We start from the raw sequence: 144179 nt of genomic DNA, 5'->3' as shown, positions 1-144179 counted from the left end.
GCTGGCAGGCAGACTGCACTGCAAATAAATTTCACTTATATATAAGCTGAAATCGGGTTGTAATCGTTTCATTTAATGGGAAGCACGTGTGAAAACTGCAATTTCTCAGAGCAATTTGTGCGATAGGTGAAAAGGGCGAAGGCCTGCTGAAGGCGAACTAAAATTAAATTCCACAACGAGCAGGAGCGAAGCAACAGCAGCTCATTAGTGCCCTGGCAGCGATGCGACAGTCAAGTCAGACATTTAATGCGGCATGGGATGCCGGGCCGGCACAACTTAAAGTGTCAGTTGCTCGGATTCCCAGCGGAGGGCTGATTGGCTATTTATAGATTGACTGCAGCATGATTTGAGTTTCCCACTAGCCACTTTGCCAAGGATTTGCCCAGCAGGCGGCAGATTTGCCAATGATTCAGCTGCAGTCAGGCATCAAGTAAATCATAAACCACTGGGGGAGTCAAGACCTCACGGCTTTTCAGCTCCTCCTAGGAGCACATAATTTATGCGTCTCTTTAAAATGTCACTTTTCGGTGCGGGACCGTTTTTCAATTAAGGCAGCTAGATGCAAATTTATGCAAATCTTTGGCCAAAAACTAAGCAACATTCAAGCAGTCTGCGACCAGACTCACAGCTCACTGGCCACTACAGCTGCCTCGGGCAGTGCGATTTTGCGACATTGTTCTGCATAATTTGCACCTAGGGCCGCCAAACTACCGTTGCTGCTATATTGCCACCGTTAAATTAATAAGACGAAAAATTTCCCATTTTGATATTTATGAGTCCACGCGAAACGAGGCGAAGCCTCGCGACGCTCTCACTAAATTTATCATACTTTAATCCAAACACGGACTCTAGTTACCAGCCGCTTTTCCGGAAGCTTGTAAAGTTGTTGGCTTAATGGATATTGGCTGATAAGACACTTTGAGGGAGGTAAAAGACTGTTCTAGTACAAGCAGATTAAGTTATCAGAATGCCTGACTTGAAATTAAATAATAAACTATTTAACATGTTTACTTTGTTTGCTACTGCTAAGACTACAAGTGACTCAAGTGATGCATTTGGCCACGATCCTCTTTGGCGACTTACACAAGTCCTCATAGATTATCAATCGCTGCGCGCAATGCTGTGATCACAATTGGTTCTTTCCCACAATAAAGAAGAAAGAGTCCAAAATACGTCTGGTCGTAGAACTCCGTAAATGTTGTTAGTCGGCAATAGATATAGATGTGTTGTCTTCAGCTTCAGCTGTACGCTGTCTACAAGTAGTTATACTTGTTCACAAAAGAAGCAGGGCATCTTAAAGACTTTAGGTTAAAGACTTTAGATTTACCTACGACGAGTGTATTTAACGATACATAAACACAACTATTTAAGGCTTAAGGCTGGAGACTTCTACTATATACTCCACATACTACTACAATCACTGCAATCACACATATAGTATATACACATCCGGTATAAGGCGCTATTGATGCTAGAGACGTGACTCAGTATAAAGTTTATAGTGGCTAGACGATTGAGTTACGATTGATCTGCTCTATTAATTTACAAAAGATACCGAATAAACGGGCACAGGGCAGTTGCACAGTTCTTTCACAGTGTGGACTTCGGAATTTGATAGCCTTGCCTGACTTACATAAATGAATCCTGTCTGTTCACTCAGCAGCTGCCAATTAATGCAATCGGGTTGACAATCCGAGCACTTACAGCCACTCACGCCCACGCAGTCCGCCTTTAATCAACTCGAGAGACTGACTGCCCACCAAATTTGACTGTTCTCTTTTCAAAAGCCCTCAGTTTTTTTTTGTTGTTGTCGCAGGGTGTTTCGGCAGGAGTGTGCAAATTGTCGCATTGAAAGCAAATGGACGATAGTAAAATATCATCGTTCATATCGGCGCTTGGCAAAAAAGTGCAGAATATGAACGAAAGGCAGATTCAATGAACACAGAGGAGTCTGGCAGAAAGATTGTATTGTTGATGATATGTTGTTGCTGCTTTACCTTGTGCTTTTGCTGTGCTGACGATGCTGATGATGTTGTCCTGGCCTAGGACTTGAACTTGAGCCCCTAGCTGCCCGTTCAGCTCTTCACATAATGCCTGATGTGCAGGGCTTCTCGCCTGAGTTATGTTTAATTGAATGAGATTTCATTACGTTGCACCGTTTTCCTCTTATTGCTTCCCAGTTGCAGTTGGCAATGTTGCTGTTGGAATCTGTACCAGCGGAAATTGAGGCCATATTGTGATTCATTGATTTTGGTCTTTCGCCATATACGCCTTGTACTGGGTAGAGCCAGCTAGCCCAGCGTCCAACGGTGGCTTGTTGATTTTGGAATTTCAATGGGTTTTTGTGTGTTGACGATTCGATCAGCTTATTAAGTGCACACACGCGCGCGAGCACACACACGCCCACAATCAGAGAGACATACACACGCGCACCATTCACACTCACACTCACACAGTAGCATTTAGTTAGCCATTGAACTGCTCTGGCGTTCGCTGTGAGGTGCGAAACAAATTTGCGCTGAAATTAGTTTTCTTTCTCTGCTGAAATTGACGTTGCAACCCCAAATGAGGGTGCATGTTGCATGTGGAGCGTGAAGCTCCGTTCGACCCAATGGCCAATTCAGCAGTTTCGCAAACATTTTTTGCGCCCGGCAACATTTTAATGAGCCGCACATGACCAACCGAACATCGACTGGGTGTTGGCCTCGTTAAGCATTTCATTCGCTTCTCAGCCTGGCCACTGAAGCTGCAACGCGCAACAAGGCGTGTGACATGATGCCCTATGTGATTAGAGTGGCATGCGTTTGGGGATTTGTTGGCTGGCAATAAAGCTGAAGCTGGACAGCTCTACCAGGGATAGTTAGCTTTTCAAGAGCCGAAATCAAAGCATCGCATTATATATAATGTGTGTCATATAACGTGTTTGATTCTCCAATTTTAATTGCAGAACTTTATATGTATATAGCAGATTATATTCATATATTTAATATACTGATAAGTCCTATCAAAAGTACGGCGAGGCAACCCACATCAATTGCCCCGCTTGTAGTGGGAATCAGTTTCAGTTAGAGTGTCTGTCGGAACTCAGAAAAATACATATGAAACCTGTCATTAACGAAGACATTCCTAATGCTGGCATCACTTCACGAATGCTGCAATCCACACAGAGAGTGAGGAAAAAGAAGAAGAATACATAGAAGCTCATACACCCATGACGCACACTCTTCCAAATATATTCATCCATGCTTACACCATTCAGTGGAAGCAAAGGAAACGGAAGCAACTGAGCACACTTAAGTGAAGCGCGTAATCTGAGCCACATAGCAAATGCCTCAGAGAGGAAGAGAGATGGGCCAAGGAGTGAAGCAGAAGCATGGAAAATGTTAAGAAAATAGGATCAACGGCAACTTTGCACGTTTGACGAAACCAAATACAGGCGACCAAGACGCAAGAACAGGACTTGCATGCAGAAACCATATCGGGGCTGGGGACATCTGGCGCTGACCAAAGAGCTTTTGTCCCATAGACAGTACCGAGACTTCCGAGGAGGGTTGTAAAGAACGCATGTGACAACGTTAAACTGGAAATCATTGCACGGTCACGTGTCAATCTTTATTGTCCCAGCATCAACCCGTACCGAACCCACATAATAGGGGGTGGAGGCAAGTTCGGGTTGCTTTCAAAGTGAAACTGTCCAAGCGCATTACTTTTGCATTGAGAGCGAAAAGCTTTCGGTCTCATCCCCAAGCTGTTTTCCTTTTACTTTAACTCAAAACTTACTTTCCTGCATATAATGAGGACAGTTGAATAAACTAATATAACGCAGATGTCTAGTTGCGCATAGAGGAGTGTCTCTGCAGTGCTCGACTTAAGTGCTGGCATTTTGCTGAATGGGTCATCAGAGGGTTACCTTAGCTACTCTTAGTTGAGCGCTAACAGCTTTGCAGTAGGCTTATCCAGGAAATAGTTATGCGTGGGCTCTTTTAATCCTGCACGAACACTTTGAGAGTTGGAAAAGTTTAATTCTGGTTACAGGACAGAAAACAGTGCTCACTGAAAACTATTCAAATCTATTACAGCCACTGAAACTATCAAAAAGGTCAGCTGTCCAAAGATAATCCCAATGTCAAATGATATTCTTCGCAGACAAGGCCAGGCCCGAAACGAGGTCATAAACGGACCATGCGATGGTCTTAATGCTTCCAAGCTCACATTATGGCCTCGAGCGCCTGCAGAGACTGCAAAAAAGGTAACACTTAATTTCAATTGGTGCAATTAAGGGCGACCCTCACGAGGAGGGAGCTCTACTCTCCTTTTAATATGTGTTTAAAAATTTAGTCACTTTAAAAATCAGAGGGACTGAGGACAAAAATATCCCAACTCACATGTCTAATTAACCAGTAATGGGAAAGAGATTGGGGCAAAGGGCTAACAGCGTCCTCCTCTGCCATATTTCACATGTGAAGTTGCTCGCTGCGCAGCTTGTTGGCGGACCTTTTTTCTGACTCACTGGCCACAAAGCTCTGCTGCGGTAGATCAGGGCCACTGCCAGGGCCAGGGCCAGGGCCAGGGCCAGGGCCAAAGGCCAGACGCCGCACCTTGTTAGAGCGAATAGACGTTCCAAGACTGGCTGCCCGACTGACGGCCAGCCCGTTTGCTCGGCTGGCTGGCATGCCACCCGGCGAATCAGTCAACCCTTAAAATGGTACGCAATGTCAGCGATGAATTATCTGCAACCTGCTAAACAACCAACCCAAGCGGGTGGTAGCCAGAGCAGCCCTTCTGGCTACGAGCTGTGGGCGATGCTGCTCGACGAGCTTTTGTCAAATGTCGGCCGATGTCAAAGCAACGCGCGTCGTGGCCATAAATCACGGATGGGCCAGAGAATGTCCAAACGACAAAGCGGGGCTAGGGGTCAGACCATGCACAGCGAAGCTATAAGTTTTGTCCATTTTAAAGTTATCGTTGCGCCGGCTGCACAGCTTTAAGGCAAAGGGGTATTTAAATACAGAAACCCCTTGGAGGCGACATCCACGACACCAAAGTTGTAATCTTAATCTGGATATGAAGCTAAGTCACAATTGCTTTGGCTAAGTTTCTATACAAGTAGTCTGTCTTCTTCGGCATGGAGGTGAATAGGATTACTGTGGCTGCGATTCAATTGTTTCCAGTTGCTGTACAATTATTGTCACAGCTTTCGTGGTGCCCCAAACTCAACTCAAGTGTAAAATTAAAACTCAAGCAATGAAAAATCATCAACGTCAAGCTCATACACACTTCATTCATGTCGTCTCCCATAGCCCCAGGTCGTTATAGAAAAAAGAAGTAATAAAAACAGTAGCAATCATTTTTAAGGGGATGATGACAATGCATCTGAGCTTTAAAAAATATGAGCCGCAGAAATGCCCAACGATCAAAGGCAGCCGAACTGCGGGCACATCGCGCTGGCTGGAGGAGGTGGCACTTTCTCAGACGCTTTGATGAATGAGGGAAGATGTGGCAGCGGCTGGGGAGGTGACAATGACAATGCCAATGGCGACATTGAAGCCGGAAAATAGCTGTGGGTCCATGGCAATTTATACGCCTGAATTTCCAACGCCCTCAAGGAGTGAAGAAAGAAGAATCCGAGTCTAATTGAGACGATTAACTGGAGACACACATGCACACGCACCAATCCACCCATCGGAGAATTTCGAAACTTCAAGCTTTGACATGAATTTATAACATTTGAACAATTGCATTTCACTCCAAGTGTTGGCCATTTGACTATGTAATCTTCTTCCGAGGGGCTTCCTGTCATTGACATATTGCGCGTCATCATAGCAGCCACTTCCTTCAGCCAAGTATCTGTCAGGTTGCCGTCGTCGATAATGTATGATATAATATATTGACGCTTCTTAAATCTTAAATACAATTATAGACTTAGAGGTACCTGAAAACAAATGTTAAAGAGCAAACTTGATTAGTCCATCCACTTTATCGAAATGTCCCAGCATGAGAATCGCGACTTTTGAAGCAAATGACATAAAAATAATTTTCAAAAAAAAAAAAAAGCTGCAAAGAAACGCAAAGTTTTTGCTATTGCCATTTCCTTTGCCGTTGCCGTTGCTGTGGTTGGGGCTGTTGCTATTGCTGTTGCTGTTGCCGTTGCATCGTTGTCGTCGACAACGTTATTACAAAATCCATTAAATTCTATTTCCTGCCATCAAACTGCCCAAAGTTAAATAAAGCGCGGCAAGCGCTCGCCGACCGTATAAACCCAGAACGCGAACCAGGACTGAAACCGAAAAGTACATAATAATAATAAACGACGGCAGCCAAACAAACAAGCGGCAAACTTTTTTTGAGGCGCTAGCCAAACTCAAACTCAAACTCGAATTCCAGCCAACATCCAAAAACTGCCGCTGACAAATGGATAGGGACGGCGAAGGGTTTCTGGGAGCAAAATATCGGGACGGTCTTGGCATAATTTGGGAACGTTGGGGCACTCGAAAGTGCAGACGTTGACTGCAGTTAAAGGCAACGTAAAAGCTGTGTACCAAAATAAACTAGTCAGAGCTTTCTCATGGGCCGTCGTGACTATGAGAATACCCTGAACCCAGACTTTTATTTCAGATGTTCCTTATACACACATTCATATTCGTAACCAAAGCTATTTGGTATTGATTCAGGTGATTCAACTACTTCTGGTAGTTTCCCTTATAGAGCGGCGTAACCAGACAGTTGGCAGACTGTCTCAATCATGTGTTCACATATTTATTATTATTTAGTAATTATAAATTCATTGACTATTCCCAGTTGTTTAGAGGGCAATAGGGGACTTGGAAAGCATTAAAAATAGGTAACTTACTCAACACTACTGTAAATGCCTAAATCATTAATACTATAAAAAATATGCATATATTTTGATAGCTTCGCATTACATACACGAAGTTTTATATTCCGTTTCATCATCTATTTGGACCTTTCCTTAATCTCTTAAGAGCTAAAGTAAAATATTTGTTAGATTGGTTTACCAAGAGTAGAAGTCGTTAAGGGGAAGCTATGAGTCATAAAATCCTATAAAATATTTAAAATACCAGCTTAGGCTTCTTTCCAAGCAGAGTGTTCTTCAATTGCTTGCAAGCGAGTACAAAAATAATTATAATGTATGGCCAAGCCTTTGCTTTACTCCCCTCAATAGCAACGGCGTGGCTATAACGCCCGCATGGCTTCCATTTCGCATTAAAAGGGTATAAGCGGAGCCAATAAAGTTGCCAATGGTAGCTGTAGTATACTTATCTCGATCATCTGACTGAAGTTGGCGTATTCAGTTAGCTCGTGGTAGGGCTCTTATTATGCGTTTTTATAAAATGCAGTGTTGGCGACGTCATTGCTTGTTAATCCCAATGTAAATCCTGAAAGCTGAAACATTGCTCTCTGCTGCATCCGCTCATTGCTGCTATTATGTCTGACCAAGCATCAATAAATGTTGTACTATGCCAAACAGCAAGCCAACAGAAATATTAGCTACAGTAATCCCTGCGCCAACAACAACTTTCGACATTTATGCACAGTCAGCAGAACAACAACAAAAGCTACGCGGAATGAAAAAAAAACATAGTTTAGACGTTATGAATACAGCTTAGCTTGGCCAAAATGAGTTGACGTTGAATTCATTCTTGTTTCTGTAACTCCTCGAGCTGCTACCGTGTTTTAACGAGTTTCCTCATTCTTACTTCAAAAACTGTATCAAAGATACAGGGCTTATAAGAAATGATAAAATATATTTCACAGATAGAAATACTTTTTCTTGACTAAAATTTGGCAATGTGATGCTCCCAAAATATGTCGCAGACCGGTTTGTAATTATTTATTATTATTTTTTTATTATTAATTTTTTATTATTATTTTTTTTTATTATTATTTTTGTATTATTACTTTTTTATTATTATTTTTTTATTATTATTTTTTTATTATTTTTTTATTATTATTTTTTTTTACTTATTTATTTATAAATAATCTTTTTTGAAAGTTTGAAATGTTCTAAAGTTGTTTTATAGGGGTAGAAGGACGTAGATATATGCATTGTATATTTTTTATCTTGATCATTTTTTAACTAATAGCATTTCAGACATACCAATAACAATATTTCCGATTAGCCACGCTGGGGAAAATCCTAACACTTTATCAGTCGAGGGTCCAACAAATTTCAATATTGACGGACAGACAGACGAACAGCCAGAAACAGAACAGGACAGAAAGTCAAATTAAGTTTGGTAGGAGCTGGGCAAAAAAAAGAGGAACAACTAAATGACAATTAATTCTTCCTAAATACGAAGACAGTTTCAACAGCAACTCACCGGGTAAAGGTTACTTGAGCGAACAGGCCGACACCTGTTCATTCCTTATAAGTTTAGCAATCTTCTATGAATGTGGGTGTGTCTGTGCGTGGGTGTTTGTTGAAGTTGCTGTCTCGCTGCGTAATTTGTCGCCCAAGTAATTAGTGAGATTTAAATTGCTTCTCTCTGCTGTCGCTCTTGGGCGCCCGTTCCGCAACGGTACTCATCCACCATACTTAACGGTAAGGCAACACTTGGACTTGTATTAAATGCATTAAGTGCTGGTAACTTCTCACTTCTACATAGGCGTGCCAATTACTTCTCATAGCCAGGTATAATGTTCCCATTTGGTCTCTGTTCTCATTTCTTATAAGCCCTGTACAGGTGAGACAGATTTCCCACCTCCTATGGGAGGAGCAGCAGCATTGTCAGTTGCAAGATAAAGCGTTAAATGTCATCAAATTGGATTGTAATTAATTACACCAGGCCTGAACGGCATTACTCTTGTAAAGAGAGAGTAGGCTGAGAGTAAGCTTATTAGAAATGACATGTGCAGTGCCAATAATAAAATGATAAAAAAATTATAATTAGTTCAACTCTTCATTCTGATCAAGACATTCTCAACTATATAGAAGTATCGTGAACTATCTGAAATCGAATTCAGTAAAGAACAGTATTCTACACATTCTGTTTTTCAACCATTGAGAGCATACTGACCTTGTCAGATCCCAATTATGATTATATTCCGGCATGTATAAATTAGAATCCTTCCAGTCCTGTAGTGGCTGAAGATTAGGTTGAGAGGCGACTGTGCCTCTTATTGCTGGCCTCGGGCTCAGACAATGAAACAAGTTATTTAACGGCCAAGTGCCGGAGTGAATATTCATTTAAGCGACTTACTGGAAGAACTCAATGGGGGTAATCAACATGCTTTTAATTGTTTTTGAGTAATCAAAACTGTTAACTTTATTGTTTTTTCTCACTGTATTCACTACTTATATGACACGAATTTTTAGCGTGTCCTTTTAGCACAAATTAAAACACGTGACTAAATTCCACATTTTACAAATCCTAACCTCACCGGCTTATGCAGAGTTGCAATTGTTAGGGCTGTTCCTTAACTTATCTAGTGTTGATTAATATCTTATATTAAGTGTTATGTGTTAACTTATATGTTAGACTGTTAGACTGTTAGAAAACCCTTTACTTTGAAAGAGCTTTGGAATTCCTTTATTGAATCAATGTCTACACTAGCAGCTTCATAAACTTCTCTTCGCGGGGTTCAGCGTATCTCCTAGTCGGCCTGATCCGACTGGAGCACTCTTACTTGCTTTCAGCTTGGGTTGTGTATTGATAATTTAGACAGTAACTACTATATAATAGAAGTATAAAAAGTTATGTAGAATTGTTAAAACTTTATAATAAATCAACTACTCCTTGAATATTGAACGCAAAGCATATTATTGAAAAAATGAACACGGATGACAGTGGACCCTGCAGATTAAATTTCAGGACGGATGCCCTTTGGGAACGTACTTATTTGAAGGTAACGTTTAACATTAAATACAGCGTGAATGACTTGTTTAGATACTTACTCCTGAAACCATTGAGTATTCGAAATACATTGTATATTCTTGAAATGCAATTATCTGCTATACAAAAAGATATACATGTTCATGATCCAGGTGATTTCTGTTTGTCCGCCACGCATGCAGAAAGGCTCGTGCTGGGAAACTGAAGAACTAAGAAATACATCTAATTTTTTACTTCATATATATATTTATAATGTAAGCTAGCTGCTAGTTTCTCCCAAGGAGAATCGCAGTTGCAGCGCAGAATGGTTTCAGGATTCTTCCTATTCGGATACTGCCGACTAGATGATCGTTCCTAATTGATATTAACTATTTTTGCAAATACACAAATTAGAGAAGGTGCGTGGAGTTGAATATAGAAAAGGAGTATGATTTGTATGCGAGACGTCTATGCATCAATCATCTCGCCGTATTTTTTCTCGTACACTCGGCCGTGAACCTGATTAAATGTATCCTGCTGTTGGTGACGTGTGAGGTTTGCATAAATTTAATCAATTATACTACTATTATTCAATGATCCCTCTGTATGCAGCACCTCGAATTTATTTATATTGATGTTTTAATTTATTTGTTATCGGCAATATTCACGGTCCTAGCATTGAGCATTAACTTTTATGAAACCTTCGTATCAAATAACAAATGGATTGCTTACGTCACTTCGGCAGTTGGTGCGGCAGTCATAGTTATTGCGGGTGCGTATCGAGCTATCGATCTATCGAGCTATCCAGAGCCTGCTCATCAATCCTCATTGTCATTTATCCACAGATGTAATTATTTTTACGTACCACGACTTTAAAGACGATTGGATTGTTCTGCCGTTCTACGACACATATGTTTTATATGTTATATATGTGTATTTTCCTATACCTTCCCTCAAAGCTCCATTTATATTGGCGTCTTTCGCGGCGTTTATCTACCTTATAATTATTTATTTTCACATTACCGATAATGAGTTCTTCAATTTGCAAAAACCCCGATATATGATGGTGGAACTACTTTACTTTATTTGCTGCCATTTAATAGGCCTGTTCTATCGCCTGCTCAATGAAATTACTGTGCGTTCATCGTTTCTTGACCGGCATCAGTTTGTGATGGAGGAGATTTGGCTGCGACAGGCACATAATCAGGAGATGCAATTGCTTTACGGCATTTTGCCACCTGACATGGCACGGCCATTGCAGAAAGAAATACGAACTCGCATCACACAGTTTGAAAAGACGCCTGAACAATTTCAAACCATGTTCTTAAAAGGCGGCGTTATGGCCGTTGAATTGCATCCCGATGTCACCATCCTATATGCTGATGTTGTCAATTACACGCACCTGACGACAACACTCACTGTGCACTCTCTGGTGGCCTTGCTCCATGATCTGTATGGCAGGTTCGATTTTGCTGCCAATGACCTCAATGTGCAACGTATCAAATTCTTGGGGGACTGCTACTACTGTGTGGCCGGCTTAACGATGCCAGAGCCCGAGCATGCCAAATATTGCATAGAGCTTGCCCACATTATGATTGCTCACATTCGGGAAGTTCGGTAAGTTTAAAGAATGCTTTCAGCTAAATGTGTGAATGAATACTCAATATGATTAGATCAAATCGAAATTTGGATATCGATATGCGAATTGGGGTGCATTCTGGTTCGCTGATGGCCGGCGTTATGGGCGCTGCGAAGCTTCAGTACGACGTTTGGGGCAAGTATGATAGACAAAATCATTATTTCTTATAGTTTTGTTTGGTTTTTTAGGAACAGATGTGATAATTGCAGGCATATTGGAATCTACTGGACGGCCAGGCCACATTCACATAAGCGAAAGGACTCGCACCATGTTATGCGATAAGACTTATGAGCTGCTTCCGGGCCCAGAGATGGCTCGTGAACATCCATTTCTTCAAAGCAAAAATATTAAAACGTTTCTTATTGCGGCAATTGATATAAAAGTAGACTTGAGTAATACTATTCCAATGCAAGGTCCTCCAACGCCCAGCGTTTTGCACAAGACAGCACAAGAAGAGCTCCGCATTGAGTTTGAGAAGCTGCCGGTTGGTTCGTTTGAGTAAGTCTATTCTCAAGTAATCAGCTCGCTGAGCTTCAGAAAGTGATTTCCCACAGCATAAAGAAGAATGGGAAACACAGTACAAAGCGTGCTACTAGTCGCCCAGAAATAGGGTTGATATTTTTGCACTTTCGAGATTGCCAAGTCGAGTTAGACTATATAACGCAGACCGACTTCATGCTCAGATATAGCGTGCTTCTGGCTTGGTTCGTTGGGCTATTTTTATTGTACCTTCAAGTCGTTAATATTAACAATAAGACTGCCGTTAATATGCACATGCTGGACATAGATATCACTGTTATGCTGGTGCTGACGACGCCGGTGCTCATCTTGTGGTACAAAAAATTATGTTACTGGCGTTATGGGTATGTTCGGCACATATTTTCAAGAGTCAGCTGCCTCATATTTCGAACAGCCGAGTTCATCCAGAGCAGCCTCCTCATTCGATTGTGCATTTACGTGAACATGATTGTGTGTTACTTTTGGATTATATTTCAGGTCCTGGTAAGTACAATGCAAAGAGACTTAGAACTCTACACTCTGCTGCTTATCAAAATGATCTTAAAACGGATTTTCATACCCCTTTCTGAAGGGAATTGTGTAAGCAATAATATTTGCATGGACTAAAGTTACAACAAATTATAAATCAGTTCCCAATTGGATATTCTAGAGCTAAATTAAATTTCATACTCTCAGAATTGAGTTTCTATTGCGCTCATATGTAGATTCACAGAAATACATTGCTTTCCATATTTTTGAGGTGGATCACTGAGACTGTTAACTTTATCGATTTAATTTAGTAATTTAGTTGTCTTCAATTGGGATCGAGTATTATGCTTTCGCTGTTAATGGGGTACAAAATATATTTTTGTAATTTGAATCGCAAAAATCCATTGAATTTTCAGAATAATTATATAAATTTTAAATTTTGTACTATTTAGCACAGCTGTGATTATGACGAATTCCAACTTCAACTTATCGAAAGCAAACTATACCATTATGAGATGGATAGATACGACTGTTTTTATCCCTGGGATCTGACAAACATGGTTTCCCTTATGATTGGCTTGAGCATACTATTCACACGAATTCCGTGGATAGTGAAGGTGATACTCAGCGTCATGGAAGGGACTACGTATATGTGCGTAATGATAATTCAATTCGGTTATGTAATCAATCGGAGCAGTACAACCAATCCCTACTTTCCTCCGGTGTACGCGCACGGCTTCAAGATTCTGACTACTTTAGGCTGTCTCTACTTCATGGAACGACAGGCGGAGTTCAATAACAAGGTCAACTTTAAGTAGGTAACCTAATGCCGCGACAGCCAACGTACTAACTATATTTGTACTTGTTTCCAGCTGGAAATTGGAACTGCTCAAAAAACAGAATGATGCGGTCAATACCAATAAATCGATAACTATTCTTCTGCAAAATATTTTACCTATTCATGTTGGTAGGATTCTGTGACAGTTACTCCTTACCTTATTCACAAATAATTCATTTCCATAGTTAATATTTATTTGTCGTCACTGGCAAAGCACCAGCTTTATGCTGAAAACTACCAAATGGTAGCGGTGATGTTCGCTACCCTGCACGACTTCAAAATGGACGTGGGCAACTTGCGCATTCTGAACGAGATCATAACGGAGTTCGATAAAATCGTAAGTGATATAAGTGAACTGTAACTGTGACTGTCTAATTAAATGATTGCCCTTCCTTTTTTAGTTGTACCTTTATAGGGAAGACTACTTAGTGGAAAAGATCAAAATTGTTGGCTGTACGTATATGGCAGCCTGTGGCTTGGACCCGCGCTTCATGGGGCGCATTAACGGTCGAAGAAGAACTAATGCATCCATTATCAGGGAGGGTAAGCTTTTTTAGTTCTTTGCAAACAATTTATTTTCAATGTCGTCGCGATTCTTTGTATTTTCAAGTGGCGCGTGCTCAAAATTTCCTGGCGTCCTCCATAATTGGCGATATTGAGCCAATACCCAATGAAGAAGTGGTCTTCATTTTAACTACTTTTGCATTGGATCTGATGCGAACGCTTTATACGTGGGGTAATGTCTATAGAAATATAACAGATCGAAGCCAGTTCGCCGGGAATATGAGCATCGGAATATCCTGTGGTGAGGTAATGGCCGGAGTTGTTGGCGCCTCACAGGTTCACTACGATATTTGGGGCACCCCAGTGAATATGGCCTCACGTATGGACTCAACCGGGGTTTCTGGAAATATACATGTCTGCCAAGAGACTGCCTATATATTGCGCAAATTCGGAATAGAGTGTGATTATCGTGGCAAGACGTTCGTGAAGGGGCTCGGCATTCTACCAACCTATTTTGTGGGAATTGACGAGAACCACGAGTTTAAGGAGGTTCGGGATCGTTATTCATCAGTGAATTTTATGTAGACGCCATCATTTAAAGGAAATAAGGATTAACATTTACAAATTTTCGAATTAACAACTTTAAGTATTATTAGTTTTGATTTGGCATTCAATTTTTCAATTTGAAACCTGATACTGAATTGAAATTAAAATTAATTCGCAAAATCGTTGCCTCAGAATTTGGCATGACGAGCACTGCTTTACACTTTCGGTTAATGAGAAAGCAGAGGAAGAATTAAGCATAAGCAACGCCCTGGGGAAGAGCGAGAAGAATAAGCATTCTTTCCAGCCAGCTTGCTAGTAATCAATCCTGCACCCAGCACAACTGTTTGCTCAGCTAATATGTATAGCGCTCTGTAAATATAATTATGACCAAGCATTTTGTTGGTTACCCATAGGGCACTCGCCCTTGCAAAGTACTTGCAAAATGTTCAAACTGAGTCGCGTGTCGTTAGGTAAATATCACATCCAATGAACATATTTTGATAATAGAGTTCCCCTTGATAGAAATGAAAAGGCTTGTTGCACACATCTTGAGAGTTAGAAGCCATCAAGGCAACCAGAAATGAATTGAGAACGTCTCTGATTGCCTCAGGCTGTAGTCGGCATTTAGAATAATATAATTGATGCCCCAATGGACACCTTGAGTACACCTGATCTCCAGTCCATTGTGTAGCTCTCATAACATTGTTGTGTTCATTTATTTAAGAGGACTCTGCTGTGAATATTCTATTTTCAAGTTGCAAGTCTACTGCCAAACAGTCCAATTTTATTTATCTTACAAAAGCATTTAAAATAGAATATTCATATCTGAAATAAACATGCTAAAGCCATCATTGCCAGTCAAGAAGACAGAGATATTATTCAACCAATATAAATATATATACTGTTTTTTTCGTTCAGAGGCCACATCAAATGGCTTTCAATATTAATTCACAATTACGAAATTTTTAATTGTGAACTGGCCTTTGGTCATTCCACCAAGTGTCCGACTCAACTCAAACGACAATAACGAGAACGATAACGAGAGCAGGACGATGATCTACCAAATGAATCGATATCCGCACTGAAAGGCATACAACCCGCATACATAGTTAATAAGCTGACAGTGATGAGGATTGGCATCAACGGCAGCTACGACGTGCTAAATGGGAAAAAGAAAGTTGTAATCAGAGCCAAAAACTGCAAGATGTAAGCACTCTGAAAGAGAGCCGAAAGCGCTCCGTCTGCCCGCCGCTGTCCATCGTTTCATCTTTCAGTGGGGCAGTGGCAGTGGCAGTGGCAGGCCCCAGCACTGCAGCCGTTCAGTAAGCTAAAAGTTAAACGCAGCTAAGGCGTTCGTCCAGGGCACCATGACATGGAGTGAGCGCAGAATTGTGCAAATGATTTGGGGCCATGGTGCGTGTCCAATGAGATGTTTCTGCTGTGCAACTGTCATTCTAGGCGAGTTGGCGAAATTTTTGGCAGCACTGGTTATTCGTACCAGCTTTTTTTTCGCTCATAAAGTTTGCTTACGTGACACGTTTAGTTTATTTCATAAGTTAGGCGGCGCGTTTTGTATTCCAGGAATTCGCTTCTGCTGTCGAGCAGCAGACTGACGTTGTACATATTAAATACTCTGTTTTGGTCGACTTCGAATACCCTGCCATTGGTTGTGAAATATATATGTAGATGTAGTTGAGATCTGTAGCAGCTTATTAAAAAAGTCAATCCATTTGTGTGCACGTTACTTATAGTGATCTAAGTTTCATTTATGTTGAACCAAAATAAATTAACTCACAATTATATTTCAATTTATATTTTTTGATTGAACGTTTACTATTTGAGAAGCCTCTAGCACATAAAACTGTATAAAATTGTTGGAAGTGCAACCTCCTAAGAGACATATATTCATTCTACTCATAAGCCTTTATAAGATTCTGACTAGCCCTATCTCCAACTGCTAGCGCAGCTTTATGACCTTGATATGTTTGTGTGACTCATCTATGCTCTTAATCGATCCCTAGCTATTCGCCGACGGCACACAGCTGGGTCCTCGGAGCGAAAGCTGTTCGCACATAGGTAAAAAAGAGAAGCAGAAGTGAAACGGGTTTGGACGTACGTACGTGTGTAACCTAGATTTGTTATGACATAAAATTATTACGAAAAATGGTTATTACCCCGTTTACGTTTGAGTGAACGCATTTGTACGTGTTAACAATTTGTACGCTTAGATAATGTTGCAGCTGCAGCAGCGGGGAAAAGCATCCTCAGCATTAATGCCTCAAGCAACCCAAAGAAAAACAAGTAGTATGGGTGCCGTAACTTGTAGTGCACGACTACCAGATACCCTACAGTCAGAGTCAAGATTCTGACTGCCAGGCGAGTGCTTTAACTTTCCAAATTAATCACATTAATAGAAGTGATTTATGATATAAGTTAGATGTCAATTATTAAACTAAATTAATTCGAGTGTAAATATTTGTCGTCTTTAGTTTGAAGTGTCCACTTTAAGTATTGATATTAAGCATATTAAACGAGGTAACGAAATCAAGGATTAAAAGACTAATGATGTGGCTGAAATATATATGTTAAATGTAAATATAATTATATGTTATATATAAAGAATATCCCCTGTTAAGTCAATTGCTAGGTATTCTTGTTATATAAAAAGGAAGGAAAAAATAAGTCATCATCCTGACGTGCCTTTAGCTTTGCTCTACTTTGCTTTGTTTTGCTTCGTTCTCAATGCTTTTTTTGCCTTTACGATTTTATAAAATTCGCTTTGGCATTACAAGGGTTAGCCGCACACACGCACACCCACACACCTACACACCCCACACCCTACACCCACACACTCACACATTTATAGCGAGTGTGACAGTTGGTCTGTGCGTGTCACAAGCTTGTCATTTCGATTGCCACGCCCTTGCAGCGCGCCTCCACATTGTCGTTGACATGTCGGAATTTTAAAATTCTTTTGTCGCATTTCGTTGGCATGCAAATAGACAAAGTTTAAGGCCAATCGCCCTTTCAGGTTTCTTCCTTTTGCTCCCGATGCTAATGCCAACAGCTGTTGTCAGCGCTTATCTCCCAGAGATCCCCGACTCAGTCTCAATCTCTAGCCCCGCCCCTGTCGGTTTCCAATCGCTCGCCAATTTGATTGTCACGCTGATTGTCACAATCAGTGGTATTTGCGTTTGACCAAAGTAAGCTTCATTGCTTAAAGTTTGTTCATTCTCTGTTTTGAGTTAGCTTGGGGTTTGCTCAAATTTGGCTCTCAGATTAAACAAATTTGGTTATAGTTATGCAAACTGAAAGGCTACGCTGAAGAGAGACTTCCCAAATGAATCAACTCTAATATTTTTATATAGGCTGACTATTATTTAGTGCATTCTTTTAGCCAGTATAACTAGGTAATTAAGTCTCCGAATTGGAAAACCGCCTTACTGTTTATGAAATATTATTCTTTCCGCAAAAGATCATATCAAACAGATCTTCTGGATTCTGAGTTATATTCAAAGTTTGCTTGTGTGAAATCAAATAAAAAATATTATGGATTCTGTTATTCCTAATTAAGACTTTGCTATTGTATGTCTCAAAAAATACTATATATTGTGAGATATAGATATATGGACGAAAACAGAGGAATTGCGTACAATTTAAGCTGTTTTAAATATAATTCTTTGTTTACAATGATCTCGAATTAATTATATGACGTAAAAGAAAAAGTATTTACAATTTACATATTTCAATATTTATATTTATATTCAAAAATTGATTTATCATATGAAAAAAGTTATTATTTTATCAGCTGTAATAGAAATAATAAATCAAATTAGTTTGTATATAAAAAAATTAAAAACAGAAAAGAAAATTGTTATTTCTTTCTGTTGTCAATATATTTTTAGAGTGTTTTTCATAGATGTGTTATTCAAATCTAACGAAATTATTATTGTTGCAAATATGCATTCAATTAATCACGAACTTTTTTCTTCGGTGTTTGTATTGTAGTCAAGTCTCCGGTCCCACATATCTCCGCTTCACTTCACTTCAGTTTTGAAAATGTTGTTCAGGTTTTTTATGGCGTTGGCTTTAAAATTTTGTGTGTCCGCACGCAATGCAATCTGTTGCAAGAACTGGATTCTTTATAATTTCCAGATGGCATAGTTTGTTATCAAATTAGAGTTTTGTTCTTTTTATGTCAATGTGGATTTAATTGTTTTTACGCATATTATGGCTAAGGAACCATTGTAAGTAACTTAATTTTTTACTCTTACTTCACTCATGCTTCATTAAAGATAAATACGGATAAGTCAGTCAGTAATTGCTGACACTTTATTTGATATTATTTGATATAAATAAAATTAAAATTTGATTGTCAAAATTAAAGCTGCTTAATTATTCATCAATTAAATATAAATATCTTGCCAAAAGAAAGTAAAATTATTTTTGATTTGGATTCTAATAAATTCGTAGTACCTCAAACCTAACTAAACGACAACAAACATGTTAAAATATTAATATGCTTCTATTTGAAAATGCTTGGAACTATTCATGTATATTGGATCATACGCTCTGTAAAACACACTTGTTAAATTCAACCAGAACAACAGTTGGCTTTCAATTAAACTCAGCAATACGAGTAAGTTTCACACATATCCTGAAGTCTCAATTATAAACAAGGATGCAAAGCAAATGTATAACAGCCGTCTGCCTTTAGTATGTAGCCTCCTTTTGATAGCATTGATTAAACAGGAGCTTACATACAGTTCGGTTGCTGTGGACCATAAATATATGAGAAAATTGCCAAATTTAAATATTTTATGAGCTTTAAATATGATTCCATTCTTTTCCAAATGAATGTTGAGCTTGACAGGTGAGCTTTGCGAAGTATATTTAATATTTACTTTAATATTTGACTTTCTTAAAGAACAGATCTTGAATTTACGCATTATTTTCAGTTAACTTAATTAACCCAGAGTTAAGTATAATTTAGACACAATAAAAAGATATTAAGATCAGATAAATGTTGCCAAGAACTAAATGATTGTAGAAATTGAGGACAAAATATATCGATTGCCTAAAACTCACATTATCTGAGAATCAACCCAGTTGAAAGGAAGATAAGAAAGCAACTCTAAAATGTGTGTATCACTGCTTATTTATATATATTAGATGTATGTATGTGTGGCCTTATGTGTGTGTGACTGCGAAAGCAGCAAATGCGCTTTCAGTTGATTAAATTAAATCGCTTAAGCTGCCAGAGCAGCAGCTATGAAAAATGCATTCTGCCCCTGTGGAGCCGTGTGGCCATGGGGCGTGGCTGGAGCCAATATACTCAGTGCAATGGCGACAAAGACGCAGACGAGAACCGCAAAGTATTTACCTATTTTCTGTTGCTTATTCGCTGCTTCTTTTTGGCAGCATTCGAGAATGAGAATTGGGATGCAGGTGGAGATCCCAATTGTCACACAAACACACACACACATACATATATATATATATATATATTTATATGTATATATATATATATACATAAAGCATCAATTTTCTCGCTCTTCCGTTTCCTACGGCTTGCATCCACTTTTTGCTCGGCTCTTGGTTTTGGGTTTTGCTGCTGTCTAGATTCGAGTATGTTTCCAGCATTCCCCAACCCTTTTTTAAACAATAACTTATCGTGGAGCGTCCTCTTTTCTCCATTTCAGTGGGTCTTTACTGGGTGGCCTTCAAGTTTGTCCTCAGATTTCGCTTCACTTGCAACGTGGGATTAGAGATTTTTGTCAATGAAGGTAATTTGCGGAAGATTTTGTCTAGAATTTCAATTAGATTGACGTTTTACTTCAGCGATTGTTCGCTGCCCGCAGTTATATGTGAGCAGGGAAGAGGAGCGCTGAATTTTAAAATTTTTCTTCGGCTTCATGTTTGCTACTTAAGATTCTCTTGGATAAGTTATACTCTGCAAAAACGAGCTAGTAAATCGAAAATTGGATTTTCCTTGCGCAAACTACTAATAAATTTCATCCTACCTGTAAGTAGGTGGATCTTACAATAATTGAAACCTCATGACTGCAATTTGAACTGATATTTTATGTACATTGACCAAGTTATCTGTGTGACCCACACATCAAAGCTTGCCAACGTCACATAAGACTTAATCATAGTTTTAAGTTGACCAGGCTGCCAGCCCCTGCTGGCCCTATGCCAACGCACTGTTAACTGACTAACGGAAGTCGTCGCAACTGAGCCACTTAATACAAGATGCAAATGACTTTATTAACTTTAGCCATAACGCAATCAACAACATGCAAATGCCTGTAGATAAAGCCCAGACCCAATACCAAGTGCAGGCCCAGGTCTGGCTTTGGCTCTGTCTCTGTCTCTGGCATGCCCAAGAGCCGGATTCTTGTCGCCCACATGGCCAGCACGTGAGGCTGTCGACGACTGCGAAGGCAGGCCAAGCAGAAAGTGAGTCGGTAAAGCGAGCGAACTCATAATGCAATGGTTCCGTAAGCCGCGGGGATTATCAGTTGGCAAAATTAATGCTAATTACTTGAAAAACATATGAGCGACGTTTGCTGTGGCTGTTGGCTCTGCGGGTTTCCAGCATCCAGTTGCTGCTATGCCAATGGGCCGCTAGTGTCCTGCAAACGTTTTGCGGCACATCCGCCAGACCATCGCTGGACCAAAGAAATATGCGTTAAATGCAAAACAAATGCCTTGCTGAACAGTGGGCTTAAGCACAGTCTCCTAGTGCACCACTAAGTGGAGTACAAATAAATGACGAGTGTTAGGCAAAGCTGGGCTCTTTTCACTAAGAAAAATAAATGTAGATTTCCAACATATTCTTTCAATATATTTATCGATTAGCTTAGCTTATTTGTTGATTGATATTTGTAAAAAACTATTTATTTAACTAATATACTTAGTCAACACCATTATTAAATTTATTAAAATTCCTCCAATAGTTTTGCTTTTAAAGTTTTAAATAATTTTTTTGCATTATTTATATAAATTATTTTCTAATTTAAACATTAAGAAAATATACTTATTCTATGATAATTACAAGTTTTTCAACATTTCTATCAGCGCGTGTTAGTCATGGTGTTTTCGAGCTCATAATGAATAATCATAAAAATTGCATAAATTATGTGCCACGCCGTCTTGCTTAACGCCTCCGGCGAAAAACGGCAGACACAAGCAGCGGGTCCAGTGCCCAAGTCGAGCAAAGATAGGGCGAGGGGTGGAAGAGGGTGGGGCACGGCTAAGTGCGGGCGCTGAGCAAATGAAATGCAGAAATGTAAATCTAAAATAATTTACGCGTCTTTGTTGACTGCATTGCCGTAGCTGCGTTGTTGCGAGTTTGCCATGGCCATAAAAACCTGCCGTTGCCGTTGCCGTTGCCTCAGTAGCAACCACGTGCCACCCTGCCCCAGCCACAGTCGCTGCTGCTCGACTGCTTGGCACATTGCTCTTTGGTCTTTTTTATGGCGTCCATAACTGTTGCTACTGTTGCAACAAAATGGCGTCATCGCATAGCTGTTGCAGGCAGTCTGGCAATGGGGACTAGGACTCGCTGGGGCTTGGCACTTTGGTTAGTTGTCTGCCTGCTTAGCCAGAGGGGGGCGGGTTGCCCGGCGTTTGCTGCGCATTTACATTTATGACTTGGAATAATCCATTATCAGGCATTTTGCACGTTACCTAGGCGAATAATGCACACAGACAGTCCCGCACCTCTGCCCCATACATATACGAGCCTCAGCATAGCTAAGCCCTTGGCTCTAGTTTAAAAGTGGCCGGACTCGCCAGATTAATTTGCCGCAGCTATCCTGGCCAAGGATTAAAATATCTAAGGATGCAGCAGACTTTTCAGGCGAAGATTTGTGAGCGTACTGATCACACAACAAAGCGATAGTCACAGCAATTACACATATCATCCACTCTCTCAACACCTTTCAACATCTTTGTTCATCTCCAGTTTTCGCTGTTGAGTGTATCTACTGCATATCTGCAAGCTGTGCTGCTCTTGTGCGTGTTCTTATTTATCCAATACATATAATTTAACATATTTACTCATCGGAAAACTCATCAGATAAGGTTGAGCTATCATTCAAATCTAAGAACCGTAGATGGATCATCTCTATAACTGGAGCGTGTCAAATAAGAACATCTTTAAATTGCATTAAGTTATATCTGAATTTGCAGACATATAAATCTTATGCTATAATTAGTTTCTATTAAGGGGAATATAACAAAACTCTACGGGAAATTATCTTTGTATAAGATGAGCATTATTATAAATGTAGTCAAGTATGGCATAAGTTTCTTAACATATTCTGAAATTCAGCAACAGCTTATCTCCTTAGCTGACATCTAATCTAACAACCACATCACGCTGTATAACAGCCGGCTAGTCTCCTGGTCAAGGCAGTAGACAGCGGGACTGCGAGGGGCCTAGCCGATATTTCTGCCAAACAGAAGAAACTCTTTTCCAATCCAAGTCTCAACAGTCATTCGAGTCGAGTTATTACAACTCAAATATAATATACATATCTTACATGTTATCATAATCTTTCTTATTTATTAAATAACACTAAGAAAAATATAAATAAATATAATTTGTAAGGAAATGTTAATGAGAAACTGTGCCTGGGTAATATGTATCTGATACGGTATACGGTACAACTCTTCAAATTATAATTAAACTCAATATAAACTTTAGAAATATTTAAAATGCGAAACAGTCTTTAACAGCAAAAGACAAATTTGAAGGAAATGGGCCAGCAAATACTGTGTCAATTAAAAGTTTAATTAATTTGCTACACACAGCGACTCACACAGACACACACACACACACACAGAAGCGCAAACAGAACCAAAGCAAACCACATACAAACACATTCAGCGATATGCAGACAGTTAGGCAATCAAACAAACAAAATAAGAGGAAAGGAAAAAAGTGAAATAGAATAAATATCACTAACGTATACCCTTTTTTATTGCACCTATGTTAATTATCAGGAATATAAATTGATGCATTTTCGAATGTTCCACAAAGAGAAATTGATTACATTAAATGCTTTATGGAGTAACAGGAGCACAGACTGATTGTTCTCTAAAAAGCATGTCTATATATCCCCAACATTACCCAATACTTGAAAGGCCAGGAACGTAGAAAAATCTTCTGCAAGTCATATTCATAATAAATTGTCTTTAATTTGCTTCTGAGTTCTCTATAGAACACATTAGGTCTTAAAACACATGACACATCAATTACCAAGTAAATCAAAAGAAAAAATCTCTTGGATATCAAGTAACATAACGAACTCATTCCCCCATGGATATTTCGCATGCGCTGTCCAACTTGATAACGCAGTCGTTAAGCCCGCTGCTGTGCGTATTCAGAACAGTGAATAATCCCACGCCAAAGTGAGACAAATCCTATGAGAGATGTACGTAATTATTTTAATTGTTTAATGTGATGCGGTCAGGTCAGGTGTGTGTGTGTGAGTGAGTGTCTAAAAAATCAGTGCATGGTACGTTATGAGATACCCATGGAGAGACAGACAGACGGACAGGGCACGCCAACTGGACTGACGATAAAACAAATTGCATTCAACTAGCGCTTGTTTGGTTTTGTTTTTAATGATTAATGAGCCAGGTGCCGCACCACACCTAGAAGGTGGGGCTCATTTCGTCTATGTAAGTTGATACTTAGGGTCCTTGCCTTAGCCATGGGAGCCACAGCACAACTATTGGGGCAACCAGCATAAATAGTTGAACAACTTTCAGGCAAAAAATGTGTTGTCATTAGCTAAATGTTACCTGCGTTTTCAGGGGAGTAACGTTCGCATAAATGATTCCGTTCTAAACTTAAACAGCTGTTCGGGCTTTCGATCTCCAAATACATATACCCAATCACTGGGTCATTTATTCCTTATAGAGATAATTGTATTTTGATTTCCGATATTTGTACATATAGTAAATGCATCTTATTGTATATTTACTAAGATTATATATAATAGATAAAGATATATTTTCTTTTTAGTATCATGTACAATGAAATGCTTCAGGTTAATTCTCAAAGATTATCACGTAAGACGCTTCGCTTATTATTGAAGTATCTTAGCAATGGAATTAAAAAATGGCAATTGACCTTCGAAAGTCGAAAGTATTAGAGAACTTCCTCTCCTTAAATGTATGTCACACGCAGAAGACGACATTCGACTCCACAAAGTATACATTGTTGCTCGAGATCCAGAGTAGAGTCTATTTAGCCTTGTCTGTCTGTATATCTTGGAATTTATGAGGTAGAGACTTAACATTTTACAAGCGCGAATAATATATTTGTATATTTGTAATATTTCAGCTTTTCCTTGTCAGGGAGTCGGATACTGCCAGGTTGTCGATAGGCCCACTGAGGTCTTGATTACTTATGAGAAAAAATTAATACATGAAACATACAAATAATAAATATTATTTTCTTAGTTGTTATCCTCGCTAATTATAGTTTATCACTTTAAAATTCATATTAAAAAATATAAAAACTAATTTAAATTAAATACTCAACCTAGAAATTTTAATGATATTTGAAACAATTTCTTGCCATAAGGCAAGCCGGGACACATGACCTTGGCACGCTTTATGATTACTGAAAAATAAAAGAGAGCTGCTCTTAATTGCGCTGTTAAGGATCATATTTGCACTCATTTGGCAGCGAAATTAATTATCAAAAACTCGCGGCATTTTGTGCAAAAACAAATATATAGAGTTGCCTGGTTAAATGCTAAATATTTTCAGCATTCCACGCCAAAGAGCACACACGAACAGCTTCACACACAGGCAGAGGAGGCACATGCGTTGCCATGTCCTTGACTAACTTTTTATGGCGGGTGCCGGGCTAGAGAAATTAGTCACAGGAGTGAGGGGCGGCAGCGGTAGTTGCTTCCTGACTCGGTACGGGTTGTTGGCTTGTCAATCATGCAAAAACTGCAACCGCCGCATAACCACTGGTTTATAATAGCTTGCCGGGCAGGGCCAGAGCCAGGGCCAGGACCAGGACCATCGCCAGACCCCTAACTGGAACAGGAGCAGAAGAAGGAGCGTGACAAGTGGCATGGGTAGTTACTCTGCATTGGTTGTTGCCTGGTTTCGGCAAAAGCTTTTCAAACTTTTTAATTATGCAGCAAACAGAAAACTTTGTGGTAATTTCGTTGCAACAGTTGGTCCAGCCGATAGGATGGAGCACCGATGGCAACGTCAACGTCACGAGCAGCAGCAGCATGCAACAACAGCAGCAGCAACAGAAGCCTGTTCAAGTTGACTAATTGAGTTAAGCGTGGGGCAACAGGAATCGCGCTAGGTGTTCTCTTTTTACCTTTCACAAATAATAATTTGCCAACAACTTCAGAGTGCATCAATCATAATTAGAGACCGCCATTTTTTCCATGTTCTCGTGGACGCCCATTTGCATATTGCGTTGGGAGATCGTGCCAATATGAAAATTAGGTTGACCAATTGCCAACCGATTCGAAAGTGAGCACAAATTAAATGGCAAGAATTATAAGAAAGAGGATTTGCTCTATGCAATATTATATTCAATATTGCAATATTATATTCTATTATATTAGTTTTGTTACCTAAATGAAAATGGAGGATATATGATAAAATATAATGGTTGAGTGTTGTCCGAAGATCCTCAGTCTAAGGAAATTAAGAAATTAATAAGTTCCTGGTATATTTAACTCCGCATGATAAGTGTAGATTTAAGAGTTTAAAAAAATATAAAATTTATAATTATATGCTATTTCTCAGTGTGACCTAAGATAATTAACTTATTACATCTGAAAAGAGTGAAAGAATTAAGTTGCATTCAACAGAGTATTGAGTTAAGTAATTCTTATATCTGGCAGCTCGGGAGACTATCATCTGACTTAAAAGCGCTTATACGCACTATATATAAGCTGACATGAGCAAAAGAGTTCTGCCTCTCCAGTCATACGTGGCAGAAGGATTCCAGTCCAATTTCTACTGAACATTAAGTTCATTTGTCTGCCAATATGAAGTACTCCTAATTAATGTCGTCTGTACAAGACGGTATAAAGTTTTTGTTATGGCTGATTCCAGTAAGAAAATATATATTTGATCACAACAAATAGCTGCAGCCGCCTGAGTTCAAATTTGAAAATTAGATTATAATTTGGAACTTAAGAGATAAGCTCAATTCAAATGTTCTCCAACTATGTGAATGGTGTTCATAATTATGGCAAAACTAATTTATTGTTATTAGAATGGAGTATTTCTTGTACTTGTTTTATCCAGTGTATAGGGCTTTTGAGAGTCTTCGTGTTGCCAGAGAATCTTGATGTGCAGCAAAACTTATTGTGTTTCACGGAGGAACCGGCTGAAGTAACCAAGGCGCGATTCCTTTGTGCTCTGTAGTTGTTGTTGTTCAGTTGCCATCGCCGTTCATCACTTAATTGAGTTTTTAAGCATTTCGCAAGTGCCGCACATTAGCGCAGCGAAGCGAACATCCCGCACATCCACAATCCGACGACAAGCCCTGGAGCACCAAAAATTTCCCGACTGCCAGCTGCTGAGTTGCGTCATGGAGGGTCAAACAGATGCGGATGCAAATGCAGAATCAGCGGCTGATGAAGAGACCGAGCGTCTTTACGACATGCTTATTGGCATTGGCAGTGTTGCATAACGACAGAGCAGTCTGCGACAGATAGCCAGCAGCGTTTTGCAATCAACCGGAGTTCCGCTTTCCCCTTTTGCTCCGTGCGTTTGCCCTGTTGCTCAAATGAGCGAGAAATCGCTTCATTTAGCAGACAGCCTCCTCTTTGCGCTCGCCTTGGTAGGCGATGAGTGCGATACGCAACCACCTTACATAATTGTCTCATATCTCATATGGATATCCAATATTATCTGGGCTGTGTTGCCTTGGGTTGAACTTAAGTACAATTTGGTCATTCGGCTGGCCGAGCTATCCCTTCCCATTCATGCATATTGATAATCTGAAACGCTTGAATGCTCATTTAGTCAACTTGAAAGGAAGCCCAAGTATCCAAGCACCTCGACCCAGCTCGGACTTTTTAATCATGCGTGAGCGGTCAGTTCTAGGCTTGTCTCCGTTTTCATTTTCCTGTTTGATGTAGGGACGTGGCTTCGCTTTATCCGCTTGGCCCATTCATTCACTGTTCGGCTGTTCATTTTGGGGCTCTTATAAGGTTCGGTCCAGGCGCAGACACTTTTCCAATCAACTTGAGTGTGTGTCCTTTGCCAAGCTGCTGCTGGCCATTTTACTGCTGACTTCGTGCCGATTTTATATTTTTCATTTGAAAAATAGATATTTTTTAATGCCTTTTATTAAATCGGCTTAGATTTATTGTACACATGTATATCATATTTACGTGTGTGTGTGTGTCTGTGTGGGTCGTGGGTCTATACGCATTTGTTGACGACTTTGTGTGCATGTGTGTATGTGTGTGTGGTAGCTAAGCCCTTTTCTTTGGGACTTTGCTGCGATGGTAAAATACGTTTATGGATCTTAAGGCAAATTTTGTACATTTAATAAGATTTATTATTTTGTGGGCCGCATCAGTTAACTGGCAACGTTGTAGTTGAGGTCTTAGACAGCATTTCATTTTGGCAAAAGGACGGCCCTGTGCTGCGAGTTAATCTAATGAACAGGATAAGCTTATGGCATGTGAAAGGATCGTGCGCTGATTGTACGTATATTAATTGCAGCCATGATAATCGAATAGACTTCAGCTGCTGTCCTATCTAGAAAATATTCAGGCTGCCAACACACCTGCTCCTGCTGGCACTTAGTAGCAATTGGGAAGCCGCAGAAACATGTAAAAACCATTTGAGCTCTAGTATACGAAGATGCTTGCCAAAAACTGTGAGCCAGAATGCTCAACGGGGGCGATTACATGGAAAAGTTTTGCAGTTTAGTGATGAGTACATGTAAAATCTTTTTGTCTAAACATATTTATGCAATAAAACTTTTAAAGTACAATGAATCTAGAACATTCATGAAGAGTGCACATATCGAACGTGTGTAGAGGCAGAAAGACGAATGGCCAACCTTTAAAGCCAACAGCAAGAAGCTGAATGTAATGGAAGACCTATCACATGAATCATCTAGCCACCAACCAACCAGCCAGCCAACCAACCAATCAAGCAACCAATCAACAAACCAACTTAGCAACCATCCTGCGTGCTTATGAGAAATTGCATTAAAAGGTCGTAACCGAAGTTGAGTCAGGCATGCGAAAATTTTGTATTTGGGTTGTGCAAATAATTGTCCATGATTGGATATTCGCAGTCGGTCGAAGCACTATGGAATCCTTTGACCCAATATCTCCTCTCAGTTCTCGGCCAGCTGCGAGCAATTAAACGCATTGTATGGCTTTTCAACTTGATTAGATTGCAATTTTGCATTGCACATGCACGAAAATTGCATGGAAAATGTTTGCTTTTCTCCATTCGACGAGTCGGCAATGCACATTGACATTGCAGCAGCAGCAGCAATTGCAGATAAAACGAAACGAAACGAATGTGGGTGATGCTTGGCTCTGGCAAATCTACGAGATACATGTGTTCATATAGTTAAGTTTTGTGCTGATAATAGAAAGCCAAGCCAAAACACAGCAGGAAGTGTTGTAATTCGCACTTCACCACACACTTTCACACGAACACACACACATGGCTACACACGCACAACCACATACCGTTTAACATGTCGTATGCATGATTGCGGAATATTAAACGCCGGCCATGTTTTCGAGCAGCTGTTGGGGCTCAGCGGGTCGGGGGCGGGGGCGGGTGCACGGTCTGGTCTGTCTGTTGCGTTGTCTATGCGCAAAATTTGTTTGGTTGCTTTGGTTTTAATTATGGTTATCACTGTTGGCTCATAACTGAAAAATATGCAAAGCCCACACTCTTTTTTTAGCCTCATTGAGCACATCCCTTGCCTCAGCTCGTTTCGGGACAAGCCATGTAATTGGGCAAACTGTTCATCTACAATTAAAAGCACTTTCCAGCTGTTCGATCCATGACCAGAGCTAAACAAAATTTGTAGTTTCGTATTCGATGTCATTTTTTGACCGTCTGTCCTGTTCTCATAGAGTATGGTGCGGGCAACAGAAAGCTTAAAGACAACTTAAGAATGGATTACTTCAAATTATCAAAGAATAACTTTTGACTATACATAAAGCTAATAATATTTTAATGTGATGTTGCATGCTGATTGCTGATTGTTGGTTTTATCTCTGAAGCTTATCATTTTGTGTTAACAACATCCTCGCCTCATCAAATAATGCGCTATATTTATAGTCTTATACAAACATAAACTATATAATATTAACCCGAACATCATTTACTAGAATTCCCTTGGGGCAGCAGACGAAGTCGACCTATTTGAAAGTAATTACAAAAATTTCCTGCCGAAAGGTTAAAATACAAATAGTTTTCGAGTTAAGAAAAGGCTTTGGCAAACAAAGCGAAACTCTCGAAGGAGACTTTTTACAATTTGGTCAAGAAGTTGTGTGCACAAGTTGTTTGTGTGTGGCTCCGCACAACCACACAAACCACACGCAACCACACATAAACTAATGAAAAGCTGACTTGAAAGGAAAACTAAATTAAATATTTGTGCAACAAATATAAATTCAAGGCGAATTTACAAAGCCGAACAGCACTTACATCAAATTATTGATATGAACACACGCCGTTGGAAGGTTGTATAAAACAATGAAAGTAAATAAACGATTCAATCAAATGATTGACTTTGTGTTTGAAAATTCCAAAATGCTTATTGAAAAATTCTTTACTGATTTGAAACACATTTTGTGGCTGTCAGTGGCCGGGGATGAGAACTTGGATTCGCAATTATTTGACTTTTGAGCTGAACTCTTTGCCCGAGTTGCTTGGAGCGTGCGAGGCAAAGTTTGTCATCAACGCAGACGCCGTCGCTCATTAAGCGTTAATTAGGCATTTGGAGCAATTGACCTTTGCTTAACTTTTGCTAAGCATCGCCTGGGGCACGAAGCCAACACCTTTTGATGTCGCTAGGCTGACTTTAGGCCTGGGAGTTGAGTGAATCAAACTAATTGGGCGCAATTTAATTAACATTTGATGAATTTTGGCCATTTGTGAGTTTTGCCAAAAACAGCTTTAAGGGACTTGGTCAAATCTCAAAACCTGCATTTTTTAGATAATATAAAAGAGAAGGAGGAGAGAAAAAATACTGAAATACGCCGCCACAATAATAAACTTTATTTTAAGCGAAACGAAAAAAGCATAAGAAAAAGTTGTAAAATTTGATAAGCTTGTCGCTAGGCAGGTGGAGCCCCCTTTTATGCCTACGCCACGAGGGAGAGTCAAACAACGTAAGGTGAGTCGCTAGGAAAGTTATGCCTAATGTTTATTGGGCAAACTTTTGCATTTTTACAACTTCTTGAAAGTTCTGCCACGGCATGGCTGGTCATTTTAAAGTTGAAATTATCGAGATAGCCCAAGTTTTGTTTGTCTAAGAGGCTGCAATCCCACAATTGTCAGCACATTACGCCTGCAAGCAGGCTCTGCGTATTCACAATTCATAATAAAACTTTTGCGCCTTGTTGCCATTGGCAATAGTCGTTAAATGCCAGCTAATAACTCGCTTGTTTTAATAAAAATGTCTGGAATTATGTAAATATACCTTAAGTTTATCATACCCAAGTCCTGCGTGTCACTTGCATATTCCACTCTGTATCTCAATCTGTCACTTACCTGAAAAGACAAAGAATGACATATTTATAAGATTAAACAAGAAAGCTTTGGTCTGGGGTGTCCGACAAGACACAACCCTGAACCCCACGCAGTTACACTTGTATATGCATACCTATATGTTTATATGTAACATATGTAAATGAGAAAATGCTGTTACTTCTCAAAGTTTTGGACTTAGAAACTTACATAAATCGAACCTTCAGAATCAATTAGCAAATTTGTCAAGCAAAAATATAAAAGAAGAAATCTCTGTCTTGTATCTAAAGCATATTTGCAAAATATATTTCAAAAATAAGAGTTGAAGTCACAGCTTTTAAGCAACGCGCATTCATCGCTGCTAGTTGCAAGTCGACACTAAAGGAGCAACTGACAAGTCAGACCCAATTTAATCTCAGCTTTCTTTGCACATTATTTAATGTATGCGTGCACCTGCATTGAGACAACGCGTCTGCTTAGCGCAGATTTTATTAATTATTTTTCAATTAAGTAAGAATTTAAACTTTTTTCACAAGGAATATATTTGCAACTGCACTGTGCCTAGAGCACGCTCAGATCAAGTTTGATTCAATTAATCGATAACAATTCCCGTTTAAATATTATCGATTATTCAGTTATTCATTTCTCAACATTTTTCTTTTGCACTTATGTATTTCTTGTACAATTTTAATTTTTGTTATACAGAAAACTTCAAGTCTCTTACTATTTATGCTTTTTGGGTCGACGGACGAATGAACGGACCGACAGATCAACGAAAATGGATAGAATAAATACTTTATGGGATCTGACATGTGTCTCCTTCATACATACATATATATGACATACAATTTCAGTGCATGCAAAGCTTAAAGATATAATCAGTAGACAATGATCCCAGCTTATATATTATATAATAATCATACGCTAACCTTAAATTTGTCTACAAAGACCTTTTTTTTCATATGATTAATGCATAGTTCGTATTATAGATGGAATCTTGGCATTAACCTCTAGTTACTAATGAAACAGATTAACCCAATTTCAAATTAACTCAATTTTCATGCTCAGTCTTCCGTTTGACAATAAGTTCTCATATATAGTGGATTTTGAACTTCCAGAGACACCAGAGGCCACCGATGAGTACAACGGGTTCCCTGACACCATGGATCTTCTCAATTACTAAATCAATAGGTTGGCGCTTTTACCAGTTGCGACGAAGGTATCCTAACCTATCCATTGTAGCTAATTATCAGCCTGCCTACTTGGACAGTATCGGACGCTTTTGAATTGACTCTGATTTGGGCATTGTGGATAAAGGACATCAGCTTCTTGACCTATGCCATTGTCATGCCTTTCACTCGATGATCAACGTCGACTCGATAGTGATGCGTCATGGCTGTCTGTGCCCCACCGTGGCAAGCCAGGAGATGTAGCATACAAAAGCTGTTCTATTCGATGGCAGCTGCGACGAGCCCTCGCCCTGAATTATTGTTTATGCATCTAACTGGGTCGCATAGCCAAGACTTACACACATTTATACAATCACATATATACCACGAGATTATGCTGTAATCTTGGGCGTACGAACACGATTCACGGCAAAATACATTGCAACTACAACTCGAAATTCGAGGTCGTTCGGTTCAACTAATAAATATGCCAAAATACTCACAAACTCACTGAGGTCCACAGACATTTACAAATGAATCGCAGCTGAGGGCTGCTAGTCCCGAAATAAATCCATTAAATATTTGCGGTTAAACGCACCAAAAACAAACCGCAAAAGTAAATTATACCCAAAGTAGACACCGGGCATGGCCAAGAATTTCTCTGTGCTTGTTTCGGTCCCATTTTTTCTTCGTACGCAAAAATATTAGATTAGAAATTAGGACAAGCATGCACAGCCAAGACCCGGTCAGTCAGGCAGTAGAGCATATCGCCATTTAGTTGATTGGAGATGGGTGTTAGGGCCCTTCGGCTAACAGGGCGACGGTGTCGGAAGGCTTCTAACCATCGTCCAGACAGAATTCTAAATGGTCCATGGTGAAACATAAATCATTGAAGCTGACATTTCGCCATTTTTACTGGACTATGTATGTAGCCGACCCTTTGCCTATTTGCTTAAAGCCTAGCCAGAATTCACGCAGAATATCTTAATATTATAGAACATGATTGAAGTGAAACCTTTAGAGAAAGGTGTCGAGTGAGCTGAAATGTTCAGGACAAACATGCGCAATGCCAACACTTTAAGTCGAACGAATTTCTCTTTATTTTGGCCGATATCTGACACTGCTCCAAGGCCAAATTATATAAATCATTCTGAAAATTAAATGTGGACGTCACTAACACAGACCACACGGAGACCCACAGACCAACTCAATTTGAGTCGGGTCAGTGACTAACGCGTCTATCGATTAGAACGAGAGGAAATAGTCGAAGCTACTATTTTATAAGTTACGTTAATATGCAAAAATTAAGCTTGCACCAAATCTGAGCTCTAACATATCTGACTAACAAATAGTCTGTAGATTTCACAGTTTTGTATTAATCAGATTCAATTGATCCTTATCAAGTTGGCAGCGCGTTTTGATTGTTTAGCCAGTTTGAATCATACTAGTCAAGTTGGCAGCTACCAAGCTTGATTGCTACAAATTGTCAAGTTTTACTATTAATAAATACGGACTCATATACAGAGGAGAAATGATGTTGCTGAAGGCACTACGAAGCTCGGGTGCATCACGTTCTGTTCTTCTTGTGCGGTTTGCAAGCTCGGTGAGAAGCGCAGGCAAGTTCGACTACGATTTAGTGGTTCTGGGCGGTGGCTCTGCCGGACTGGCCTGCGCCAAAGAGGCCGTAGAATTTGGCGCACGTGTTCTGTGTTTTGATTTTGTTAAGCCGACGCCAGCGGGCACTAAGTGGGGCGTAGGTGGCACCTGTGTGAATGTGGGCTGTATACCCAAGAAACTGATGCACCAGGCCTCGCTGCTGGGGGAAGCCGTGCACGAGGCCGTTGCATATGGCTGGAATGTCAACGATCGCGACATCAAGCCCGATTGGAAGAAGCTAATTAAGGTTGTGCAGAATCACATCAAGTCCGTCAATTGGGTGACCCGCGTGGACTTGCGCGACAAGAACGTGGAGTATGTGAACTCCATAGGCAGCTTTGTAGATCCCCATACAATAGAATATAAAGAAAAGCACGGAGAGAAGAAGCAGCTGACTGCTAAGTACGTGGTGGTAGCAGTAGGTGGACGTCCGCGATATCCTCCAATAAAGGGTGCCATCGAGCACGGCATCACCAGCGACGATATATTTAGCTACGAGAAGGAGCCAGGCCGTACTTTAGTCGTGGGTGCTGGCTATGTGGGCCTCGAATGCGCCTGCTTCTTAAAGGGTCTCGGCTATGATCCCACAGTCATGGTGCGCTCAATCGTACTGCGTGGCTTCGATCGTCAAATGTCCGAGTTTCTGGCAGCTATGATGACGGAGCGTGGCATCACCTTTTTAAACACTACCATCCCCAAGGAGGTAGAGCGCAACACGGATGGCAAACTCCTTGTTAAGTATCATAACACGACTACCAACACGGATGGTAGCGATGTCTTCGACACGGTCCTGTGGGCAATTGGACGGAAAGGTCTAATCGAAGATCTCAATCTTGGCGCAGCTGGTGTACAGACCCACAACGACAAAATCATAGCCGATCACACGGAGGCCACTAGTGTGCCTCATATCTTTGCTGTGGGCGACATCATCTATGGCCGACCAGAGCTGACTCCAGTGGCTATTCTCTCCGGCCGCCTGCTGGCACGACGTCTCTTCGCTGGCTCGACACAGCTAATGGACTACACCGATGTGGCAACCACTGTGTTTACCCCGCTGGAGTATTCTTGTGTTGGCATGTCCGAGGAGATGGCTATTGAGAGGCTCGGTGCTGAGAATATCGAGGTGTTCCATGGGTATTACAAGCCCACCGAGTTTTTCATACCACAGAAGAGCGTTCGTCATTGCTACCTCAAGGCTGTGGCTGAGGTGTCCGGCGACCAGAAGATTCTCGGCTTACACTACATAGGGCCCGTGGCTGGCGAGGTTATTCAAGGCTTTGCCGCTGCTTTGAAGTCGGGACTCACTGTTAAGACGTTGCTAAACACTGTTGGCATACATCCCACAACTGCAGAAGAGTTTACTCGACTCTCGATCACAAAACGTTCTGGTGTGGATCCAACGCCGGCTTCGTGTTGTAGTTAAGTGGTCTATTTTAGTTTTTGAAATACATAACTCTAACTAGGAATTGTGTCCCATTGGCCTTAAGCTGCAACATTTCTATGCGAAACAGACTCTGGCACGAGAAGAAAACTCACACGTCCCGTTGATTTGACGTTTCAATATAAATGACGATGAGATTCCGTTGTGCGACTATTTTTGGCATATGACGTCGTAATTTATGAAGTTCACGCTGAAAAAAACTCAGAAGTGCCCTAAGAAGGGCCAGCTGTACAAGGTTTTTTTGCCTCCTTCGGTTTCCGCTCGTTGCACGAGTATCTCTGACCCACAATCCTTGGCGTGCAATCTAGCTGCTGGCGCCGCAAAGTATGCCATGTTTTTCTAGGCCTGCCATTCACATACCACAACAACAACAACAACAACAACAGCAACGAGAACAGCAACTGTTGGGGGAGTTTCGCAGAGCAAAAAAAGTTTGATTAATGTTTACTTCCGATTTGCATAAATCTTACTTTAGCATTTTGGGCAATTTTAGTTGCACGTTTTTGTTGCTGGATGCTCGCTCGCTCGCCTTGTGTCGCTTTGTTATAAATTATTTTTTTATTGGTCCGGTTTTTGGACTTGTTCAGGCCAATGCCGCATGCCTTATGCCGTATGCTCCGTGAGTAGATTCTGTTGGGGCAAGTCGGTTCCCAAATGGAGGGATAGGCCAAACGAAGTGCAGTAGCAGCAGGTAGGAAAAGGTGAGCTGGCTGCAGTTCAAGGCAGCTCGTGGATGCAGCAACAGCTCAAGTGATTCACAATTTCTTCCAATTCCACGGCTTCGTCCATAACTCTTCGATTAGCTTTGCCAACTCATTTAATAAATGGTCTAGGTGACAGTACGAAAATATAACAAATTTACCCAAGAAATCGAAAAACTGCTCTTAGTTTCCATTGCAACACCTTACAATCATAAATTGTAAACATCCCTAGTCCCCCAGTCGAGCCACTCTGTTTGCCGCCCACAGTTCGTGCTTCGCAAGTTTTGCCCCCCAAAAACTTTGGCAGTAAGTTAAAGCACCCGCGGGTAATTCGATAAAGCGTAAAATTTTGCACTTAAACTATTTTCTTTCTGGCATTTGCCAATTGCATTCGTTATTGCTGCCGTAGCACCTCCCGTTGTTTTCCGTGTTGCTGTTCCCGTTGGCGCTGGGCGCCAACTGCTGTCAGTTGACCTGTGTAAGGGGTTTTGAATTACAATACAATGCAGCTGGAAAATTCGTGGCTGGCATTTGAAAGTTGAACTGATTGCGTGTTTCCAAGTGCAGGAGTATATTGAGTCATTTCTCGTTTTGTTCCTAAATAAAATACCCAAAGAATGCTCAAAACAAAAGTTGAAAAGGAGTCTTTCAAAAGTGAAGAGCAATGAATTATAATTGCAATAAATACTACTGCTGTACAAATTAAATTTCATATGTACTGAATTCATCTTAGGCTTAGAAAAAAAATTAAGAAACTAGAATTTAATCAATTAATAGTAAAAAATTTGTATCGTCATGTTTTTATTGACTTAACTCAAACTAATGATAATGAAGTCTGTATATGCTGTATATTGCTCAATCCCTATATTCACATAAGGATCGTCGCTCTATTAAGAGGATTCTTTATAAGTCTTTAGGATAGCCTAATACTTATAATAATATTGCCCAGTTACAGCTGCAGCCAGAGTTGAGTAAGGAAAAGGCGGGCAGACACCATAAGGTAAATATATTCTTGATAATAACAAAAAGCTGAGTCTATCTTAAAATGTCCGTCGGTAGGCAAAGCTTAAGTTTTAAATGTTTTTCTCTGTATACCAAACGCAGAATAAGTTTTAGTTTGACTCAATAGCTATTTTCCGATTATAGAGGATATATAATATAATAGATAATTTCATTTCGTTTACCAAACACAGAAAGCGTAGCTTGAAGACCACAAAAGATAGTGATTTCAAATGTACTCTGTAGGTCCCTTTGAACTCACAAAAATTTTTGATATCTTGTAATATTGATACCTGACCCCTTACTTCGAAATTACTTTTAATTGAATTATATATAATTATATAATAATTAATTTAATTATATATTAATTATGTATAGAACAAAATATGTATAAGAGAATAAGATAATAGTTATAAGAGGTCTATAGCGGGTTATAGGGTATATCTAAGTCAATTACTCCCGATTGAAATACTGCTACTGGTCTTTTAAAGTTTGCTATAAACCTACTATAAGCCTACTGACGAATGCAATCGATTCAAGTTGAGTTAGTGGTAATGGAAAAGCTATCGATGATTGGAAATAAACTTGAGCTGCAAATGATAAAGGCAGAGCCACATTCAAGACAAAGTTTTTCTGATCATAACTATATTTTATACAGATACTTTATAGGGTCGGTTGTTGCTACTTATTCTGTCGAGTTAATTTCTTCATTTTCAAGAGAATGTGAGCTAAAATAATAATTGTTATTAATATTTTTTAGCAATTATTAAGCTTAAAGTGGAAGTTCTTGTTGTTTGCTTTAAGCAGGTGTAGAAGCAAAGACGAAAGTTCGCATCAACGCTGAGTGCTGCGTGGAAACAAGACTAGAAACAAATTTACGAAACTTAATTTACATTATCGACAGCTAAGCATTAGTTAATGCCAAATATAGTTAAGTCAGCAATTAAATTGTCTGCTCAAATTTAAATTATTATTCTAGTCTTCTTGGCTCGTGCTCAGACTGAGAAAGAGTTGGCCTTGAAAGACAAAGGCAAGAAATGTTTCCATCCTCTGGAACAGCTGTAAAAGCAATTAAATAATGACAATTAGCAATAGACAGCAATAAAATTGTTTATCGTTGTTTGCACATTCGTCGAGAAATTGAAGACAAAACATGATATTGCGTAAATACCTCAAATAATCAACACATTATCAACTTTTGCTTAATTACACATGCTCTGCAGATTCAGATGCTGCGGATACGGCAGATGCTGCAGTTGTGGAGATACAGATTCAGATGTAGCTAAAGAACTGCTTACAGAGTTGAGGCAAATTCAATATGATAACGAACACCTTTGCTGATTCCAACAGTTGGATGAGGAAGTCCACAGACAAATACAATACCTACGCAGTGAAGGGCTATCCAGAGGCTGGAGTCATTTACCAAATGGCAATTGATATATTTAATAACTTAACTAAATAGAAAGCTTTTATTGCCGTCCTTGCTTCAGTTGCGGGGTATTTGCTTATTTGTGTGTAAATTCGGAATTTAACTATTGAATCATTGAATGCCTATTGTCTAGACAGTCATCGCATGCAGGCAAAAGCAAAAGACTCGAAAGATTTTATATCGAAGCATTGGGCCAAGTCCTGGGCAAACAAATCAAGCACTGATTGCAAATTTAATGGGATTTAATTGCAAATTGCTAAACAAGTTCTAAGCCTGCAAATAGTGTGTGCAGACTGTCAGGTGTGCTTGTGCTTGAGCAGAGTGAGTGTGAGTTTACTTGTAGCTGCCACGCCCACTGTCCACCACTCACAATTTTGTTTGGGCGCCTGCCGTGCAACCACAAGCTGCTGCGGCTGCTTGCCTAAAGTGGAATTGTTTGTAATGCGGCATCAACCTCCGAGCGGGAGCCCACCCGAGAGTGGGCACTGAGGAGTGGGGAGCGGAGAGTCGCTGTCACTAGTAGGAATTCATTTAAAATTTTGATTTCCATTAGCTCAGGTTGCTTATTGACTTGCAAAGCAAGAAGTATGACCACGCAACTTATGTATATAGTCTAGACATGTGCATTTGATACAGGTTATATAAAAAATTGATTCATTATTGAGTAATCCCTCTAAATTCAGCTTAAAATATATATATCCTGATAACAACCTGCTGCTGCTTAATCTTTAGAAACAACATTTAATAGACAGCTAATGCAATATTTATTTATTTTTACTTTTACATGTTGGAATGTTATTTGTTCAAATAACAAACAACAAAAGAATTAGAAGATTTTTTCATAAGAGTCCTTAAGTTAAAAACATAAATAAAATGTCTAAGAAGTTAAAAATTTGTTAGTGAATAGTTAAAAAAAGGCTCAAGTTAAGGTTTGCTCCTACAGCTTTACTAATGGATGTTCTTTAAAAACATATCGCAAAATATGACGAAAAAACTTTTGAAAATGACATTTGCCATGTCGAATAGAAACAGAATGTGAAAAATGTATATATAATATAGGTATATAAACCTATAATTTAAGCATCTGTTTTCGTATATATTTTTTTCTATTGTAATTTTTTATAATAATTTTTCTATTATAATATTCTATTTGTGGGCTGTTAGCTACGAAGCTTGAAAAGATTCATTAGAAAAACATTTTTTGTTAGAAAATATATAAAATTGTAGTGCTTCCTGTACCGCCTGTAAAAGCTTAAGTCCTTGTATTAATATAGAAGTATAGAACGTGCCATGAAACAAGTTAAGTTTTAGAAAAGAAGTATAGAACGTGCCATGAAACAAGTTAAATTTTATAAAAGGTAAAAAATAAAGTCGCTATTATTTTTTAATTGCACACAAAGTTTATGTTCAGGCGTCGAGGATCTAATCTCTATTCAATTAATTATATTTTTGGTGTTCATTTGTTAATATTTATAAATATTACTGTATATGTATTCCATATTAATGGATATGTATTCAAACATAACATTGTTTTAATAGGAAAAATAAGTTTTCGTGAGTGGGTTTTGAGTTGATTTATGTGTGTCTTTCATAGACTTGCAAAGATTGTTTTTTAATCAACATTAACGCATTAAAGCATTTCTCGTCAGCAGTTGGCAGCAGCTTCCAGAAGGATTCGTTTATAGGAGTCGTCAAGCTGTGCTGACTACAGTAGATGCTGCAGCCATTCCCCGGCAACTGCCAACTGAACCTCTGGGAGTGTTTAAATATGTGCTCCGTAATTTAATTTCATAAAAGCAATTGTATTCCTGCCATGTGGCGACTAAGTTCGCCGGGGTTGGGGCTGGAGCTGGGGCATGCCAAAGCCGAGAGCCGCCACAAACTTCGTTGCCATTTACTGGAATGACAAAATGACGTTGCTTCCAACTCTGAGCTGCAACTGCCAGTGAGAGTGAGTGCCGCATTTATTTTATTTTTTGTTAGTTTTTGCTTCTTTTTTAATGCCAACACCGAGAGTCAGCGCAGACGAAGAGTATTTTCATTGTCTTGCTTGCCAACAGCTGCGTCGACGGCGACGGCGACGTCGACGTCGACGTCGCATATTTGACATTGGACTTGTGTGCTCTGATAGCGCGCCAGCAAAAATATCACAATGGTTGGCAACACCGGACAGACGAACACACACACATGCACACTCGCACACATTACATATAATTCTGCATGTTTACTTTGTGTGTGCGTTGATATTTTTGTTGTGGCTCAGACAACGCGACGTATGCGCAACGTGTGGCAAATACAATGAGCGAGGCTGCCTCGCACACACTCTAGTCATCATTTATGCACAAACGTTGCCAACTCCTGCTTACGATTGCACCAAAGTCGCCGACTGCATTTTTTACTCGCCAGCCACGTTAAGTTTTTGTGCTGCAGGCAGCGCCGCTGGGAAGACGCGGCTGCAGCTTTACCAGTTAGCGGGCGCAGCCTAACCACGTTGAGGAATTCACCCCGCCACACAGCCGTAGCCATATGCAATAACAAAAAGAACAAAGCAAAGAAAGAAGCCGCGGTTTAAGCATTTTCAAATTTAATTTAACTGTTGAAAACGGCAACTGAAACTCCAATAATATAGCCGAAGGGCGTCAACGCCAGAAAAATGGCATCGCCTTTGTCTGAAGCTTGAGCTGCGAGAAGCTGCCTTCAAAGTTATCAAAAGTGAATTCTAAAGGTGCAGGTTTCAATTCAAAATTCATTGAATGGAAGAATAGGGGAATGACAGGTATTTCGAGCTTTCCAACTCGATTCATGAACTTGAAATGTTAAATCGTTCTTCATTTTATCAACTTATGACTGTCTGTCTCAACATTCAATTGATTCAGAAACAAATAATGTACTTCACCTCGATGAAGCCATAGTTGTCATACAAAGTTAAACCACAAAATCTTACCAGGTAATATAATCAGAGCCAACAGCCTTTGGTTTCAAGCCATAACATATAGACAGACTTTCTATTCTACAGCTTTAAAGCTAGGGAATCAAAATAAAGGTGTCTAAATTATTTCGAATAAGCTTTATATTCCACGAGAACAATGGCTAAATAGTAGATCATTAAATTGCTGAAGGTTAAAACACAAACGAAAACTTTCAAGTCCAGAGTAATCCACAGCGTTTGAGCTAAAATCGATTGGATTAGCAGATGGATCAGCTGCTCTACAGAAATACCGTCCATAAAGGCGTGATTTTCCAATACATATAATTTTTGTTGCTCTGTGAACAATTATTATATATTTGATAGCGCCTAACTGCAACATTCTAACTGGTTTTTTATTCTCCAGAGGTAGAGAGTAGCCCGAGTCCGTTCAGGGCGAATAGAGCTTTCGACTCTTGATAATAATCAACTGAATTAGTAAGTTGATAACTGGAAAACTCAAACACCAAAATTAGATATACATATGGGCGTGGCTTATGCATTGCAGTGAGCTCGGAAAGCTTTCGTGAAGAGTTTATTAGGAGTCTACCTGTAAAATGGAGAGCCCCTGGCTCTTCTTTTGACTGCGACAGCCTGCAGGACACTGCATTAGCCCAGCCCGCATTATTACGGTCAGCGACTGATCATTATCCGGTGGAAACGCGGCTGTTGTTCCCTTTTTTAGCTTTTCCTCACTCTAGGTATTGTGCAGGTTTTGCTGTTGTTGTTTTTGTACAGTCGATGTTTTCCATGCGGAAAATTGTCATTGTTGGTTTCGTTATTAATTAATTTGCTGCGGCTGCCTATCTTCCACTGCAAATGTGTGGGTGCATGAGTGCACTTTCTCTGTGTGTGTGTGCGTTGTCGTGTGGGTCTCTGCTTTGTATCTGCTGCTTTTTGGCCTGAGCGCCAGTCTGGGTAATAAAATATTTGCGCATGACTGAAATTGAATAGTTTGCTGCAGTTCTGCACAATTGCAATTGCCATGGAATCATTTACTTAATTATGCATCGACAATGAGCAGGCTAAAGCGCTGGGCTGAGAGTCGTAGCGATGCGGCAAAAATCTTGGCTTTAATTCAGGTGTAAAAGGCCTTTGTTAGAAGACCCCTTGACAACCTCTATGCACATCTGAAAGGTGAGCTCGCCCTCCATCTCACAGAGGCAGCAGAGTCTTAAAGCAAGCTAAGACCCCTGACTTAACTCTTTATTGAGATGCTGTTCTCGCTTTAAGTGCGGCAGCTTTGTCAGCGAAATTTCTATTTGAATTGCTATTCCCATAAACCATAACAACCAAGAGATAAGATTTCACTTGTTAGGCAAGTATATGCAAAGAACTAGCAGAGCTGAGCAGAGTCATGTAAGACATTAGCAAATTGGAAGCATTTCTGTCAGCTGGTATTCGTCAAGGTGAGCCCTGCTGTCGGCCTTGATTATCAAAGTCAACCTATTATGTCGCATGCAGCAGGCATACAAAATGATAGCTGCTGTCATGCCATCAAATAGGCTCTAGGCTAGGACCAGTGCATACACACAATGCAAGTACATGGGTATTATATGAGCCTCACTCGACTCGGTGCTGCAGTCAGACCCACAAAAATATCAAAGCAGTCTAAAAGTTTAGCACGACCCCCGGAATTCGAATATCTAAATGTGTCTATGTGTGTGTGTGTGGGTGTGTGTGCGGTGTGGGTGAGTGTGTGTATTTGTGCATTGGTTGTTTCTCTAACGAGTCTTTTGTTATGTGAGATCCGAGAACGAGAACGAGAACGAGAACGAGACCCAGAACGAAGCCCAGACAGATGGTAAACATGTCACATTGACAGTGTGCAGAGTGAAAGCGACGTTGGCCAAATGACAAAATCACTGACAGCCACGCCCGCTGCTTGATTTGCAAGGCCCACAGCTCCACTGCCCCCTCATTCAGCTTGTCGTGCTTTCCTTTTTTAAACCTCTTTTTTCTGCGCCTCGTTTGGTCGTTTGGTCGTTTGTCGTTTGGATGTCGGGTGTGAATTATTAAAAGGCATAGCAGCAGGAGCAGTCAACGTCTAAATTAGCCGAAGCCCTGCACGGAAGGACAGCCCGCCTGGCTGGCAGTCAGGGCCGAGCGACAGCCTGTGCATTGTTTCACTTTCAACGAACGCAATCATCATTATCATCATTTTTATCATGATTATCATTAGCATAAGCATTGTCATTGGCCCCACAACTTTCTCCTCTCTGCAGCTCCAGCTGCTCATGCTGCACTCCGCGCTTCGGCACGTGTTCGGCTTGCCCGGGTCCACGTCCTTTCGCTTGTCACTCATTCGCATAAACAGTTAATTATGCATAATATGCATTTTACTGTCATGTTGCGCAATTTTTATCTACGCTCATCCCGCCCTCCCAGCCACTTTTATTACGTTCTTTTTTGCCACACCCATGCCCTTTGATACTTCTGTCACCCATCGCATTTATGCTCTTTAATGCGCTCATTTGCTTGTGTCGGTGCACAAGTCTGTGCTCGCCTGTCACTCGGTAATTCGATGTCCGACCCAGAGGGAGATGATATTGTGATTTCATTGGAATGTCGCAACATCATTTTTATTATATATTTACCCTATGTATGCCCACAAGAAATCTTTGAAAGGAAAATGCATTTCACAGCTACTTTTCACTCGTCTATCTTCATCTGCTTCTTTACTTGCATTGTGTCTTCGACTACTACTTAAAAAGGCTTGTTAAAACATTGATTGATATATGTTAGGTATAATTACTACTTTTAATAGAGTCTATAACTGTTTAGAATATATCTCTTATATCATCAATAAAGAGTTTCATAAATTGAAGCAAGTCAAGTCATGTCAGCTCACAGCTTCAAGCAGTACATTCAGTTTGTACTTCAACTTATTTTGTCTTAGTCAACATTAATTGCTGGATTTTAATTTGGATTAAAACAATTTCTTTGTGATTAACAATCTTGGATCAAAGTTTGTCTTAGCACGGATTAAATATTAAATTCGATATTTTTTATTGCCTAAAACGCTGCGTATACTTAATATTATTTACCATGATTGCAAGTTACATTTAATACGCCAATCGTCGCAATCTTTGCAAAACTATGTAGCAAAAAGAAACACAAAACATTTAAAATTCAATTGACTCAACTATTTGCATACAGTCACACAGACAGGGAGCTGGGACAATGAGTCAACAGGGCATGGGAAAAGCAGAGGGAGAACGAGAAGGGAATTTCGAGCTGGTGTTAGCATAAAATTCAGTTTGTCATTTCCTGATAGCTGACTTTGGGTGTGACCTGCTTTTAAACTACGCAAAGTGTTGCTGACAATTATTACATCCGCATAACATTCACACAGAGAGCACACACAAGCGCACACACACAGCTGCAGACTCATGTACATATTATGTATAAGTAAAGCGAGCGAAAATGAAGTCAAAGTATAGAAAAATAACATACATTTTGGTCATATATGTGAAATCGAGGAGGATTTTGGGCTTATATGAGAGAGACGAACAGATAGAGACAGTGATAAAGGGATGGAGGGAGGGATCGAGGGACAGAGAGCGGGAAGACAGAGGCGGGAAATGGAACAAGCAAATTAAAAAAGAAAAGGAAACTCATAAGAAATGCGACGATTGAATTTAAATGCCCTGCCACTTGAGCTTAGGAGGAGAGTTCGCCTTCGACTTCCAGCCTGGACCCAAAGTCAAAGTCAATGGCTAAAATGTCAGTTGCGAGGGTGACGACGAGCAAAGCCCATTTCCTTTTTGGAACTGCTTTCGACAACGCCTGCCAATGTGCATTTGAGTAAGTCATGAGAGCCAGTTGCTAAGATTTGCCTGCTCTACGCTCCATATCCCCCTGCTAAGGACCCATCGCATGCTAATGGGCGCTGGGCATTTGCGAAAGCCGTTCTGGTCAGTTAGCCGGGCAGAGAGCAGGGGAGGACGCCGTCTGGCATTATAAAAATAGGTTGTTAATATGCATGACCATATGCCAAGTGGGCCGACCAGAACGAAACGAATGCCAAGTTCGTCTCTCCATGCTAAGCAGCTTGGCAACTTGGACGTCGCTTTGTCTTTTATTGCCCCATACAAGACTGGCAATACGCCTTGAGACAGTTTGTTAGTTTTGCAGCCCGGCAGCGGTTGGCAGCGGAGCAGGATGAATGTGAACTTGATTGCGAGCAAGTTGGATGGCTGTAACTTTGGGTTAGTGTTGCAAAGAGAACTTACAGCCAACTGACTTGTCGCCGACTACAAAAGAGAGCAATTGAAGCGTCCTATGCATACCACTAGGTGGCTAAGAAAATATGAGTATTTAGCTTTGGCAACAAAACTGAATCGTAACTTTCCCTTCTTAATATTATTTTTCATATACAAGAAAGAGACCAGAGGGAATCCATATTTCTTATGATTATCTGATTATGCTGAAATAACTTCATATTCATTTTCATCGCAGGGAAATCTATATTATATATTTGCTGTGCAGATCGTTCGTAAGCAGACTTTTCTTCAATCAAAGTTTTGATTTGGCCCAATCACAAAGCAGAGCCCAATTAAAACTATGTCAAAGCAAATATATTTCTGCATATTAAGCATTCGCCTGGGCCAAGCACTTCCACTTTCTGGCAGCCAATCATGCATTCACAGATTTAATTCCTTTGGCCAAAGTCCCTGCCTCCCGTGCCCCTATTTTGCAATTCATTAAGTGTCAAAAAGTTTTGCTTTTGGTCATTTCTTTGGCGCCAACAATTTGCATACATCGAAAAGTCGAGGGAGGCAGGGGCCTTTCACTCGTTTTGGCAGCTTTGAAAACTCCACAAATAAGCATTGAATAGCCAAAGTCAGACTGCCGATGCTTGAATGGATCGCATAGAAAGTTCCACCTTGCAGCCAACGAAATGCAGGACAATGCCAAACAACGTGCGCCGTTGTCCATTGTATGAATGAATGAAAGGACATTGAATTAAATTTATTTGAAACGCAGTGCACAGTCTGAAACTAAAGTTTTCGCCTTTTTCTCTTCGCCCGCTTTCATTTTCAAACACACACTCTGTATGTGTGTGAGTGTGAGTGTGCTTGCATGTGTGTATTCCAAAAGGAACAGTGAAAAACTGTAGAGTTTAGCTCTTAGCTGGGGATGAATATTTAGATATTTTACGCTTCCTTCGGTTGTTCTTGCTGTAACAGTTGCAGCTGCAAAATGTTTGTTGTGCTTATTGCGCCAGCAAAATTAACTTTGGCAATTTTAATTAAATTTTTGGACATTTTGGTTTTGGGCTACATAACAGCACAATTTAAGTCGGACTTTGTAAAACAAAAACTAACTTTGTAGTTTGAGGTATTAGCTTAAAGTTTCTGCATACAAGCAAAATAACAGCCTATCAAAATTTGAACAACAAATCTTGGCGTGAGACCAATCAGCGTTAAGAGAAAGATAAAACAACAAATAGATTTTAAGCCTTTAACGAATACGGAAAAGCTCCGTCTGTCTATCTGCCTGGCTGTCCATATTGAGCCGACTTGCTTGATTCTTGATGTGTCTCCGTTAAAGAGAACTCCACTTCGATAATCATGTTAGCTTCGTCTCAATAAAACGTATGTAATTTAATTATGTGCGTGGCGAGGCAAAGCTCAAGGCAAATACCTTGGCACTTCAACTTCTGCGTTAATATGTAATAAATATGTAAAGAAAAAATGCGATGACAGCGGAGGCAGGAAAGCAGCTCGGAGCAGGAGTACGGAAATAAAATAAAAAATATGTTGCATAATTTTGAGCTTTGTTCCGGCTTAGTGCCTTTCCACACGCCCACACACACCCACGCACACGCAGGTATTTACAAGTGCAGGCAGATCCTCAGATCCTTATACGTCAACTTAACAGCATAGAAAATATCCAAGGCAACAATAAGAACAATAGTTCCCCGGGGAGAGTCGCCAGCGCCGACTGCTGCGTCCCCGTTTGGCAAAAAGGCAAATGGCTCACACACATTCTCTCAAGCAAACGTCCACACCTACGTGTACACATACATGAACACACACTCGCACAGTCACACGCATGCAAATCCTTTTGCTGGCGGCAGCTGCTGCTGCGGCTGTTGCTGCCGCCGCCGCTTCTGCTGCTGCTTTTTATTTTAACATTTTTATTTTATTTCCACAGCGCCTTTTGTAAGCATCTTTGGCCTCCACCACGGCTTGCCGGCTATGCCGCCAGCTTTTCAATTTTTATTTTCCTTTTGCTTCACACACATACAATCACACACACGCACACGTATACACTTGCACGCGCAGAATGTGCGAAAGGATAAATTTTTACATATTTTTCTTACCTTTAAAAATAATTTCCAAGCTGCTTCCCCTCGTCGGCTCCCTCAACAACATTTTGTTGGCTTATTTTGTTGCGCAGTTGCTGCTAACTTGAAACGGAATTCAAATGTATATTTAACTGTGTGCGTATGTGTTCACACACACACACACACAGATACAGATACGCAAAGCACATTTGCGTTGAATTTGCATTTGTTTTGCTTCTGAGCACGACAGACTAAAAGATACCCTCACCTAGCACCGACTTCTCATCAATTGAATCAAATTCGCAGGCTTCGCCAATATAATAAATCAGTTAACTTACACAGCCGAAAGGTTTCATATGATAAGTACTAATTATGTATATATATTTATATATCAATATATAACTAGGTGAACACTTTCAATGCATAAATATGAACATAAAAATATTAATTGGAGACCTTTGGTTAAAGCAATTGTCAAAGCCTTAAAAGATGAGTATCACAGGCATTTTACTCTGCGAAACTTAGTCTTGATTTTCTAATATTAGGACATTAATGACTGGTCAACTAAATGGCATACAGAAACTGCTTTAATATAAATAAAGCCAAATAAAATATAATAAACAAAATTTTCTATCACGAAATTCAAATAAGATTCTTTGATTATTCATCAGTAAATTCTGTTCCAATATGTAGACAAAGATTTTTCTGTAAATCATTGTGTCTAAAGAAGAGATCTCACTGTACTCACATATTCACATGATTTATGTGTGTACATAGGGTATTTTGCTGTCGAGTATTTGGAACGAGACAATTAAGCTCTGTTGTCGACAGGCTGAGTGCAGGCAGCAAACAAAGGAAAGGCGAATCGAGCAACAAGGAGAGACAATCACTAGCGAGGCATCGCATTCTTGCACACACTTACACACTCACTCTCATAGTCACATAGTCATTTTTTCGTACACATACATAGATTCCAAGACAAACTAACCGCCAGCGACTTGATGATATTTTTCCCTATGCAAATCGCATGTGATTCCTGCCCGCTTTCCTGCCCTGCGTTATCCGGGCTAGCACTAGGCGTGCGTATGAATTCATCTTTTTATAAGCGCATCTATGTAATAATGTATATAAAAGCCTAGACGTGTGTGTGTGTGTGTGCATATGTGGTACAAGCGAATGAAGTAGAAGCTCAGCAGCCAACAATATATGCATCCACATATACATTTATATATATTTCGAGGTGTATGTAAATAAATACATCCATAAATGAAATTGAAAAATTCCAAGAGACACTGTGCCTCGACTAGTCTGCAAGTGCTAGTATGCAACGTTTATTATTGAATTCAAACGCCATGGAGGAAGGGCAGGAATTCGAAAGTGATGAAGAAACTCTGCAGAGCCCAATAAGAACTAAGATACCTTCAGCCTGCTATGCAAAGCATGACGTACTCTTACAATTGTAGAAAACTGGCATAGGCGCCCCTCTATATGACTTCACATAAAGAATATTACTTTGATTAATATAAACAGCTATAACTTAACACTGTCCTTAAGCTTTAAGAAGTTTCAATTAACCTTTTCTATTTGATGAGTATTAAATCATTGTCACATTAACACTTTATCTACAATTAAACATTTTTTGTATAGCTGAAAAATTGAAACTCTTCCAAAGCGGATCTTATAATATTTTCATGATAGACACAATCCCAAGTATGTATTTGCTGTACTAACTAAAATAGCTTATAGACTAGTGATGTTCTGTGTGGGTTAAATATAATAGTGTCCATACCCTTACGATTGAATAGATAGGTGTAGTTTGATATACCATTAAAGTCGTTCAAGTGGAATGCTTCATGTATTTCTAGTACATGAAATTTACTACATCTACAATGTTTTTCATCTTCTCTTCAAAATTTATCTTAATATATTTATGTTTTAATATGTTAGCTTAAGCCCATTTTCCATTTTACAGAATCATTTTCATCTGTTAAGAACTCTTTATACCGATATGATGTGGTGGCACATCAACTCGAATATTTCTTGTACCTCAACAGCTGCGGCTCGAGGTTATCAAAACAATAAAATGAAATATGTAAATTGCATGCGAAATATAAAGGAAACTTGGGCATACTTAGAGAACGAGTATCCCGGCGATTTGCACATATTATGTTCATATAAATATTTGAGTTTATACAAGTCTGTGGGGGACTATTGATTAGCATTGGTGATTATCACATGTGGAAGCGAGCTCAGCCGTTTGGCCACTGATGTAGAGAAGTGTTTCTTGGCTTTTCATATTATAGACACATATATCATAAACTCATTTGTCTTACATTTTCTCTAAGAAATGCGATTTGATTGAAATTAATTTATTTAGCTAAAATATAGAAGCCTCAAAAATTCCAGAGGTTTCTACAGATGACAAGAAAGTGTGAGGCAATATTGTCATTCCTGTCTTGTGATGGCCAGTGTGCACTATATTGGTCATTCTGCTGCTAACTGTGTGTCATAATTCTTTTAAATTGTTCATAAAATATTTTTAGCAATTCTCATATTTATTTCTCTCATAAATAACTCGCACAGCTGCATTTATTTTGTGGTCTACCAAAGGCGTTAAAAGTCTTTGTTCGAGTGTCTGGCGAGCTGGCTGTAAGATATCTTATTTTGAAGCTATGTTCGCTAGAGCAACAAGTGTGGGGAGCAATTGCATAGGAATATATCTGTGGATGCCCATACCTGACAAACTAACTCAAATAAAAGGATCTTAGACTATTCAAGTTTTCAGTCACTTACCTTTTGGACAATCAATTTCATTGTACATTAAGTTCACTCATCCAACAAGGGAGCAGTAATCGAAGCAAAGGCAGCATATTCATTTACTTTCGGGCGATTGAGTAATCTCGCGTGGCCAAAATAAGTTAAGCTATAACAGTTTATGGTAACTTGAGACTGTTGCGGAATTTGATTGTTTCTTTGTCCTCAGACTACGTTGCACTCTACGTGACACACGAACGAGCAAATGCCTTGGATTATGGACAGGCGTTCTGTTTATTAGCTCATCTATTTGTTTTGGTGTGTTTGCTTGTTAATTTCAGTTTTGGATACATTCACGCGTGCTCCAAAATACGCTGAAGGCTATTTGAGAAAGTTTCTATTTCGGTTCAGTTCGAAGAGTTTGCTCGCGAATTATCAAAGTGGCAGCTGTCAAATTGGTGCCAGCCAAATTTATTGCCCGCCTACGGCTGCTTCTATTATTGAAAGTGATGCACTGAGTGGCATTGCATAAATTCGGCTTTTCATTCGAGCGTGTCTGCTTGTCAACGTGAATGGAAGTGGTAAACTACTGTTTAATTCTAATAAACTGGCATTTAGTCCTATTGCAAGCAATCGCACTCCAATAGTGCCAATTATAAAAGAGAAATTAAATATTACGTATACGTAAGTGGGGAGCAAAGAAGTTGGAATTGGCTTAACGCAAATGCAAAAATACATAAATTGATTCCTAACACGATAGCTGCAAGACTTCAATGTCACAACTATCCGCTTTCATGACAACCACAAGGACAGACACAGACACAGACACAGGCACAGGCACAGGCGCAGGCATAGGCACACTAAGCTACAAATGGAAAGTGCTGAGAACGAAAACCTAACCGTGTTGCACGGGTGCATTAGATTTAGATTTTTGCTCGAGTGTTACGGCTGCCAACTTGTTACACACACACAAAGAGTTCTCGAGTTTTTTGGCGCCAAATGGCATTATGATTAAGCACCTATCGACACTAAGGTCAGTACACACATTGTTCGCTTGCAACTAGCGTCGTATACTTAATATTCACTGCACTTGCAATTGGCCATTTGGACGGCATTTCGAAGCACGTCGTTTGAAAATGTACGCTAAACTGCAGTTAAGACTTGGCCGCAGCAACAAAAATTAATGCAAAATTGTATACACACGACACGAATATGACGACTACGACTACGACAACGAAAACGACAGCGACAACGACGACGACAGCGACAGCGACAGCAGCAGCGACGACGATGACGCTGACGACGACGACGACGACACAGAAGAGACGCAGCAGCAGAAACAGCAGCAGCAGTAGCAGCAGCAGCTCATTGTTGCGCTTGCCACATTGAATGCGATCCGTTATGGCGGCCTTAGCCTGATGCGACGATGCGACTACCGGCCACATTTCACATTTTAGCGCCAGCTTCGTCGTCTCACACACACACGCACATACATAGATACATTCGGAGATGAGCAACAGTCGAGAGACAAGATTCGCTCCCGATGCTCTCGCTGTTGCTCTCAAAGCCAAAATTCGCCAGCTGTGCTTCACTGCCATCCGCACACAATAAAAGTTATGCAAAAGCCAAAAAACCAGCCGATGCCACCTAATGCAGCCCGAATGGCACGAGTACTCAATCTGTGTGTGTGTGCGAGTGTGTGCGTGTGAGAGTGTGAGCCTTTAATGAGCAGCAACCTTTGTAAATTGCTACACTTCGTAATTTGCAGCAAGTCTTTAGGGGCAGAACTTTACTGCGAAGAGCTTTCGTAAAGCTCTCGGTCTTAGGGGCTATTTCCCCTATACCGTTTATAGCACTCGTTGGAAAGCTTAAAGCTTTTTTAAAAGCTTCTAGCAGATGTCTGTTAAATAATAATACGAGTGCAATATGCTGTAGTGCTCGACTGCTAATATAGCTAAGCGATTATGCAAGAGACTGACTCGAAAAGCTCTGTCGGCACTACTTTAGTTTTGATTTGACGAAACTTTTAAAAGCTTTCTCAGCTACGCCTCGCTACTATTTGGGCTTAACATTGTCAAGGAAGCTGCCCCCTGCAGCCTCTGTTATGCTATTTAACATTATCTAACTACCCCTGATGCAGAAGGGGTAGTTGTAACTTGACGAAATTTCTGCAAAGCACGAGGAGAGAGAGTATAAAGAGAGGGGTGATAAATTAGAGAGAGAACTCACTAGCTGAGCGCAAGAACGCATCACAGCAAAGGAGAGTAGACAACCCTCTTAACAGGACCTAGCAGACAGAAGGCGACTTTCAATAACATGAACCATGTTAGGAACTGCAGAGCAACGGAATTTCAAGCAGTAACAATCTAATTAGCAATATTCCAGGACGCCTTCAGAAAAACTAAAATATAAACTGATATCTGTATTTTCATGCAGTCTAACAAATTACAATTTAGTTTCTTTGATGCTCCCCTAAGTGTTATTAGAGCTGTGCCATTTCTAGTCCGAGCGCTGCTGTAAAACAGTTTTATGGCATCAGACACTCGCAGAATTTTATGGCTCAGTATGACAGAGAGACAGTTGTGTAAAGCTCTGGTGTGGGTCAGCTGCAACTATCTTAAAGTTCTGTTCATAACAGAACCTCTGCTATAAACATGGCTATAAATAGACTATATAGTATACTTGCTGTTGAGAGCACTTCATTAAGAACATGCTTCAAGTACATCGTAGCAAGTTAATTCCAATTTGCTCACCTGCTGCTAAAACTCATCATTAGGTCAAAATTTCGACTCGTTTCGCTCCCCCATCGCATGATTTTCTGCTTGCTTGGCACATTTTGCTCGACTTGTTTGGCTCTTGCCTTCATTTTTTAGCATTGCTCGCCATTTTTATGATATTCATGAGAGTTGTCTTACGGGAGTCTGCGTGTGTGTGCGTGTGTGGGTGTGTGTGCATCACGTATAAATATTTTACGACGTCCTTCAGTCATTTACTTTTATTGCAATATTTGCTCACTCAACGTTTATGATGATCATTTTAAGCCATTTTTATGGCCAACTGCTGTGCGAATTGCATGAATCACAGACCCGCGACTCGCAAGCAGCCCACATGTGAGTACCCGAGTACCCGAGTTCCTAGCTCCGTGCTCCATGCTGCAAGTGCCGTTAGGTGTTTGTATCTCTCCCACTCCCTCCCACACACACACATACTGTCTGTTGTCTGTCTGTATGCCGAATGTTGCTAAATATTTGGCCACCTTTGGCCACTTTGCTGCTTTTTATATAAATGGCAGCTCATTAAATTGCTGGCACCGTTTCCGGCTGTAGTAGGCGTCGTAAATTGGTCAGGTGTTTTGTGGCCCGGCTCGTTTAGGGCCCCCGCTCGTGCTGTTGAATACTTTCATGTACAAATTCTAATTTGGTCTGCAAGTTGTCACATCATTTGCCCTGCTGGCCACGTAATGAGCTGCAGCTAAACCAGAGCCAACTTTAACTGGGCAACACGACTCGAACTTTAGCTATAACTACAACTGGCATTCGCACGTGCTGGCTGGCTTTCAGGCAACTGGAAACTATGTCAACTCAAAGTTGAACGGAGCGTGAGGCATTGCCATGGCGGCCAAAAACTATGCTAAAGTTGATGCCACTTTTGGCTCAGCACTTAAAGGATACGCTCGATTGCTTTCCGGCCTGTGCTGAACTGCGACTCTTTCAGATGCTCTCGATAGTTGAGCAGTTTTCGAGCGCAGTCGGGCCGAACAAAAAGTGCACTTCATTTGATTTAAATTGATACGATGTCAGTTTGAATTTAATTTAGAAAATGGCATGGCCAAAAATTTACCAACCGCCACTTGAGCGACAGCGAGAGAGAGAGAGACAGTTTGAGAGAGAGAGTGGGAGTTGGACCAGAGTGACTTATATAAGTTATAATGGCCTGACCACAATTTCCCACTTGACAGCGGCCAAAAGGCATGCTCAAGTGCTTGGACACTTAAGAGCAAAATGTATTCATGTGAATTGAAGATGAGATTGCGAGCTCAAGCGCCGGCTTTGTGAGTCTGCACTTCACATTACAAAATTACAATTGAATTTGACAAAAATTTAGGGCAGACACTTAGGCGCACTTTCTCAAAAACTTGCTTGGCTTATCAATGAGCATCTCTGGCTTACTGACTCGTATCTAACTTGTTTTTGCGCGGACAAAACTTGCTCCTGCCAACCAGCAAGCCAGCAAGGCAGCAAGGCAGCTAGCCAGCTAGCCAGCCAGCCGTCCTGGCGGCACCTGCAAACCTAAGAGCCAGCTCCCATTTATTTACTATTGCGGCACTAAAAAGTGCATCAAACTGCCATTTTGATTGTCTCGAAATCTGAGATTTTTTGTGTGCCTCAGACAGGCGTAGGCGTTTCGTCGTGCTCCAATGGACTCTGCTGATTTGCCAGGTCACACACGATTGGGCAGCTCAGAAGCCAACTTAAGTTAGCTAACCCAGCAAAGATTACGTGTTGTTTTCCTAAAAGACTGCTTCATGTGTTACTCAAGACTGCATTCAAGCTATTCACAACTTCTGGGATGATCTTCATGGACCAAATATGCCAAGTAAAAGTTATGCGCTCTTATTGTTTACTCAATGTAACTCAATGAAGCGTTCGAACGCTATTCAATTGAGCCTTGGCACAAAATTAAACATCAGAAACCAGCAGTGCAAACGCGCCCTCGCAGTTGCATTACCCACTTCCGAGTGGGCAGACCCCAAGGCAGGGGGAGCTCGGGCTCAGGGCGCGGGCTGCATGTTTCACTCTTACCCTTATGAAAGCACAGTCCATTGCACACATATCGACAATGACAAGTACATGGGCATAATAAAGTCTTGGAATTTATTTTTATGTGCATATAATAGAGGGCAGCTGACCCATCCGTGCGCCCCTTCGCACACAGTCCAAACGCCCAAACGCCCAATCATGCAGGCCGCCCCCCAGAGACGCATATCATCTAAAAATACGGAAAATGTTATTTGCCTGAAAGTCCCGAAACCTGAAAAGCGAGCGATGTCTCCCTGCAAATGCGTAAAAACAACAACTATAACAGTTACAAGGCAAAATAAACAGTTGTGAGCAGCCAGACGAAGCCGAACCCTGGATCAGGAACCAGTACCATGACCATGACATGCAGTGACTTACATCGCTTCCAATGCATTGCCCGCAATGCCTGACAAAGTGTCTGCAGCGAATTTTCGAATTTTGCCAATATTTGTGTAGTCATTCGGAGATTATCCTAATTGAGAATCTCGGCGTAAAACTGGGGGCTTTCAGAGCCTTTGGGGTTGGTCCACGGGCTTATGGCCATCGATAAGACAGGTCAAATACATAAATACAAGTCTATCAGTGATAAGGAGGAAGCTTCAAATTGTCACAATAAAATGGAAATATTTTGTGTAAATCTAAAATTATAGCTAGATTTGTTATACTATTGCGCCTGGGATAAACTAGTGGCTCGCCAAGCAGAAAATAAATCTATTAGGCAGTTTTCGATTCAAATCCTGCAAACATGCACCAAATGAAGAACAAACAAAAGACGATTGGCCAACTTTGCAGCGCTTGCCTTATCAATGGGTCCATCCGTTCGTTTTGCCACAATTCATTACAGACACAGGCGTCCAAGGACAACAGCCTGTATATACTTTTCGTTTTAGATTTCGTGACAAATGTACAAAAATGGCAAAGCCATCAACTTACCCCCGACGACGGAGCAAAATTACTAGAAACAAAATATTTACACAGACCCAAGTCCCAGGTCTAGGCCCGAATTTTGTGCTTGGGCAAGTGAAGCTGACCTGCCGAGCAGGAAGCTGGCTGGCGGAGCCGAAAAGGATTACTTATCGCATATTTTGACATAAGTTAAGTTCATCACTGAAATACGAGAGTCAATTGTCCAACGTCTGATTCGGCTGGGGGTGAAACGCAAGCCAATGGCCGGACGGATAGACAGCCAGTTGCTCGTGTGATGGGTGAATTGTGATAAGCCGAACGTCCGTCAGGACAGCCAGGCCTGGGGTGGACGGTCCACCATCGATTTCGATTGCTCCTTTGTTTATAGGCCTTCTACGCCTTGTTTATTTGCATTCGCCTGTTTGTATTTGCACTGAAATCGAGGCAGGAACTGGACGATGGCTCCGGTTTCGTTGTATTTGCAAAAGTCTGCAGACCAATTGACAGCTTAGGGTGGCAGCAATCGTCCTTGCAAAACAATTGATGGATATTATGGACATATGTACGGAACTTCACTTTGATTTTTCGTACTTATTTAAATTGCGAGTGCTAATAATGCTTTATTATGGCCCAAAAAGGGACAAAGGCAAGGAATTTAATTCCAGTTTAAGCGTAGTTTTATTTTGGGCTTTCAGTGACGCACTTTGTCTGTATGCGTGGGACATAAAAGGGTTCTAAATCGCTTGGAATTCTTTTAATACTTTGCCCAACTTTTGATTGCGTAAAAAGCTTTTCCTTATTTCGGCAAAGGCCACGAACAGAAACAGAAACAGAAACGGGAAACAATTACCTATTTTTTTCACTACTCACGAGCTGCCCAGATTTCTCTTTAAATTCAAGTTAGTTTTGTGACGTTCGACACCCGCTCTTGTAGACAGCATACTCAATTCAATGCATATATGAATGTAAGCCTCATAGTTGGCCACTGATGCCGGGCCATGTTCTGTGGTGTGCGTGCACACATGCTGACAATCTTGAAGCTCTGCTGTGTCTCATTCAAAAGCCAAGACAAAGCTAGAATGTCTGTTCGCAGCGTAGCTTCTGACCTGTAGATACCCTGTTACATACTGAATCTTGAGTGTATTGAAATCATTGTGTAGATACAAGATCTTTTGACATTTACTTGTGTATGGGAATATACTTTGCAGTCGGAATATTCTATTTCCTATCAGTAAAAGCCTTGGCACTTGCAATGTACCCTTTTGTATGTTTCAAATTGAGTGCAGGGTATAATAAACACAACAGACTAACAAAGGCCACCATGGACTGGGGTCCAGACTGCAACTTGGTATTGAGACTGGCCTGACTACTCATCCACAGCCGCGCCTGCTTGTAAAGATATAAAATCAGACAACTGCAACAACAAGCAAGCTACAAGAGCAACCAGGACACTGTTGTGCCTGTCTAGTGGTCGACGTCTGGCTTCTTCTGGCTCCTCTGTGCTCTGTCAGCTGCAGCGGCGATTTGTAGCGCCACAAGGATAATCACACTTTTAATCGTGATTTAAGTTTATGGCGCTGGGCGCTGGGTGCTCGTTTAGTTTCTAGCCAACCCGACGCGATGCTTGCAAGGATTTTCAATTTTTTCCATGGCTTCATCAGCATCAGAGGGCAGAGCGCCAGGATCGAGCGCCTTGTTAACTTGCCGCTTTCATTTTTATATATTTTTTTAATGATTTTTATTGCATAACAGGCGTCGTGTTTGCCTGCCTTCCATTGTCCTGTGCGGCAATTGCACTTTGCCACATTTTATAGTTGCCCCAGCAGCCCCCAAATGATTTGTGGATAATTCAGCCAGCCAGGCGGGCTAGCAGGCTGGCAGGCTAGCAGGCTGGCCGTCGAAGGGCAACTTTAGTCTGGCTTCTGAGCACGAGATTGTCAGCTTAAGATAGCATGTAAGAATACTTCAGCTATGGTTAAAACCTATGCGCAGTTGTGTGTGTGTAAATATTTACAAGATTGCATCAGTCCAAGTTGAAATTCAATCAAATTAAGTAGTTAGTTCAACTGTTACATTCTCAGCGTGCTCTCCATTACTATGCTCGACCATAATATAACAACAAGGTGCAGCAGCCACATAAATCTTGGCCACAAGTTGCCACACCTTTGCCCAAGCGCTTTACCCTGTAATTTGTAGCTGCTTTCTTCCAGCTAAACAAGCTCACATTTTCCCCAAGGAGAGACTGAGAGTGTGTCCCATCCGCGCTGCTCAACAAATTATGAGCTCTCACATTAATTTCACGTTGGGTGCCAAGTTTTCCGAGCGGCATCTGACGCTGGGCTCGGGTTTGAGGCTGAGCTATAAGCACATTTTTGTGCTGTAATTAGAAGGCAGTCGCAAGTCAAGTAAAAGCTAGTGGCCAACTTGAGCATTGAGAGGAGCAGAGGAGCCTGAAGATCGCAGACGAGAGCGAGGGGATTGGCCACTTGAAATGCAAATTGCGTGCAAATTATGGAAAACTGCCAGCCAAGCAGGCAGGTGAGCAAGTTTTTTGATTTGTTGTGCTAGCCGAGGTAGGAATTATGTTAGAGCGGAAATATTACTTAAGGCTCGAAAGTTGTGTTTTTAATTGCTTGAGTTGCGATTCAATTTGTGATGCAGCTCAGCAGAGTACAGCCTGGCTAGTCCTAATCAAATTAAATCCAAAGCTTAAAGCACATTATTAAATGTTCTTAAGCTTCTACACACTCTCATTGCCAGGACTATATAGATAAAGTTTACTCTTTCAGTTGTAAATCCTATATGTTAAAGTGACGTCAGTTGAAGTTAGGAAATAACGTTTTTTTCTATTCTTATTTTTTTATTTTTATAATTTTTTATTTTATTTTTCTTATTTATGGTAATAGATTTTTGAAATCATATCTCTTCATTCTTATAATAATTTTTATAATTTTTTATTTTATTGTTTTTTATTTATGGTAATAGATTATTGAAATCATATATCTTCACTCTTATAATAATTTTTATAATTTTTTTTTTATTATATTTTTTTATTTATGGTAATAGATTTTTGAAATCATATCTCTTCACTCTTATAGAGTTTTTATTTGGCCCTTAAAGACAATTCTTGTTTGGATAACTTACCGTTATTATGAGTTAGAAACGCGTTATCCGCCTCCGATGATGATGATCCTTGCTGCTCGTTGTTGGCATTCGATGAGGACGACGAGTTCGAGAAATCATACGGATGGCTCAAGCTATTATTGCCGCTAACAGCAGCTGTGGCAGCCAGCGCTTTAAAGAGATGTGCGGTGCGTTGCTGTTGCTGCTGTTGTTGCTGTTGTTGTTGCTGTTGCTGTGGATTGTACGGATTGTTGTATATGTTGCGAGTGTCAGTCGCTGGCTGCAGCTGCTGTTGTTGCAAGCTGTACTGTTGCTGCTGAAGCGTGTTATTAGCACTCAAGCCGTTCACCGTAAAATGTCGTGATTTTCCTGGAAGACGACACAGACAGACGGAGGGAGAGAAAGTGAGGAAGATAAGAAAAAAGTGACCCATGTACTTAGAAGTTAAGTTAGCTATGTTAATCTGTAGAGAAAAAAGAATGAAATCCGTCGAAAATTTTGAACAAAAAATTAAACTTTTTTGTCATGTCATGACAGTTGGCATTCCCAGCCGCTTCTCGAAGGCGCCGCCCCAAACTCCCACAAACACGCTTAATTGCACGCATTGAAATATGTAAATGCCCGAAGAGGGTGGCCGAGGGTTCGAAGGGGTTGTGGGGCTGGTGGGTTGTGTGGGTTGTGTGGGTGTGTGGGTGTATGAAGCTCCAATTAAACCATTTTCAATGCCATTCAAGAGGTTTGAGGTTATGTTTTTGCTTCGTTTGCTTTGCCACCTATTGTTGCGTTTCACATATGAATTATGCATGGCAATAATAACAACAACAACAAAGCAAACGATGTGTGTGTGTGTGTAGTTGTTGCTGTTTGCGGAAATGATGTTGACGCGGAAGCTGTAATAATGAAGCAGCAGCAGAGCTGCAAAATGTCGTCTAACGATGCATCCCGCATGCCCCCAAAATGTATGCTAACCCTTTCAATTTTCCAGCTCGGCCAAAAAGTTGTGCCCTTCTGCCTCTGCCGCTGCCTCTGTCTCTTGTCCTGTTGCTGCTGCTTTTTTGCTTCTTTTGCATATTAATTATGCATGTGTTGTTGGTGTGAAGGCATCAACACATTGTTTGAATTTTAAGCAACAAGCAGCAACAGTCTGGGCCCACCTACAGCCAGCTTTCTCTGAGTTTGTCAGTGCTCTGCAACCGTGGCAAATGCTCTAAGCGGGTATGATCACCCAGAGCTGATTTAGAGACAGCGAAGATTGTCAGGCCAAACGTAAGACGAAGATGTTTCTCGAAGCACTTTATAGCCCAACTGACACCCGCTGAATCAGAAAAGTTTGCAGTTATTTTGGTCGTGATTTCCCTCTACTCCGGCTACAGGGCAAAGTCAAGTTGGGCACGCCCAGATGGTGCGCTCTTGGCTGTCTGAATTGGTTAGCAGCTGATGTAGCACCGCTATTCAGCAGCCAACTGTATAAATATTAAGTGTGGCTGATAACGAGCTAATAACTCACTTAATTTTTGGGAGCGTGGATGGGTACGCTGGGTAGACTGGCAGCCAAGTAGCTGGAGAGCACGAAATAAATGTCAACGAAATTCGAAAGACAATAGCTTCAATAATTCGATGTCCCCTTTGCCGGCCAATTAGTTGGCTAAGTACATAATCACGTTAATTACATCAATTTAAATATTATATAGAAAAACGCATTGCAAGCACAGCAGCTAATTTATGGACATCATGTGTTTGTAATTAGCTTACAATTTTCGGGGCCGACATTAAAATTTGTTCGGTGCGTGTGAAATTGAATTGTTTTATGGCTTTATTTAAACGGCCAATAGGAATCGATCAATCGTTGGCTCGCTCTTATGCGTGCTGACCCAAAATAACGCCATATAATTAGCGTCAATCCATAAATAACTAAACGTATTTAAATATATAGATGCATATTTATATATAAAAAATATATATATGTTAATATATATATATATATTTCTGAATGTGCACTTAAAATCTAAAAAATACTTCTGTTTGGGGCTGGAAGCTTGTTAATTGTTAATTGGCAGCATTTTAAGCATCGATTGTTAATTGCTAGGCCTCATTGCATTCGACTCGAAGTGAAAAGTTTGAAGTACTTTCGTCTGGCAAAAGTTTCCAGCGGAAAACAATAGAACAATGACAGAACACGCTTACCGTAGGAAAAAGTCAAAAAATATATATAAAGGAGGCAAATGCAATTAGCTTGAAAGTCTTCACGAATTTGCATGTTTCCCAAAACAATTTAACACAATTCGTGTCTTTAGTGCTGCCAGCTAGCCAATCTACTCCATTGATGCCCCAAAAGCCTCTTTAAGGGAGCCATTGATAATTCAGAAATTGCTGTAAACTTTTATTCCCCTCATTGCTGTGTTTACTACATATATTCGGGGCTATTTTTGTATATTTTGCTTTTAACAAAATTTGCCAAATTTACACTTCACTAACACCCACAACACACACACATACACACACGATAACAACAAGAAACATTTGAAAGCATAACAATAGGCAAGTGTGATTCATTTTTGGTTTCGGCTCTGCGGAGGGGGCTTCAGTGGGAAAGTCGAAAAATAAATAAGGCAACATTCAATGCAAATTGGACTATTTACGCAAATTTTATTGCCAAGCACTTTTCTATTTATTTTCTTGTTGTGTGCTGTTATTTTTCGTTTCTTATTGTTGCTAGTTTGCCCAGCCACCACATGTGGCCATGTACTATATATATATACAAACATTTATATATATGTACGTATGTGTGTGGGTATCCTTGGAGCATACTTTATTTCCTTTATGCTGCGCAGGGAAATCGTTAGCCCCCAGCGACTAGTAAATCAGGCAATTTGAAAAGCGCTTCCTCGACTTTCATTTTTATGTTCTTGTTGTTGTTGTCGCTAACCCTTAGCTAACCTTTTGGGGTTACTCGTGGCTCGTCTGCTGCACAAATTATGCGATTTGATGTCATTATTTTGTCGCCAAACGGCGCGCGGCTCACTGGGCAATTGGCAGAGTTTTATGCTCGTATTTTGGGCCCGCTTTCCTCGACTGTGCGGTCTCCACATAAAAAGCGTTTGCCAAACAAAATCTGTTCTTTATTGACATTTGGAGGCGTCGCCGTTTTGCGCGTCGAGTCAACGAGTTGAATCGTGTCTGACGCTCTGTCAAAAAGCTTGATCTCGTTTCACTGGGGCTTACCAATAAATTTGTTCTAGTGAAAATTTATTGACATTGGTTTTTAAACCGCGACGCGTGTTGCCAAACGATTTTATGGCCTCTGATGTGCCGTCCATTGACATTGAGTTTCAGCATAACTGACCTTTAAGAATACAAAATGATTAGCATAAAAAAGTCGATATCGCAAATCGGGCGTATCAAAATGTTATCGTAGCCTCGAATAAAGCCAATAGGTATTTAATGGTGAGAATCTCCTATCAGACTGAAGCCATTCAATCAGTTCGAGACGCATTTTTTACACTGCAAACATAAAGATGGAAGTTCCACTTGGAATGGTATGAGAGCTGAAGACCGAAAATTTGATGCACAAATGTTTTTTAGTATTGATAGAAATATTTATATATAGTAGGTATATCTGGGGGCACTATATTTTATTTAATAATAATCTATTCTTTACTTAAATATTCTTCTCACATTCTTCAAAAAAGGTGGGGTCTACGTGACAGCTGATCAAACGCACAAAATGTTGAGTTAGTGAATCTGCTTAACCAATTTCTAAACTCTATCACAGGGAAGAGGAGAAAGGCATGACGGCTGTTAGATTGGTGCTGCCCATACCCATACGATAATCATTTTATGCAGTTATGCCAAACAGAATCAAAAGATGCTTTTATATCTATTAGCCCAATTCCAGTAAATTTAGCAACAGTAAAATCTGTTCCCTTGCGAGAGTATTTTTTATTTTATTTATTTATTTATTTTATTTTATTTTATTTTTTATTTTATTTTGAATGATTTTCTTTGGTTTTGTTTTCTTTTGTATAATTTATTTCTTTGTTCAGTCAGCTTAAATGTTCACACTTGTACATAGTGTAATAAATGTCTCTTCTTAGGGAAGAGAAGTAACCATTTTCAGCCTCCGAACTACCTGCAATTCTATAGCAATACAGCTTTAATGCCATAGCATAACTTAATCACTTTTAAGACTTTTACAACAACTGACTGACAAAAGCTTGAACCTAATCAAAGAACTTTTTTAACATTTCCCTAAATTTTGTTTGCAATAAAAGACCAAATGAATCGACATTTACATTGTCAACACAGAGAAATACATTAACATACGGCACTGTGTAATCTATGCAATTTTATATAGACAGAAATTTTCCCCTTTCGAGTGATTTGAATGCCTCGATATTGTGACATATGTTGAAGAGCGACGAGAGAAAGTTCAGTAACAATATGTCCCGTAGGGTTCGATACCCACAAAAGCCACCGCGGATACACCAGAAGCTGAATGACTCACTGTTGAAGCATGCCGGCAGCTACCCAGCGACATAATGAGTTACTTATCACACAAAAGAGACCGCGGATGTGCTGCCAGAAGGACACTGTCATTGCTTATCGGCGCGTTATCTGCTGCTATGCCTGCTGCTGCCTCTGAGGGCGTTGCATGTGCTCAGCAAACCGCGAAATGGAATCCATAGATCAAGCGGGCAGTGAGAAAAAAATGAGAGCAGAAGAGTAGACTGAATCGACTTGCATTGATAAATTAAAAACAGCCCAAATGTTTGCTATTGCTTTGACATGTTTGACAACAATGGAACCGTGGCACGGCCACTGTGCAGAGGCGGGGGTTGGGGGTTGGGAATGAGGAAAGCGGAAAACGGAAAGCGGAGTGCGACTTAAGCCGCTGACAAATGCGATTGCCTATTGAAATTGAAAAACCAGAACGAAACATAACACAACCCTTGAGGGTTGCCCGCTTGGCCCGCTTGGCATTTGCATTGATTTCAATTAATTTGCTTGTTGTTCTATCGCCGGCCGTTGTCCCCGAGCTGAAGTGGTCCGTGCTGTGTTGGGTTTGTGTGATTGTAATTGATATTTGGCTTGGCTCACTGCTGGGTTGCCTCTAATTTTGATTTTGGTTCTGAGTTGCGAGCTCTGGGTTCTGGGTGCTAGCCTTGAGTCAAGTGCTGCTCCCAGAACTGGCCCCGCGTCCTGTCTGGGGAATTATGTAAATGCCAGCGTGCATTAGAGACGCGACAGACTTTGGCAACTTCTTCCTCGACTCACCTCTAAGTCAGTCGCACTTCGCATTCGTCGCATTCTATAGAATTATTCAGCCCACTAACAGCGTTCAGCTGTGCGAATTTCTGTCCAGAGGGTGACAACAACCAACTGTCATTGGCAGCCAGAGTGCTTAGATACGAGTGCTAGATACAGCTGCGCAAGGTGTTGGGCAATCCTCTTTGTCTTTTCAAGTTTTGCCTTTGCGGATTTGTTTGGCTGCGTCAACAGCGTAACTCGCTTTTAGTTTTGTGAATTTCAAATGCAAGAACATCTGTTCAAGTATCCCAATGCTAATGCCTTTTATGCGAATTTTCTGCTCTGCAGCGTCCCTCTCACCAGCTTGGAATACATGACTTTGCCGCACTAAGACACGGCGATTAGATACCGCTTTAAGCGAGAAGTGGGTGCTGATTAGAAGCGAAAAAGTATCAATTTTGTCCCAAGCTCCTCATTTATTATAAAAACTATATACACTCTGGTTTGCCTCGCAAATGTTTTGTGCAATTTCCAATGCTAATGACGACATTTGGCAGCCCCCGTAAATGGCGTGTGCACAGGGCGACATTTGACATATTCAACTCATTAAACCAACATTGAAGGATGCCCAACAAAAAGCAGTTAGAGATCGCCGGCTGCGAGTGCGGATGTGTTTGCCAGGCTAATAATAAACACCCGACAAAAAAGCGAGCTCAAAGGCAAATGTTGAATGCGAGAGTGCGAGAACAATGGCCACAATGGCAACAGGATCAAAAATCAGTAACAAGGACGAACGGCAAGAGAATCGTTGGAGGGTTCATTAAAACTACGTCGCGACCATTCACCGTAGACCGGGGTCGGGCTGCAAAAACTACCCCTGGCTGGGCAGATCAAAGCAACTGCAACTTCCATTACCAAATTTTTTATGCGAACAGAGCGCGCGCAGCCAGCAAAAGGAAAACTTATTACAAAGTTGACATTGTGTCAAACACGAAATAACGAGCCAAAGGCGAAGCGGACACACGTCCAGGGCGAGGGACCTCGACACACCTTTTCTGAATCCCGTCGAGCGTCGTGCGGTTCGCAGTCGCAATTATTGCGTTTGAATTGTCAACACCCCGAATGTGCCGCGACTGTGGTCAAAATCGAATCGCTGCAGGCGATACCCAGTTCCCACCCTTTGCCATCGCCTCCGCTTCCGTCCCTCAATCGAGAATCTGCTGCGCCCTGGTAATCATTTCTCGCATGTGTTTAACGCGTCGGGCGTTGATTGTTACAATAACGTCGCCCATAGCGCAGATTTACGCCTCTAACGAGACTGAGCGAGGCTGCTGGCTGATGGCTTATGGCTGATGGCTGATGATGATGTCGTCGGGGTACTGCCCACTGGACAGTGAGACGAGCCAGCATCGTGTATCCCAGAGTCAACCCCAACGGCCAACCTTTGCCTTTTATGTGCAGCTCTCGCGCTGATGATTCAATGGAGATGTGTTAAATGTGTCATTATTTTTAACAATTTTTGTGTGTTTGTGTGTGGGTTTTAGCACCTTCTGTAATTTATGACCTTTGCCCTGGGCTATCGCTGATGGACTTCGATAATAATTGGGGCTTGGACTTTGAAGTGGGTCGCCAAAGGCCATAGAAATTGTTGGTGAATGAATAGCACATGCATTGCCGGCAAACTTGGCCTTATTCGGCCACAGACTCATTAATGAGACACTCGTAACAGCCAATTAGTCATCATGATAACAGCGCCACTCATCTCCTAAATCGAGACACTTCATCATAATAGCAAAAGCCGTCGCTCAACTCGTAAATGAAGAAAGACTCCGATTGGCAGTCAGATGATATCTGGCAGACAGCCAATAAATCAGACTTATTGGTTTTCAAAACAGATTTGCAGGGCAAAATACCAAACCACAATACGGCTAAAATGAAATGAGTCCACTTTTCTTATTTTTTGTTTGTGTTTTGCCAGGGGCAACAGGCAACACATCACCATGGCTTTAGAGTGCTCCTTGGACCATATGGCTTGATTCGAGCACTCGAACTATTCGTGTGCTCGGCAAAATCCATCAGAAGTGCGGCAGGCCGGCCGCATCATGCCTGTCGCATTGATGACACAAAGCGTGAAAGGATTAAGCGCGGACAGGAACAATAAAAGTTCATCACTGCTGAGGCTGATGCCCGGGCAGCCACAGGCTCTGGCAATTTGTCGCTCGTTTAGTTGAGTTGTGCGACAAAAATAGAATAAATGCTACAGATAATGAAAAAATGGACAGCTGGAGTCTACAGCGTAAATCGTTGTCGAGGACTGCGGCCACGACCACGACCACGTCCTCCCTTTGTCACGACCCGACCCAGCCTGGCCCATCCCAGCTACCCATCCCAGCCTGGCCGTTGGGCAGCTCCTGGTAATCCGACGATTAATTAAAAATGCTGTCTTTACAGTAAAGGGCTTAAAATTGAAATTGATTGCAGAGAAGCACAGATCGTCTGGCTTATGCAAAGTTTGTGCAATTTAAGCAAAGTTGTTTATGCTAAATATCGTTAATATAAATAACGTTGCTCGAGTGCCTCGGGTGCCGCTGGCGAAAACAATCACATTTATTACTGGCATAACTCCCCAGGGAGTGGAAATCATCAGCGTGCGCAGAGACCAAGCTCATCATGAACATCATCAGCATCAGCATTGGCGCCAACACCTGAATGAAAGTCGCTTAACAAGCTCGTAACTCCCCAGGGCCATATGCCAGAAATGAGCTACAGAAATAAAAATGAAAAGGCCCCAAAAGTTGAGAGCGAAACAAAACGCAACAGCAGAAGATCGTGAAAATTCATTTAGGCAAAGTTTACACGACTAAAAAGTTAAGAACCATTCTTTTAGAATAAGAGGCAAATTTGTGTTTTTATTTCTAATGAACTTTTTCCATTTGCTACCCCCTCAATCGCCACACCCCTAGCTCAACAGAGCCTGAATAGTCTCTGATTTGATTGGATTTTGGCTTGTTTGTTCTTTCCATTCGACGAAATGCCTTTTAGTCTAATTTTGCGTGCTGCTGATTAGCTGCATAAATATTGATGTTGTGCTATCGAATGAACTATATATGAATATGGGTTGAGTTTAAGCCCAACTCAGCTGCCAATATGCAAATAGCAAAAAAATAAAAACGGAAAACCCTAAAAGGTTTCCCAAAGGATGCTCAGTACACACACATGACCTGAGGGTTCCGGAAAACCTGAGCTTCAACCCCCAGCAACGAACAATAAAAAGCCATGTCACTTTCTCATATCAATTAGTTACGAGCGAGTTCACTTGATTCATTAGCGTGATAATTACCAACCAGCCGACGAACAAGCACGAGGTCAAGGATGCTGCGCAACTGGGAACTTGACATGCTTACAAAGTTTCCCACGCAGCCTGCTCGAGGGACAAGAAAAGGCAAGACTCTTGGTCATGTTGAGGCCCAAAAAAATAATGTCAACAATTTATACGCTGGCGGGCGAAAGTGCACAGTTAAAGATTAAAGTCAAATGGCCAAATGGGAATGGAAATAGTATATAACTGAAAAAGGACGAGGAGAGCTGCAGATGAAGATAAAGTCAAAGCTAACTGCTGCGACAACAAATTGCTGCCCAACGAACCATGAAACTCAATTCTCGGCCAGGTAGCGCTGCAGAGCGCACTGCAAAAAAATGTAGAAAGGACTACAACAATCAGTCGGAGTTGCAATGGATCCGCCGACAATTGGATTTAATTGGACTAAAAAGCCGAAAGAGCTATAGCTATGGCTATGGTTGCTTCTTTAAAGCGCAAAACTGGATTGCATTGCACACAATAGGATTTTCGCCAATGTCTGTTGCCAAGACAATTGATTTCAACGGCTTACCCCTCTTTATATGTCTGTTTCGCATTCGCCCTGATGAGCTGCACCTTGTCAAATCGGAATTGGCGCGACTCGCATGATTTGTGTAAAATTACAAATGTCGAGCTACGACATCGAGATAGCAATCACCCTTAAATTATGTGATACTAATAATTTACTTGTATTTGCTCTTTGTGTGGGCTAATTGCAGTTTGTCTGCTAAATAAATTTGCTGATCAAATTTGTTGAGATGTTTGTTTTGAGAGTTGTTTGGTTGCTGTGAAGGGAATAGATCTGAATTGAGTACTTGAAGTGGAATCACCTGTGGAGCAAATACTTTTTGGAATGCCTAAGCAAATGTGTCCATGCTTTCAATTTCCTTGCAAGTTTTTACAGAACTGACCCACTGACATCAGTATTCAGCCATCAATATTCGATTTACGCCTAGCTAAAAAATAAAATACAATTATCTTATGACAATTTGTCCTGCAGCTAAGCAATTAGATCCAATGCCCCAGTCGATTCCAATGGCGCTCAATGTTTAATTTCCTTTCAATTTATGCTGGAAATCGGGTCGACACATGCCAAAGACTCTGAGCCGCAGCCAAAGGCATCGACTGAAAGCCAATTTGCCAGTATGATTATGAAGAGCTATTGACGGGAGATGCCAATGCGGCATCGTTTCGAAAGCGCAAAGAGGGAGCGAAAGCACAAACAAGTTCGTTTGAAGTACTCACTGAAAATGGAGCTGAAGCTGGAGCTGGCGCTGGAGCTGGAACTGGAACTGGAACTGAAGCTGAAACTGCTGCTGAAGCTGAAGCTGGAGCTGCAACTGGAACTGAGAAGATGATGAAGTGTCAGTGGCATCGGTGGCTGTTGTCAAGTCAAGTGGCAGACGCATATCAATGGACGACAGCAAACAGCAAAAAGTGGAGAGCAAAAAATTTTACTTCAAGTGTCAATCAGTGACAAGACACACACACACACGGATGGGAGTAGAGCACACACGTACTCACATGCGATGCAGACGGCTGGAAGCTAATCGATTTATGTTGTAATATTCAAAAAGTTTCCCATAAGGACGACGAGGACGGGGATGAGGAGGAGGGCGAGGACAGCCGGCAGCGACCTAATCCAGTGGCACTCCCACGCGTCCCATCGTTGCTATAATTTGTCCCCAGCCAACGAGTCGAGGCTGCTGAGGCCACGGCCACGTGTTTGACTCTGATTTGAAGCACCCTGTCACTGGGTATATAGGGCCCATAAACGAATCGCAGGCATTCGGCCCACGGGCCAAGCGCCGAGGGACATGTGTCTGCATATGTGGGTGTGTCTGCATGTGTGTGTCAAAGTTGTTTCTGCTGTGTCGGTGTCGGTGTCGGTGTCGGCGTCTGTTTATCTGCCTTCGTTTGTCGCATTAAAATTGAATAAAAAATCAATCTCAATTCTAGCATAATTTGATTCCTGGCTTCGATTATGTGTAGATGTGTAAGTGTGCTTAAGTGTGCGGGATCACAGCATAGAAGGCATCCGCTTTGAACTGACGGCAAATGCAAAAAGTAAATAAATATTTAAATCATAATTTGTGTCCTCGTTGAAATATGATGAGGTGAGCAAGGCGCATAGTACTCCGGTATTATACAGATCTAAAGTAAGGCTTTTATTCTTATTAAACTGAATACTCGATCATGCATTGATTGTTCGCATTTAAAGCTTGTCTGATTGTTGTTTAACTTATAGCAGAGGAGGAGTTTCCCACTAAGAGGAGTAGCTTTTACCTATTGCTATGATATATTTCAATAAGTTCTAAAAGAGATCGCTAGAGATATAAACTATTATGAATTAATACTATTATTAGTCAATAAATTATTAATTAGCAAGCAAATATTTATCTCATATTTTCTAGGCTTAAATTTCTGTTTTGTTTTTTCTCAATTGCGACTAACCTAATTCCATAATATATTTAAACAAAATTTAATAAAATATTTTGAAAATACTGAAGATGTGATTCTATACATGAATATTTTATTTCATCAAACTTTTATGTTGTTGTATTATTATTATCAATATTTCTTATCTGATCTGAGCAAAAAAGTTATAGTATTCTTTACTGTATGCTGCATCTGTTCGTTAGTACTTATAAGTAAATGGTCTAGGCTACTCTTAAGTATCGTATGCTGGGTAAGCTAAGATAACATAGAGAACACCTTAATAATTTAAAAAGGTATCTTGAAGAAACCAGCCCAATTTGATGCTCTTAGCTGTCGTTTGATGTGGCATCTCACTAAAGCCAAGTCGAATAACTCAAAACTATCTACTGAGATGCGTGCAGTGGCGTTGCACTTTATTGTGTCTTAGATACTCGCAAAACAAAATATAAAGCTATTGGATGCCTGGCTTTAAGATTCGCTTCGCTGCACGGACGAATATCCCAGTGGAGCTTAACACCAAATTCACTTTTCGAGAAGAGTCCGCCAAACTTTTTATCCGCAGAGCTTATCCACATGTGAAGAGAAGACAAATAGAAATGCGCCAGCGGAGTTTCCTTCAGCTGCGTTTATTCCAATGCATTTAATAAAGTGTTTATTTCTGTTGCAACAAATTTGCCAGCTCAATGCAGCGCGTAGGAAAAACTCGACGACGAAAACAATCCGAGCTGAAACCTGAGCACGACACAAAGGAAAATTGCTTTTCCGCTACGCACACACACATGCGCTGCGAAAAACTGGCAAAATACCTAGCACGCTTCGCGGCGGCGGAAATATGTGGGCAACGCATCGGCAACCACACCTCCCAAGCACCCCACTGCCCGCCGTAAGGAGACAGATTGGAGCTCCGGCTATAACCCATCGAAGTTCGCCCGATGACGTATATCGAAGGGGTCGCATTTGGTGGGCGTGTGGCTGCATTCCCCGGCAATTTGGCATTATTTTGGGCGCAAGTTCGCTTCAGCCTTGCCGTGCAAGCATAGTTTTATTTCAACTCGCTTTTACATTTTACTTTTGTTTTCTATTTGTCTTTCGGTTCTGGCAGCTGGAGTTGGGGCTGGACACGCTTGGCATTCGGCTTGAGTGGCACATTATTTGATGATGCTTTTCGCGATTTTTTCGCACTTGAGTGGCTGATTTTTATTAGTTGAATTCTTTACGATTTCGCCTGAGAAAGTTTCTTCAGTTTCTTGCTTCTACATTTTCCTTGGCTTTTCCCGCTTTCAATGCCGCCGCACGTTCACTTACTTTTTGTTCGGCAAAACTTTTCCTTCCGTGGCTGGGCAAACAAAGATTTTGAAATATGGTAGCAAAAGTATGTGCTAGATGGCACAAGTAATTCCTTGCCTGCCCGCCCGCTATTTTAGATCATTCTGGCATTGAGTTTGGCGGCGCTTACCGAGAAGAATAATCTATTTTTATTTGATTGGAAGTGGAATGTGCTTAGATGATTCGGCTGCTTGATATTCAGATAATATCATTTCTTGCTTATCGCTTAATTGTCAAGCTAAAGCTTTCACTTGTCAGGTGAATGCGCGCCCATCTTGATGAGGACAGAACAAATACACGGAAATGAAAGTTAATTTGAATACATTACCAATTCTAATTACGATTTTTCAAGTGCAATAAAGAGGAGCACGAGGAATACGGCAGGGCGACAAAAGACAAACACGATGACGCTGACGATGGCATGAATAAAATAATATTGGCTGGACCCACCGAATCGTAGGGACCGCCCAGCCAACCAGGGTGTCGGTAGGAAAACCACGAAGCATTCAAATTGGAATTCCAAAAAGCGAATAGACAACAAGGCTGCAGACCGACAGACGGCCATGGGCAATAAGAATCGGAATGGAAATAGGAAGTGGGACGTTGGCTGACCAAAAGATTAGCTCAAATGTCCCAAGAAACAGATGGGGAAGCAGCGTAGTTTTCACAGCCAGTGACAGGAAAATGGCGTCAGCAACCACGAACAAAATTTGAATAATTTTTTCTTTTTTCTTTTGTGGCAGCATCTGCACAAGTGGCAAATGCATTAAAGATTGGGATGGGCAAACTTGTAGGGATTCGCATTTCATTTTATTAAAAATTCAAATACTCTGCTTATCGCTTCAGATGCCAGCTTAAACCACCTGCAAGGAATACCAGGCGCCGCACACCCCAATTGACTTTTACCTCCCACATCACAACAACTTTCGCTATTTGAAGCTCGCTTATTATGCAGCATTTTTTCTCCCCACTTTTTCTATCCATGGCCAAGGTCTAGCTGCTATTTCATATGCCTCCTGCCACAGCAAAAATTACAAATGAAAATTAAGTAAATATTATAATATATATATGTTGCCACCTGGCTGGGGGCTGGGGGCTGGGGGCTGGGTGCTGGTTGTTGGGTTAGCTTTTCCACAAGTTGCTGGCATCGAATCCATTTGGGTGCCGCCTCGGCAAATAAATGATAAGCATTACATTTGATATTCATTATTTGATAACGTGTAATAAGAAATAAAAATAAAACGCTAGCGGAAATGAAAATGTTACCGAACAGGAGGTAGACGCGGACTCCAACCAGCCAACCAGCCGGTTTCTCAGCCAGTCAGCCAGTCAGGACTAAGGTCGCAGGACAGGCTACAGGATTAAATGTTTGCCTAAGTGAAATATGCTAAATGCTATGATATGTGCGGCTCGCATGCCTTCGTCTACGTGTTGTTGGCGTTTGATTTATGAGATTAAAGTGATGTTACCGAGAATTGGAGGTGAGTTGCTGTGGAATAATTTGCAAGCAGCGCAGGCTGAAGTAGCCTTGTGTCTGTAGTCTGTCCCTGCAGAGTAATTACGATTCCAAAGCATTTTTTATGTCCGCTTCTTTGCGAGTGCATTGACACTGCCATTCATCACATTAGCGCAAAAAGCCAATTCATTTGAAAGCCCAACTCAGAGGCTAATGTCAAGTCTTTCAATAGCGAGCAGCAGTGAAAGGACAAGGGGCAACTGAAAGTTTTGCTGGGCAGCCGATATTAGCCGATTGACTCAATATAGCTGGAATAACTGAGAGTTCCTTTTAAATATATATTGAAACTTCTCTTAATATTGAGTTCAATGCTGGAATTGCTTAAAGAAAAGATCGTGAGGCATGCAATGACAAGAAGTCGGCAATCGCAGATCCTGAGCATTCAACAGCGCACTTAAGTTTGATTGGATTGAGGCGAGGTCTCAGTAACTCAAAGCGAAAAGAGGGAAATCTGTTGGTGAAAATTGTGTCGACACACGCACACCGAAATCGGTGAGAACTCTTCACTTAAAGGCCACGAACGAGTGGCTGGCGCAGGTGCAGCACGGCGAGGGGGACTTGTGTGTGCTCAGAGCGTGAAATTATGAGCCCTTTAACAGCAACAGAAATAGCAGCAGCAGCAGCCGTGGGTAACGAGCACCTCAACGACAAGCTTAAGCTGCTTAAAACAAGCCATTGGCAAAGGGTAGGCAGCTACGAGGAAAAGTGGAAAGGTGAAAAGGTGGAAAGCGAAAGTGTCAAGGATGCGGCTGCCGCTTCATAGTCAAATTAAATTGCTCACTAAAACAGCGAGACGTGGAGTCGACGCTAAAGTAAAAGGATAATGTGAGCATAAAAACATTTTTAATGAAATCGAGACGACTTCCAACTGGGACAAACACGCATACTGAAGACTCGAGTCGAAGCCAGCGTGTAAAAATGTAACAAGTGAGTTTTAAATTAAACGCTGCCTCGACTGAGCGTAGCTGGGAGTTTAGCACTTGAGGTGAGGTGAGGTGAAGCATAGCAAGATGTAGCTACGCTGTTTTGTTTGCCTGTTTGCCAGTGTAATTTCTTTCGGCTGCACATTATTTTCATATCCCGCTTAAAATTTTAATTAATTTTCAGCTTGATTGCGTTTTAAAGAGGCTGCTGGCTTCTGTCTTCTTCTTCTGTGTAAGCGGGCTCCGGGTCCTGGGAATTTATAGTTATTGTGGTTGAGTGTGTGGGTTTCGCCTGGGTTACTGTGGCGCCCTTTGACTTTGCGTCGAGCAACAAATTTTGGTTTGCAATTATTTCGACAATTTGGGCTTAAGTGGGGCCTTAATAAATTTATGATTTCCATTGGACCAGCTAAATAAAATAAGGAGCCCCGCTCCCTTACCTTTAGTGGTATGCCTGTCCACATTTGCGTCTTTCAGGCCTGAAATGAGACACAAAACAAGTTTCTATCAGTGCACTGTCCATATTAATAGCAATAGCAGTATAGCACTTAAATCGTATTAGAATATGAGAAGGAAAACCATTCAGCTTCTGATCTCTTCATCACAATCTTACACTATTTGCATAATTTACTTTTTCTGAGAAGAGCTGTTACAAAGAACATTGATAAAAATAATATGTTAATATGAAAAGAAAATTTTCCGATCTCTTCACCAGCAGACTTTCTCTCAGCTCTTGGTCCGCAGTTGCCTTAGACACTCCAACTCTAGCAAATGGCAACTGAATCTTTGGACACGCCCACTGTTTTAATGGCTTTTTTATGGATTTATACTGTCAAATAATATATGACTGAAGACGATTCGATTGAATTAAAAAACTACAATTGAATAAATTCCTGTTATGGCTTCTTAACTTTTTGTTCTTACTAAACTATTTTTTATTTATACTAAAGAAATCAAAATCTACATAAAATATATGTGAAACCATAATTTAATTTTATTGTGTAATGTTGTGTTTGTATAGTCTGAAGTCTCTTATTTAGCCAACCTGCAAATGATCTTAACATACAATGAGCCAGATGGAACGACTAGTTCCATGCGTACCAGCTCGGATCCTCCTCGTTTGAAGGAGGCCGTTTCTGGCTTAATTGAGTTTTGAGCAGTTCCCATCATTTATCAAGGTGATATTCTATTCTTCTATTCTATTCTTAGCTACATTTTTTCGATTTTCCCTTACACAAATAAGGATATATATTGGAATACTTATATTCAATACGTCCACTCATAAATGGATCTGGAGTTCAGATACAACGGGTAACATACTCTGTTCTATGGCAATTACTTCTTTCTTTTTATCGTTAGTAAATCGTCGAGTACTTGGTGCAACTGTAGTCATTTATCTCTGTCAGTTGGCAGAAACTTATGTGGGAAATTTGTCTGTCGGGTCGCCACATTAGTCGTGGACCCAAGTCGTGGACACGTTTCATTGTTGCCCGCTCCTAGCTGGAGCTATCAAATGTTAATCTTAATTAATTGCTACTAATTACAAACTACAAAATGACAAGACGAACGTGTCTTTGCAGCTGGCATTGAAGGTGAGCTAACAATGCGGCGGTCAGAAGCAACTGCAGAGCAGTTGGTGAGTCCAAAGAATATCACGGGAACTGCAAACCTCGGAACATCTCGTAGCTGATCTGGGAATTTACTAAGCTAAGTGGCATATAAAGGGCATTCAATGAAAGACGAACATTTTCAAAAAAGAAAACAAAGCGCACAAGGGAGGAAGTGCAAAAGCAAAGCAAATGAATCCTTTTCGCATTGAACTCTATGATAAGGGCAACTGAGTCCAGTCGCGTGTTTGTGCAACTTCTAATTAATTTTTCGCAAAATTCTGTGCTCGAACGGAAATGAACTTAAACTTTTAGTGCAGGCGGAAGTGGAAAGTCGCTGCCAGAGTTGCATTTGCTGCAGTTGTTTCGTTTCGTGTTTCCGCCTGACCCATTCGCCCTCTTTGCCCAAAGCGGCCTCGCAGGAGGACTTTTGCTTTGTATTTGTCGGCTTGGCTGGTCGCATTTATTGTTTAGCCTTCTCGATGAATGCAAAAAAAAAGTGCAGAGGAAGCAGACGTCAAACATTATGAAAGCCACAGTGGGGCCACCAAAAACGTTGAACCAGAAGAGCCTAGGGGGCTAGTAGTCTACCCGAGGAATGGGTTTGCCCTTAAAGCGGTTTCATATCAAAATTTATATCTTTAAGTCGTTTATGCCATTATTAATAGACCTTGCGCCGCACCACTTGAAAGCTGCTTTCGAGTTTGCGGTTTTATTTTAATTTAATTCGGCGTTTAATTAATTCCCAGTTATCGCCACAGAACAGTCAACAGCTCGACGCTCAGCGTCCTGTGGCATTCGTTGCCACAGCTCTAATGGCGTCTAGCCGGTCAAAGAAATGAAACCAATGAAAGGTCTTATGGGTAGTGCTTCCACATACCGCAGACATATCGCGACGAGAGCTTAGCCCATAAACAGAACGATAAGCAGTGAGAGCAAGAGATAATGCGGTCTGCGCTTTAGTCAGACACTGTCTAGCTGGAATTTTTTCAACAATAAAGACTGAAGGCAGCCCAGGACTAAAGCATTAAATGGGGCTGCTGGAAGAGCTTTAAGAATTACTAAATTAAAATCACCCTTATTATCTAGCTGCGATCATAAACTATTTAAATTAGTCTCAGTTGTTTATCTGACAGGAATTCATAAAGTTTTATTGACTCGAGCTGGGGAGCGCCACGCATAAAGTGCCCATTAAAATCGTTGCCGACTCCACTTTATATTGTTCTGCAACTCCATCTACATCCCAGTCTCTGTGTACACAGTAATTCGCGCATAATTATGGCATAGACGTCATCAAATTTGATGCTTGCATCTTATGAACTGTCTCTGATTTGAGCCAATAGTTAACTGGCTGGGCTTGTGGCTGGCTGGCTGTATAGGCAGTTAGGTAAATTATCACGTCATGCTTGCTGCGTTCTGCATGCAAATGTGATGAAGTGGAATCATCTCTCGCATGGTAGATCCAACACATTTTATGTCATCTACGTGCTCATAACTTTTCATGCATTTTTTTTTTTGCTTTCCGGATTGTGCAGTTGTGTCGACATTTTGTTGAGTAAATAATTTTATTAGTTTGTGTCTGAATTTATCTAAGGGAGACTTTTACCTATATGTGTATTTATATATGTAATATATATATATATATTTGTGTTTGTCGTTGCGAGTTGATTAAGTTGATTTAGCTAATTTGTTGCTTGTTTAATTAGAAAAGTTGAAAATGGTTTCCTTCAACGAGTCAATGACCTGAAAAGTTTTGTGCTGCATACAAGACATCTGAAGCGTCTACTTTTGGGGAGTTGAGGTTTTTGGAGGGGATGGAGTTCAAGGTAGGCATATTTCTTGGACAACTCCTTAATTTTTTTGTTGCTGTTTGTTGGTCAGCTCAATATGGTCCACGATTTATCATTCACGCAATCAATATCCAATTAATGTCCTTTTATTCTGGCGACTTGCAAATATAATTAATTAAAATACCCTCCGCATGCCGCATGGCAACATATTTTTATGCCACATCAGCATACGGCACTGCAGCGCACTGTCCACTGGGAAATGCAAACCATATTCTATGCCTGGCTCACACCCGCGGAGTCTCTGGTTGAGCCCACGGCAGCGCTATGCACACTCATTAACGCAACAATAAAATATGCCCCGCCTATCCGGGCCAACGCCCGCCCACTTGGCACGGACAATTAATGTGACTGACACACATGGAAATTTTGCATCGGCTGCGTTGTCATATTTGATTTACAGTTGCAATTTACACACTTGCGAGGCGACTCACAGCATTCGGTGGCGGGCGGAGGGTCGACGTCAGCAGCCAGTGTCTGTTTGATGTTGTTAATTGATTTTCAAAGTCAACTTGCTGGGCCGGCAAACGTACTCCGACCCCAGCACTGGATCCCAGTTGTTCAGTTGCCCGAGTTTGGTTTCGCTTTTACTTCGCATTGCGCAACGTATCGCTCAGAGATTAGCAGGGCAGTAAAATGCGTCTCCATTCGAGCGCAAGCGACATAAAACCAATCCCTTAATGCCCCACGTCCCCAATCGTTAATTCTCCAATACCCAATGCCCGATCCGCATCCGCATCCGCATCGACAATTTACACATGGAGCTGAAGCTGGGATGCGTGTAAGTGCAGCGGAGCGCATTTGCAGCTGCAATTGCAAGTGGATTTGGATGTGGCCAGGACACTGCCAGGACGTGGTCTGTTTGTTTTATGTGCGGCCATTGTAGTGCACAAGTTGTTGTTGCCGCTGCTGTTGCTGTTGTTGCCTGCATGGCATGCGGTTCAATCAAAGCGATTTTCAATGTCCACAAAATTACGCAAAAGGACAGTTTGGTAATTTGACAACGACGACGGACGCACAGCGCACAGCGCACAGAACACACTCGCCTGTTGTTGGTAATGAGTTTGGTTTTACTGTTTAAATTTAAACATGCATCAGCCAGCCGAACGTGAGCGGAGCGGGACCAGGAGGCAGCTTCCTGATGCGGTCGGCTACAATTCTAAAGTGTATTTGCATTAAACGCTTCGTGAGCGACGTGGGAGGACGGGGAACACAAAACATGACAGTTGCATTAATTCTGATTGCGTAAATATTTTAAGTGTGCGGATTGCTGAAGGATCCGCAAAAAAGCTTAGTCTGGGCTGGGTTCTGGCATTTAAGTAGCGAGTGATGAGTGTGATGGGTGCATTTGATTTCCATGACCACAGACTGTCAAAATGTAATGCGTTGACCGCACCATTGGCCGAATAAAACTAGTTCTCTTAAAGACTCTTATAGGTTCAGGAAATAAGAGGAGTTCGTGTCAAAGATTTGCAGAACATTTTAATTGGGAATAGAAATATAAGAAATATAAGAAATATGAGAAATATAAGAAGTGTAAGAAGTGTAAGAAATATAAGAAATATAAGAAATATAAGAAATACAAGAAATATAAGAAATATAGAAATATAAGAAATATAAGATATATAGAAATATTAGAAATATAAGAAATATAAGAAATATTAGAAATATAAGATATATACGAAATATTAGAAATATAAGAAATATAAGATATACAAGAAATATAGAAATATACGATTTTTCTGTAAGCAACTCCGAGCTTGAAGCCTAGTTACAGCTGTCATCGGCTATTGCTTGACTAATAATTGTGTATAATAGGCTCAGACCTAACATGCTGCAGAGCTCCTCCACAGTTATATATATGAAATACATAGTTTTATATTAAATCAAAATACCTTTGAGCACTAAATAATTACTTTGTAGGCGTTTGCTTTACCTGCATTCTAAAGTATTTACCTTGAGGAACTGCCAGCTTGCAATAAGTGAAAGTTGGCATCATTCATTCGACCTGTTTAAGCGGAGTTTGAGAGTCGGGTCCTAATTGCATTGCAATCAATGCAACTTATAATGAAGAGTTTTTGTTTCTATTGTTTCTTTTAATCAAATCGATATATATTGTAGTAGTTGGAAGCTCACAAGAGTTGAGAGCATTGCAAGATTGAGATGAGAACAATTCAATTTCTTTGTCATTTGGTTAGGTACTCTGACTTCAGAGTCAAAATAAGTTTTCGCAGATTGTGTTTAATACATAGAAACTCACAATTTTGGCCAGTCAACTAAGATTAAGATCGATTTTCACAAAATAGAATTTCAAATATTTTATTTTGGTTTTGTTCCTTCACATTGACTGCAGTGTTAATCATAATTCTAATTAGATCATAACTTTTTGGTGATTTAATTCAGTCATTTCTTCTGTAATTTATAAAATTAACTTCTTGAACTGTCGTAGATAATTTCAAAAGTTTGGCTCATCAAGATCGCAGCCAACTTTAACAAATCTCTCTAGTAATCGATTTATAGCATCACAAACTTAATTCACTCAATATAAATGGAGTAAGATTACATTTGTTAGCCGCCTTTGTTGTTGTCTTTTACTTAAAATTTGTTATTAGACGCTGCTTAATCGACGATTAAATTTTGGATGAAATTGATAGATATAACGAGACAAAAAGTGGTTAAAAATCTGAGCTTTTTTTGAAGAGTCATCTGCATTCTGTTTTATCGTTCATTATTTTCAAATAGTTTTCATCCTCTATCTGGGCTTCGTTTTGCATATTTTTATTAAAGCGACACAGCTTTCCATTTGCCTCAAGCAGTTTTATTCCCACTCAATTTTTTACATCGAATTAATTAATTAATTTTTAAAATAGCCAGTAAAGCATAAATTTTGATTATGCAGGCATAACAAAACCAAATGTTTAATTATCGAGCAAATATCCAGACGAAGATCTAGACTCAATATTGAATATTTATTCCCAACATAAATAATTTACTGCAACTTTTCAGTACTTCTTCCGCCAGACACATTTAAATATTGTTTCGATATTTTTAATGAATTCCACTCTCAGTAAAGTATTTTAAATTCGTTGCCTTTCGTTGTCTTTGTGTCTCGACAAAAGCAAACAGAAGGCAAAGACAAACAATCCCAAAAAAAAACTCACTTAAAAGTAGAAGCGGAAAAATGCTTTTAAATATACAAATTCACATACAAACATAAGTAAATATATATATAATATATGTATATACATAGTCTGTTGACTTTCGATTGATATTGATGCAACGTCAATCAAAGTGGAAGAGGACGCTTGCTCTAATTTTGCTGCAGTTGAGTTCATTTAATACAAATTGTTGTCGCAATCGACAGAGAAAAGTTTTGATTTCATTTCGGATCGGAAAGGCAGTTTTATTGGCGCAGTTTTAACTCAATATTTGACGTACAAATTGTTGTTGATGTCGTGTCGTGCCGCTCATGTCTATTAAATATTTATTTTGCAGTTTTTAATCAATAAACTCTGTCCAAGATTTATGGCCATTTGATGTTAAATTGATGGCAGCATATTTGAAAATATTTCAAAATGTTGACCTTGTTACGAATTCCCAACACACACGCCCAGTCGCAGTGGGCCGGCAGGATTTTAGTTATGCAGAAAGTGATGTAGCGCAGTCAGAGCGGAGTCACAGTTCGTATACTTGATATTTGGTAGCCAGCCCAGCTGAAGGCTGTCCGCCCTTGTGCAGTCTTCATCATGTTTTGCATATTGTTTATATTTTTGTGCAGTCTTGTTTATGCAGTCGGTAAACGGAAGCATCCTCGACTCGATTGGTCTGTTGTCCTCTAGCCCATTGCCCGTTGCCCGTTGCCCGATGCCCGTTGTCCTTTGCACTTTGCCTTCGATACATGGCATATCAGATTTATTCTACAGTTACAATATTTAATTTACTCTTACGCAAATTGCTCGCATTTTCCGTTTTGTTCGATGCAAATTTGTAGCCCTGGGGTCAGCTGCCCCAGTTGAATTATTGAGGGACCTTGTTCTCACTAAATTTATTTCGAATCGAGCATTTATATAAATGTGGGCAAATTGATTTATCCCGGCGATAGCATGCAGCTGGGATTCCCATTCAATCGTTGCGTTCAAAATGCACTTTAAAACTACGAACATTACTCGAGACATTAAAACTTGCTTATTTACGATACTGTTTGCAAATTGTTTAAACAATGTCTAACATCGCAGCACACTTTCAAAACTTGATCCACAACTTCTGTGGCGAACGCGGCAAACATGCGTCATGCGCTATGTTTTACACGGAAAAGTGCGGCGAAACTATTTGAATGCGGAAACAACAGATAGCAGCAGCAGTATTTACAGGGCCAGAAGCGCTGTTGGCTCTGTGTTGGAAACTATCAACCGGTGTCGGCTTAATTTCAGCCAGCAGACAGCGCCAAGAAGCCAGGTTGAATCTTTGGGTTCCGGCAACAACGATCAATTGTCAGATAGTTGTCGTTGTTGTTGTTGTTGCTGTTCTTGTTCTTGTTCTTGTTTCTCTTCTTGGTTGGCGTTGCGAGCAGGAAGCGTGTGCGCTTAAAAGTTTAAACAACAGTTATGTGGGCTGTAAGCCCGCACCCAATTGGCCAGGTATGCAGCATATTGTGCAGGTGGAAAATTTATAATTTGCAAAATTGCCACGCATGTTGGCAACATGTTAAATGGCCAGGCAGTTAGCCGGTCTCGCAGGCTGTCGTTAGAGCCGCTTGGGTGGCGGCTTGAAATATGTTAACCTCAAACGAGACGGCAGCCCTGCAAGCTACCTGCCGTGTCCTGGCCTGGCCGAACCCTGGCCTCCGGCACAGCCATAACAATCCGGAACGACCGAGCCGTGTACAAAGTTCGATTTAAGGCCTCGTTTATTTAGCTATCCAAGCAGAGGCCAGTGAGTCGAGTCGAGTCGTCTGGTTCGTTTTGCATGTTGCAAAAGTTGTTGCTGTTGCACAACCGCATGCCACAACATGCAGCTAGTCGCTGGCTAGGACTGGGTGTCGCTCTCCCTCTCTCTCTGCCTGACCTGCATGGGTATTTGTGTGGAGGTGAGGTGCTCGCATGTGGTCCTGACATGCCCCACTTGGCAATTGCCGAAACTATTTGTTTACATATTTAGACCATGCGAAAGAGGCAGACATGTTGTCAAGTCATGTTTACTGTGAAATATGTGCATATAAATGCTGCAGGGCAGCCCATTTTCACGCCTACCTTGGCTTGGGCGAATATGAATGCACGAATGCCCAGGCATAAAATCAAAATCTAGTTGGATCGAAAACCAATTCAAAACAAAAAAATTATTCCTCAGAATAATCATTATCTAATCGATACGGGAAGCCTCAATATTTCCTTAAAGTTAGTGAAGTTAATAAAAAAATTAAAGGACGAAATCAACCAACGCCAACCAAGCCGTTTCAAGCTTTACTATGCAATACTCGAAGTTTTAATCTGACAACTGTTGAATGCTTTTCTACCTGACATCTTTAGGCATATGAACTTGTCACTCAGTATGGCATTCAAATCATAGCAGTCCACACTTTTTATACAAATAGAGCTAGCTACCCATTTTAACCATTTGATTTGTGGAAGTCAGCATGCTTAGTAACTGAGTTAATTTATAGATATATTGTTGTCCTGATCCTATTATTCCTGGCTAAACATATTGCATACAGTTTATTGCATAAATAGATATTTGAAATTGTTAAAAATGTTTTCGATTTTCGACGGCCCGAACTCGATTATTATTGCAAAAATATCCTTAAAGATTATTACAATAAAATGGTTTAAGTCGAATAAGATTATGATGTTAATTTTTCACTATATTAACATTGAAGCATTTTATTTAAATGACGTTTCGTGCAGTTCACAAATATTTAGTTTCAAATCGCCGTCTTCTACATTTGATATCTTTGTGAAATAATTTTTTAAGGCATCAGAAGTTGCTCTTTAAAGCACACACTGATTGAAATTGTTGCGCATTTGCAAATCAATCTTTTATGTTTCAAATTTCCGCTCAGGCCAGGCAACGGCTTGAGTTTTACCTTACAAAAGTCAAGATCAAAGTTGGCTCTTCAGACGTAATTAAGCCATCTGCAGCACGTTTTGCCAATTCAAAAAATATACTTTGACCTCCTGCCCTGTGTGCTCTTATCGCCGCGCGAGCAGCACGCCCAAAGGCAAGACTCATTTGAATTGTTGAAGATGGAGATAAAAAAAATTCCGCCAAGCTCGTAACAAGTCAAAATTTGAGCAACCCCTCCAACCGATGGGCGTTTGTGCCCGTTGGGTATAAAATTCGTAGGAAAATCACGCGCGCTTATCTCAACGTTAACCAAACCCACGCAATTAACGCCCATTGCCCTGTCACTGTGAAAAATGAGGCCGAGTAATTGGATAGGGATAGCAGAGAGGGGGAGGTGGGAGCGTGGCCAAATATAGATTGAAGGGGAGCAGCGGAAGTAGTTGCCCCAAACCCATTCCAATTCTGGGCAATTGCGAAATGATTTGCAAACGATGCGCAATCGAAATCGAATTGGAACTCCCTATTGTAGTCGCCATTTACCAATAGCTACAAATTTTAATTGCCGTTGCGATAGCGTTCTGTAGCTGGCAGCAGCCCGAGGAACGGCGTCTGCTGCTTCACAATAAGTAAGTCGAATTGATAAGAGAGTCACGTTTCACGGAAGCCAGCTGAAGTGTTCCACCATCAGCAAGGAGGCGTTTCCCAAAGACAATGTTCCGGGTGTCTCCATTATCAATGACAGCCGAACGGAAACAATGGTTACTCTTTTATTGCCAGGACCAGCAAGAGCAGCCGGAGGAGACAAGCAGGGCAGACGGGGCAGGAGCTGCGGGAGCTGTGCCAGGCAGCTGCTGCCTTTGTAAGTAAAATTGATAAGATGCCGAAAATGACTTGGAAAACAATAAACGTGGCCATGAAATGAATAAAGGCTGTGCATTTAGCACCCGAAATGAATAGAGCGCCACTTCAATGGAGAGAAACTCAAACGTAATTTCAGTGCATAAACAGAACGTTTGCGCATTTTAATGAGGGTATTACTTATGCCTCGTTCCAATCGAAAATCGAAATGAAAAAAATTGGATATTGCAGTTGCAGAAGCAGACGAGACGTTGCAGAGCAAAAGAGTTCCCCGAAAGTTGGCATATGTGTGAATAGGTATATTCCTATATATCGATTATCTTTGTTCTATTCATTATGTTTGAGTATTTTAAGCTTTATGATCATCAGTTAACTTCAAGAAACCAACACGCTCAGCTAATTCACAGCAAAACTTTGGTCTCATTTAATAAAATTTCATTTGATGAGACAACAAAAGTCAAGTCCATACCGGATTGCAACTTATTCTGATGCGCCACAAAATTTTATGAAATACTTGAGAGCAAATTTTATGTGTTGACGCAGCATAAAATTTTAGCGCTAGCAAAAGTGCCCCGTCGCAGGCCGTTGGCGGTTTCTCAGACTTGCAGACTTCCAGAGCTTCGCTCAGCCTTGGCTTGGCTTGGCTTGGCTTGGCTAATAATATCAAGCATTTACACCTTTATGGGGCGTACTTAGAGCGTTTATTTATGCTAATGGCCGGGCAGAACAAGCGGGGCCCACTGTTGTTGTATCTCAAAGTTAAGCCACCAAAAGTGGCGTCTGGGCGAGCTTTACACTAATACTACCCCGAAGCGCTGTAAAAGCATAAAAGAGCATTACAACAGCAACAACAACAGCAGCAAGAGGAGCTAGAACAACAAACAGAACATCGGATAGTCAGCTTAAGACTAGAACAGGTAAACTTGGTGCGAGTCCATTTCATCACATAAGACAAAAGTTCGTGTCGCCACCCTCAGCTCTTGACCTCCCCATGCAACGGGAAGTCTGCGGCATTGGCAGTGGCAGTGGAAAAGTACTGGGGCAGCCTCACAGCCTTGTCACGAATGTGTTTGTAATTTCCCCAGAGTGTGTTTGACTTTGACGACTTAAGTTGTAAACTTTAACATTATCATTTTCACTACAAGACGCAGCAAGCAGCTTCTTTGGCCTTCGGCTACCAGCAGCCGAGAGGAACATGGGCAGCTCCGTGGAGCGACTGCAGGGCATGTGGCAGGGGGCATGTGGCATGTAGCATGTGTGTTTGTCCTGCCCGCAAGTTTAGCCAGACATTTTGATGATGTTGACCTTCGCTACTTTTACTTTTCGCAAAGTATCTTTGCTTCTTTACATTTTCAAGCAACCTCCCGACACTGTTGACATATCGAATTACACTCGAACACACAGCAGAGGCTAGCTAGATCTCTTCATAGCATTTTTGCGCCCTAAAGTTGAAGCCACAGCGTGATTTCTGCCCGTGCTCGATGCCGGCTCGAATTACTGAATTCCCGAATTGATTTCCTTTGCTGCATGTGTCAATTAGTTAAATCAGAACACGAGAACACGTCAACCGCATGTGTGACAATCCATGCCATCCACCACCACCGTCACTGCCGTTGCCACCCCCCAGCGTGCCACGCACCCCTTCCTGAAGGCACATCAGAGGCGCATTGAATGTCGTCTCCAAGGTTTTTCCGCTCGTGCGTGCCATTTTTCACAAAATACTGACAAAAATCCATTCAGTTTATAGCACTCGGCACAATGCCGTCCGAAGCATTTTAAGTTTTGATTTATTAAAAGTATATTAAAAATTTTAATAATGCTTCGCATTCGTTCATTACTCACATTCACATCAATGCCCTAAATTGAAGGACCTTACGCAGCTTGCTGAAGATATAAGACTTCTACATTGTGACATTTTCCATATCAAGTCAGCATTCCATGTTCTTATACTATATTAAAATAATGATAAGAATTTCAACTATTGCAGCAATCGAAAGTTTTGTCTTCCAAAATATAATTTGTAGTCGTATAATTAAAATGTTTGTTTCTACAAATTATTTCTCTATTATTTTGGCACATTTGTTTGTACTTATTGTACTAAAGAATGCTATGTATTATAGTACAGTATGATGAGATCAAGTTAACTAAATAGGTATAATACTATGTCTCTTAAGGACACTTCTAATATCACCTATTTATCTTTTCTTTTATATTTTTTTCTAAATAAACTTTTTTTTGTCACTATAAATCTACAACAATTAAACTTAATACAAGTTTATACATTGGATTGATGAATAAGCAACGTAGCATTATTGCAACGAATACTGTACATTCCTTGATGCCCTGAAAAAGTCAGCAGAATAAAATGACTTTAAAGATATTTTTCGATTTAATTCAGTAATAATTTGCACATTAAACGGTTCGATCTAACCCTAGTAAGGGACAGTCCGTCTTGTTATTACTCATTAACTCTTTTATATATATATTTATATATATATCCTATAAAGCCTATACGTTTTCATAAGATTTGCAATTAAATATTTTATATTCCGATACATTTAAAAGCACTATATATTTATTCTTTGTTGTTGTTGAATTAATTTCCACTCAGCGAAGTAAGACTAAACAATTTGTTTCACTTTCAAAACCAACAGAAAAATTTAGCTGAGCATACTAAAATTTTCCGAATATATTATATTCAATTTCGAGGTATTATAGACATCACTATTAAGTTTTTAAAATTAAACAGTTACAGAAAGAAAACAGGAATTTTAGAATTTGTAACTTCGGACAAACATAACAGTAAGAAAATTGTACTTTTTTTCATAGAAACATTCTTCTCTATCATCATATTTCAACAACATATAATTTACCGTGTAAAATAATTCTTTAGCCCATTCATTTCTCGCTTCTATTGTGAATGTTGTAAACCTGATATTTAGAAGCGCGAGCTTATCGCAAATGATGTTAACGCAACGTGTGCCGTAAATTAGAATCAAATTGAGAGAAGTCAAGCTGATTTATGCATTTCCCATAGCCAATGCCGCTTGTATAACAACAGATAAGCGCTGAGAACAACTCCAGCTACCGTGGAAATGTTGTGTGGGAGAGTTTCGAGCTATGGAAAATCCAAAAGGTAAACAGTCAGCAATGGGCTCGACCACCCTTTGACACGCGACCAGGTCCTGCCTGGCCTGTGCCAATCACAAAGACATAATCAGCTCGATTTCGTAAATCTCGACAAGCTGCTTATCTGATGAAATGTGAGCGGAGTTCTAAGGATCTTGCGCATTTGATAAACATCTCACACGTTCGGCATGCAGACTTCCGGCCATGGGGGCTGTCACACTGACAGCTTGGGCTGGGCGGGGGAGACTACTAAGTACAGTAAAGCTTGACGCGTGCGGCTGTCAGAATCGCCCTGTGTCGCTGTCCTGAGCTCTTCATTTTTTTGCTCTCTGATTGGCATCGGAAATTGTAGTGTTTTTATTAATTTCAATTGGACATTTGCGCTCTGACTTCCAAAAGTGCGAATATTTCATTACGCATCTTCACTTGCGTCAAGCTGGCATCTCCCAATCTTCATTTCCTGCTGGAGTTCCGCAGCGTGCCTTTTGTTTCTTTTCTACCGCTGTTGTGGCAATATTAAAATTCATTGACAGCTTTGATGCGCAATTTGATTGACAGTCAAATGCGATTGATGCTTATTGAATTGAGACTCAATTGGGAGAGGCGGAGGAACGGTACGACGTTAGGTGGAACATTACAAGTACTTTTAGCATAAGCACTCTCTAAAGTAGGCCTTCATAAAACATTTTGAGCTGTGATAATATTTCAGTCATCGATTTTTAACATTATACAATAAGATATATTATTTTAAATATGGCACCCAACCATCGGGAGATTTCGCCATTTTTGAAGCTCATTCGGGACTTCCTTTTGGGACGTAAACACGTGACCAACAATCGCTATGCAGACACAATAAGTGCACGTATCCAGCGGCCACCCGATATTCCAGAGGGATCCCCAACTCGACTATTTGGTAATCAGTATTATCTAAGAGATCCGCGACGTCAGGTGAAGCCGCCTATTGACTTAGTTGAGCAGAAGAAAAGAGAAGTAGCCGCCGCGAAGGCTGCTGAAGCTGCTAAAGCGGCTGCTAAGGCTGCCCCGAAAGACACTAAGCCTGGCGCTGCTGCCGGACCAGCTCCTAAGGGCGGTACAGGAACCGCCCCAGCCCCAGCACCAGCCCCAGCAAAAGCCTCTGCACCAGCACCAGCACCAGCACCAACAGCCGCAGATCCTACGAAGACAGACCAATCCAGTCAGCCTCACACGGCGAATATAGAGCCTGATAAAGATGGAAAGCCAAAAGGCAAGTCTGCGCTTCCCGCTCCGGGGAAGTTGTACAATTGGGACTAGGAACAAGTTCGAAAACTTAATTCTGTTAAATTTAAAGTGATATACAATCATTTAAGCTTTAGGTGCATCGCACCAAGCTTCTATGTTCTCATCGGTTAGCCAGATATACGGTTGTTCGGCTGTTCAGTTATTCAGTTATTCAGTTATTCAGGCGACGTCGAATTGTTCAGTTGTGCGAACATAATTGCGGCCTTAGGCACTTGACACAATGGTGAGCAATGTCAGTCAATGGTCACTGACAATGCGAGAGGGGGCGATGAGGGTCGTAAAAACGGAAATCTAATTAGACATCGGAGGCGAAAATCATTTATTACACCTGCATGAAAATTTAATTAAGCGCACAATTAACAGGGCTGATACCTTTATGGCGCACGTCGGAGGCTTATGTATGCGCTTTATAATATTTAATGCCATCAAAATTTATTTGCAATTTAAAACGAGGCAATTTTCGCAGCGAGCTCGCCGACGTTGAGTGGATTATGCCAATTGTTGATGATGATTGGAGGTCGATTGTTAATTGTCTGTTGCTGTAATTTATGTTAATGACTTTTCACATCGATTTATTGATTGCAGCAATGAGTTTTTTCACCCACAGCAGCACATAAAACCCACCCTAACCCTGTTCAAACGAATAATAAAAAAAAGAAAATATAATCTGATTTGGTGCTATGCAAAAATTCTTATATACATACAGTCAGATATTGTTGCGGGCGGTGCAGGCGGCCTCAAATTTATTGAAATTGCCCTTATAAGCCATAAACCCATCGAGGGTTGACTTCAGCTTGAAGTGCCTTTTGCCAGATTGCAAAAGGGTGTCAATTGCTCGGAAATTTCACTCTCCGTCTGTCAAGTCAACATGTTGCCATAGTTGATTCCCATTTTGCAGCTGCCAGAATATATGAATTTCGAAAGAGAACTGTATCATATTTTTCGTCAGATTTGTTGCTCTGCGTTTGTTTGCAGCTTGCATGAATTCATCGACACTTTTGCTTATTGCTTGGCCCTCTTTTTATGAAGGTCCTCCACTGTGCCAAGAAATTTATTTATTAAGTTGTTTACTGCCTTCCACAATAATATGTTGCATACTTGTCCCTAATCAATGCTAATTTCTACGCAACACGTGTCCTCAAGTATCCGAAGACATGAGGTTGTTCGTAGCCAATCCGGGCTGAAGTGAGCTGAGAAGTCTCACTAGGAAAGACAAAGTCACGTTCGACTTGAAAAATTATTTTCACGAATATGCACACACAATAAATACGTTTTGGACTATCATAATAATTAATGTATATTTAAGAAAACTCCCCGTTTCAACACAATCCAAATGTCAATTTTGGGTAACCAAAAATTGTGGGCAGGCGACAGCTGGGCGCAGTTGTCAACGCGTTGCACACGTTCCACGCTCTCTGGGCTTGCCTTCGCCAAATGCTACTCCAATCAGGAGCGCGTAATTAAAATATGTACAAACATGCCGGGAAGCTGGCGAACTCGCGTCCTCCAAGGAGCGCGGAGGGCCAAAGTTTGTTTACTTTGCGTGTTTTCCTATAAAACCAAAAACAACAAAAACGACAGCAGAAGCTGCCGCAGCAGCAGCAACGGCGGCGCGAGCAATAACAACAAGAATAGCATTTGCATAAAGCAACAAACAGCTCCCAGGTTTAGGAAGGGGCGGTTGAGTGTGGGCGTTGGCTTAGTGGGCGCCCTCAAACGGAAGTTAATGAGCGTCGGAGTGGGCTGGCAGAAAGAAGGAAATCCAAAAATTCAATCCCCACGACGAAGGCGAAATCACTTCATTAATGCGTCATTTGTAAGGGAGCATGGCCGAGTCCATAGTCGCTACATGGCCAGGACATGGCCATATGCGAGTGAATATGGCCCCAAGGCAAGTGCTCCTGCCAAAAACGGAAGTTGTCTCCACGCCGAGCACGAAACTTTGCGCGAAACTTGCCACCAGGCTGGAACAACGTGTGACAGTTGCCTGCAAAAGTTGATTATTTTTTACACGCAGTGTTTTTTGGGCCGCAGCGGGTTCGGCGGGGCCTGCAGCCAGCTTCTAGTACACTGAATAATGACTTTTACTGTTGCGACGCATCCTCGTAGTCAGCATTGCCTTCGGGCCAAGTTTACGAGCTTTTTTTATCAGACCTGCGTCCCTGCGCCCCGCCCTTTAAAAAAATATCAGGCAGACTTTTGCTCTCAGCGTTGCGCCAGAGTTATGCTGGCTCATTAAGTTGTTATACAGTTTAGAGAGAAAATTGTCAGCTTGCTTAATTTGGTGGAGCACGGAACCAGGGGCTGCGGGTGCGGGAAGTGGGAAACGGGAAATGGGAAATGGGCAGCGGGGAAACCGGGACCGGAGCACGGGCGCATAAACAAAAGATTTCCGTGGCTGGCCCTCAGCTTTTGTGTCCATGTCGCAAGCTCATGGAAATTGTTTAATGAAATGAATTTTAAGAGAAAATTTATTATATGCCTAAAATGAAATGAAAAGTGAAGTCCCCCAATTTATTTTACAATCTATGGATGGGCGAAAGTCCGGATGTATATTTTAAGTATAATTAAACCTAGGCCTTTTCATTGAACTGGCTCAGGCACAATGGTGTAGGTAAAGGCAAGCCCGTCCAATTAGACTTTGGGGTGGAAACTCTCAAATTTAAATGCAACAAGCTGCAGCTCGACGAGTGAAAGCTCAACAGGAGTTGACATCATCTTTGCCACAATGTGCTTTCATCTATTAGTGTCGCAAGCAACACACTCAGGAAGTGTTCTTGATATTTCCGTCTTTCATTCAGTGCTGCATGACCACATCAAGTTTTCTTTTTCACAATTTCACCTTCAATTAAACTTGAGTTAATTGACAGCGATGGAGCCAAACCCTGCACAAAGCACTGATCCACTGGAGCAATACACCCAGGTGCACAAACACACATTGGGGATTCTACCCCGAGATAAATGGCGATGCCTTAAACTGATTGTGTGGATTAAATTGCCATATTGGCGAAATTGGCAGCGACGGTGTCAAAGTGGAGACAACAAGGGCCTCAGCGGATGCCAAACTCCAGAAAGGGAGCAAGAGTATCGAAAACTTATTTTTGATAAGCGCAATTATAATTGGATTTGGGCGAACTTGCTCCAGAGGCAGGTAGCTTATTAGATGGAGGCAAAAGTCGAGCCAACCCAATGATTAATCTACCTCTGGAGTATTTAAAAAGAAAGATGCGCCTGAAGGGCAACCAAGACGCGCAAGCCAATGGGAAAATTGGAAATTGTTGTGTTTGCCTGCGATAAAGACGTGTTTCTGCTCGCTCCCTGGCTGCGTATTTTTGTAAATGTTTGCTGTCAAGATAAGCACCACACAGCATGTGGTTTTATTTGCTTTGACTCGACGACCCAGCAGGCTCTGCGTGGGGGGAGAGAAAACGAGCTTGTCGCAGGACTTAACAAAGACAAATGAAGCTGTTAGCGATTGACAGAGTCCTGTAGTCTTGGATCTTATCGCCTGTCGGTCCGATTGCCGTTGCAATGCAACAGCTTTGATGTGCAGTTGACTGGTCACTCGGTCATTAATTGGTCTTAATTATTAGGCCGCCGAAAGGGGGCACCCTGTAGACCCCCAATAATGTGTTATGTTAAAATTGTATTTATAATTGTTGCAGCACCTGCTGAGATTTCAGTTATCCTCAGTTATGCTCCTCTCTGCAGCAACGCCGCCTGATCCCTTCCCTCTACTTTTCCCCACCTGCTGCGAGCTGTGTCAATATCTCATTAAAAGTCCAAAAGTCTCCTGGACCACATAACCCAAATGAAAGACATTTATTTGCGCCCATAATTAAGCGCAGACAATGTCGCTCGCCTCATCAAGATACACAGTCCCTGGCTTGTCAAATATTTCGGCTTGGCAACAATTTATAAATGCAAATGGGGTTCGCTCGTTGGCTCCCCGCTTTTGCCGCCAGTCGAGGCATAAATTCGAAATTGTTTGCCGCCTGGCCGCAGGCATTAGCACTCACAGCAAATTATTGACTATTTTTGGCTGGCTCGCTGCCACATGTGCGACACCCTTAAGGAATCGCTTTAAGTTTTCTGATTGCGTGTTTATTTTCCGAAAATTGAAAAACAACAATGCAAAAAGTAGGCAATTTTTCTGACATTTTTCCAGCCATTTCTCCAGCATGAAACCCAGAACTGTCGGGCCTTTCATTAGCCCCCATCCTTCTGTTTTGACTGGGCACTTTTCAACAGGCTGTGACTTTCCACGCCTTTTGTTCCGCATTCAAATTAATGATGGCAATGATTTGTGGGCAGTCCTCGGGCGCCTCAAAGTGAAGGGCTTATTTATTTTCTTACTCGAAATTTGATTGTTCTTAAGTTTTAATTGTACTTGTCAGGGATTGAGGGAGTAAAAGGGCTGCTGATCAATGCCGCCTATGTAACTAAATCACTTTGCCAATCAGCTATTGCTATCTGTATACAACTATATAAGGGAGAGTCTAAAAGTCTTTGGGATTGAATAACTCTTAATGAGCATTCAAATTTGACATCCAAGTGAATTGTTTTTGGCTAGCTAAATAATTTCAAATAACTTAATTCATGACTGCCAGCAATATAAAGCCAAGTATGAAGTCTCCTATGAAGTAAGGCTTTGTAGCTAATCTTGTTGCTGCCTATTTGAAGTTTTGCCTAAGCTTTTTGTTCACGTTTTCTTCATAGAGCTTAGGCTTTTTTTTTAAATCACGTGGTCAAGTAGGAATATATGGATAGCTTTACATCAGGAGAATCAGATGGATGATTTATTGATCAAACATGAATATCTGGACGGTTCTGACTAATATCAGGAGGGACAGAATGGCACTACGAATGGAACAGAAGAGGTATCAGACGAAGACTTGTGTCTTATTCTTCAATTAACTGCCGTCGAAAGCCATGGCTATAGATATAAGATATTATAAAAGAGTTCTAAATAAAAAGCATATGCTGTTGAAACTCAAACATCTGGACCTTTGTGCCGATCTGATTATTTCCCACCAATGGTAAAATAATTAATAAAGCCCGATCCTACCTATCATTCCAAAGAACTGTGGTAGACCCTGCCATAAGTAGTACATCTATAGTTATGGAATATTGCATGAGTTAAATTAATAATGCAAAATAAATGTACAACTTCATCAACTGAGATCATCGATAAATTAAAAATGTCTACATATTTGAAGCTCGTTATATTATTAAATTAAATTTATGAAAGACGCGCTCGGAATTATCATATTTGTAATATAAATAACTTCGATTCAGATCCATTTACAATAAGCATTAATTCTCTTGAAGAACCTTTAGTTTATATTTCTTGAAGTACATCTCAATTAGTGAACTCTACATAATTACATATTATACATATAAATACAAATAATATTATATTTTTAAATTTATTGGCATTTTCCTTAATTGCGAGTCACTGGTATTTTTAAAGAGAGAAATCGGATCGTTCTCGAAAGTGTGTGTGCTTTAGCACGAGGGAACCTTATAAATCACGAGGTCAGCCTTTAAATTTTTACTAATTGCCAGCAAAGTTTGGCCCGCCCATCAATCCAGTGAAGGCTACATCAAAGTTGCACACTGCGCTTTTATGCAGATAAATTGTCGGATATTTTCAGCCCAGTTCTCTCCTCCCTGAATCCGTTGTCCTGGTTCTGGTCCTGGTCCTGGTCCTGGTCCTTGTCCTGCCACTGCTCCTGCTCCTGCTTCTGGTTGTTGCCGTTCCGTTTCGTTTGGTTGGCTTTGTAGACGCCGCGTCAGTTTGGTTGTTTGGGCAGGCCGAGGCCGAGGCAAGGACGCAAAATGAATCCCAACGGAACTAACCGGAGTGTCGGGGCTGCTCGGCTGATTGTTTCACAAAAGTTTTGCTGGAACCGCCCAACTAACTATTGTTGTTGTGATTTTGCAAATTAATTTGCTTATAATTTTTACGCTTAGTTAAACACAATTTTGACTGATTTTCACACAGCAAATGCTCGCTGTTAAAAAGTTTTCCCTTGTACCAGCAGAAGGCAATGTACAGTGGGACTGAATCATTGAAATTGCCAATTAAATGCAAACAATTCACATTAAATATCCAGCATAAATTTCACTTAACAGAAACTTACACTGTGAACACTTTTTCTCAATTTTCTGATTTTACAAAATAATTTTGTTTTTTATTTCTAGTGGCGTTGACATTAAAGAGCCATTGCAGACTGCTCTCTAACACAGGTCATAGCTTTTATAAATCTAAAATCTATTGTTCAACAGTTTTGCTTAAAGCTGCCTCGCTTAAAGCGAACAACTGCATTTAAATGATTTCGGTCAGTTTTCCCAATGGCGGTTCCATTGGCTTCGTTAGCTCCAACTGGCGCTGGCCAAACAGCGGAAAGTAAAATAAAAAATATATATGCATTTAAATGTTATTTGCATCATTCTGACGTTTGTTGGTGCCCCCAACGTTGAACGTTTTGAAGCCTATCGGCGTGTTTCATATTTTTATAAATTGCTATAAATTGAGATATTAATACGATAGCCGACAGAAGTCACAACCAATGGGTCGTGTTGTTGTTGTTGCTGTTGCTGTCGATGTAGCTGTTGTTGGCCGCTTCGCTGATTTCAACATGTGGCAAAAAGTGTCGAGACATTAAAAAATGTTGCGCAAGTGTTGCGCAAACATAATGTGCAGTTATTTGTATAAAATGCGACAAGCGACAACTTTTTCGGAACAACATTTGGCCAGCGTCAGAGTCGGAGTCAGAGTCAGAGTCTGTGCCCTGATAATGAAGTTGTTGTTGCTAACGACCGAGTCGGACTTTAAGCTTAAATTTAAACATTGACTGCATCAGTAGCAGTGGCAGTGGCAGTGGCAGTGGCAGTCAATGTCCTGCTGCAGGACCTCAGCCAGCTTAAATATTCCATGCACACCGAAACACACACGCACACACACACATTTTGTCAGTTGCTTCAATTGGACTGATTTAATTGAATCACTGTACTCCTCCATCGACTCTACTGCGCCCTGCCCTCTACCGAGCATGTCTACCATTTCTGTCTTTGGTCTTTCAATTTACTACGCAGGCTCTTCCTGTTCTTGTTGCTGTTGTTGTTGCTGCTGCTGAGTGTCTGTAGTTTTGGGTCTACGTTTTTCGCACACGTTTGCGTGCTATGCATGGCATAAAAATTTGACACAAAAGCCGTTGCATACAATTGGGCACACACACACACACATATGCACATACACACGCACTCAGCTGTGAACATGCTTGCAGCTGCCGCGGCCCATGGCATTTGTTTGAGTGTGGCCAGACAAGGCATAGGGCTACCAACAGGCGACGTGTTGAGGTCGTTGTCAGACACTGATTTTGTATGCAGCAGAAACAACCATTTTAATACATGCTTTTTATACCCTGTGATCAATCCAAATGGCGAAAAGCTTTGCTCGAATTGTAGATGGAACGAGTAGCGAGTAGTTGCTATAACTCAACATATATCTATTATTTAATTTAGCCTACTCCATCTCAGCATAATAATCTATTATAAATATTTAATGCAGGCTACGATGCAGCGGACAGGGTATCCGCAAGTCTTAATTCAATCTCCCGAAAATAGAAAAAAATTCATTTTTATACCCTGAACTCCTTGACAATGGGACCTCAGGGTTAAACGGTCTTGTTAAAATGCACATAACAGCAGACCCCATACAGAATATATATTCTTGATCAGGACGACAAGCTGATTTAGCCCTGACCATCTGTCCGCTTGTTCGTATATATTAAAGAGTCGTTTTATATGTCGTCTATAGAACGTGCACCTCAACTTTATTTTAATCTAATAATAATAATAAATTTATTGTAATCGATTAAAAATATGATCGACAGTTATTAAATTATATCTTATGCGGCTTAAGATCTAGAGCCTAAAAATTTTGTATTTAGTTTATGTATTTTATGCAATTTTAATTTTTGTTATATTTTGGATACCGGCTACAAATTTCATTAAATTCTTTTAGCTTAGGTTCCGTTAGAAATAAGGCCAATATGTTAATTAGTTTGCATATTTATTAAGCTGAAACTTACTTAAATCGAATATGAAGATCATATGCTGCAAATATGATTAAGAACCACTAAGTAAAACAGAAGTTAGTAAACAAAATGTTTGGTCAATTCTTAGGACATGTCAAACAGCGCCAACCGTACCCATTTTTCCTATACATGTGCATAAATTTAAATATGTTCATTTTTTTCTATTAAAAGATTTTAAAATGAAATGGTATTGTGTTTAAATTGTCAACTACTTTATTTTAAACTTGCATCCAGCTATTGGTATTGGTGGAAGCGGAGCCGAGAATTCCTGTATTCAATGCCAATCGGATGATCAACGATCTTTATGTGATTTATTTTTTAATATGAGATATTTCGATATATTTCTTTCTTGTTTTTTATTGTTTTAATTTTTAATAAAAATTTATATTTAATATAGATACAAGTTGTAGAGTATATTTAACAAGTAAAAGTGCATTTGTCGAGGCTGCTCGACTAGGACTCACCTTGAACCCTGCACCTCCTCATCTTTCTGCGCTTACAATTTGTAATTAGAATTTTTGCTGTTATAAATAAAATATTATACATAACAGAAAATAAACCTATTTATGTTTAGTCTAATTCTTTTGTAATTAAATCTTATTAATATCTCTCATACGAATAATCCACCGTTTGCCAACCTGCAAATTAATCACTTAAAGCTCACTTGACCGTTTCTAGCATCTAACACTCCCAGACTCCAACTGAATAATCGAATTCCCTAGCCGAGTATTTATGCTCGCTTGAGGAATATCTGTGTTAATGCCTCGCATGTAAAATGCCCAGACAACAGCTTACGCACCCATTTTATTTATTTTGCTGCTTGTAATATTTAATAAGAATGTCTCAATTGGTTGGGAGATAAATACACACACACACAAACAATGCCTAGGTGCTCCTAAATTCAGGCAATCACAATTTATATTTTCTTTTGCAGCCAAAGCTCTGCATTCCCTCCTGCTTCTGGCCTACACGTGCGTTGCCCTCTCGACACGAACTACATAAATAAGCGAACGACAAAAGATGCTCGTGGGGGCCCCTCACACCCGATGCGGTGCGGCAGGGATTGGAGGCGCAGAAACTTTTCCAATTTTCCCCTTTTTATCGTAAATTACGCACAATTCAATATTTGGCCTTTTTACTGTCGCTGGCTTCGTGTCCCCGTTGCCCTTTTTCTGCTTGACTAGCTCCCAAGTGAGGCTGGGGCTGCAGATAGTAATGCTCCGGGTGTGAGGTATTTGTGTGCAATTTCTTTTCTTGTCTTTGCCATTTTGATATTTTTTGTGTGTCTCTTTATCGTAAATAAGAAATCTCATACGTGCGTATTCGGCCTAGACCTTTCATATATTAGACCACCACCAGTGCCACTGCCACTGCCACTGCCACTCTCACTTCCAGTTCCACAACACCCGCCGTCCTTTGTCTTTATGAATGGGTAAGTAAAAGTTTGTTTTACTTTTGTTTCTTTAATCGAAATTGGCCAGTGCGCCCACCAACTGTAATGATTGTTTTTCTATGCGTCTTAGTTTATATTTAGCATTATCTCGATTGGAATACGACTTGCTAGAAGTTTCTCCAACTTATTGCATTAGCTTGGGCTGGCAAGGGAGTAGCATAATCTAAGAGCTCGATTGAAATTATTGTAAATAATCAGATGTATTGTTATAGAGGCGACTGTTCACTCGACTAATAAAGCGATAAGTATCGATCATTCCTTTCACATTGCTCTTGCATCAAGTCCTATTTTACAATCTATAATAAAATGTTTCTCTGTCCGACACATCGTATACTTATTAATTGGCGCTTCAGCCTTAATTGCCAAACCTTTCTTTGGCTCCCATAAAAACCTTCTGAATGCAGCAACTGCAGCTCCCATTATGCCATTAAAGCGCATTGTCGTTGCTGTAGGCCCTTTACGATGGTCGCCGCCCAAGTGGCCACGCCCTCGCACTGCAAGGGCATAAAAACATTTATGTAATTGCTGCTATCGACAAGCGCCCACCCAAATGGCCTCGTTGTGCCGGCTGTAAACGGGCCTTTAATACACTTTTGATTGGATTGTCGCACAAGTTAATTGAACGCCGCGGCGCAACGAAAGCCGCGCTCTAAGCCACTAGCTCCGCCATTTTGGATCCGTATAACGGCAATTATATTCGGAACTAGTTGGCAGCAGCCTAACAGTCCTAACAAGCGCTGCCCAGCTCAATGGCGCGCATCAACGAATCGCAGATTCATGCAAACTCATTAGGCTGAAGTTCACATGAGGCCAGAACCATGGCCCTAAATACATTTCCCGCGCTCTGAATCGATCCATTGCTGTATCACTCTATATGTTCAGAGTCCTCTGCGAATGGTGCCTTCGACAGATACTGAAGTCGACAGCAGTGCAAGTCGTACTACATCGTATCTGCTGGGCAAGTCTTGCTTTAATGCTTCAACGCATTTTTATCTTTTGTTGGCTAATGCGCTAGCAAATTGTTTGAGAATGACCCGCGTAAATTTCATTTCTACTTGATTTACTGTAAATTGTATTGCAGAAAACACACAGCAAGCAGAGGAAAAGATAAACCGAGCATGCCATATAAATGGATGGCAAATGTTGCAGACTTTTATAAATTGTTTGGGGCAAACTAATTTTTTGATTCGCTATACGTTCGATGCTTACTTCGATGGGATTTGCTAAATAACAGTTGATTTGTATGATTTGTAAAGGTTTGCCGCCCAACTCAGAGGCACCGACTCACAGCAGCCAATTTGCTAGATGTCATACACAGGTAGGCAGATCATTTGGGGTCTGCTTGCTGCTTGCTACTTACCCTTCTGATAGCTCATGATTCGACAGCTGTATTATGCGCATAAAACGAAGGTGAGTTTTGCTTAAACCAAGATCTGCAAAGATTAATTGAACACAGAAATAGTATAATTTAACAATAATAACTCATGTATTTCCTTATGTAACTACAGAAATATAAAGCTAAAGCTTAAGATCTTTTCATTAGCTTACTCCTTGCACAAATAATTAAATTTGTATTATTGCAAAATATTTATGTATACTTAAAATATTATGTATACTTCAAGTAGCATTTCCACAAATTTAAGTCTGCGAAGTAAGAAACTACCCAGTAAACATTGTCAAATTTACCTTTGTTAGCTTTATTAATTGCAACTTCCAACATTTTCATTACATTAATTGAAGCATTGAACAAGAGTTAAAAAGTCAAACGATCTGATTAAGTAATGGAATCGCTTTAAAATGATTTGTATTTGAACAGTTAATTATTCAAGTACTTTAACACTTTTTTAAAATTGCTCATAATCTATGAAGGCTGTAGAAAATAATTTAATAATTTGTAAATTTATAAATATTTATATTTCATCTCTGCAAATATTTTTTCCATTCCATGTATAACTCCTTAGCACTGGTTTATTTATATTACAAATTTACTACTAACAAATATTTAATTGAATAAAAAATATAAATTAAAATATATATTTTATATATATATATATATGGAATAAAAAGGGCAGTTGCCCTTGACTTATTCCCTAATAGCCAGAATCTGTCGTCAAAATACTGAAGATTGCATGCAATTGGTGGATACGCGACACGAGGCAAGACTCTAAGATAGTTGTAGCCCCATTGTCACGTAGAACTCGTAGAATTTCGGATGCCCAAATGCTGAGGAGTTTATAGAATTAACCTTGTCATGGCATTCAAGCAGCCATAGCAGCGTTGCTATTGCCGTTGCCTGGCTCATCAAACCACTTGCAGCAGCTGCCCCCGCCCCTTTTGTCACCACTTGTCATGCTCCAAAACATCCTTTGAGCTGTCGCTGTGCATTTGTATGCGTTTTGCCTGATTTATGTGCAAGTGTGCCAATATACGTGTGTGCGTGTGTGTGTGTTTACGTCTCTGTCGTGTTGGCATTTGTCGTTACAAACTTAATTAATGTTATGCTGCCACCGCCACAGAGCTGCCCTTGTCCTCCAGGCTCTTGACTTTTGTCGAGCGCCGCAAAAACTGCAGCCGGTTGACACTGCGCCACTGTCAGTTTCAGCTGACGTTTGGTGTTTCTGTGCCCTGACTCGTTCCGGTCCGACGTTTTGCATGTGATTAGGCGAAGTCTGTGTTGGAGTTTCAGTTGAGTCCTGCCCTTTATGTGTGTGTGTGTGTGTGTGTGTGTGTGTGTCTGTGTGTGAGTGCTGCAAAAATGATGCTCAGCTTTTGGAAAATTGTGTGTTTCTGTTGACATTTGGCAAAATCGCATTGGCAGCATTATCCTTATTGGCATAATCAGCGTTTGGCTTTGAGTTTGTTTGTTCTAAGGTTTTGGCTGCTTATTTGCTTAGCCGGTGGCTCGATGATTAGCGATTCGTTCGTTCGCTCTAGCTCCATATTAAATTGTCTGCGAGCTGTGCCCTGTTTAAATTTGCACAAATACGTGCTGCATTTTTCTATTCATGGACCAGTCGAGAGCTTTCGCATTTGTGGTATAGTTGGTGGCGGGGCAAAAGGGATCCAGACAAATGCCGACTTTACTTTGTGCAACAGCCCGTGAACCGGGAGGGGCGCTGGGGACGCACAAATGCAATGTCTGAGCAGAAAGCCCACAAAAAATGAGCCCGAGCTGCAGGAACACTTTATTTGTTTATAGCGCAAATGGCGGCACAAAAAGTGCAACACTGCTGCCGGCTAAAAGGCAACGGAGGCAGCGACTGCAGCCAAAGAGCAAGAGCAAGAGCCTCCTGCCAGAATTCTTATGTGTAGCGCGCATTGTCAATATTCCTGTATAGAAAGGAGGCGTGCAAAGGTTTGCCAAGGCAGCCAACGCAGCCAACGCAGCTTATGTGATGTGATTTGTAAAGGTGTGTGTGTGTGCGTGTGTGCGTGTGCTTGTGTGTGAGTGAGAGTGTGCACATATGTAAGTAAGGTCTATTGTCTGTCTGTCATGTGTTCTGCTCGTGCAGTCGTAATCAGTTTGCCCTGCCGTAAATTGTGTGAAAAGTGAAAAGGATTTGTTGCGCTTTGTCCCGCCTAGGAGTAAACTGGCATGTGATAATGGCAAGAATCTTTTGTACATAGCATCATGTCATATCATACATAATTCTAAGAGCCGTGACAAGTTTCGTCGTCCTAATGAGATTCGGAACTCTCATAATATACAGATGAAAATTATTTACAACTGAATTTTTAATTGATTTAATGTATTCTCAGCTTTTTGTACATATGTAAGCAAGAAGTTAAACAACTTCTCAAAGACGATGGCTAAAGTGTGTCAGCTGAACTCTTATCGTGATGCGAATACAATAAGGATCGTGATTCAAAGTGTACAATATGAATATATAATATTAGGTAACAGTTAAGCAAATATACATCTGTAATACATACTATATATATTGTGCTATTCCTGATGTGAATCTCAGATATAAAACCAAGTCTTCAAACAAATATTTATCAGTAGAGAATGTTTCAATTACTATCAAATGTACTCGGCATTGCGAAAAGCTCTTGTTCAGCGCACTTCAAATTGAAACACACACTTTCCATACGCTCCCCTGCCACAGACACGATGTGCCCTTTCAGCATCTTCCCCTTCAACCACCCCACACCGGCGCAGAATCTGAGCAGCGGCCACATCGGCAACATAATTTAAATGCCAACTTTAAAATGTTTACCAAACGCTTCATCCTAGTTGTAACGTAAATTTACGGGCCAGCAGCTAAACAAACACGGAAACACACTTTCACACACACACACACGCATAGACTCTCTGCCAGCTGGGTGTGTTTGTATGCCTGTGGTTCGTCTGTGCTTTCTATTTGCGCTTAATCCATGGACAGCCGCGCTAAAAAGCATGCTATGCTTATTCTGCTTTATTTTTGTGCTTGCATCTCCAGGCGCGAATATCTATGCACCGAAAAAAAGATTCTGTTCGGGCGACTTGCTCATTACGGTGGCAATTTTTTCTGTTTTCGCGGTAGTTCGGAGCGCCTCATTATGTTGGATTTTAATTAAAATTAATTACATTAAGTGCAGCAGGCAAACATCAAGCAACACACGCCACGCCATTGAAGGCAAGCGGGAATCAGCAATTGGCAGTCGAGCAAGAGCAGGAATTATTCCAAATAGAAAGAGGCGTGGCAGCAGCTATGCAGCTAGATGCAGCCATTCGTAACCAACTCGAGAGCCTTAATGCACTTTAAGCGCTCAAATTTTTCACAAACGGCTCGAATTGGTGTCAAAAGGAGCGCAAACAGAAAGCAAATCAAAATATTTACTTCATTTATTTACATAGCAAATGTAATTTTTTTCACTGCCCACTTAAAATATAACTTTTAGCTAGTTAAAGCTTATACAAGAGAAGTAAAGAAAACAAAGCAATTAACTAGAATAAGGCCATTGAAACAAACTACTTCAAGCTAAACCTGCTATTCGGCTGCTGGTTCATCAGTTTAGTCCTGAATAGCTTTGTGCACGCTTGCACTGACGATAAAGCCACTGAACGGATTAGCAATCAGCACAGTCTTAAGCCTATTAGTATCGCAAGATCACCTTTCACTAAGTTATTTCGTTACTAAGTTATTTTGTTATCTGACCTCATTCCCTGCATGAATCTCAAGGAGATTAAAGGATCTTTTTTGCGTGACAATTTTTAGTCAAAGAGTAACATGGTGCTCTATGGAAATTCTAACAGTCGTCGCTGGAAACCAGTCGTGAAGGAAGTCTATCAAACATCCTTCTTCACGAGCTTATCTCGAGATAAGCAAATGCCTGCCTCAAATATTTTCTATTTCATTAGCTTTGCATCAAATTGTGAAACCAATCATACGAAATATAAATGCTTTAAATAGATTTATTTTTGTTGTTATTTTGAAATGTCTTTCAATTGTTCTTAACTTTTGAGCCCACTTGCCTGTGCCCGTAATAGATGAGCAAAACTTTTAAGCTTCAACTCGATGACAATAACATTTTAAATGCTGCAAATTGTTGAAGTGTTCAGCAGACCCTCAAAAGGCAGTGTATGGGATACTTTCAGCAGCATAATAAAATACAACAGTTCACAATATTTTCTCGTTTTTCCTATTTATTTATTTTATTTATTTTTTTCAAGTATTTTTCTGAGCAATTAAATGTTGCCAGTTGGACAAAAAGTTGAACACAGAAAAGTTTGAGAGCGCAAAGTTGAGGCGGAAATTGTACTAAAAATTGTCAAGCCAGAAATTGGGCAGCAAAAAAGCAAAAGCCACAATCGAAAGGCAACACTCTGCAAATAAACTCTACTACTGATACAACAATAAAAGCAGCAGCAGCAGCAACAACAACAACTGAAAACAAATTGAAACGAAGGAAAAGCATTTTGTAATACCAGCGTGGAAAATCATATATAAAACGCATGTAATCCACAATTGAGTGCTTAAGTTGATTTCCAAAGGGGGCGACGTCGATGTGTATGCTCCCTCCTCACACACACACTCACACAGAGACAGTTTATTTACATTTTGGCGCACGTTATGGCTGCTGCCACATAAAAATCACTGTCTCTATATTGAAAAGTCATCAATCATGAGTAAGCTGAGAAGTTAGCAGACCGCGAAATTTGTCAGCGTGGCAGAATTTGACGGGGAGCTTGGATAAATCGTGACATGAAACTTGCTAGAGCCTAAGTACTATATGCGTTTGCCCGCCTTACTTGACTCAATTTGGTAGGTCTTTGGCTTTAAGCAGCTTTAACTGCTTGTTGTGCGGAAGCACAGAACAAAACATAACGAACACAGCCAAAATGAATGGCTGAATAGATAGAAACACAAGTTGAAGTGCGGCCAGGGCCAAGAAATGCACAAAGCAAAGACGGGCAAAAAGTAGCCAAGCCAGGCAAAAGTTTACATAACATTAAACAAAGCGCACAATGGGCCCGACAGCGCTAGGTGTGAGTGCGGGAGTGAGTGTGAGTGGGCAGGGCTAGTCTTGGGCGCCCCTTTGATGAGTACGAATGGACAGTGGCAGGCTGCGAGGCAATAAAACACAAGTTAAGTGCAACCCAGAGGACCAAGGGACGTAGCAACCAGACACAGAATTTGTTTAGACTTTTTGCTGGCCAAAGTCAAACAAAACGAGTTGCGCATAATTGAAGCAAGGCACAAAGCAATGTGCCACCCCACGCCTACTCACTGGCTTTTGCAACTCTCCTCTTATGAGTGTGGCAAGTCGTGAAGTGGCCACTCGGAATGCCTCATTTTCTTTCCTTCTTGTTGCAGGTAAGTAAAATCTATGCCAAATAATCAGCCACAGCCGCAGAAACTAAATGAACTGAATTGTCGAGTTTCACTTTCTTGCTTTTCAGTCAGCACACACACACACACACAGACAGACACAGACCCCAAAAGTTTTGGTCCGTTATAAGAAATTATTTCATTAACAACTTCAATTGGTGGTCGTTAGGTATGTAAGTGAGTGCTCTGGGTGGCTCTACCCTGCTGCACTTTGCCATAGTTGTTCGCCAAGTTTTATTTCACTAAATGTTATAATCGTGTTAGTAACCAAAGTTGTGGATAAATGTTTACCAATGGGTGAGTAAGTGCTTTAGGATGAAGTACATGGTTCTAATTGTAAATGAAGTTTACCATTGTGGCAATTAAGAGGCGAGCACCAAGAGCTCCGAACGGTGAAACTTTTGTGGCAGAAAACGAAGTCCTGAAATTCAGCTGTGAGGTATTATCTCTCTGACCTAACGTTAAACACTTGAAAACCCCAATTTGCATATAAGCAAGAAGCACAAAAGTATGCCGCACACTCATCCACACACACACACACACGCACCCTCACACACACACACACAGGCAACTAATACAACTACTTAATTCCTCTTTATGGCCGCTCGGGCCATAAACTGCGCACTTAAAATGAAACATGCTTAAATGTGATTCAACATCGTCCATAAATAAATTATGAAAAACGCTTAACTACTTTCGACAGCTTATAAACGCCTACAAAATGGCCGTCCCGCAACTATTTCTGTGTGTGTGTGTGTGTGGGAGGGTGGGTGTGTGTATGGTGTTGATTTACAGTTGCACATTTCTTAAGCGTATCCCGTCGACGTTCCAACCTTCTGGGACTGCGGTAGCCGTAAAGCAATTCATTTCCCTTATGCATTTTGTAACAGGTAAAGGCAATGGCAACGGCAACGGCAACAGCAACAGCAACGGCGACGCTGACGATAAAAGCAGCACAGTGGCAGCAACCAGGTGGAAGCAGAGCTACTTGTGTACCTGCTAGACCGACCCGAATGGCCCGCCTGCCTGGCCACAAAATGGCGCAACGGAAGCGCTTTTCAATGAAATTTATGACGCATGGAAACATTAGACGATCGTTGACGTTTACAAGTCCGCCTCGCGTCGCGTTCTTTCCTTACGCTGCCTCAAAGTATGCTAATGTCTTGACACTCACAATTTATGGGCCCCGCAAAAGTTGTGTGTGCTGTCTGTTTTTTGGCGTATGTTCGCTAATTTTTTCTGCTTATTTAATCCTGGAAACGCCTCGAAAAAGAATTTCAATTAATTATAATTTATGCGACCTAAAGTTGTCTGGCTGCGTTCCGTAATCCCAAGATTAAGGCCACGACGTAGTTGGGTCAAAAACTTGTTTTCAAGAAGTTCAAAACTTCATGGATCAAACTTTCCCTTTCATTGACAAATTCAAGAATCAAGCATTTTCTTAGTTTTTTTTTTGTTATTATTATTAAGTGTGGAACCTGTACAAACATATTTAGTACCTTTACAACTCATGTTTGTATATGGAATTAGGGCCAAACCTCAGTCACATTATGAGAAATTAAAAGTCGATAGTTTACTGCATTCTCAACGTTTAGGCAAAGCCTTGCTGTTTAAGTCATCTTAGGAGTCTGGCAGGGATCAGACCTCTTGCAAGTAGGCTTCGGTGTCGTTTCAATATATCCATGAATCTGCTTGTATGTCTACCAATCTGCTCTCGTACAGTAGACAGCTTGAGGTCTCCATAGCACTCCATAGAGCCATATCGGTTGGAAGCACTGCACGTGGAGAGATCTTTTGCATCTCAGCGGCAAAGTTCGCTCCTAAAAGTCAAGTAGGTGAAGTATTTTGCATGATATATTAAATAAAGAAGCCAAATAAAGAAGAGCGTATTCGAAACCCCGTCTATGCTTGATCCACTTTTCCATGTGAGTGGTATATCTATAAGCTGTTCCGCATATGGCTGGTAGATCGCTTTAGTAATCACTGCGAGTATTTAATATGTCGCTTAACTCTTTGTGTGTCACACGTCGACTTTAAGGCTGGCAGCTGACGCCTCGACTCGCATGTGCAACGCCCAAAAGTATGCAATGCCCGTGTCGTTTGTTGCTCGTTAGTAATTTGGAGCCGAGCACAAAAAAAATACAAAATAAAAAAAAAAACAGAAAAAGTAAAAGAAATATGGGCTGCCCTTTTTCTGGCATATCTCTTGTGATTTTTGCTAACGCCGTCGCGCATGGAGCGCTTTGTTTCTGCTGCCGTTTACCAGCTGCCACGCCCCGTCAGCCCCGCGACGTTGGACTGTTGGAGAGCAGTCGCTGGTCGTGTAAGCAGCCAAGCAGCGGAAATGATTCGTCGTAATTTTCCTTTGTGTAATCAACTCCTTTGTAGGGAATATTTTGTATGTTCATATGGCTTGCCGACTACGCCGACGCTTTTGACTCCAACTCCAACTCCTGCTCCAACCTCAGCCCCTACTCCGCCGCCAAGTCTTGGCTCCGACTCCACTCCAACTTTCATGTGGCAGTGAGAGTTGAGTTAGCAGCTGCTGCCACGCCAACTTCAGCGTAGTCCTAGGCGTATGCAATGACTGTTTATCGTATATAGTTAAATTCCCCATAGTATACAAGTGTTGAAACTTTTACTCGCCGTTTATGCATCTCAAGTCTGTTCATATTTTAATTAAATTCTTTAAGCGGACAAATAATTATGTAAATTTGATAGGACAAGAAATATTCCTATTCATGAGAGTCAATCTCTCAATTTCCTATTCCACTTTAAGACGTTCGCACAACTTTCAGCACGCTGTCTTCAGGTGCCGCCAACCCCTGTCAAGGCGAAGGATATCGCAGATACCGCGGCCAGGTGTTTTTTGCCATCCGCGTCACGGCTGACTTATTACCGCGTTATCGCCGTCGTCTCTGCCTCAACATGATTATTATGAAGTTTGCCCGTCAACGAGCGCAAAATCCACTTAATTTCAAAGGCAGCCACTGAAACAGCTAAACGAGTCCCCCACTGTTTGTCTTCTCAGTTACCAGAGGCAAAGTTTCCCACCATCCATTGATCGTTATTCAATGTTTAAATTTTGATTGCTAATGGCGTGAATATTGCTAAGTCTATTCGATTGAGACTGCTCAGCTAGCAGATACACTGCATCGATAATGTTCGCATTGCAGTGCTTTGTTTCTTTGCTAATTAGTGTTTGGCTGTCGTAAACATAAGAACAAGTAAGAGTGAGTTAGTCTAGTCACCCGACTAGGAGATACTCTGATACTCCGACTTCAAGCATTCGGCTTATATCCGCACAAAGATCCATACACAATAACTTTATTTTGATAACTTAAGCATAATATATTAAGATATTCGAAAGAACAGCAGATAGATAGTCAGATAGATGGGCTAGACCATTTCAGCTATTAATTCTGATCAGAAATCCAAAGCCTTTATGGAGTCTGCCAAGCATTGTTTCACCTTAAACTAAGTCAGTATGCCCTAAGCTCCACATGTATTACATTGTGAATCTTTTGAGATAGGCCAACCCAATGGAAGGCCTATAAGCTATAGTACAGCAGTTTGTAATCTATGAAATGCCAAGGCAGTTAGATGCAAGTCTCAATTAAATCTAAGGCACTTATATAAATACTAGAACAGAATCTGCTTCTTCTTCTTCTTCATCTTCTATTAGCAGGCTACACATCTCAGCCTAACGAGTAATTAAACGCAACTGTAAATTCTATTAGCATATGCCTCTATCTCTTTTTAGCGTATATTGCTTTTACAAGGAACACCCATTATGCTACAAATTGAACACTGCGAAAAAGTTAGCAACAGGAGAAGCGGAAAAAATCAAAACCAGCTGCAGATTGCAGGGCAGCGTACGAACATCAAAGCGTTGTGCAAACATTTAAAGATCAAAAAGCCAAAGGCCCATTTGACCCGCTGGGCCAAATGGTTAAAAAGGACACATATTCATTTGCTACATGTGTATGTACACACACACACAGAGACACACATTCCAACAAGCCAACAGTTTTACACACACAGACAGGTGCCAGCGCCCGCTGCTGTTGCTGCTGCTGCTGCTGCTGCTGATAGACATAGGAGAGAAAAGAAGCCAGCAGAAAAATAACTGACCATTCACTAACACCCTCAGCCCCCACTCTGCCTTGGGTGGCTGCATTAATAAAAATTGTTCACCATATTGGTAAATCCATTATGAATATTACGGGAGAGTAAAAGGCAGCTCGGCAGCTCGGCAGCTCATAGCGATGAGCCCAAGCGTAGGCAGGCGCAGGCAGGCGGAGGCCGTGCGAGGCAGTTGGCGGGCCGGTTGTAAAAAGATTAAAATTGGAAATTGTGTTGCTGCAGTCGGATAGCAAATGGTGGCCCTCCTCTCGTTCGGTTCGACTGCAGTTGGTCGTCATAATTGTGTGCAAAAAGCAAAGCAAATGTTTACGTAATAAATTTACGTGATTGAAATATGTCGAGTTGGCAACAAAATGGCCACCGGCTGCCCCCTACACCCCCTTGAATACGCCCCTAGCTCGTGTCTGGCTAACAAATTGGCGCTCTGGGCTGGTCCAGACTTCGCAGCGACGCCCTACCGAGCACTGCTATCGACAGCCTTCTCGTCTTTTTGGACGTGGTGTAAATTTTTACACATATGCAGCGCGCTCAGTTTTTATTAGTTGCCAAACGCTTTGGCGTTTCAAATCTGTTGATGTTGCCAGCCCGCGTTATTGTTGCTTCTGTCGCCCGCCGATGCCGAAAAGCCGCAATTTGTGCAAAAATTATAAAACGAGACTTTAGGCAAACAAAAGCAACGCTCGAGTAAGTTTCATGCATTTCAATGAGTCTGTTGCTTGTATTGCGCGCAAGAGAGTTGCGTAACTGAAAGCTTGTCGGAAAGGCCTGCTTTGATGCAAATGGTTAAGAGTAGAGTTTGCTTAGCACAAGTACAGCAAAAATAGCTCCTACAACTCTTTTGATAAGACTTTTATTAATATCGGTCATACTACTATGAGACTTTTAAATACAAAGTAATCTTTAATTAAAATTTTTTAATTTAATTTCATGACCCAATATCTTTAAATATCAAGCAAGAGTGCTTTAGTCGATACTGTCCGGCTAGAAGATAGCCTAAAAACTGATAAAACAGAAGTCTATAGCTGAAAAGAAGCTAAGAAAAGGAAGCATAGTATTAATTTTTATCGATAGGGAAATGGGATAAGTAATCGAAAGAAAATCATAAGATTATTCTACGTATGGTATACACGAGTCTAGATTTAAGATTTCATGTGTCTAGCTTTTGTAGTTTACGATATAGCGGCATTACAGCATGGCTAGATCAACTTAGCTCGTCAGACTGTTTAAAATGTATATATTATCGAGTCTGCCTCGACTGCCTTTTACCTTCATTTTAACAAAAGCATTTAACTCTGATTAACTTTTTTTATTGAGTTCAGAGTATATCAAACAGCCTGTACCTATGCGTACTTACATAAAATTAGCACATTTACACATCATTTACACATCCTTACACATACATACACTTAAGCACATATAAGTGAAAATGTTAAAATAGCGTTCGACTAAAAAATAAATTTATTTTTTCGTACTCACATTTTCACAATAAATCATATTTTCTGTTAAATATATATAATATAAGAAAGAATATAAGCTCTTTCACTCATTGACTGTGTTTCCTACTAAATTTCCATTACAGCATTTGTCAAATTCACAGCTCAAAGTATCAATTTAAAGTTTTATGAGATATGCATAAAATACTAAATTTGAATACTCTCTGGAGATAACGTTTTATTGCTTTGAATCAATCGACATTAATCGATTTCATTGAAAGGTGAAAAATTGTCGATTATTTAAATTAAGCTTGATCTGTACGTCAAATGTCAAGGTTCGTCAATCGGTTGCGTGGACAAAAGGACAGATGGACAGGCAGACAGATGGAGAGACAAAGCTACTCAGGGCTTAATAGAACCGAATGTTCTTTCTGATCAAGAATATATATACTTTATGGGGTCAGACATACACATACATAATAGATTCCGTTAATATAAATATACGACTTTGTCTCACAAGGGAGTATTTATTGTAATGTCTCAATTTGAATATGTATAAATTAAACAATTGAATCGGTCATCCGAAGGGAAAGCTATCAGATTCTCTAAATTCTCTCCTACAGAGCACAAAAACATAATAATTTTATACGGCCCAAAGAACAAACTCTACTGAAAGAAAAAATATAGTATATAGTTATTATAGGAACCTAACCAATAAATGCAAACTATCCAGCCTTTACGGTATCCAGTCAATGCTTAAATACCGAAATCAAATTCTCGATTTTTTATCGATAAAATTATGATTCTATGGCTGACGAGATCGCCTCACCAGGACGAACAGTTAGACATGGCTAGATTGATTCAGATTGTCTTCCCGATCAAAAATATATATAAATTATTGGGTCTGCCGTGTCTTGTTCTGCTCGTTACATAAATTTTCAGAAAACCTGGATATATGTATATTATTTAAGCCGTATGCAATACTTCTAAGCTCCTGAAACCCATCTTACTTCCTTAACCCCAAACATAACTCTAATAAATATTTCAGTTGCAAAATCTGGGTCGACACGCCGTTAGCTGGCAGATTAGAAATTCGTTTGTGTTCTAAAAGTTCAGTAAGTTTGGAAATCAATTTGAGCGTTGAGTATCGCTTAACCCTGTCACGACTTTGGCAAAGTTGCCTCGCAATGCGCTAGTCGCATTTAGTTGGGGCTTGGCTTATATATGTATTCGCACCTTGTCAATGAATGACAACTATGAAAGAAAAATCTAACCACGCGCAATTTGTCTGCTGCATGTGGAAATTGATCCAGGCGACTCGTGCGACAGTGCTGAGAAGCTTCTCCCGACCAGCGGGACATGTCTAAAAAGTATTTACGGCATCGTCAGTCATTCAATTTATCGCATTTCTTGGCCCAGCGCAAACTGAGAAAACGTCAGTCGACTTTGCCGCTGACGTGGCTTTGGCTTTGGTCTCAGCCTGGCGACAAGTTCATACGTCTTATGACTTCCCGTTGACGGAAGTGTGTACGTCTGTGTGTGTATGTGTGGGTGGGCGTGCGTGTATGTTGGGGTCTTATGTCTGCTTGGGACGTGTAGCTTACAGCAAAATCACTTTTATAATTGGCACGCAGCCAGCCAAAAGAAGCTGCATGAGGGCAACAAAAAAATAAAGAAGTTAACAAAAAGAAGAAAAAAGAAACAAACAACTTTTTCGTGTGTGGGGTTTTCAGTTAAGTTATTGCCTGGGTGGTCGCGTCTCGACTCGTCTTTAGATCCTTAGCGATGTCTGCAGATACGATTTGTCAGATATGACATGATATTAGTTGAAATCATACGTCAGCATGGAATCGCCGCTTTAAAACTGCAATAAAACCTCGCGATGGCAAAGTCAATTAAAGTCATCAAAAGTGTCGCCAATAGTAAATTACACAGCCTGACCAGAGCAGCCGATACAGAACGAAAATTGAAACCCTAATTGAATTGGTAAATATTTAAATAAATATAACCGCAAATAATTAAAACAACAAAGCCAAACGAGGCAGCAACCAGTGGCAAATTTCAATGGACGACACGTCTAAATTAAAAGCTCCACAAATATGAATGCATGACAGCCATAAAAAGACAATAAGAAAAAATGTCCCTGGCCCAGGTAAATGTTCAGGTGAGCGGTAAGGGGCAGAGGGCGAAGGTGGCACTCGCAGCACATTTCGACCACAAAAGCAATTAAATTTCCAATTAAATTGCATTCAATGAACGTTACAAACGCTGCGCGATTTATTTAAATTGTTAATTAGGAAACGCAATTCCAATTGCAAAATTGACAAATTAAACAAATTTACTGATCACAAAGCTCCTGCACACAAATGTCAAATATTGATGGCCAAAGTATTTGATTTAACCTGAATATATTAAAACTTAGTGCGCATTTATTGCAATTTTTCAACTTGCAACTAGACCCAGCTGCACAAAGAGCCTTTAACGGTGCCCGCTGCAGCTGTAACTAGTCCCACAACAAGACTTCAGACAAATGAAGGAGGAGAACAGGATATAATTTTTCGTAAACGTTTTTATCGTGTTGTCATGTACGATTAATTGCGGCTCATTAAACTTTATATAGCTGCAGAAGCTTAAATGCTTTCCGTCCCAAGCTGCGCCGTTCTGTTTTTTGCTGCTAGTTAGGGTTCATACAGTTGCCCCATTTGGAAATATTTCTACTTTAACAATGTTTTTCCTGTAATTGATCAATGATTAAAATAGTTAAAATAGGATAAATTGGGATTTTAAGAGTTTTCAAGAGAAACTCTATAAACATTTAACCAATTGTTCGGAATTAAAGTGGTAAATGGATGGAGTAGAATGGATTTTGGTGTCAGGAATAAATAATTTATAATACAATAATGAAGTATAACTGCATAATAGTCGCTCGCAGTCAAACAAGAGCTAAACACACTTAATATTGTATAGGATGTTCCGCGTGTCTGAAGAAGTTAGCAGTGCGTGCCAAACATGGTAGTCCTAGCTGCCCGACTATCCACTATCGTTTTTCCCATTTCAAGAGTTTCTTTTATATACTTTTGAAATCTATCTGTACAATATAAGTTTTATTTTCGGTTTTTTACTTCCCATTATGGTGAACAATATATTGTCTTTTCTGGCTTTTTCAAAGACTCAATATTTCATATGTGTGATAGCAGATAACAGGTGGAAATGAGTTCAAAGCTCTTTTGTCGTCTTTAACAAAATACAGAGAGCTCTGAAAGTCATAAGTAAAGATTGGTAAGTTACGTAATCCGAACAAAAAGTCATGCCAATTGATTTAAAAAAATATATATTTCTAATTGGTATTAACATACAAATCGAGCTCGCCTTATTCCTCGTAAACTAGTTTTAGAGATATCTTAAAAATAGTAACTAGCATATAGGGTTATCGAATACATTATATACATACATTTTACCTAACGTATCTTTTTCTCTACTATATAATAAAATAGTTCATAGTCATAAGTACTTCGTTTGTGTTCTTTGCAGCTTTTTATCGCAGACTTAAATTTAAAAAAAAAATAATACTTATTTATGAATGTTATAATGCGGTTCTAAAACATGTAGTAGTTTTTCTGATCTAGAAAAAAATACGACTGACACTATTTTTCGTACTTATAATTTAAAAACACTTTTTAATCTTATCACAAGCTTGTTCCGAATCGGGGTTGTGACTTGACTTAGCTCTTTTTAAATCCTCATCAAAATAGGTCGTTGCGTGTTTATTTTTAGTTTTTTTAGTTTTCACTTGTTTCAAAATAAATTTTTAAGTAAATCACTTTTTTACAGTGTTTTATTATGTGCAGCCTTTAAATACACATCCATTGAAATCCATTGAATGCGGTTGCAATGTTTTTTAATTTTGGAAACATCTTCTGGTTTGTCATATGAAAATATAAATATAAAAATATAATTTCATAATAAATAATATTTGTAATAATAATAATTATGTTTGTCTGAGGTAAATAGAGGTAAATATTATTAAATTTTGCATTACAAATTGAAGATCGGTTAACGATAGAATCTCCTGGAGTTTCTTAAAAGACGCAAAATGGTCTCAGCTTTCTGGTGTTTATAACTTGCTTCATTATTAATAAATAGTAATCGGCCAACATATAACGTACATAAACTTACATAACATGTACAACATTTATTTATAATTGCTATTAGGCAACGGTAAAAAAATAGCAGTTTAGTCGTAGAATTCGAGCCTACGATATAATGAAAGGGATTTGATCTAAAAAATGTGTTTGTATTTTGTACTAAAAAAGAGAAAAATATAAAACTAAATACTGCCTTTAAATTAAAATATCAACTTACGAGCTCTCAGATTATTGTGTAGATTGTTAACACTCGGATGTATACCCTATTCATGCACTCTATTCTAAATATGGATATGTGCCTTATGGAATAAAATATGAGCAAATTGAAATCGACTTCACATCATAGAAGTCACCATGTTACGCTCTTTATAGTAGATTGAAAATCTTTTTAATTTGTATATTTGACTCATGTGCGATTACAAAATGAGCTTGCCCTTCAAGTGATTTAATGGCTGCAGGGTATTAAAACAAAGTATCCTTTCAACGGCACAGAATGTCCATGCGAATGGTAATTGTTGGGCCTCTGCTGGTGTTATTTATTTGCGAGGATGCCTATGTTGCCTATGTTGGCAATGTTGCGACAATTCCAAATCGAAAAAAGCAAATTCATTTTCGTTGCAGTTTTGTTGCTTTAATTTTTTGAAATGTTTTTCAAATCAAATATCGACAACTGCGGCCAGACTGAGGAGCGAAGCGACATGGCTTGATTGCCTTTGACTGCATATTTATTTGTATGGGCGAGCGGGTTTTTTTTTTTCAATCTTTTTGTTGTTGGCTCTTGTTGTTGGGTTTTTGTGTTGTTGCATGTTGTGGGATTTTTCATTTTGTGCAGTATTGAGCTGTTCGTATTTTTACGCTTTTTGTCAACATTTTGTTGTGCTGGACTTGTTTGCTTTATAAACTGGACTCTCGTCTCTCTGCGAGCCGTTGCTTTTTAATGCAATGTTTTGATTATGTACTCAGGCAGTGCTGCCAGAGCTTCTTTGTTGCATTTGGCCATGGCGCATTGTCTTTACAGACTCGATTAATGCCAGCATATCGAACAGAGCAGCACTTCGCATTGCCTGAATTAGTTAAGTTTTTCATTCAATAAATTTTGAGAGCGGAGCTTTAATCAACGACCGACTGCAGGCTCATCAATTGGCTTCATGAATCAGCAAAGCTTGCGGCAATTGAAAGTGCATGTCACTTAGTGCGAATCGAACCTGAGCACACTTGAGCCGTTTGCCCATTCATACAGTTCACTTCATCCGGCAACGATTTGGGCGGATCAATGCAAAAATCACTTACTGCAAACTAGTTGCAGTCAGCTACTGAATTTTGCTGATATTGACATTTTGCCTTACAGCAGCTCAGATTGTACATCTGCTGACATTTCAATTGTAGGCCAAAAGCGATGCTGTCAACTGTTAATTGAAACTGAAGTGTCAAGAGGCATACAGCAAATCAATAATAGCACAAGAGAGCTACTCGAGACGCGAAACGGGCTCTATTTAAAGTATTTGAAGACTATTGAATATGACCTATGACTGATATCTTCAGCTTACTGTACAGATTAGATTAAAATAATTTAACTAAAAATACTGTAACTAAACTATTTTAGCAAACTTACAACTTTTCGATTCAACTAAGGTTTTCAAACATTCAAAAATAACAAAGAATTATAAAAACTGAAATGAGTAGATATTAAAATGATGCAATAAGATCAGCAGATTCTAAAATAATATACCTATATGTTGATTTAAAATAGCCCATATAATATATAGTATATATTATAGTTTTAATGCTGATAGAAATACTTACCATTAGCGCAACCTTTATGCAATATATGATGCGAAACTAATTGTAAATAAACAAATCTTCACTTTTTCAAACACTTTCCGACATAGCTAGCTTTCGCGATATTAAGTAGACTCGTCATTTACACTTCCGCTTAGGTAATAAATACACTTATAACTTCAAACACTATGAACCTAAATCAAAATTCCATTAGTTTCTAGCATTGAGTATTGATATGAAAATGTTTGTAGATGTTTGCAAGACGCTTGAATACGAATCTACAGATTTGCTTGGAACGGGAAATGTAGATGGTTCTATTAGGCTAAGATGTACAGTTCAAATATCATTCAAGTATTTCGCACTGCCACTGTTCGCATGTTTCACAACCATAATTAGTTAAGCGAGCGATTCAAAAAATCCAACTTTATTTGAAGAAATGGTTCAAGAACTGGTTAGATTCTTTCTAAAATTAATTTGCTTGACATACAAATGATATGATATCTTATAGAAATATTTATATATACATGGGCATATGCATATATATGTGTATCATATAGGTATTTATTTAAATATTAGTATGCACTAGTTAAACTAATGTATGTATTATTATCTTATTTGTCTCAGTTTAAGTTTTTTTTAGGTGTACGCTGTTTTTCCAAAGATTCTTTAGCCAGTCTCGTATGCTCGACAAATGTACTTTCTTCTCAAAAATGATGGGTTTCCTAAAAACTTTTCGTACCAAAAACGGATGGGCAAGGATATGCAATAGTTTTTTCTCTAATTTAGGTTTACATGAGCTGCAGGTTCTGGTATAGAAATGTGCTGCTTGTCCCAGGTCAGTTACTGTCTCAAAGACCTTGGCTTAGGTCAGTTCTCAGTTCAGTTGGAGGCGCTAATTTACGTTTCGACGTGGTCGCCAGGCAATTGCACAATCTCGCGTTAAAGTTCTTCACTACACGAACACACACTCACATGTTAAGGGCAGAAGCACAAAGAAAGACAGAGTAATGTTTGCTCAGACGCCGGTTCTTTGTCGTCAGCAACCTTTCGTAACCGTATTTCGCGCAAAACTGATCCTTAACGCATTCCGAAAAAATCTGCTGCTTTGGCATCGCATGTGGCGAATGTGCAACGAGCACGAAACCTACCAAATGCACGAGGACACGAGGCGACACGGCCGACAGGATGACGAAAAGGAAATGTCGGCACACGACGCGCCACAACGAACCGGCAAATGGACGACGGCGAAGTCGTAGGGGCCGCCAGATAACGGCTTTTGTTACCAACAACACCACATGCTTGTTCTTACTGTTTTTTGCCCAAGTCCAAATCTCGGCAAATACCGACGCTCTAACGACGATTGCAACCATCCGACGTGGCCTGGACCAATAATGAAGATGTGTTGCATTCGCACAACGTGCAACATGTATCAACTGAAGGCAGCTCTATCAAATGAAATTCAATACTCAATCGCGACTCTAACTTAACTTAAACTTTAATAGCGATTTTTTAAATTTATTTTATTTAATTTTTTATTATTCGATATCTGCCTTGAAGATTTTTGATGTGGCTTGTCTCACTGACTTACAGGCTCAATGAAGAGCCAAGTTCGAACATGTTGCCTGGCTGAATTCGCCGCAAGTTAAGCTCTCCTCCACAACACAAGTAACGGCAACAAGTGCAAACATCCCCAAAGCCAATTCTACACGCTCCCAGTAACCTATCAGCATATCGCTTAAAAGCTTTGTTTTTGCCGCACACTATACACTGAAATATATTTCTATCAAAAGAAAATACAAAAATAATTATTTCCGTAATAATTAATGTAAACACGATTATGAATTATCATAAGCGTAACATATTGCAGGGCTAGCTGTGGCATAAGGGCTCTGGACTCACTTAATCATACATATTTTTATGAAGTTCCAATAGTTTCCCGCAGTGTATAAAAGCTGTTGAGTGCAAGTGTTATGCGCCGAATTGAGATTTGGTTTGTGTAGACTTTCCAAAGTATCTCTTAAACAGTTAATATTTAGAGAGAGCGAGACAGCAAAATCTAAGAGAACATTTAGGGGTTGAAACATCGGCATGAAAATAAAGACATAATCGAATTTCGAATAATAATATAAGGAAAAATAATAAAGAAAATTAAAAATATAATAAAAGCACAAATATATTATTGTAATCCGAAAACTCACTGTAACAGCATGGAAATTAGTCTATCTATCAGCCCTTTATTAGATTGGTAAGATAGGTTAATAGATGCTGCTTAAATCAGAACTACACAAGCAATAGTCCAATAGCATTCCAATGCAATTAGTATCGAAATACATACAAGTGTAAAAATATAAACAAAACCACCACCACTTAAGCTGCGAAGGATTCCCCAACAGTTTTTCACCTCGCGCTTAACTTTAATCGCTCAGAGAAACACACACATTCGTACACGTACATATAGATATATATGCATATATACATAGGGAGAGAGACAATCGGCCAGCCAGCCAGACAGCGTAAAAAGGGATAAATAAACTGTGGTATAATGCAGAGCAGCTCTTACTATTTGCTGAGCAAGTCCCTAAGGCTCTCTCGCTCTCTCTCTTTCTCCCGCCGCATGCGCACTGGAAGTTGCCCTTAAGCCGAGCTCGACCAATCAGCTGCATTGCTGCAAGCTTTATGAGCACGATTCGTGCAGACCAATCAGAGCTTTGTGTATTTCCAGACAGCCGAGAAGCATGCTGCACTGTTGCCCCTACAAATGCACTGGGCCTGTGTTGGAGGCACTCAGCCACCCCGAAGAGCGCGCAGTCGCAGCGTTAAGCTGCTGCAACTGTTTGCCTCGATGGGCGCCGCCCAAGTGTCAATTACAATAGCAACAACCTGCATTCGTTGCATATCTGTAGGCTCAATTACATGCACACACACACATGTTTGCTCAGTGGCATTCACATTGCTCTGGCTCTGGCTCTGGTTCTGGCTCTGGCTCCGGTGGCTAGGTGACAAATTTTCATGCCAACGCCTGTAAATATGTACTAATTTTTAGCTACAAGCCCTTTTCGCATTGCCAAACGAGGGTAATTGAGGTCGACTCGGCATAGTCGTCCTTTTGCTGTCTCCTTTTTGCTGTGTTGATTTTTCGCATTGCATATTTCTAGGCTCTGATTACGAGCCTCCTGCAGCTTGGGCATTATTATGACGTCTTCTTTGGCGCGCACGAGTGCCTTGCTACCCCTGCTTTCATCTTCTTCTGCTTCCTCCTCATCCGCATCTTCTTCTTGTTTATTTTGGGTCATCATGTTTACCAGCAAAATATTTTTACCAGCGCCACATAGCCAAGTGTGAAAACATTTTCCATGGTTGCACTTCTGATTGCCGTTCGAAATTGGAGTGCCGCAAAAAGTGATAAAGCAAAGACCAAAAAATAGTGCAATCTATAGAAGAGTCTGTTTCCCTGCCAGTCTGTCAGTCAAAAATGTGGTCAAAGTTGCTGACGACGCATTTTTATTTTTGAATCATGGGGGCAATCAGTGAATGCCAAACGCTTAAGAATTCAATTGCTGCCTCAATACTCATTTCAGAAATCTATATGCCACTAGTCAAAACACTAAATTGAGCTTAACTGGCACTTACAATATTTTTAATTAAATTGTAGTAGTTTCATATGATATGCTCTTGCTCTTCACATATATGATTTAATGCATCCTTCCAGATTAAATTTCTGAAGAGCTGCAGTCGACAATATGGTAGAAGGTGACAAAGTTTTTATATTTTCCAAGCTAACTATTTTCTAAACTAAGACTTCAATATTTATATGCTATGTTTCTGTAAAATACTATATATTTAGTTGACCTTAGGTGCCTAGCTAGCCGCGTAACATTTTTATTATAGCATTTCGTATTACGTCATAGAAATTATTATTATGTGCACTCAAACCAATATATTAAGGTTTGCTATCAGAGCAAGAGCTTGCAGCTTTAACTCATGACGCTGTTAGGCAACCCACATAGCTTCAACTTGAACTAAGGTCATATAAAATACAGCCTAAAATTGGAGATGATGGTCACGGATTATGTCGGAGGCTGAAAGCTGCAAGCGCTGTGCCTATTTGCACAGCACAAAAGGGGCCGAGCACGTAAATGCATGTGCAAATAGATATGAAGGAGCAATGCACACCTTTACACTAGCACGCACACACACACACATTGCTGTGAGGACCTGGTGGAATGAGAGCTGCATAGTCGAAAGGGAATTGAGTTAGGAGCTAAGAGCTTTAAATCAAAAGTCAGCCAGGCAGTCAGCTAGCCAACCAGGCAGGCAGACAGGCAGCCAGGCAAACAGGCAGACAGGCAGGCAGTCAGCCAGGCCTATGTAAATAAATGCAATATGCAGGCGCAGAGTGAAAGCAAAGCAAAGCTAAGCCAAAGCAAAAATACCAAGCAGGACACTTTTTTTGGTCACTGGGAGACAACAGAACGTTCGGCCTGGCAACTACAATTGAAAATAGCGCCTTAGTTTTACTCTGTCGATTCTGATTAAGGCCAGAGGTCGTCGTGTCTGTCTGCCCGTCTGAGCGGCAGACCGTCTGTCTGACCAACAGACAACCGCAACCGCAGATGAAAAAAATCCTAAAAAAATACGTCGGTGGGAACCGTGCACTGTTGCAATGTTACGAAGTAAGCAGAATTACGTGCATTTGTTCTCTGCAGTGCGGTTCGTGCACATAAATACGAGATGCGGCTTCGCCGTACTACGCCAAGTAAACAAAGTCACGTTGACTGCATTTCGGATGAGCCATTCCAGCCCTACACTGACTGACTGACTGACTGACTGGCTGACTGACTGACTGTCTCTCTGTTTTCTGCTCTCTCTGTGCACCCCTTGAGCAAATAAACACTGCAGCCTACCAAGCGCGTTTTGCTGTGATGCTTGCGATTAGGCTTTAATGTCTAAAGCAATTTCATTGGCATAGGGACTTATTACAGCTAATCAAACTAATGCACAATAATTGTAATGAGATGTTAATGAAAACAAATCAATTTAATTTATATGAAGTGCTGCCATTTTATTTATTTCATAAAATCTAATGCGAAATATTTAGAGTTTCTCCTTGCTGTATATCTATCGCATCTTCATTATCAATTCGTAAAACAAAATTATAAAATTCATTGAATATATGGAGAATAAAGAATAAATAATGATCATGATAATTGCATGTCTTTACTTTCAAATTACTTAATTACTTAATTATTACACACTGGCATATATATATGTATTCAATAATATAATATAATAATGAATAAAGTCGTCAAAAATCGAATGAGGTAATTATTTATTTTTTTTGTTCATTTTTTTCTGATTACTGTGCTGTTTAAGTATGATTGATGCTATTTTTCGGCTTGAATGAATTTTGAGTGAGCTGTGTTTTAGTTAAATTTATTTCAAATTTTAACCAAATTTATCTCGAATACAGCTCATTTATCCTTCGATATTCAAACACCAAATTGTTGAAACCCATAAAATAATCGATTTTTTTATATTCATTACTGCTCTTAAAATTGTTAAATATGGAGACATTAGACAAATTCTCTAGACGGAGAAAAAAAGGCTCCTCAATATTCTTTGAAACGAAGATCGATAAGTCAGAAATACAAAAAGTGGGTAATTTATACACTAGTAATAATAATACAGCTTTACTCGACTTTAGCTCTACCTCTTACGACTTTTACAACCAGAACTCCCAAAAGTATATCAATTCCTAATCAAGTTTGTTTTGAAATAGTCGATAACTTTTCTAATTTTACGTTATCGAACTATAGATATTAAATAATATCTCGTCCGTCATTGGTACCACAGACTCAAAATTTGGCATTTGGTATAATATATATATTTTATACAATATTGATTTCTTATCATGGATACATGCTCTAAATCTTAAACAAACAAACAACAGATTATGACATCATGGAGATGGTGGAAGTGGTCTGTGTTTTATGCAGATTCAGCTTCCTTATTCATATAGAAATTTTCTTAATATTTTTTAGTTGAAAATTATTTCAATCTTATATAAAAAAAACAATATTGTTTACTTTTAAAACACTGAGATTGGTAGTGGCTGCAGTAGGGGTATATCCGAGTCGGGCACTCCCGATTACTTTCCCACTTGGTTTTACTGGTTGTTAAATGTAAAATATTTTAATAACTACAATTATTCCCGCAGCCTGGCCAAGCCAATTGGCCCACACGCAATTTTAAGTAGACCCATTTTTGTATCAAAATTATTTTGGAACAGAGCGGAAGCCTACAATATGTATTCTTTGACAATATTTATATTTGTCTTCAGCTTTGTCCCGTACGCAAGCCTGGTAAGCAAAAGGACGCAATCAGTTTGACTTGAATAATTATTATCTAAGTTATTTTTTTTTTGTTTGTTAATTCTCAGAAGATACCATTTTTAGTCCTGAAATCTCCTATATGTGACGACTTTAATCCGATTTACTTGCGAAACTTATCTGTGAGGCTTTACGGTAATAAGTTAGACGTTGATGTGGATTTGGTCAGAGCAATTCAATCAGGAGTACGCCTACAAATGGATTTCTCTACACGCAGGCTACAGTCAACGAGCTTCACACATTTTTATCAATACTCCTTGGATATATGCAGCATGTTGTCTACGGGGAAAAACAATATTTTCAAAAGGTGGTTTTCCACATTTTTTGCTTATGGAAACTTCCAAAGATCTTGCCCAGTTCCACCCAAGTATTACTACATGAGAAACTACAAGATTTACGAGCTCGATCTACCACCATTCCTGACCGCTGGCATTTTCCGCTTAGAACTTAAAATGATTCAAGGCAATGGTAAAAGTAAGACTAAAGATTTTGTTTTTCATTGTGAGGTGGAAGTGGAAATTAAATAAAGAAGTTACTCGAGACCGTTTAACGTTTCCACAAACGGACGAAGAATAAATGGATGTTAGCAATATTGAAAACTGCGGAAAGCCGACTTCAACCATTGGCTGACTTCAACCATTATGTAACAATGTTTTTAATTGTCGTCTAGATAATCAATGAGTTTTTGAATTTCAATAAACTATCAAGAAGGTCATTAGAAATCGGTTATGGAGAGTGAATTTCATTTTAATCAGTTTTTATTTTTAAAAAATCATGTTAAATTGAGCACTAAATCTACTATCAAAAATTATTTTTATATTTATTTTACTAGTCAGTTAAGTCATGCTAGATATAAATATAGATATTGAAAATCCAAATTGGTTTCAAACACAAAAAGTTTCAACTAATTCTTACTTAACAGACGTAATGCTTGAGACACTGATTCCGGATCGTAACTTCCCGACCAAAATATTTATTTTTCAAAAGATTCCCATAAGGCTGAGCTAGACTCAATGTTAAAACCGAAAGCCCATATTGTCATTCCATTCTATTTTGGCTCATTTATATTTATTGTTTATTGCTTTATTAGCATTATACAATTATTTCCGTAGAATGGCCTAAAATTGCCGTGCGCACTATTATGGCGTGCGAAACTTCATTGATGAAGCTTTGAAATCCATTTTCTGTATTCAAAGTATCTTTCAGCAGAGAGGAAGTCTGAAAAATGAATTCTTGGAAAACGTTTATAGTCTTCTTGGTCTTCATTCAATACGCAAATATGGTAATTATACACATAAAAGTCTGCCTTTATCTTTTCATATGTAAGTTTCCAACTTGTTTATAGAAATCATCATTTACTATTTTAAAAGCTCCCAACTGTGAAAAATACAATCGGAATTAAATTGGCAACTTATCTGTGATATTTAAAAATAATAAGCTGAGCATTGACATGGATTTAGTTAAAGCATTGCTCCCGGGATTCCGCTTGAATATGGATTTCTTCATTCGCAAGTCAGAATCAGACAGCTTTTCAAATTTCTATCAATACTCCATGGACGTATGCCGTATATTGGCAATGCGGAAAAACAACATTTTCAAAAAGTGGTTTTCGAAGTTTTATCAATATGGAAACTTCCAAAGATTTTGCCCAGTGCCGCCAAATAACTATTATATAAAAGACTTTAAGGTTATTGAGCTCGATGTTCCAACCTTCCTGTTCACTGGCTATTACCGCTTAAATCTGCATGCCATTCAAATTTATAGTCAGAGTCATGTTAAAGATTTCATAATTGCCTGTCAGGTAGAGGTCGTAATTAAATAAAAATAATTAAGAACGTTTCAGTAGTGGGCAATCGACTGGTAACAATTGTTCGCTAACCAAAAACATAAAACAAATTTATTGAATGTCTTGATTCTGTCAAATTTGTCTTTCTTATTATATATACGATTCATATATTTGTATATATAAATATACATATATATAAGCGAGTACCATATTCACGAGGCCAAATCCTTGCCGATCATGTTCATGACGGATGGCCGGACGCACTGACTCTTCAATGAATGAACGATTGTCAACATTTTGTTAAATTAATTCGCCCAACTATTTGGTTGTCGTTAAACCTATGATTATTTGTCAATTAAAAATAGCTTAGTAGAAATGATTGTAGTCAGTTGTCAGAGCGGCATTTCCCAGTTATTCGTATATTGGCATCGTAATGAAAGTGTTCATACAATGTATAAGCATAATTATTTTAACTTGCAGTTGCAATGTGCAAGATGTTTTGGGCGTAAGTTCTTCTTAATTCTAAAGTCATTCTTATGTGTAAGATGTTAATTACAGTCCAACGTTATTTTCCAATCTGGCGAATGCAAGTACAATCCCGAGATCTTCCATAACTTCACCATACGCGTTGTCAACAACACGGTCAACCTGGAAATGATCACCAAAAGGACCTTTGATCGCGGCTTCAAAGCTCACGTCGACTTCTCCATCAGCTTGAGCAAAACGAATCGCTATCAACGCGTTTTCGCTCACACCGTGGACGTTTGCTCAGTTACTAGAGCACTAAAGAAAAACATTTTTAAGGCCTGGTTCCAGAGCATGCTGGATCATAGCAACTTCATGTACAATTGCCCAGTAGTCGCGGGTCATTATTTTCTGCGAAACTGGAAGGTGGACTCCCAGCTGGTGCCCCAGTATTTATATGCCGGCAACTATCGCGTCATTGCCCATTTTTTCTATGGCAAACTCAAGTCAAAGAACGAAGAAACGGCTTTAGACGTCATTGTTTTTGCAACCCTAAAAACCAATTAGCTGATATTCATTTCTATAATAAGTCAAAAAGCATATAAAAGTGGTCAGACAATATGAAGGATCGTTTTACTGTCTTTAAGCAAGCAACAACACCGACTTGTGATTTTAAGAGGAAGAGCTTTAAGAAAGTAAAATTGAAGTAAGCGAAATGACTTTAAGATGGTTACGAGCTAAGCATTAGTTGGACCAAAGGTCACGACTAAAACTGTTTCATTTCTGAATAAGGAACAGCGCTTTTTCTAGTCTGATCTATTAAGAGAAACTTCCGAGCTTGTGCGAATTTCTTAACCAATCAATCTATGGTCTATCTATGCTTTAGCAGTATAAATCATAAAAACTGAATATTTTTCCCCTATAAGAAAAATATATAGACAAAGATCTAGCACATTTGGGGGCTCCCTTAATTTCGATCAATAATTGGAAAATGAAAAAAAAACATAGATTTTAAGGTTCAAGCCACAAGCATTTGTAATGAACTATGTATTCGTATATATAATATTCAATGGACATATATAAAGATTATCAGCAAAGTGAGGATTACATTTTCGATGCATTCATGCATGATCATAATGAAGCAATAGTGAGAGTTGAGTATATCATTCGGGTAAAGAGATAAAAATCAAATTCATAATTATTCAATACATTACGTCCGAGCCTAATTGATTTTTGGAATACTTAAATATATGTATGCTATACTCAACTACATTTATAATTACTAGCAATTCGTCGAGGTACGTGTCGAAATGATTTCTTTACGCATTTATTACTGCACAACTATTTTGATAATTGGATTCATACTATGTATAAATGTGTTTCCCAGTCGAGCGGTAAGTCGCATGTATCCTTCTGCCTTTACTGTATCTGAAGTCTGTCTTTCTCTGTAGGAGCGCCGCGTTGAGTTTCTGTCCAGCAACTCCTCTTTCAATCCGAAATATTATAAGAGCTTTTCGCTTTCTGTTTCGAAAAGGACACTGAATATGAATATGGAGTTGCTGTTGCCGATTCAACGCGGCTTCAGGGCTCACTTCGACTACCAATTGCGACTGGCCAATGCCAAGACTTATCAAACTCTGTTTAGCCACAATATCGATGTGTGTGCCACAGTGAGCAATGTCAAAGGCGGACTGTTTAAGAGCTGGTTCAAGAGCATGACAGAGAAGAGCAACTTCATGCTCAACTGCCCCGTAGTACCTGGCACCTACTATCTGCATGATTGGGAAATGGGCTCCAGCTTGACACATCAGTTTCTGCATCCCGGCGAGTACCGTGGCAGAGTCAATTTCTTCTATGGAAAGTACATGACCAAATCTGAAATTCGAGTGCTCTCTTTTACCATTGATTCCATTTTGTGTAACTGAGCTAGCTGCCAATAAATCGGCAAACATGCGATATCTTCGACTTTAAGCGCACAAGCATTACGAGTCGTACTTTATTATTGCAGCCAAGTTGCATGAGAAATAATAATATCCTGTACATGGCTGCAACATGTGGCACGCAGTGCCGTTGATTATCGAGAGCAGCAGCAAAAAGCGAACAAAAAAGAAATCGAAAATAAAACATTCAATTTAGCGACAATGTCCTCGATGTCATCAGCCTCGCGCTCCACGTCTACTTCGCTTGGCAGCTGTCGCATGCAGCAAAGGAGCTGATCCAGCTGCTCTGTTGCTGCTAACGGCTCCTTTTACTGCATTTTCCTTCTTGTCCTAGCTGCTTCCGTCTGTCCCGACTCAATTGCGTGTGTACTTTTTACCTTATCGCTTCCTAATTGCCGCCCACCTGCATTTGTCACCGCCTCTCGCCAGGCGGTCCGGTCTGGCATAATTTTCACAGCGCTTCGCTTTAGGCTCTGTGTGTGTCTGTACATGTGTGTGTGTGTGTGTGTGCCATGATTCCCGCCGGAATAATTATAGCATATGTAATGATGTCTTCTCCCTGACATTGCCTGAGGCCATCCCAGCTGCCCGCTTGAGTAGTGCTAATGAGTGATTTAGGTGAGCTTTGTTCAATTAGTTTAATGCCTGCTGCGGCAAATAATTGGTCTGCTTCTGTTCAATTTCAATTTGTGCCAAATCTAGAAAAAATACATAACATACACATATATCGTTTCTGATGGCTCCACAGAATCAAGTCTTCCCGTGTCAAAACCATTCAAGCTAGAGATATTCATACGTCTGTATCTTGTAAGTTTAAAGATTGATAGTATAGTATAGTAGAGTATACATTATATATTATTATATATTATTATATTATTATATATTATACATTATATTATACTATATAGAAATATATATATAATATAATAGATATATTTTTGGTTTATACTTTAATGTTTAATGTTTACCCAGCTCAAGTATCAGAGAAGAACTTAGCAGCGTTTCGTAGTGTAAATCAATTTCACGCCAAACAAACGCTAAACGTTATTTAGCACAAAGCACGACAACAATAATGATGGCAATTTCCTTGAGTACCCGCTGCCACTACCAATATTATTTTGTCTCAAAGATGTTCGGATGAGAGCCTGGCACTGCACTCGCTGAGGTCCTCGACGCTGCCAACATTTGTCGATGGCGACAAATACAAGAAATGATGCTTTGATTCTGCCTTGATTTTGAGCGGAAGTGCAATGATAGTGCGAAACGAGCCAACGCAGGCAGAGGAAATGAGAGCACAGCAAAGCAAAAGAAGCTACTAAAAACGTTGCGTACTTAGCAGCGCGTGCGAACGTGTCGAGTGCGGGAGTCGTGGAGTCCTGGAGTCTTGGAGTCCTGGAGTCACGGAGTCCTGCTGCCTGATGCAGGCGGCAGAGTCGCTGGTGCACGACCCGTGAGCCGGGCAAACTTGTCGAGTTGTTAAGGGAAATACTTTGGCCAACTGTTATTGTCAGTGTTTAAATTATTTTGCGCTTAGTTTGCCATTCGCATAAATTGCAGCAGTGCCAACATCTGCTGCGCTTGTCCGCCATTCGATTGCGTGTTCATGTCCTTCTACGTGTCCATGTCCGTGTCCGCGTCCGTGGTCGTGTCCGTGTCTGTTGCCGTATTCCTATCCTTGTCCAGTCGGAAGGCGAGCGTGTGTCGCGTGCGAACAAATCCAGCCAGAGCCAACCAGGTTGAGGCTCATTAATATATTTATGCGAAGTGCACGTGCAACGATTTGCTCAATCGGAAGTGAAAAATTGTGTTAGCGATCGCATAGAGGCGTTGAGTTTCGGGCTATAAAGGATTCATGAGGCTCAAATGTGGCAAATTAGGTAGACAACACGTCGGTGGGAGATTCATTTCATTTTAATATCGACAAACATTGAGGTATTCGTTAGCATATCGTTGCTCCAGTCGCGCATATAGAACATGGCATCAATGCGAAAATGGCCCGACATTATGAAGGCGGGTATGCTGTCCTTATCGGGTCGCAGCTCTCTCCAGTAATAATTGCCCTGGGAGAACTCAATTGACTCACGTGACCAGTCAGCTTAAGCAGTTGACTACTTACCTCTGGAATAGGGCAGTGCCGCGGCATATTCGTGTACCTGTAGATGTTTTGCACCCAAATCTGGAACACATTCATGCCCTTGCCTTTGCCAATCAGGTTGCATAAGTTCATGTTGTAGGCGAATATGTTTCGGTAACTATTCTTAGCTTCTCTTTGCCCAATGCTCACCTTCGCCCAGACGTCCACAGTAAGGGGTTTCATAATGTCCAATGTTAAATTGATGGTTAATTGATCTGGACTAATACGAGCTGCGTAATTTGAGGCATATTTGGGCCCAAACTTGGTGAGGACCTTGCGAAAGTGCAAAGAATTAAAGGCCTTTGGGACACATTAATCAAGTATAATCTGAAATTAATCTCCATTCAATTTACCTTACGGCCAACAGCAAAGTATACAAAAGAGGCTGCTATAACCACAAGTATTATCGCTCTAGCCACACGTGTCATTGTCAGCTCTATTCTACCAGAATAGCTATGACTCGTATATTTGTTTGTAAACTTGTTAATGATGCTGCTCTAACCAGGCAGCATCTAGTTGCTATTTTTAATAATTATTACATACGAGTAATGTAATATAAATGTGAACACTGTCACAGCTCATTAGGTTATAAAATGCACGATTACTAATGATTGATTCGTGGGGGCTAAGCTGGAAAATGATCAGAAGCTAAAGCTGAGATTATAGCGAGATAACATTTACGCATAAGCACAAAGCTTACAGAAAGGTTACGCAATTGAAAACTTTTCGATGAAGCTTCAACATAAAAACATTGTCTGTTATTAAACCTAAGTAATACAATTATCTATAATATATAGTAAAAAGGGCCAGGCTTATCTTTGGGGACCCAACGTCAACGTCCTCGTCCTCGACTTAAGGCACAGATGTGATAAATAATACCTGTGAATAAATATAATATATAAAAATAAATATATATAAGAAATATATAAAAATATATATAAAATATATAAAAAATTAACAAATGGAATCTGTTGACATCTGCAAATATCAAAAGAAATGTCCTCAAATATCATTCAAAAATATATCAAAAATACCTGTTCCAAATTTAAATACGGGCCTTCTCAGATTTGCTTGAATTCCAAGAAATTAATATATTTTTTACTTGAAACAAACTGAGCAGTCTGTAAGTCAGTAAAAATAGTACATTGAAATAACATTGTGATACACATCTTCTGTTCATATAGACGTAATAATAAATAATTTACCAATTTATACTTTTACCTCTTTTGAGTCATTGTTATTATATTTTTGTAACAAAATGCAACAATAAAACGGACTTAACTATGTAAATAAATCGTTCAATAAGTTTTGTTATAGATGCAATTCAATAACTCTCTTTATTATGCCCGAGTCCCATTGAAAATTTGAAATTTAATGTATAATGGTTTTGTTTATAGGCAAAATAAGGTGTGGCACGACCCATCAAGAAGTAATATTCTGGATACTGATCCAGCTGAATCGATATTTCACACGGTCGAATCGATATTGATGACACATCAAACACTTGAAATTTAAAATGTATGTATGAATGAATATGTATGAAATGTATGATAGAACTGATTATTTTTTTCGATAACTAAATCTTATTTTCCTTATTATCGATAAAAATCGACATAAGAAAATCCACCTAGAAAAAGTTATTCGATCATTTAGTTCTCATAGTGAAGAGCTTCAGCACAAGCGCACTCGCTGCGCAGTAAACAGATCCTTAATAAAATAAATATATATATAGTATATAAAAAATGATTTCGTTACAAGAACACAGTATTTGGGAAACCTCTTCATTTTGTGGCATTCCAGTTATCATGAAATTTGATTCTAATATCAAAAATATAAAATACATTAAATATGTCTAACCCATTCATCAATTTAAATACAAATTAGTATTTAGTTGGGGACCTCGCAATCGAAGTTCTCACACTAACGGACAGAAAAACGAACTTACAGTGCTAAATCGACTCAGCTGCTATATTTGATCGAGAACATATATATTTGATGGGGTCTGCCGGGCCTCCTTATGCCTTTGCATACACATTTGCCCTCAGTTCACATTTTTAATGGATGTAGTTAAAAATGTTTTTATATGCCCAAACTGAATGCAATTTATATTTTAAATAGAAGAGATATCAAAAGTGCTGCACAACTATCAACTAAATTATCAATATAATATTGAAAGGTAAATATTTCAGTAAAATTCAATGAAGTTGTACTTCGATGCGAACCTAAATTAATCATACTATTTAAAAACACTTTACAATGCGAATTATTTCTTATTCATTATTGCTTTAACAACTTTTCGAGCGTGACAAATGTAAATGAAATTGAGCAAACAATTGCCCATTTATTCGCTATAAAAAGGGCGTGAACATTTGAATAGCTGGGAAAGTACAGCAGAAATTTATGAAAGCGTAATAAACTTGAAAGGGCTTTCAGAATGGAATTTCGAATAATAAAATATCGTTATTAGCGCATTGCAAGATAACCGAAACGAGTTAAGCACAAGTTTCGCGATAAATCTTTTGGTCGTCACGAATTTTTGTGATTTATTGGGTAAGTGCAAGTAAAATGTAGCATAGTTTGACACATTGCGATAAGGCGGACCGAGAATCGGGCAGGAGTAGAAAATGAAACTGTCAATGGCAAGGAAAATTCATTGACAGCTGCAATTTGAAAAAGTTTTCTTCTGGAACAGGAACAGGGGGAGGGGACTGTGAACTGTATGACTGGGCAGGGCAGGGCCTTGATCGTATCGTGCGGCAATTAGCATTTTGCGGCAATGTTGCACAATAATTTAACGAGCCAGCCAGCCAGAGCCACGCAGCGGGAGCCTTCAGAATGAAGCCACAAAAAAGATGCCTGCAATTGTGCGAGAGGCGGCAAGACGATGAGCAAAAAAAATTATTTGATTATCCTGCGGCCATGCGCTGTCACAATTTCGCAGACTGCCCGCCGAGTGTGTCCGCGTCCGTGTCCGTGTCCGTGTCCATGTCGGTGTCCCTGCCCGGGTGTACTTCGTGTCCCGCTCTTCCACCTCGTCCTTCTCCAGCAGAAGCAGCAGCAGCAGCAGCACGAAAACTGCCACATCAGCAAAAGTCTGTTAACTTCCGGTTTATGGTTGCAGCAGCTTATGGAGTCATTTCCGCCGGCTCGTCTTGCCCATTCATTCGGCTCAACCAACCAGCTGGCGGTGCCCGCAGACCATTCTATTAAATCATCATTTCATTTTGTACTCGCTTCTACATTCTTCTTCATTTTTTTGCTCCCCTTGCAACTTGGTCGCAGCACACCGCACTGCGCTTGCGGTAATTTTTTCCAAGTGCTTCCTTAGATTTATAATTAAGATTTGGTTAGCAGCAATAGCGGCTCTTTTTGAATTTATGTGCCGGCAAATGTTGCCCGTCTGCTGCTGCGGCTGCGGCTGCGTCTGCGTCTCTCCTGGCTGCCGGGCTATTGGGCTACTGCAGCCGCCTCTAAAAGCGGCAATTTATCATATTTCCATCGCCCGGCTGCAGCAAAGTGCGGCTGGAGTGAACAAACTACAAGGTAAACTTTACCTGCGCAATTTAATTACGCTGATAGGTACTTACCTGTGCAGAGTGAAAAGATACGACCATTAAACAGAATTATTACAGTAGATCGACATAGCCATTCCATTCGATACTCGCTTCTCATGCTCGCCCCTTCCATAAAAAAATGTCTATTAATTGAGTTCAAATACAAGTGGCTTACTGTCTGAACTACTGCGTATTTTTTCCATACTCCATTGCGCTGAAATCAGTGAAATAAACTGAAGTATGGGCTATCTCTTGATCCCTCGGAATTACTTCTTAAATAACTATAACTCAATATGACTTAGGCTTAAAAAATTGCCTACAAAAGTTAGCGTTTTTCTTTTATTTATGTAAGTGAATATCGAAACGTGATATTCAAAGAGTTTTATCCAGCAACTTAACTGGATTTGCAAGTTAAAAATCTTTTTTAGGTATACAAATTCAAAGTCAATGCAAAATTAATAACAAAAATGTCAAAAATTAAATAAACTTATGGAAGTGTTTTATCTATCATAACATCATAGAAGAAAGATTATTTTAATTATTCCATCAGAAGCTTCGAAGTATAACGATTCTCCAAAAATGTATGCAAAGTTTAAGCTTTAAAGTGCAGTCAATGAAAAATAAGAGTTAAGAGAGGGTTAATTATACTTTACACAATACAGATTTGATTAAATGTTTTCTGCTTTTATTCACTTGCTGAATAGTTTGGATAGCTCATTATCTACAAGGATAGACTAAGAACTTACCATTTGAAGATTGTGATAAATGTAATCAATAAGTAGCTTAGTTACGACTTAGTAACATAAAATATATGTGTATCATAAATATTAAATATAACAAGAATATCAATAAAATTTACAGACTCTACTTTTCGCTTTGAACGGAAGATACTATGTCGGCTTTTTTAGGATTTGTAAGCTACTTTAACTTAAGCTAATGTGCGCACTAAATTTAAATTTACTATTGTATTGCTCTGTTCCGTTAAAGTCTTTGTCTATGGTCTTTTAGAGAGTAAGCCGTAATTTTAACAAATAAATAAGCTCGCGACGTATTAAGATTGAGGGAGAAAAAAACATCTTAAAAGGAGCTCCGATTTAGTCCGCAGTTTGTCCCATTCTCTGTAATCAACTGACGCTCAGCAAGTTAATGAGGAACAACAGCGGCATTGCGCTTGCATGGGAAAAGTGAAGAAAAGTTTTGCTCAAGTGGCATTTTTCCATTTCCACATACAGGCACTGCGTTTTAACTCGAAGCGGCAGCTGCTGGAATAACGACGATGATTTCGTTGATTTGAATTGTGATTAAAATGCAGTGTATAATTTTTTGGCACGCCTTGGCTGTCTGAGACGCCCGCAATGTGCGGCCCAAGAAGTTTTTTGCCTCGTTTCACACTTTGTCTGGCAGTGCTAAAATGCAGGCAGGGATCGGGCAGCCGAGGGAAGCCAAAGAAAAATTGCAAACCGCAACTCGTGTCGACTTGCCGCTCCAGCTCGACTTGATGTTCGAATAATGAAGAGGCAAAACTTTTGCGCTAGGCATGTAATTTTTCGATGTGACAGCCGGCAGTGGTGCTGGCACCACCCACCCCACACGGCCAACATGCCTACCCAACGGAAACAGTAGTTGTCATTCTTTCTCTGCATTTGTTACAAAGTTACCACCAAAACTAAAAAACGGAGAGAAAACCCGCAACAGCATAAAAACTTCTGTTGTGCAAGATCTCGAGCGGCTCATGCATTTCCGTAGCTCCAACCCACGACTAGCTTTCAGCTAGGCCTAACACTTGCAGCAACACAACTTGCCGTCTGGACTTCAGTTCCAGTATTCCCCACATCGCCGCATAAATCACGGCGTAGGCCGCGTTATAAATGCGAACAATGACACAATTGATTGGCCAATTACATGCGCTTCGGGGTGATTATGACGTTACGTACCGTTAGCCAGCCCACTCGACCACTCCTGCGCTCAGTCGCTGTATGTATGAGCGCCGTGCGCTGGGCGTTGGGCGCTGGAGGAGCTGAACAGACCTCCCAACTGGGGTGACCAGCCGGCGTGCATGTCATGCCTGGCTAAATTTACACAATTAAATGCGTGAAATTCGTTTGAATAATTGAGCAATTTTTCTGTGCATGGAAAGGGCGCAATTTCGGTCAAACAAAACCCAAAAATCTGTTTGTTTAAAGATCTACATGAATTTTTATGTTAAATGTACAAAAAACAAGTAGTCCTTTAGTCGAGACTGCTGGAATAGGAGATACCCTGAACCCTGCAATCGCGCTTGGGCTTCACTATTGAAGCTTAATTCTTAACAAAAGTTGTTCTCGATGAATTTTCTGAATCAAGTGCACGCTTTAATGGGCTCAGGGTATAAAGAAAAAAATCTAAATATAGTTATGAATATTTTAACACATTACTTGAACCTCCATAAGCAGAGCTGGCAAAATAAAAAATTTAACTCGTATATTATACGAAACTCTTTCAATTAAATCTTATACTCGTTCCCAAAATGAAGAGTAGATAGTAGGGTTTTGTTCAATGTAAATATTTAAGATAGAAATTTTGGAAATATACTCGTAGATATTCCCTTCAAGAGGCATTGGAAATCAGGAAATTTATAGTATTTCAGTATTTGGATGTGGATTATCATCTCCTTCGGTCCGCACGACTGCATACTTCGTGTTAAATAAATTGTTCTCAAATTTAATATAACATTTATTTTTATATATTTAGAATTAATTTTATAATGTAATGCAGAGACTGTGAATAAAACATTAATTTTTTACAACAATATACATCTTTAATTAATGTATTTTTATACATTTTATCTTTCATGAACGTCTTAACTAATTCCCTGTCTCTATGTTTGATTTGTCAGTTTATTGTACTCATGCATCCAGGTTAAGTTTACAGTGGAGCCAAAGTTCCATTTGCTTTATAACTTCTCTTTCAATTTTAAGCTTAAAAGTCCGCTAAACGTTTTTATTCTATAAATGTACTGCACAATGCACAGCTAAATACAGTAATATGCTATGACCCATCGCCAAGTTGAGATATGACATCGGCATCATCATGTGTACCATAAATCTCAATAGTGACCATGTTGCAAAAGGACTAAGGGCTGCGCGAATCGTTTGTGCTTTTAATGGGCCAGGAGGATAGAGTTACGTTAAAGCTTAGTACGGTCAAGGGAATGGCCGGGGCAGAAAAATTTACCAACTTTATTGCCAGTGGTCGGGGCGAGGCGAAGCCACAGCTAATTTATTTGCAGGCTCAGCCGTCTATGCGACACAGCAGAGAACAGCATCCTGGCGAGCACTTCATTGTGCAGTGACTCGTTTAAAATGCTGATTCAGTTTCATCATTAACCAGATTAATATGGCCCGGCGCTACCACTGACAGGCGCAATATGGCAGCTGGGAAACTGGGCAGCTCGGCAGTCCGGAGACAAAAGCCAAGCGCCGCATCTGCAGCCGGTTCTCAAATTGGTAATCGATGACCGTGCCGGGCATGTCCTAGTCATTGTCAGTCCCTGCCAATGGCCATGTGGTCATTCTCGTTGCCACCATTATCGTTGTCGTCATTGCAGACACTTCAAGTTTATCGCAGTGCAGTTTGTCGAGCGTCACGCGGCGTATGCGAAATATTTGACCAATGAATTTTTATATGTGCCGTGTGCAACGCGTGGAGCCTTAGATGATTATGCAACGCAGTTCCGGCTAATCGAGCCTGCTCTTTAATTAGGCAGCTCAGATCCCCTAAATACTTGACAAAAAGAACCTCTTTATGACTATTATGAAGCATTAGTATATCGATACCAGCCGCCTCTAAGCCGTTTCAAGCTTCGTGATTGTAATTTTAAATATACCCGTCGAGTTCCATTTCGCTCTGTGCCACACAGTTTACTTAGTATTTCTGGCATCAGCCGCTTGGAATTGTGATAATATTTGCCCGAAAAAGTATTTACATTTTACTCAAAGTTGCTTCCTGGGAAAGTCTTTTTCGCCAGCCCGCCCCCTCCCATCCCATCGTGCTGTGTAAGGGGTGGGAGGTTCGGTGGAAGCGGTGCAATCACAGTTTTCGACATTTTACGAAATTGTATCGGCGTCAAAGTTTTCCTTTACTTATTTGTTTGACTACTGTTTGGGTTTTACTCCTTTTTCGCTTAGCGTGAAATAAGAAAACTTTTTTTATTTAAACAAATTTTTAGCGTTGGCACGCGTGGCAGTTCGCTTAAAGTTTGTCTTCCAGTCAAACGCAGCCTTTCTTCCACAATATCTTTCATTAATACCAAGGTTGAAATGAGAATTGAACTGGATAAATTTGAAAAAAAAACTCCATATAAACTAAGCAAAACTTTGACAGAATATAATAATACTTAATCCTGATTAGCTCAACACAAACATAAATTTCAGAAATAACTTCAATTAAGAATTGAAACAAAAATAAAAATAAAAAATTCTTATTAATTCTACAAATTATATGAAATTAGAAGTTTTTCTCAAACACCTAATTATTTATTTCCTTAAGACTAACTTAAATAAAGTAAAGTTTCAAATACGATCCATAACACTTATTATTTTCTTAGTTGACATAAGACCCAATTGCTTAATGTCCATATATTTTCACGGAAATAAAGCTTTGCTCAAAAAGCATAAGCAAACCCGCATTCAGTGAAATAAGCTTATTGCAATCTAGAAAAATTCCTCAAAAGACGTCCAACATTATCGTAATCGGACTTAAATTTGATCTAATAAACAGACAGTCAGATGTACAATGCTCGAACGGCATGAGCAGCTCGCCATTTACTCCACGACTGGATAATCAGTCAGTCAGGCAGAGCGACAGCCTGACAGGCCGACAGGACGACAGACAACGTGCCGAATGACAGATACATTTGGCTTGAATCGACCAATTAAATTTCACCCGCATCAATAACCATGAAAGCAAAAATTTCCAAAGCGTCTGTATGCCTAGGAAAAAGTCGAGGACGTGCACATCCGAGTCGGAAAGCCTGCAAAATGCCACATAAAATGTAAGCGCGAAATTAATAGGCACGTGGTGAAGGCGACGCCGCGTTAGACTCGAAGTCGACAAGCGTGTAAATGATATAAATTCAATTTAATAAAATTGTTAAAATTGCAACGAGCGAACTGTGAAAATGCTTTGCGCCCAGGTGAGCTGAAAGTATCTGAGAATAAGTTTCACTAAGGACCGCTCGTCCTACGATTATTTCTGTCTCCAAAGTCAGGGGCAGAACAGGAACGGAAAATACCTGTGCAAATTCCAAGACACAAAGTAAACGCGTTTCCTCCTGTTTGTCTGTGAACTACGGGAATGGACCTGTGTCGTCGGCACCTCTGTTATTGTCACGTCTAACGGCGACAATTGTTATGTATTTACGAAGGGGCGTATCTTGCCCTAATATCATGATAATCGCACAACTCTTAAGGCCAGCTAATAGGACTGAGAGTAATTGAATTGCGCCCGCTAACGGAGAACTGCTTTACCTTATGACACATTATTTACCGCAAAAGGATATTGCCAAATAGTCTTAAAGCGTTCACTGGACTAAGAGCGCTACATTAAAGGGAAAGTGGTCAAATTTGACTCATCAGCGACTTAAAGCTTGTGTCTCTTAGTGCATTAAATAACGCCGAGATAGAGTTGTCAGGCATACATTATTTATCAGGACAATGAGCAGAGTCGATCTACTCATGTCCGTCCATCTGAGAGTCCGTCCGAACGCTGCGATCTCGCAAAACACAAAATCTGGAGTCTTGAAATCTTAAATATATAATTCTGCATACCATGCATTCTGCATACCATAAATTCGATTTTTTATTTTCGACAAAAACCGATAATTTTTTTTTTTTTTTTTTTTTTTTTTAATTTTATTTAGTTGCAGCGTATTGTCTTAGACTCTATAGCGCATTTAGCTCTAAACCTTAACTAATGGGAGGGCAGATATGCCAATTATTCTGCACTTATTGCTACTATCTTAACTAGTTCTAATATTATCTAGAGGATGCAATCTTTTAAGTCTTCGCCTATTGTTGTTTATAGCTAGGTTGCTTGCGAGATGGTTAGGATGCGCTGCAAGTCTGTCCGCGTATCTTGAACTGTGTCGCCCAATGAGTTCAGCAACTGTGGGAATTGCTAAATCCCTATGTAAGACTGAGTTTCTTACAAACCAGCTGGCTCCAGTCCATCTGCGTAGCGCTTTGTTCTGTAGGATCTGAATTTTGTTCCTTGAAGTCTTCGCCGAGGAGCCCCATAGTGAGATACCATATACGAGGGTTGGGACAACTATTGCCTTGTAGATGGCGGCCTTGCTGCTGTAAGACATTATTATAATTAGATTTAATATATTATAATTAGATTTAAATTATGCTCATGCTCTCAGTATCACAAAAGAGAAAAACGTCAAATTTACTGTGGATGCTTCTCTAGTGAATACACGTATTTGGTATATTTCGCATTTCAGATACCTTTTGAAATAATAAAAAATTGTGTACGTCTCTGGAGGTCTTTAATAAGCCCAGAAAATGTTATTAAGAAAGTGCATTTAGAGCAAAAGTTATTAATTTGCCATGGTACAGCCCTAACTTCAGCCAAAGCGCAGTAGCGTGTGTGGTGTGTGTGTGTGCATGTATTGTTTGTTTTTTATATAGTAAAGAAGAGTAGAATACTTGAACTTACTTGTACTTTTAGGCAAAGCTCGAAATTATTTTCAAAAATATTCAGCCATTGTCTGGGGCTGAATGAAATCTTTCTTTGGCTGGTGGCACAACCTTTACGTCTCCTTTTTTATGTATGAAGCATTTTGTTAGTACTTAGCAATCCAACTCATCTGGAATCCAGTGCAAAAAGCTGGACCCACAATTTTGATGCTGAACTGTAACAAGGCTTTCCTCGGCTACTCTGCTGCTGTGGCTGCGGTTGTCTTCATGTCTAATTTAGCGACATTTTATTGTAGTTTTCACCGCAATCGCTTTCCATTGTTGAAATACAATTTTCTTGTCGCATTTTAGTCAAGTTATTTTATCTTATTGTAGTTGGCCGCAAAATGTTTTTGGTCGAGCATTGCTCGCCGCCTAAAAGCAGGCAACATGCACAGACTACTCTTCTTCTTCCCTGGTCTCTGCCTCGTTCAGTGTTGTCTGTCGTTTGCACATTTTGGTAAATTTTGTGTGTACTTTGCGGACACACTTGGTGAACTCGCGAGGACATGAGTGTGGGCGAGGCCTGCTCTGTGCCTTGGTCCCCTCCCAGCCGCATAACTCAGGCCCTGCGGCACCGACAGCGACTGTGGGTTTGTATGCACTTCTTTCATGAGGTCTGCTAAGATAGTGCAAGAATTATTGGCAAGCAATGCGGCTGCTGCGAGTGGCTTCTACATAATTCCGTATGAGTGCCGCATATGTTTTATTAAAATGAGCTCCGATTTCGCTTTCAATTTGCAGACAATTTTACAGCATTTGGCACAAAGCAGGAGGCAGCCATCGTCAGCTGTTGATTTCGACCTTGCTTCTTCATTATTTGTTGTTCCAGCTGCTTTCATTAAAAATGCGTAAACTTGACAAAAAGTTTTGAAGAACATTCCACTGTCATAAGTAAAGCACAAGCAGCTGCAGTATTTCTTTCTACATGACAAATCGAATACATTTTTTATAGTCCCTAAAAGGATTCCAACTCATTAGACTTGACAATGCTGAGCAGAATGTCACAACTCATGTATTTTTGTCAAATCTATTATTTACTAGTAAGACTAAATATTACATTGACACATCTCATATATGGAAACAGACATAGATAATGACAAGAGCTCTCTATACAGTTATATTCTATCTGGGTACTCACTGTCCTAGAATAATATGTCCCTTTGTATCTGTTCACTGAGCGAGCAAATACAATTGACTGGCCATTGGCAATTAAAAGTTACAACAATTAATCGAAGTCAGTTTTAAATGCTTGAGCTTTGATTGAAACTGTCAAACGTGAGAAATTATGCAAAATAAATTGAAGGAGATAAATGTTGCCTTAACGAGCAGTTCATTAATATTTATAACAGAGCGTCAACAGCTGTGTGTGAGGCTGACTGAATGTGAGTGTGTGTGTGTGGGGGAGTAGGTGTGTGTAGAAGCTTATGGGACGGGGAGGCACAAAGGGGCCAAATTAATTTAACGCCAAAGCCAACGCCAACGCCATCAGTTGCAACTAACAACAGAGAGAAAAAAACAAGGGCAAAGAAATCAACTGAGGTCAGAGATAAAGAACCGAAAAAACAAACTTTTCTTTTTCTCTTAATTTCAACAGCTAGACAAAATGGCGTTGAGCATACCAATGGCAACAGAATCAGCAAAACCAACAGCAGCAGCAGCAGCAACGGCATAGGCCCACCCTCTGTCTGTCTGTCAGTCTGTCTGTCTAAAGCGGAGCACAATGCGCAATAGTGCACATTCGCACACTTGATTGATTTCATTTTATATACGATTTTCCAATTACAGAAGCGCTAAAATCAGCAGAAAATCAGTTGAGGCACAGTGGATCGAAAAACCTATTACCTATATTCAGCAAAATAAGATGGCAAATTATTGTTAAGATTTCAATGCGAATATATGTATATAACTATATTAATAATGACTGAAATATTTGTACTAACGAGAACTGACTTCCATATTAATTAAAAATACACAAACGAATGGAATCAGAATTCCCATACCAAAATGCTTTTGCCAAAAGTAAATTCGATTTTAATTAGATTAATAAAAATATTAATATAGACTAACTTTAATACATCTTCAGACACACCACGTGACTCCCACTGTACGCGACTCCAAGGGCAATAAGAAACCGTCTATAGTGGCAAATAGAATAATCCAAGTTGAGCTCTGTGTGTGTTCGTTTGGGTCTCCATTCTCCGCAGCACAAAGCATCGAGCCTAATTGCGGAAGCAATGCGCCGTAGAATAAGTTTTCTATAGCCGGCCACAAGCGCTGACCAGAGCAGGTCGTATACGTAATACGGAAATTTAACTTTTATTCGAGGCTTGCCTCGTTCATCTCGCCTTAGATGCTACTGTAAAACAGTATCACAAGGCAATTACCTTGGCGGACACTAAGCACCCAGTGGGCGTGGCAGCTGGGTGCAGGCGTTCTATTAATGAATAAACATGACCAAATGAGTTTGGACAAATGGTCTTTCAGCCACGCTCAGCTAAATGCAAAACTTTCGCAATAAGAAGTCAAAGAAGTTTCACGTGTTTGGCATTGAGAGACGAGCAATTAGTGTCGCTCCACACTGCGCCGCATTGCATGCAGTTGCAACACACCAATTTGAGCGAATCAGAAGCCGTTAAATTGTAAAGCGCATAACAAATTGGTTTTTTGCCAGGTCCAACATGTACTTCAGACAATTCTCAGCATACCCAGACAATCCTTTACGGGCCGCCCAACCCTAGACTCACCCGCACACCCACCTCCACCAGCAGCGTGTAGCACAGTCAAGACAGCCGCAACCAACATCGTAAAATGTTATTGTTGTTGCTGTCGCTGATGTTGCTGGCAGCATTGTTAATGTCATTTAGCTGGAGCTGCTGTTCTAAGCGGAGTCGGTGGCAGTGTCTGCTTGATATATTGTTATCATTTTAACAATGAAAATTATTTCATTACATTGTTTTAAGCGCCTTTTATTATGTTAGACACGGTCTCAGCCTGGGGAAACTATAGCCAAAGGACCTCTCTGTTGGTACTTGCACAAGATTGCGGGGGAATATGTGTCCTCAAGCTCGTCTGAGGATAAGAGTGTTATACATTTTTAATAGCAACAACAATTGATTGGATAGACTTCCAAGCTCGCAGAAATAAATCTATTTTTATTACCTTTTTTCGAGCATTATAAACTTTCACTGACTAAACAAATGCTTGCGAATTGAATAGGTCCCTCTGAAGCGCTTTGAAGTTTCCTGCTGCCATTTGAACACAGAGCCAGGCACAGGTTTGCCTCGATAAATGCGTATTTACTTCATTTGCATTTCAAATGAAATGAAAATCAGACCAGCATAAAAAGAAAAGCAAATCTGGGAACAGATATGGCAGAATGTACATATATATTATAATATTTGGACATCATTAAAAATGATACATTTGGATGAGCGTGAAGCAGCAGGCGGACGTACAGCTCCTCCTGCAGCTCCTGGGTGTCCTGTTGCTTGATGAAGGCACTGCTGTCGTTTCGTCTTTTGCTGGATATGCATAAATGTCAAAGTGATTACAATGCAGGCTTTATGCCGCCCGCCTGCCCATCTGCCCGCCTGTCCGCAATGTGTTTATCGTTTTGTCACATGCCTCAGTGCATTCGACGGCAGTATTCAGCCCAAAAAAGGACAGCGCCAGGCCACGAGCTGCAAGCGCTGTTAGCTTTGAGCTGTTAGCTGTGAGCCGTGAGCTGTGAGTGTGACAACGCCCATTCATTCGCTCACTCGTTGCTTACACGCCCATCGAGCACGACAAGTCGTCTGAACGAGTGGGCGACAGGGCGATTGGGCGACAGGGCGACTGGCGCATCGTCCATCGTCTTGATGTACGCAGGTGTGGTTATTGCCGCTCGGCTGCACTTCGTTTGAAGGCAAGCCGAAAATCTCGACAGCAGATCAAAGCCAAGTTTCTCGTCCAAGCCCTCTTCCAGTGCCCCCCATTCCAGTCTTCTTGCTGCAACTGCTGCTCAAGCTGTCTTCGCCTTTTGCCTGGGCTTCTGTGAGCACTTGGCCACAAATGAAAAGCAACGTTTTAATAATTTTGCCCTCGAAATCCTTTCTGAGCGCATTTCATGCCAAACAATTTCCGGTCACATTTGCGTGACAAGTGCCACCACAGCAAATCCTTCAGGCTCTAGTTTAGTGGTTGCTGATTTGCAAGTTTTGTGGTGCCTTTGACTGTAACTGACTGTTCTGGTCTCTACTTTAATAGCTTGAACTTTAGATTGATAACTTAAAAGCAACTAAGCAACACCACTCATCAGCTTAAAATGACTCTGCTATTTAAGTGTCTCTAAACCTGGCAACTGTTGAAGCAGAAACCGAGTTAGCAGTTCCACTTCCATTGCATACA

At 40.2% G+C, this 144179-nt stretch overlaps 6 protein-coding genes across 7 annotated transcripts; 4 read left to right on the top strand and 2 right to left on the bottom strand.

Annotated features, from left to right (window-relative positions):
- Positions 1-9720: 9720 nt before the first annotated feature.
- LOC111597616 (adenylyl cyclase X E-like) lies at positions 9721-14426 on the top strand. 2 transcript variants are annotated; one of them, XM_030222869.1, is made up of 12 exons: positions 9721-9867; positions 10248-10388; positions 10446-10605; positions 10679-11450; positions 11507-11607; positions 11682-11970; positions 12027-12474; positions 12912-13273; positions 13332-13426; positions 13483-13634; positions 13699-13840; positions 13908-14426. In XM_030222869.1, exons 1-12 carry the CDS (start codon positions 9793-9795, stop codon positions 14384-14386), a joined length of 3216 nt encoding a protein of 1071 aa, XP_030078729.1. In that variant the 5' UTR covers positions 9721-9792; the 3' UTR covers positions 14387-14426. The 2 variants fall into 2 exon arrangements, with proteins under 2 accessions (XP_030078729.1, XP_023168183.2); XM_023312415.2 differs by having other exon boundaries at positions 11661-11970.
- Positions 14427-33720: 19294 nt separating this feature from the next.
- LOC111597617 (thioredoxin reductase 2, mitochondrial) lies at positions 33721-35420 on the top strand. Its single transcript, XM_023312416.2, has one exon. The coding sequence runs from the start codon at positions 33800-33802 to the stop codon at positions 35345-35347; it is 1548 nt and encodes a 515-aa protein (XP_023168184.2). The 5' UTR covers positions 33721-33799; the 3' UTR covers positions 35348-35420.
- A 22659-nt stretch (positions 35421-58079) lies between these two features.
- Positions 58080-116899, bottom strand: LOC111597556 (probable serine/threonine-protein kinase dyrk1). Its single transcript, XM_030225955.1, has 5 exons — positions 116828-116899; positions 99846-99918; positions 74586-74624; positions 59358-59705; positions 58080-58135 (listed from the first exon to the last, which is right to left on the bottom strand). Exons 2-5 carry the CDS (start codon positions 99859-99861, stop codon positions 58080-58082), a joined length of 459 nt encoding a protein of 152 aa, XP_030081815.1. The 5' UTR covers positions 99862-99918; positions 116828-116899.
- Positions 88318-89583, top strand: LOC111597585 (NADH dehydrogenase [ubiquinone] 1 alpha subcomplex subunit 7). The gene has a single exon (XM_023312384.2). It carries the CDS (start codon positions 88400-88402, stop codon positions 88937-88939), a length of 540 nt encoding a protein of 179 aa, XP_023168152.1. The 5' UTR covers positions 88318-88399; the 3' UTR covers positions 88940-89583.
- An 8486-nt stretch (positions 116900-125385) lies between the features above and the next one.
- Positions 125386-127368, top strand: LOC111597557. The gene is made up of 3 exons (XM_023312354.2): positions 125386-125483; positions 125537-125977; positions 126895-127368. The coding sequence occupies exons 1-3, from the start codon at positions 125412-125414 to the stop codon at positions 127366-127368; spliced, it is 987 nt and encodes a 328-aa protein (XP_023168122.2). The 5' UTR covers positions 125386-125411.
- A 1916-nt stretch (positions 127369-129284) lies between these two features.
- LOC111597561 lies at positions 129285-143643 on the bottom strand. Its single transcript, XM_023312360.2, has 4 exons — positions 143552-143643; positions 143215-143314; positions 129500-129817; positions 129285-129443 (listed from the first exon to the last, which is right to left on the bottom strand). The coding sequence occupies exons 1-4, from the start codon at positions 143641-143643 to the stop codon at positions 129285-129287; spliced, it is 669 nt and encodes a 222-aa protein (XP_023168128.2).
- Between the last annotated feature and the right edge of the window lie 536 nt (positions 143644-144179).

The sequence above is a fragment of the Drosophila hydei genome, unplaced genomic scaffold (genome assembly GCF_003285905.1).
Source record: "Drosophila hydei strain 15085-1641.00,03,60 unplaced genomic scaffold, DhydRS2 tig00000001-arrow-pilon, whole genome shotgun sequence".
Taxonomy (NCBI): Eukaryota; Metazoa; Arthropoda; class Insecta; order Diptera; family Drosophilidae; genus Drosophila; species Drosophila hydei.
This window is presented reverse-complemented; position numbering and strand designations above follow the sequence as displayed.

Bases quoted from the DNA above. Each gene is read 5' to 3' on its own strand.
- LOC111597617 (XM_023312416.2), top strand. From the start codon at position 33,800: ATGATGTTGCTGAAGGCACTACGAAGCTCGGGTGCATCACGTTCTGTT.
- LOC111597556 (XM_030225955.1), bottom strand. The intron at 59,706-74,585 runs GTAAGGGAGCGG...GTCGTCTTCCAG, and splicing joins GGACAGGCATACCACTAAAG to GAAAATCACGACATTTTACG. The intron at 58,136-59,357 runs GTAAGTTATCCA...TCTCGTGCTCAG, and splicing joins GTTTCTAACTCATAATAACG to AAGCCAGACTAAAGTTGCCC.
- LOC111597561 (XM_023312360.2), bottom strand. From the start codon at position 143,643: ATGGACGATGCGCCAGTCGCCCTGTCGCCCAATCGCCCTGTCGCCCAC. The intron at 143,315-143,551 runs GTGAGCGAATGA...ATGCATATCCAG, and splicing joins GATGGGCGTGTAAGCAACGA to CAAAAGACGAAACGACAGCA. The intron at 129,818-143,214 runs GTATCATTTTTA...TGTGTCCCAAAG, and splicing joins TGCTTCACGCTCATCCAAAT to GCCTTTAATTCTTTGCACTT.
- LOC111597585 (XM_023312384.2), top strand. From the start codon at position 88,400: ATGGCACCCAACCATCGGGAGATTTCGCCATTTTTGAAGCTCATTCGG.
- LOC111597557 (XM_023312354.2), top strand. From the start codon at position 125,412: ATGAAAGTGTTCATACAATGTATAAGCATAATTATTTTAACTTGCAGT. The intron at 125,484-125,536 runs GTAAGTTCTTCT...TGTTAATTACAG, and splicing joins ATGTGCAAGATGTTTTGGGC to TCCAACGTTATTTTCCAATC. The intron at 125,978-126,894 runs GTCATTGTTTTT...CTTTCTCTGTAG, and splicing joins ACGAAGAAACGGCTTTAGAC to GAGCGCCGCGTTGAGTTTCT.
- LOC111597616 (XM_023312415.2), top strand. From the start codon at position 9,793: ATGAACACGGATGACAGTGGACCCTGCAGATTAAATTTCAGGACGGAT. The intron at 10,389-10,445 runs GTTTGCATAAAT...CTCTGTATGCAG, and splicing joins TGCTGTTGGTGACGTGTGAG to CACCTCGAATTTATTTATAT. The intron at 13,635-13,698 runs GTAAGTGATATA...TTCCTTTTTTAG, and splicing joins TAACGGAGTTCGATAAAATC to TTGTACCTTTATAGGGAAGA.